At 33.2% G+C, this 106,973-nt stretch overlaps 13 protein-coding genes across 27 annotated transcripts; 7 read left to right on the top strand and 6 right to left on the bottom strand.

Annotated features, from left to right (window-relative positions):
- Window positions 1-2,245: 2,245 nt before the first annotated feature.
- Window positions 2,246-6,812, top strand: LOC133671179 (transmembrane 9 superfamily member 4). 2 transcript variants are annotated; one of them, XM_062091837.1, is made up of 8 exons: window positions 2,246-2,516; window positions 3,401-3,441; window positions 3,524-4,109; window positions 4,209-4,346; window positions 4,459-4,615; window positions 5,313-5,797; window positions 6,160-6,410; window positions 6,505-6,812. In XM_062091837.1, exons 1-7 carry the CDS (start codon window positions 2,365-2,367, stop codon window positions 6,377-6,379), a joined length of 1,779 nt encoding a protein of 592 aa, XP_061947821.1. In that variant the 5' UTR covers window positions 2,246-2,364; the 3' UTR covers window positions 6,380-6,410; window positions 6,505-6,812. The 2 variants fall into 2 exon arrangements, with proteins under 2 accessions (XP_061947821.1, XP_061947820.1); XM_062091836.1 differs by having other exon boundaries at window positions 2,248-2,516; window positions 6,160-6,406.
- A 5,618-nt stretch (window positions 6,813-12,430) lies between these two features.
- LOC133671252 (transmembrane 9 superfamily member 3-like) lies at window positions 12,431-17,185 on the top strand. The gene is made up of 8 exons (XM_062091965.1): window positions 12,431-12,802; window positions 13,619-13,659; window positions 13,736-14,321; window positions 14,419-14,556; window positions 14,669-14,825; window positions 15,573-16,057; window positions 16,489-16,739; window positions 16,842-17,185. The coding sequence occupies exons 1-7, from the start codon at window positions 12,651-12,653 to the stop codon at window positions 16,706-16,708; spliced, it is 1,779 nt and encodes a 592-aa protein (XP_061947949.1). The 5' UTR covers window positions 12,431-12,650; the 3' UTR covers window positions 16,709-16,739; window positions 16,842-17,185.
- A 369-nt stretch (window positions 17,186-17,554) lies between these two features.
- LOC133671253 (pre-mRNA splicing factor SR-like 1) lies at window positions 17,555-23,886 on the bottom strand. Of its 4 annotated transcripts, none has more exons than XM_062091966.1 (5): window positions 22,989-23,495; window positions 21,516-21,906; window positions 20,210-20,290; window positions 18,846-18,917; window positions 17,555-18,744 (listed from the first exon to the last, which is right to left on the bottom strand). In XM_062091966.1, the coding sequence occupies exons 2-5, from the start codon at window positions 21,801-21,803 to the stop codon at window positions 17,875-17,877; spliced, it is 1,311 nt and encodes a 436-aa protein (XP_061947950.1). In that variant the 5' UTR covers window positions 21,804-21,906; window positions 22,989-23,495; the 3' UTR covers window positions 17,555-17,874. The 4 variants fall into 4 exon arrangements, 3 of the variants coding, with proteins under 3 accessions (XP_061947950.1, XP_061947951.1, XP_061947952.1); XM_062091967.1 differs by having other exon boundaries at window positions 18,521-18,744; window positions 18,841-18,917; window positions 22,989-23,550; XR_009834233.1 differs by lacking the exons at window positions 17,555-18,744; window positions 18,846-18,917 and adding an exon at window positions 20,700-20,807 and having other exon boundaries at window positions 20,209-20,290; window positions 22,989-23,886.
- Window positions 23,887-23,980: 94 nt separating this feature from the next.
- On the bottom strand, window positions 23,981-26,041 carry LOC133671255 (microtubule-destabilizing protein 60). Of its 3 annotated transcripts, none has more exons than XM_062091969.1 (7): window positions 25,936-26,041; window positions 25,772-25,828; window positions 25,067-25,108; window positions 24,886-24,984; window positions 24,730-24,789; window positions 24,547-24,641; window positions 23,981-24,461 (listed from the first exon to the last, which is right to left on the bottom strand). In XM_062091969.1, exons 1-7 carry the CDS (start codon window positions 25,966-25,968, stop codon window positions 24,254-24,256), a joined length of 594 nt encoding a protein of 197 aa, XP_061947953.1. In that variant the 5' UTR covers window positions 25,969-26,041; the 3' UTR covers window positions 23,981-24,253. The 3 variants fall into 3 exon arrangements, with proteins under 3 accessions (XP_061947953.1, XP_061947956.1, XP_061947954.1); XM_062091972.1 differs by having other exon boundaries at window positions 23,981-24,398; window positions 25,936-26,040; XM_062091970.1 differs by lacking the exon at window positions 25,772-25,828 and having other exon boundaries at window positions 25,936-26,033.
- Window positions 26,042-34,716: 8,675 nt separating this feature from the next.
- On the top strand, window positions 34,717-40,705 carry LOC133671607 (probable polyamine oxidase 4). 6 transcript variants are annotated; one of them, XM_062092406.1, is made up of 11 exons: window positions 34,717-35,215; window positions 36,322-36,440; window positions 36,545-36,633; window positions 37,044-37,157; window positions 37,641-37,728; window positions 37,831-37,916; window positions 38,011-38,113; window positions 38,367-38,464; window positions 38,583-39,012; window positions 39,128-39,461; window positions 39,717-40,705. In XM_062092406.1, exons 1-10 carry the CDS (start codon window positions 35,194-35,196, stop codon window positions 39,443-39,445), a joined length of 1,467 nt encoding a protein of 488 aa, XP_061948390.1. In that variant the 5' UTR covers window positions 34,717-35,193; the 3' UTR covers window positions 39,446-39,461; window positions 39,717-40,705. The 6 variants fall into 6 exon arrangements, with proteins under 6 accessions (XP_061948390.1, XP_061948391.1, XP_061948392.1 ...); XM_062092407.1 differs by having other exon boundaries at window positions 39,712-40,705; XM_062092410.1 differs by lacking the exon at window positions 39,717-40,705 and adding an exon at window positions 36,116-36,179 and having other exon boundaries at window positions 35,199-35,215; window positions 36,325-36,440; window positions 39,128-39,600.
- LOC133671608 (protein DJ-1 homolog D-like) lies at window positions 40,521-42,991 on the bottom strand. Its single transcript, XM_062092411.1, has 6 exons — window positions 42,854-42,991; window positions 42,538-42,687; window positions 42,323-42,448; window positions 41,486-41,926; window positions 41,010-41,372; window positions 40,521-40,905 (listed from the first exon to the last, which is right to left on the bottom strand). The coding sequence occupies exons 2-6, from the start codon at window positions 42,601-42,603 to the stop codon at window positions 40,717-40,719; spliced, it is 1,185 nt and encodes a 394-aa protein (XP_061948395.1). The 5' UTR covers window positions 42,604-42,687; window positions 42,854-42,991; the 3' UTR covers window positions 40,521-40,716.
- Window positions 42,992-43,049: 58 nt separating this feature from the next.
- Window positions 43,050-46,102, bottom strand: LOC133671610 (protein DJ-1 homolog D-like). Its single transcript, XM_062092412.1, has 5 exons — window positions 45,857-46,102; window positions 45,655-45,771; window positions 44,443-44,883; window positions 43,956-44,318; window positions 43,050-43,508 (listed from the first exon to the last, which is right to left on the bottom strand). Exons 1-5 carry the CDS (start codon window positions 45,905-45,907, stop codon window positions 43,320-43,322), a joined length of 1,161 nt encoding a protein of 386 aa, XP_061948396.1. The 5' UTR covers window positions 45,908-46,102; the 3' UTR covers window positions 43,050-43,319.
- A 2,126-nt stretch (window positions 46,103-48,228) lies between these two features.
- On the top strand, window positions 48,229-51,168 carry LOC133670855 (putative disease resistance protein RGA3). Its single transcript, XM_062091450.1, has 3 exons — window positions 48,229-50,715; window positions 50,848-50,897; window positions 51,007-51,168. The coding sequence occupies exons 1-2, from the start codon at window positions 48,229-48,231 to the stop codon at window positions 50,872-50,874; spliced, it is 2,514 nt and encodes an 837-aa protein (XP_061947434.1). The 3' UTR covers window positions 50,875-50,897; window positions 51,007-51,168.
- Window positions 51,169-52,813: 1,645 nt separating this feature from the next.
- On the top strand, window positions 52,814-56,646 carry LOC133671146 (disease resistance protein RGA2-like). 2 transcript variants are annotated; one of them, XM_062091797.1, is made up of 2 exons: window positions 52,814-53,362; window positions 54,964-56,646. In XM_062091797.1, exons 1-2 carry the CDS (start codon window positions 53,057-53,059, stop codon window positions 56,161-56,163), a joined length of 1,506 nt encoding a protein of 501 aa, XP_061947781.1. In that variant the 5' UTR covers window positions 52,814-53,056; the 3' UTR covers window positions 56,164-56,646. The 2 variants fall into 2 exon arrangements, with proteins under 2 accessions (XP_061947781.1, XP_061947782.1); XM_062091798.1 differs by having other exon boundaries at window positions 53,223-53,362; window positions 54,798-56,646.
- An 8,468-nt stretch (window positions 56,647-65,114) lies between these two features.
- On the top strand, window positions 65,115-101,620 carry LOC133670892 (disease resistance protein RGA2-like). Of its 3 annotated transcripts, XR_009834174.1 has the most exons (3): window positions 65,115-67,337; window positions 101,319-101,368; window positions 101,475-101,620. XR_009834174.1 is itself a non-coding variant. In XM_062091487.1 (2 exons), the coding sequence occupies exon 1, from the start codon at window positions 65,154-65,156 to the stop codon at window positions 67,335-67,337; it is 2,184 nt and encodes a 727-aa protein (XP_061947471.1). In that variant the 5' UTR covers window positions 65,115-65,153; the 3' UTR covers window positions 67,468-67,525. The 3 variants fall into 3 exon arrangements, 2 of the variants coding, with proteins under 2 accessions (XP_061947471.1, XP_061947473.1); XM_062091487.1 differs by lacking the exons at window positions 101,319-101,368; window positions 101,475-101,620 and adding an exon at window positions 67,468-67,525; XM_062091489.1 differs by lacking the exons at window positions 101,319-101,368; window positions 101,475-101,620 and adding an exon at window positions 67,462-67,518.
- Window positions 83,250-90,765, top strand: LOC133670854 (disease resistance protein RGA2-like). The gene is made up of 3 exons (XM_062091449.1): window positions 83,250-85,290; window positions 85,498-85,718; window positions 90,448-90,765. The coding sequence occupies exons 1-3, from the start codon at window positions 83,250-83,252 to the stop codon at window positions 90,763-90,765; spliced, it is 2,580 nt and encodes an 859-aa protein (XP_061947433.1).
- On the bottom strand, window positions 91,827-94,238 carry LOC133670649 (protein DJ-1 homolog D-like). The gene is made up of 6 exons (XM_062091204.1): window positions 94,159-94,238; window positions 93,843-93,992; window positions 93,629-93,754; window positions 92,792-93,232; window positions 92,316-92,678; window positions 91,827-92,211 (listed from the first exon to the last, which is right to left on the bottom strand). The coding sequence occupies exons 2-6, from the start codon at window positions 93,906-93,908 to the stop codon at window positions 92,023-92,025; spliced, it is 1,185 nt and encodes a 394-aa protein (XP_061947188.1). The 5' UTR covers window positions 93,909-93,992; window positions 94,159-94,238; the 3' UTR covers window positions 91,827-92,022.
- Window positions 94,355-96,243, bottom strand: LOC133670853 (protein DJ-1 homolog D-like). The gene is made up of 3 exons (XM_062091448.1): window positions 95,779-96,243; window positions 95,291-95,653; window positions 94,355-94,813 (listed from the first exon to the last, which is right to left on the bottom strand). The coding sequence occupies exons 1-3, from the start codon at window positions 96,241-96,243 to the stop codon at window positions 94,625-94,627; spliced, it is 1,017 nt and encodes a 338-aa protein (XP_061947432.1). The 3' UTR covers window positions 94,355-94,624.
- Window positions 101,621-106,973: the final 5,353 nt, after the last annotated feature.

The following is a 106,973-nucleotide window of genomic DNA, read 5'->3' as shown; positions in this document are numbered from 1 at the left end:
TTAAAAAAGAAGTTAACGCTAACTCAAGATCGGCACTGCTTTAGTTTTTTAAAAAATTTAATTTTTTATTAAAATTTAATTTTTTATGTGTTTTAGATCGTTTTAATACATCAATCTCAAAAATAATTTTTAAAATTTAAAAAAATATCATTTTGATGCATTTTGATACGAAAAGCATTTTAAAAAGCAAGTATAACTGCACCATAAACTAATATAAATATACATATATATTTAAAAAAATTCATTTAAAATAGAAAAAAAAATAAAACAAAAATTTAATTTTTTTTAAAAATATTTTTAAAATATAAAAAACAAACAGTTCCTGGAACTTAACAATTCGAAGGTTTCAATTTTTTCAGATATTGGGCTAGATCTGAAATTATGTTGCGGACTCTTCATTGGCATGTAACTTGGGCTGCTATACAATTTCCTTGTGATCTGTCCTGTTATTGGGCTTCGTTGCATCTCAACGTTGAACAGTAAAGAAGCTACTAACGTAGCAATTTTTAACCATTTGGATCTTATGAAAATACTTAATTTACTACTAACTAAAAAATACACTGACTTTTTTTATATAAAAATAAGAGAGTAAATTTTACACACGCCCCCAGAAAATTAGAAGTGCTTGTTTTTTTATTTGTTTTTAAAGTGTTTTTAAAATTATTTTTTATCTAAAAAACTATTAAACTAATGTTTTTTCAGGTTTTTTTATGATTTTAATTTATTGATGTAGAAAATAGATAAAAAAAACTTGAAAAACATTATTTCAATATATTTTTAATAAAAAAACACTTTTTAAAAAACACATTGCACATAATTATTATGTAAATTTATTTTAAGTTAATTTAATTTCAAACCCATTAAATCTCAATTAATTTCTAATCAATTCCTTACAACACAAATATAAAACAAGAAGGAAAATAAGCGAATGAAACTACGAAAATGGATTAAAAGAATTTTAGCAATCATCTCAAATCCAAATCCAGGAAAGAAATTCTTCATCGTTCGAATAATTTGAATGCAAATGATTTATCCAAATTAAACCCAATTAAAGAAAAAAAAGTGTTCTTGGTATAGGAATAATTAAAGACAAAAGGTTACTCGTAGTGTACGAATTCTTACACAGAAATGGCTTGACTGTTGGAAAAAAAAAGTTTCATCACATTACAAAAAATATTAGAACATCAAAGTTAATGGCTTCGAGCAATACAATCAGCTGGAAATTAAAATCCAGCTGCTATCTTTTTGCGCATGTCTCCATCAAGAAATCCCATGTAAAATTTACTATACAAATAGTTGTTTGTTCCCGTGAGGGATCCAAAACCACCAAACATGTAAGTGTAGCTAACCTTTTATGGCTGCTAGGTGGAGTAGCATTCTGGTTGCCATTTAGGTTTGGTGAGCTGTGGAGTCATAATCCTTGCCATCCAAGCATTCACACACCTTCAATATTAGGAGTACTATCCCTTAATTCTTACTCTTCAAACATGTTAGTGTTATTGAAACTCGGTAGATCTAATGGGATGACTCGCTGCTTGATTCAATTTATAAAAAAAAAAATTAAGAAAAACTTGATTTTACTTTTAAAAAAATTCATTACCATTAAGATATTGTCATGATAAGATTAGTCTCAATTTATGAAAGTTGATTTATTTAACCACTTGTTATAAGACTCGGCTTGATTGACGAGTTAATTTTTAATTTTATGTTTATAAATCTAGAATCTGATTTGAATCAAGTCGGTAAAAATTAAGAATTTTTTTCAAAACAAAGTTGTTTTATAATTTATTATCATGTTTTTTTAAATCTCATATTGACATGGATGAACCCACTTGACCTAATTGAGTTGTTCTTTGGTAAATTTATTTATAACTATGTTTGAAATGCTTAAAAAAAGTCCATTAAAATCAAAGTTATAAAACTCACCTTAGCACTATTATTTGATATAAAATTAGAGTTATTAGTTGGGATGATGAACTCAACTTAATCAATAACAATCAAAACAAAATTATTTTTTAAAAAATTATCAAATCAATTCTTATTTAATCTTAACTAAAACTATAGGTTTTATGAGATCAACTCTCTAAATCTCATTTGGCATGAAACTCAGTGCAACTCCCTTAGATCTTGACCGGGTTTAAATAACATTAGTTAAATAAAAAAATGAAATTCCAAAAAAGACCTCAATGATAAGTTGTGGGGAAAAAAAAAATCTCACTCCTTATGGGATGATAAAAGAAAAGCTTCTATTGACACGGGGGCACAACCGTGACAAACCAAAGGAGTCTCCAAATTTATAAGTCTCGCTTCCTCGATCTATCTATCTATGCATCTGTGTCTGTGAGATACAGTAAGAGAAAGAAAATGGAGAAGAAACTAGTGCCTTGTTTGGTAGTCTCTATTTTGATATTTTGCAGTGTGACCCATGTTAGATCGGATGCATCTGATCATCGTTACAAAGTAGGAGAGGATGTCCCTCTTTATGTCAACAAGGTTGGACCGTTTCACAATCCCAGGTAATCCAATTTTCTTCAATTTTAGAATTCAATTCTTGCAGTTTTAATGTTGTAAATTCCTGGGGTACCTTCAAGTTTGAGGCTTTTTTTATGATCTTGGAAGATGAGATTTGTGGGATTTGGATTGGAGATGAAATTGTGAAGTTGAGTTTCGAAGAATTTGATTTTAGCATTTAAGGTTCTGATTCTGAAGAACTCCCCCTCTTTTTTTTGCTCTTATTTGTGTTTGTTTCTTTGATTTTCGTGGATCTAAACTACTGTGGAACTGGATCGGTGATTTGGTTTCCTGTAAAGGAAGATTAAATATTGGAACTTGAACATGGTAAAGAGATGAGTTAGTTACTAATGAAGTTGGGAATCTCGTATGGCTTAATGATTATACATGGAGTTGATTAAGTGGGCCATCTTATGCTGAGGTTAGTGGCATTTTGGAAATGAAATTGTTTGATTTGGATAGAGAAATCTGTAAGCAGGAAGGAGCAGTCAATAGAAGACTGGAACAATGTCTAGAGATTCAGGAGGTGTTCCTTTCTCTTGTGGTTTCTTGTGAGCTAGAAAAGTTTAGGTATTTTAGAGAATTTTTACTTTTATTTCGTGGATGCTGAACTTGGATCTACATTCTCAGATCTTTTCAGCAATGAGAAAACCATCATTCTTATGTAAAATTATTTTAGTCTAAGTTCATGTGTGCTTTGCGTATCTTGCTTGGATTTAGAAGTCTTGGCTGGTAGCAAACTGGATTAGTTTGAATTAGATAGGAAACTTGTTTAGTGCTTGAGACATTCTCAATCTTTTGTTATTATATTGAGATTTTAACAGCTCCTCTATAAATATCACAATATTTTCCCTACTCATGATTATCTGATGTTATCTCCTTCTAACAGTGAAACATACCGCTATTTCGATCTTCCTTTCTGTTCATCAGGTATGTGTCAATCTTTATTATTATTCCAGCTCTCAATGCTTCTGTTTCTACTGTGGAAGTTTACTGATGATGTTTAATACAGGTCCGACAAAGGACAAGAAGGAAGCCCTTGGTGAAGTGTTGAATGGTGATCGTCTAGTCACTGCCCCATACAAACTTGACTTTTTAAATGACAAAGACTCTGAAATTGCTTGCAGAAAGAGGTTGACAAAGGAGCAAGTTGCTCAATTCCGGGAAGTTGTTTCCAAGGACTACTACTTCCAAATGTATTATGACGACTTGCCCATTTGGGGTTTCTTAGGGAAAGTTGATAAGGAACGCAAGAATGACCCTAGTGAATACAAATATTACCTGTTTAAGCATCTTCACTTTACCATCTTTTACAACAAGGATCGTGTCATTGAGATCACTGCACAATCTGATCTTAACAATGTTGTGGACCTGACTGAAGATAAGGAAGTTGATGTGGAGTTTATGTACTCAGTTAAATGGAAGGAAACAGAAATTCCATTTGAGAAAAGGATGGAGAAGTATTCGCAGTCTTCTTCACTGCCTCATCACTTGGAAATTCATTGGTTTTCCATTATTAACTCATGTGTGACAGTTCTCCTCTTGACTGGTTTTCTTGCCACAATTCTCATGCGAGTCCTGAAGAACGATTTTGTCAAGTAAGAAGAACATGTCAATGACTGAGTTATTAAAACATGTCTGCTTATGCTGCTTAAACTGTGTCATTTTCTTATTTTCTGATTCCCCATTTGTAATAGGTATGCTCATGATGAGGAGTCAGCTGAAGACCAAGAAGAGACTGGGTGGAAGTACATCCATGGTGATGTATTTAGATATCCGAAGTATAAGTCTTTGCTTGCAGCAGCAGTTGGCTCTGGCACCCAGCTGTTTACCCTGTAAGTTCAACTTCAAAGCTGTGCTTTTGTTGGTTTTGTCTCAAATCCATTTTTTTGAATTATTCTGTTGCTTAGCAGTCTGCTAACTTTTCTTATATATGTGCATTGGCAGCACAATTTTCATTTTCGTGCTTGCACTTGTTGGTGTCTTTTATCCTTATAATCGTGGAGCTCTATTTACTGCACTGGTTGTCATTTATGCTCTGACAGCTGGGATTGCAGGCTACACTGCAGCCTCTTTCTTTTGCCAACTGGAAGGAACAAATTGGGTTAGTGGTTTTTTAATTCCTATTTTACTGCCTTGGCATGTATCATTCCCGGGCATGTCCTTGACACTTGTTATAGCTGTATTTTTTTTTTTTAAGGTTAATGTCTTCTGATTCAATTTCACTACACTACAATGTTTCTTTAGAATGTGTGTTTTGGGATAATGTTTTGTGAAATTTGGTTTAAGCATTACCAAAGGGGGTGAAAATGACCTAATGCTTGCAAACTGTTTTCCCCATTCATCATATCTGAACCAACTGGATGCTATAAAAAGCAAGCTTTCCTAAAGAAAGAAAAGAGTGGACTTGAAAGTTGATGGTGTACTGCTACCTGAAAGCTTGCATTAAATTTCAAATGTGATTTTTAGACGTCTTTAAAAATGAGATCAACACTTCAGTTAGATATATCAGTTTACATGCACTGAAACTAAGTAATGCTAGACACAGATATGACTGCAATTCATTATTTTATGTTGGTTGTCTTTCTGAAAACTAGCACCTTCTGTATTCATTTGTTTAATGATATTGATGGTAATTAGTCATTGTTGTAATGATGTATTTTTTGTTTGTTTGCATTGGGATTCGTTGGTCCTTGTAGTCCTATTCTGTATTATTGCAACATCTCTTGCTCTACTCTAGAAAACTACCATTCAAATTTCGAGACGTTATCCTTGACAGATTTGGAATTTTGTTGTTGCAGGTCAGGAACTTGTTGCTAACTGGAGCCCTGTTTTGTGGTCCTCTGTTTCTCACCTTTTGCTTTCTTAATACTGTTGCAATTGCATATAGTGCCACTGCAGCATTACCATTTGGAACAATAGTGGTGATATTTCTTATTTGGGCTCTGGTAACAACACCATTGCTGGTACTGGGTGGGATTGCAGGGAAGAATAGCAAGGCTGAGTTTCAGGCTCCTGTCCGCACCACTAAATATCCCAGAGAGATTCCTCAGTTGCCTTGGTATCGGAAAACACTTCCTCAGATGGCCATGGCAGGATTCTTGCCTTTCAGTGCAATATATATTGAACTTTACTACATATTTGCCAGTGTTTGGGGTCACAGGATCTACACCATATACAGCATCTTGTTCATTGTCTTCATCATTCTCTTGATTGTCACTGCTTTTATAACAGTGGCGTTGACATATTTCCAACTTGCTGCTGAAGACCATGAGTGGTGGTGGAGGTATGTTTTGCTATTAGATTGTTATGAAGTTAACACCTCTGAGGTTATTTATTCATTTCCAATCATTATTATCTCAAAAAATACACACATTCAGCCACAGAAAAAAACTTTTGTTAATGTTTTTTCTAAATTTGAGTTAAATTTTGGATTTTTTTTAATTATGTTTCTCACTCTTGAGATCTAAATTGCTGGAAATATTCAAGCCATAACGTGAATTTTGGCTTTATGCCCTCTCCAAGCTTGCTTCCTTTTATCCTCAGCATGTGCTTGTATTTTCTGTAAGATGTCATGCTTTAAAACGATACTTGATTGCCTGATACATGTGTCTAGACACTCACATTTATATATTTGGTGTTTCATAGGTCTTTCCTCTGTGGTGGATCAACTGGCCTGTTCATTTATGGCTATTGCTTGTATTACTACTATGCCAGATCAGATATGTCCGGCTTCATGCAAACCTCATTTTTCTTTGGCTACATGGCCTGTGTTTGTTACGGTTTCTTCCTCATGCTTGGCAGTATTGGGTTCCGTGCTTCCTTGTTCTTTGTCCGCCACATCTACCGTTCAATCAAGTGCGAGTAGGAAGTCATATGGTCTTCCTTATGTTCAGTGAGTAGGCTGCCTTCCTTTCTTTGAATACACTTAATTGAAGGCAACTCTGCGTGTTTGTATTGATGAAGGTGGTCATATAATGTGCCATGTTACAGGAGAAGCCACAGTTGGCTGGGAAAACTTGTTCTGGGATCGCAGGAGCTTTATGCTACTCTTGGAGGATGATGGCACGTTCCGTGGAGGACTTCTGTAATAACCCTTTTTTTATAGGAGAGGAACATGTAGGGCTTTAGAATGCTGTTAAAGAATTTGCAGTGCTTCAATGTGAGATAATCCATCATTTTGAATGTATTCTATCACTGTTAGAAGCCGTAGAGTTTGTGTTACTGGTAGCAGTACTCCGAAAATTCTTGTCTCCAAAATTTATTATAGTTGCAAAATACATGTTCTATCATTTATTCTCTCATAGGCTGGACTGGAAATCTTGAGTATGAGGGTCGTCTGTTTTGTCCTTTGTTCTAGGGGAAACATGGCTGTTCATTTTTCTAATTTCACTATTTTTGTTTCAATTTAATGATCCAAATTAGCTGAGAAAAAAAAAATCAAGGTAGCATCTGGATGCCATCAAAAGAGATGAATGAAGGTCGTGGAGGCTGAGAGGACATGTGAGGTAGATGGAAGCATAACAGGACAATAACAAGCCCCGAATGACAGAAGTTAGGCCGAATTAGGGTTAAACACAAACTTTAAAATTTTATTTAATTTCTCAATTAATAAGTCTGCTAAAGAAGTTTGTAGTGCTTTTTATAGGTTAGAAAAATCGATATGGACTAGGAAACAAAAGTCGGAATCCTTAGATACAAAGAAAAATAGCATGAAATCTTAAATAAATAATAAAAACAAAAATATTTAGAAAAAAAAACAAAATTAGCCTAGCATTGATAAGTCACCCAAAGACTTTGTATATGAAAACTGCTTGTAAATCCAAGTTTGATTGAACGGGTCAAATTTCTTGTTATCATAGTTTTAAATTATTATTCTAATCAAGTCTTTTTTTTAATCTAAACTTGTTTCAATACTTGATAAAAACATATATTAGATCAGTGACATGGTATATTTGCATCAAAATGTTTTCCTGTGTTATTTTTTTTAATTATAAAAAATTATTTTAAAACTAAACATAATTATTTTATGTTTTAGCAGACTTTTCAACATAAATTTCTCAAGATTGTCAATTTTCTTCGATTATTGCAGTTCTCTTTTGCCTATTTTAGTAGGATAAAGACTTGATATTATGTTAATGAAAGCTTAGGTCAAAGGGACAGATCACCATTTGAAGGTGATTGAGGCAAATACATTATCCTTTTTTCTTTTTCTTTTTTCTTTTTTTTTTGCGAGGCAAACTCAGGGTAAAATGGGGTATGGCAATTAAAGCAAGCCTTTTCTTTTATTTTATTTTTTTCCCCTGGTTTTCTTGGTCCGTTCTAAGACCAACAAAAACATTGCAATAAGATTTAAACATAGCATCAACTTCTATTTATTTGTAAAAGAAAATTATTTGTTATTTAGAAAATTAGAAACAAGATAAAAAAAAACACCCAAGCAAATATAATTGTTTATTACAACATTTCGGTTTTGCTATTAGATTTGAATTTAATTGATTATTTTTATTATTTTAATCAAATTTAATAATACATCATTGATCAAACTTTGAAGTCTTATATAATCAACGGGTTATTTCTATTATTTTATTCAAATCTAATAATATATTATTAATCAATGATATAAATTTCATATCATAAATTTAACAAGTTGAATTGCGTATTAATAAAACATTCAAACTATAATTTTAAAAAACAAATATTATGTTTTTATATTAAGAACAGAAACTGGTTTTATCGCATCAAATTCTAGTTGAGCAAATTTATTATTGAATTGACTTGTTAAATAGAGTTTTATAACTATATTTAACACTAGTCATCAAATAGTTGAATAGTGAGGGGGAAATTATAAATCGAAAGCAGTTTCGACTAATAAACAGGCATCACAGGACATGGATTACGATTCAAATAAAAATAAGAACAGATTAGAAATTAAAAGACTGGATCAAACCTTCATCAAATAGCTACTAACTAACAAGGTCGCTTGCGTTCTTAACACACAAAGTGATTTCTTTCTCTCTTTTTTTAGTCTTTTGACCTGACCTCCATGCTTCAACTACAACCACATCATGGAAAAGATAGCAGATCAAAGTGAAAGCAATGTACCACAGAAGCTAGCACAGACCTCATGAGAATTAACCACAAGTAGATGGCATGGCAATTTCGATATCTAGGGTTGTTGGGTTGTGAAGTTGTAATCCTTGGCATCCAAGCAATCACTCGCCTTCGAAGTTTGGAGTGTTCCTTCCATTTCACTCTTCTTATGTCTATGTTGAGATCTAATCTAAGTGAAGTCAACCTTCTTCTTCATATTCGAAGGATATAATTTATTGCCATGCATTGGAAAGATGGGCCTAGTTTTATTTTATTTTAAATTGATCTCATACACTATCAACTCACAAAGCAAATATATAATTAACTAGATTATTGACTCCCGTCGTGGTGCAGTTGAATCAATTTTTTTTAATAAAAGAATTTTTTCAAGTATTATTAATATGTTTTCTAATAAAAAAAATTTAATCATAAACTTAAAATATAATGTATTAGATGGAATTGTTTTTTTATTATATTGAGATTACAATATATTAGATTGGCTTGAGATAACTTATTAAATTTATGACTCGGGTCATAAGACCGTGATAACTTCATAGAAAAAAAATCAAAATAAATTATGAAAGTCAATTCCTAATCAATCCAATGTTAAAAGGTTAAATTAAAAATTAAAATATTAAATTAAAAAAAATATCCAAGTAAATTCAAGTTAACCTACCAAATTTACAACTTGAGTCATAAGATGAGATAACCCCATAAAAAAACAAATAAAAAAAATCAATTTCCAACCAAACCTATATTGAAGTATGAAATTGAAAACAAAATTAATTAAAAAAACAAAAACTAAGTTAACATCAACTAACCTGTTAAATTCGCTACATGAGTCATAATATTGAAATAAATTCATAAAAAGAAAATAAAAAATTGTGAAGCTCCATTTCTAACGGATCTAATATTCAAAGTTGAAATCGAGGAAAATAAATAATGAGACTATAATAACTCCACTGAAAGCAAATTAAAAAAAAATTATAAAACTCAATTCCCAAACAATATAATATTAAAAGATAAAAGTGAAAACATAACTAAATAAAAAAAACTGAGTTATTGGAGGGTAAAAATAAAAATAAAATATATATTCAATTAAAAAAGGATAAAAAAATAAAGTGCGTCAACTTTGATCAACCTGTCAAATTTGCGATCTTGGTCATGAGATTAAGATAACTTTATGGAAAGAAAATAAAAAACAATTATGAAGCCTAATTAAAAAAAATATTCGATGAAGAAATGACTAAAAATAAACGGAGTCAACATAGGTTAATCTGTCAAACCTGTAACTCGAGTCATGAGATTTGGATAATCCTATAGAAAGCAAATGAAAGAATGATAAAGCACAATTTTCAATCAATCCAATATTAAAGAATAAAATAAAAAATAATAATTAGAAAAGGCGACACAAATAAAAAAAATCTGAGTCGGCCCAGATTAGCCTATTAAACCGATAACCTAGGTTATGAGATTCAAATAATTCATAGCAAGAACAAAAAAAATATAAAGCCTTATTTCTAATAGATTTAATGTTGAAGGTTGAAATCGAGAAGAAAAAAAACTAGATTCGTGAGATTAATATATAACCCAATAGAAAAATAAATAGAAAATTATAAAACACAATTCCTAAAACAATTAAATATTAAATGATAAAATTAAAAATAAAATAAATAAATAAATAAAGAACAAGAAGATTGGATTGTTGAAAGGTTAAATTGAAAAAAAAAAGAGATAAACAAAAAAAGCAAAAAATATATGCAAAATATTATTCTAATTAATAATGTTTTGTGGATGTGACTATAGTAATTAGACACACTTCCTAGTGTTTTGTTAATAAAAAGAGGTGGAATGAGGAATTCATAAATGAGGGTTGAAATAAAATAAATAAATTATCGTGATTAATTTCAAAGTAAGAGATGGATTAGGATTTTTAGAAAAGTTATTTATTTTCTTAAATTTTTTCTATTTAGTTTATAAATGTAAGTATTATGCTTAATAAATTTATTTTTTCTTACTTAGTTTAAGACTTTTATTGTTTTCCCTTTATCTTCGAGTTTTATAGGTTTTTAAGGTTAGTTTTTGAATTTTATATAAGAAGTTGTAAGTCTCTTGAAGAGGTAAACTATTTAAAAACAAATATTTAGTAATAAGATTGCGAGTTAGGGTTTCTTTGTGATCCCTTCTTTTGAGAATTATATATTTTTTTGTGCTTATTGTTTCCTTTCACATCAATTGGTATTAGAGTCCAATAATCCCAATAATTATTTTCTTGTTGGTGCTGGATTAGCATGGATGGAAGAGATATTAGAACAAGATATGCTTATATATATAAGGGGATGAGGAGGTTCCTCTTGAGAAAAGAAATATTTAAAAACCAGTGATAGGTAAAATATTAAAAAATTGAAAGGAGGTGTGTTAGGATATGGTGATAGCAAACATATATAGATAAATTACAAAATTAACTCGTTTATCGAAGGAGGTGAGGAGCCTGAAAGATCGTGAAGAGAGTGATTGTCGATCCATGTCTAATTTTGAGAATCATTTTAGAGGCTTGAATAGAAAAAACAACTCATTAATCTGGATGAGAAAGATTCGTAGTTCTCTTGTGAATCGAGATCAAACATCAAATTTTGATGAGAATATTAAAGGTGATGTTGAAGGATGTGCATCAAATTTGTTTAAGGAGGACTTTAGAATTGATGAGATCAAAGATGATGTTATTGTATTTTGATAAAAGCTGTGAGATATATTTTCAAATCTTCTCCTATCACTAAAAATGATCCCATTATTAGGGAAGCTAAGCATGTTGATATGATGTTTTTAGCAAAAAGATCAAGCATGTAAATATTGGAAAATCTTGATTGAACATCCATAAAATTGAGATAAAACACAAATTAAACTTGAGGAGGAGTTTTTTTTTCAATCTAGAAAGACTGATATAGAAGGATTTTTAATTTTTTTTTATTGTTTTTTAATTTTTTCATATTTGGTTTATAATATTAAATATTATGATTAATGATTTTATTTTTTGTAATATGTTTATGATTTTTATTGCTTTTTCTTTATTTACAGGTTTTCTATTTTATTTAAATTATTTTTTGAGTTTATTTAAAGAATTGTAAATCTTTTACAGCGGTAGATTATTCAAAGAAAAAAAAATTATTAATTAGGATTTATGTATAATTCATTGTTTCGAAATTTTGTGTTTTTGTACTTATTATTATTTTTTATATTATTTTTGTATTCGTCAATAAGTTAAAGTTATAAACACTAAAATAAAAAAAAATAATTTGTGGGATGCTGAATACCAAATTATTTTGAAAAATAAAAGTTGTTCGGTATCATTCATGTTTTCGAAAACCAAAATTTAAAACTTTTTTCCCTTTGTTTTTTTTTAAATAAAATTTCTATAATTTTGACAAAGCTGTTGGTTTTGCATTTAAAAAATTAATTAATTTTTTGTTTGAAGATAGAACAAAAAGCAAAAACAGTAATATTAAAATAATGGTTGATTATTGTTTTGAAACAGAAAAAATAAAATAAAAATAAAAATAAAAGAGACATGTTATTTTGTACCTCATGTTTTAATAATGTATAAATTTATTCTAAAAATTATTTATTTTATGTACTTGTTTTTATTTCTCTAATAAAATATATTTTTATATTTATTTATTCTATTCTAGGATATTAACAAGATGAAACTCAAATAAAATCAAACAACATCTAATAATTTAAGAGTTAAAGCTGAAAATTCTCAAAACTTCTAGGATGGCGTATGGACTTCCAAAGCAAAACCTCGTTTATCGTGGTCATAATTTTTTTTTTCATGAACGCATTTAAAAATAAAAATATATATTTTTAATTACTCTCCTAATCTCTTTCTCGTTATTTGAGGAAGGCCTCATTTTATACACGAACCATTTTAGATTTGTTGGAGCCACAACCCATAAAGTCTCCATCTTTATAAATCTCTGTCCTCTCTCTCTCTCACCCCATAACTCTCTAACTCTCTCTTCTCTTTTTGTGAGTTACAGTGATTGAAAATGGAGAAGAAACTAGTGCCTTGTTTGGTTTCATTTGTTTTGATATTGTGCAGCGTGTCCCATGTTAGATCAGATGCATCTGATCATCGTTACAAAGTTGGAGATGATGTCCCTCTCTATGTTAACAAGGTTGGACCTTTTCACAATCCCAGGTAATCCAATTCTCGATCTTTCTTGCTGTTTTGATTAGGTTAAGGTTATTGGTTTTGTGGGTGTCTTCAAGTTTGTGACTTTTGATGATTTGGGAAGTTGGGGTATGTGGGATAGGGATTAGAAATGGAATTGTGGAGTTGGGTTTTGGAGAATTTGATTTTAGCATTAATGTGTCAGATTCTGTATAATCCATTTTTTTTTGGTTTTATGGATTGGTTTCTTCAATTATTGTGGATCTGAGCTTCTGGGAAGTGGATCTTATGATTTGGTTTCCTAAAAAGGAAGATCAAAGATTGGAACTTGGAGTTTAACATGAAAATGCTGTTGATGTCACTTAGTTGCTAATTAAGTTGGAAATTTAGCATAGCTTAATGGTTGTACAAGCAGTTGGTCTAGTGGATCCCTGGGGAGATAGTTTAGGAAATGCTTAATGGGATTTTGGAATGCAAGCTTTTGGATAGAAACATTTGCAAGTAAGTAGAGTCCGTTAGTTAAAGCCCAGAATAATGTCCAGTGACTAGGTGTTGATTTCTGTTTCTGGTTGTTTCTTGTGAGCTGGAAAAGTTCAAGTATTGGGTTTTCCTTTGTTATTGCTGAACTTGGATCTCAGTTTTAGATCTTTAATCAGTCGCTGGAACTCTTTTTCTGTAATCGTACAAGAAATTAAGCCGGAACTTAATTGATATTTACTGTGGTCATCTCTAGACTTTTGGTTTTCATTTTGAGATTTTAACTGTTCAACTGTGAAAACTTTCGTTAGTATTTTTTTTATTCATAATTGTTTCATATTGTTTCTTTCTTGTTCATTCTGTCAGTGAAACATACCGCTACTTTGATCTGCCTTTCTGCTCATCAGGTCTGCATCAATTCACATTACTCCTACTATACAGCTTCGTTTTATTGTGGAAGTTTACTGACGATGTTTATTACAGGTCCTACAAAGGACAAGAAAGAAGCCCTTGGTGAAGTGTTGAATGGGGATCGTTTAGTCACTGCCCCATACAAACTTGACTTTTTAAATGACAAAGATTCTGAAGTTGCATGCAAAAACACGCTGACAAAGGAACAAGTTGCTCAGTTCCGAGAAGCAGTTTCCAAGGACTACTACTTCCAAATGTATTATGATGACTTGCCCATTTGGGGTTTCCTAGGGAAAGTTGATAAGGAACGCAAGAATGACCCTAGTGAATACAAATATTACCTGTTTAAGCATCTTCACTTTACCATCTTTTACAATAAGGATCGTGTCATTGAGATCTCTGCACAATCTGATCTGAACAATGTTGTGGACCTTACTGAAGATAAAGAAGTCAATGTGGAGTTCATGTATTCAGTTAAATGGAAGGAAACAGATATAACATTTGAGAAAAGGATGGACAAGTATTCACAATCTTCTTCACTTCCTCATCACTTGGAAATTCATTGGTTCTCAATTATTAACTCATGTGTGACAGTTCTCCTCTTGACTGGTTTTCTTGCCACAATTCTCATGCGAGTCCTGAAGAATGATTTTGTCAAGTGAGAAGAACATTTCAATGAATATGTTATTAAAACATGTCTGCTATGTTGTTTAAACTGTCATTTTCTTATTTTTTGATCTTCCCATTTGTAATAGATATGCTCATGATGAGGAGTCAGCTGAAGACCAAGAAGAGACTGGGTGGAAGTACATCCATGGTGATGTATTTAGATACCCAAAGTATAAGTCTTTGCTTGCAGCAGCAGTTGGCTCTGGCACCCAGCTGTTTACCCTGTAAGTTCAACTTCAAAGCTGTGCTTTTGCTGGTTTTGTCTCAAATCCATTTTTTAAAGTTATTCTGTTGCTTAGCAGTCTGCTAACTTTTCTTACATATGTGCATTGGCAGCACAATTTTCATTTTCGTGCTTGCTCTAGTTGGTGTCTTTTATCCTTATAATCGTGGAGCTCTATTTACTGCACTGGTTGTCATATATGCTCTGACAGCTGGAATTGCAGGCTACACTGCAGCCTCTTTCTTTTGCCAACTGGAAGGAACAAATTGGGTAACTTGTTAAGAATTCCTTTTTCATTGCCTTTTGCACTTATCATTGTCATTGTTTGGTGTGTTCTAGACAATTGTTGTTACTGTGTGTCTAAGGATATTGTAGTTGGTATCAAATTTGGTAAATGGATATATACGAATTCTCAGTGTTTCTTTGGAATGTGTTTTGCTTTAAGATAAATGCTTGGTGAAAATTGACTTTTGTCAGAATCAATTTGGTTTTGCTATAAACACTTTGTGGAAATTGGCTGAAACATGGAAATGGGGGTCAAAACCACCTTGTGTTTGGATAATGTTTTCCTCTCTTATAATAGCTGAACTAAATTGGGATGCAAAAGAGAAGCTTTTCGAGAGAAAGCAGTGAAAGAAAACAATGTGCTTGAAAGTTGGTGTACTGCTTCCTGAAGGCTTGCACTACACTTGAAAAGCTAACCTGAGAAGACAATAAATTAGAGCTCAACAGTTCACAGTTGCTTCTAATAAATTTACATACATTGAAACTAAGTAATTGTAGAATTGGATACGAGTGCAATTGACTATTTTGTTCTGGTTGTGGCTTTCTGAAAATTAGCATGGTTTGCATTCATTAGTATTATGATAGTGACGTTAATTAATCATTATTAGAATGATATAATCACATTGGTTGTGTCTTATGCTCTATCATTGCAGAACTTCTAGCTACTCTAGAAACTGCCATTCAACTTTGAGACATGCTAGGCTAAGAAGTTCTGAAATTCTGGTGTTGCAGGTCAGGAACTTGTTATTAACTGGAGCCCTGTTTTGTGGACCCCTGTTTCTCACTTTCTGCTTTCTTAATACTGTTGCAATCACGTATAGTGCCACTGCAGCATTGCCATTTGGAACAATAGTGGTGATATTTCTTATTTGGGCTCTGGTAACAACTCCATTGCTGGTACTGGGTGGGATTGCTGGGAAGAATAGCAAGGCTGAGTTTCAGGCTCCCGTCCGCACCACTAAATATCCCAGAGAGATTCCTCAGTTGCCTTGGTATCGGAAAACACTTCCTCAGATGGCCATGGCAGGATTCTTGCCTTTCAGTGCAATATATATTGAACTTTACTACATATTTGCCAGTGTTTGGGGTCACAGGATCTACACCATATACAGCATCTTGTTCATTGTCTTCATCATTCTCTTGATTGTCACTGCTTTTATAACAGTGGCGTTGACATATTTCCAACTTGCTGCTGAAGACCATGAGTGGTGGTGGAGGTATGTTTTACTTCTTGATAGATATAATTTCATGTGTAAAATGCTAATATCTCTGAGCTTATTGTTTCAATTTTGCATCATTATCAGCACAAATAAAATATCCCGGAAGTTTTGCTCACAAATAACATTCTTTAGTTGTTTTTTCGTTTCCAACTTTTTGTGAAATGGTAGCAGATTGTGTTTTTTCATTCTATGTTTTCACTCTTGAGATGTTATTTAAATTACTTGAAATATTCAAGTCACAATGTAATTTTTTCATCATTGGTTTCCTGTTATGAATTTTCCTGATGTAACGGTCTCCTAGCTTGCTTTTTTTTCATCCATTGCATGAATTTTCCTTGTGTTTTCTGAAGTGTCTTGTTTTAAAAGGATAACTGATTGCCTGATTCATAATTCTACACACTCACCCCTCTGAATTTTGTGTTGGTCAGGTCGTTCCTTTGTGGTGGATCAACTGGATTGTTCATTTATGGCTATTGCTTGTATTACTACTATGCAAGATCAGATATGTCAGGCTTCATGCAAACCTCCTTTTTCTTTGGCTACATGGCCTGTGTTTGCTATGGTTTCTTCCTCATGCTTGGCTCTATTGGGTTCCGTGCCTCCTTGTTTTTTGTCCGCCACATTTACCGTTCAATCAAGTGCGAATAGCAAGCCATATCATCTTCAGCATGTTCAAAGGGTACGCGCACACACTCCTGTCGATTCTCTTAACTAGCTTAATTGTTGAGATCTACACGGTTGTATCCATGAAAGTAATCATAGAGTATCTCTCATGTTACAGGTGAAGCAGCGGTTGGCTGGGAAATCTGCTCCTGGATTGATGGAGTTCTCTGTCACAACTTTTGAGAATGCTGGCACATCACATGTAGGACTTTTAAGATCTTTTATAGGAAGGGATTGTGTAGGACATTAGAATGCAGTTAATGATTTGTAAGCACAAGCTGTCTGTTTTGAGTCAATTGTAAGCTAACGCCGTTATTTAACAGAAAACAAGTGCCCCATTGTTGGTAATGGCGAGTCTCAAACAATTACAGCTATGGTGCCGATATATAATGGTAACGGCTGTTATTGTAAAAATAACTGGTCAATAACGGAGGACTCACTCATATGATTGTTGTCTTCGCATTTTGGGTTCAAGTTTCACACTTCACCGCTTCTGATAGTTATAATATAGTGCTTAATGCTTATATGACATTTAACTAATGAATCCTTATTATCTTACATGTAACAACATTAAGGAATTTATATCCTCAAGGAGGAAAATTGCGATGACCCTACAAACCATAACAGCGAAAGCTACCGAAAGCTGGTAGCCAAACGCGCTTATCAGTAACGACGGTTTTTGCATGGTCAAGGCATTATTTAAAATTGCTAGAGATACAATCTCTTGAATAGAAAGGTATTCCCTTGCAAAGATTCATGGTATTTATATCCTCAAGGAGGACAATTGTGCCGGGTCAGAAACCACTGATAAAAGAAAACATATTCGAAATATGACCAAGAATGTTCTCTTCCGTATTTAATGTAACAAGTTAAATTGGAAATTATCCGAGTTCTTCTGAAACAATTGTACACATTAAACTTAAAAGATAGGTTGGGGCTAATGTGCACGCAGCCCTACAGCTCAACAACACGCACTCAAGTGCTTCCATGAATATCTTTTGCGGAAATCTGGAACTATGACTAGAGAAAGGAGGGGAAGTTTATAATGGCGACCATTTTCTTGAATCAAACAGATATTTGGCCTGGCTGAAGACCTCATTGATACAGCTGATGTGACAGCCACTGAAGCTACTGTTTGAAGATTGAACTACCTACCTCCAAGTGGAACCACCGAGTCTAAAAACCTCTTCACCATCATTATCCCTCCGAGGAACCCTTTCCAGGCCAGCATTCCCTTTCTGATCGCTAAGATCACCATAAAGATCTTTGAGCTTAGCCAGATTGCTAGGCGCAGATGTCTTATCCTTGTTTCCATCCCTTTGAGGAGTTGGATGGCGATCAAATGGTGATGCGCCAGCTTGTGAGCTTCGGCTCCTGCTCCTGCTGCAACTCCTGCTTCGACTGCGGCTTCTATAAGAACTACTTTCTCTATAATGCCTACTTCTGTCACGGCTGCTCTGTTCAGAATCCCTTCTGCTTTCCCTATCAGTGTACCTGGAACTTCTATCATAATCATACCTTCTGTCTCTATCCCTTTCCCAATCCCTGTCTCTGTCCCGACTCTGATCCCAATCCCAATCCCTTTCACGATCCCGGTCCCTTTCTCTCTCTTGATCCCTATCCCGAACCCTGTCCCTGTCCCTATCCCGATCATGGTCTCGGTCCCTTTCCCTACCCCTATCACGATCCTGATCTGAATATTCTTTATCAGAATATTCACGACTCTGGCCGAGTTGACTTCGTGAATCATCACTGGTTCTGTCATAGGAGGGTGGAGGTATTGTGCGACAAACAGGAGACGAATCCCTGGTTGATGCACGATGAGGAGCACGCTGACCAAAAGAGACTGAAAGTGCTGCCTTCACAGATGGTGGCCGGCGTGCTGTATCATCAGATCCATGACGGTTTCCATCCCCTGTCGAACCAGAGATTTTTGTTGGTAGCTTCAACTTCTCCAGATTCGATGTGATCTGCCGCATGACAGGAACAGGAATACGGGGGAAAAGGGTATCAAAGTAGTACTGCAAGAGAAAAACATGGCATCAATATCCCTTTTGGCCTGCAAGGAAGGGTAACAGAACCTGAAAATACTACAAGGAATTAGAGATTGTTTCAACCTGACCTGTCCGAGAAGCAAATCACGCACATATACACCCATTGTCGTCTTCCTTCCACTAGTTCCTGGAGAAAATTCCTGAAATATAAAGAGAAACTTAAGCAGCTGATGGAAAAGGACATGCACATCATGTCAATAAACCCATGAAGTTTGTGAAGTTCTCAGGTTTGACTTATAGCATGAATGCATTTATTAACAGTAGCAGTGTAAGGGAAGATGGAATTAGCTAGACAACTATTAGGTTATGGTAAAAAGTGATACTTGAATAGAAAGACCAGATCTGGGAAAGAAGGATCTACTAGAATATTCACGTATTAGAAATGGAAGTTTTTCCATCAAAGTGATACTTGAATAGAAAGACCAGATCTGGGAAAGCAGGATCTACTAGAATATTCACGAATTAGAAATGGAAGTTTTTCCATCAACCAATCCAAACAGAAGCTAAAGGATCTCCTAAATTCATTTGATGTTTGGATCAAAAGTTCTCAGCAAGCTACTCAACAAGCACAGGGGTTGAAGTAAATTACAAAGTGCTCTTTTGCATTATACATGTGAGCAACTGCAGGACAAACAAGAAACATGTGCAATTGGTATCCCCTGTTATAAGTACATTCAACAAGCAATTAGAGACGCTAGTTGTTCTATTCAAGTAATAGCTGCCTTGCCAGTTTCATCATAAACTTTTCACCATCTAAAGAACCATCAGATACGAACACCACAAATTTTGTATCTGAAAAGCAATTGGTGAAACCAAAAGCATTCTGTCTGACCAAGTTTTTATTTACAGCTAAAATTTATTGCAGAAGAGCTAACTAAGAGTTTGTCCATCTCATGTATGTAGCTTATTTGTGCTCGTAGACAGTTACCCTAAACAAAAGACCACATACTGCATCTCTAGTTCAAAGAATAAAGACCACATACTGCATCTCTAGTTCAAAGAATACAGAGCACAGCAATTGCAATCATCGCTTCACCTATAAAATGCATTCTAAATAAAATTGGACTATATCAACGCTTGTGATAAGTTATTGTTGAAGTTGAATACCCCTCCACCATCCACCATTATAGGACTTTGAAATTAAAAAAAATAATAATTCCAACAATGGCATTTGACTTGTATTAACTAAGCAACTACAAAGATCACTACAGAAGATTATTTTTTTTTGCAAAATTCAGATGTGGAAGAAATCTTTAGCACAATTATTGAGGATTCAATTCCACAAACAAAAAAGTTTCTAGAGTCAGATTGAGTTGTAACCTGCAACTAACACTTTCAAGAATCAGAAGGCATCAATTTGCAATATATTATAAATAGGTTCATGAGAGAAATTTGAGATGTAGTGCATGAAAAGATACAGAGAAGTAAGCACCTCATCGTCTTTAATATATGGTTCAAACCAATTCCACAGTGTCTTTGGATCCCCAGCATATCTCAGGTAGAGGAACCCAACCTGCAAACAAATTTGGGGACATCAATCAAACACAAAGCTAAGATAAAGCAGTCCCTATGCTGACCAGTACATTCTGCAAATCAAGCAGAGAGAGAAGAAAAAACGTGTAAATGCAGGTAAATGTGAACCAAGCTTTGATGCCAAAGGGATAAGGGATCTCTATCCTTATTTCAAAGAACCAAAATGGTAACAATAACAGCTCCTGGTCAATAGAAGTGGGCAGCAAAATGCCAGTTCTGGTTTTCCAATGATTAGCGAATAGTAACAACAACAGTCGAAGTAGCAGCAAGTGACATTGGGTTAAAAGACAACTAACAGTATTTATTCATGATTAAAACAGTCAACAGACAGTATCGATTCACGATTAAAAAGCCTAGGAGTGAGAATAAAAAAATAAGACACCCCAAACCTTAATTTTGCGAAATCTGCTCAGCAAAGCAAGGGCAGATTATGTAGGAGTGAGAAAGTCATAGCAACTCAAAGAAACAAGAACACCTCAACCTTGGTTTGGAGAGATCTGCTATGAAAAACAAGGACATTATCATGTGTGATGTGTAAATCAGAACAGAGATTTTCAATGTTATGAAAATTCAGATATGACAATGTTTTGCCCATTACCTCGTAATTTCTCAGCAGTTCACACACCAGAAAAGTAGATAAAAAGTCCTTATGAGTGGAGCTCAACTCTTAAAAAATTATACATTCAATATTTTGCAGTTTATAGAACAGTGTTAATCAAGTTGCATTGAAAATTTAAATTTCCTTCGTGTAGTTAATGTACAATGCTAAATCACTCCCTGAGATATAACAAATCATTGACACTAACCAAAAGTTCCCAAATTTAATAAAATCCTCCTCAAGTTTCCAAAAATTGGTAAAATTAGGTATAACACTAAATAGAAAAGATAAAAATGAGTAAAGGCCTTAAAAAATTGATAAGACATGAGATAAAACTGAGGCCCACATAAGACAACCTATGACTACAAAACTAAACCCCATCATGCAAGTCTTACAAACCAAAAATCCTTTTGAATTCACATTGCTTCCACAAATGAAATGACCTTGTAAATACACATAATATAAGAGAGAAGATAAAATTGATAGGCAAGCAAGCATTTCTCAAATTCAATAATGATCATCCAGTGAAGCATGTGAGTAAATATCCAAGCATCAGGAATTTACAACCAACTCATGGAAAACAAAAATCAGGGTATGGTACAATTACCGCTCTGATATAAGGAGAATCCTTGTGCTTTAGCAAACCATGCATTTGTTTGACAGTGAGTTTCATGGTGAAGAACTTGTATAGAAGGCAAAAGGAAGTAGATGGACCACGACAGTTGCCAGTCATCCATGGCTCAACATGGTCAACTTGATTGTATATTTCATCTATCACTTCATGGTATGTCTTTAATCGGTAAAGCTCCTTGAAGTAATCTGATGATAGTATGTTCATACAAAGGACCTTCTCTAACAGCGAATCTATTGGTTTCCCATTTGTCTGTATCTCCATACTGTACTAAACAATCCAAGCACTCCTGAGTATAATAGAATTGAAACAACTGCTTATATTCTCAACTAATTATCATTTAATCAAAGTTTCCCAAACTGCACTCCTGCAAAAACATAAAATAAAATCATGAAGTTAACAGCATGAAACAAAAATAATCAATAAGAAGAAACAGAATGCAAAACCAACAAGCTACAAGTTCCATTTGGTGGGACTATAAATGTGTACCAAAATGAAATTTTCATAGTTTGTATCTTTAGCTTCATTGATAAGTCAACAAATCCAAAAGCTTAATCAAAACATATTTTTAATTAAAAAGTTCCTAAAAAGTCAATAAAACTCAAGTTCTGATAGACTTCTTTAATCTTTTTAAATAAATTCCAAAGCTAGTAACTGAGCCGGGAACCTAAAAACACCTATTTCTTTACTAAACCAATACATTTAACAAAATTAACCCATAAGAAGTAAGACCCCATGAAACTACGCAACAAAACCAACCCCTGGACTGCTACCAAAAAACACGTCAGATTGTAGCGTGAACTAATTCAAATATTTCACCTAATTGTGCGTGTCTAGCATATTTTTCACAGTAGCAGGATCACTATAACTGAATCCATTCAAATATTTCCCTATAACTGAGCTACATATAGCTCAACGGTTATCTGCTTTTTCAACACTATACTTCAATTCTGCTCTTCGAAAAAGCACAACAGCTCTAACAATTCCGTCTGTCTACCAAAACAACTGGAATTTCTTTAAAAAAAGTAGGCATACGATGTACAAAAAGCTCACGCCCTTCTTTATCTCTAAATATAGGATGTCTTAACCATCCAATAGCTATTCCATCCCCAAGCTAACAAACTTCAAAAAAACAAAGCATCCATACATCTCAAGCATGCATCTTTAGCTTCACTGAGAAGCCAAAAATCCCTTTTCCCTACTAAAACAATCAATAACATGAAAAAAAGAAGCAAACCCCATAATTCTATTTAGTACCCTAAACTGAAATCTTCTAAAGTTTGGATCTTCACCTTCATCAAGGACCCATCGAACCAAAAAAAAAAACCCAAAATCTCAAATAACCAAAACATCAACTAAATTACACAAGGGTCAGCTAAATCAAGAAATGGGTTTTTTTTCATACAGCTAGAACTGTAAATCTTAGGAAAAAATAGGGTTTGTAAGTACCTGAAAAGGGAGAGGAAAATTGAGTAGATAGAATCGAAAATGAGGAAACAAGAAGAAAAGTTACTATCTTTGATGAGTTTCTGGTGTTTGTTTTTTTGGGTGCTCTGTGATTCGGAGAGAAGAAATCAAATCAATGAAGAAACCTCTTCGGAAATTATTTTTTCCCCCCTAAAAAGGAAACAACCTCCCTCTTATTATCTTCTTTATGGTCAATGAAAGTTGGGTCCATTCATGAACCGACGTTACTTGGCCCAAATACATGCGCGCGCGCGCGCACACATCGTTCGAACTTTGAAGTTTTAAATATTCGTCTAATTCCTATAATTTGCAAAATGTTGCTTTTTGATTCTGGTAAAGGATTCATAGCATACTTCATAATCTAAGTCTTTGATGGAGAACGAAGCACGAACAACAATAACTAAGAAAGACAAAGCTGATGATCGAAAAGGTTATATATAATAATCTGAAATTCATTTCATAGTTTTATTTTCAAAAGATAATTATGAATTCTGGTATATTTTTGTTAGAGATTTATAACTTCTTAAATTAGTTAGAAAATAATCTTTATAAGAAGGTAAAATCAGAATTCTCAAATAAATAAATAAAACACAAACTTTTATTGTTTAGCTGATCCCATCAACACATTCCTTTAAATTTTTCTTTTTAAAGAAAAATTTATGTTGATAGGATCATTGCAAATCTTTATTTCTTCTTGATCCTTTGACTTTTTTTCATAAATTTTTATTTTAAAAAGTTACGTCATTGGAAAGGCCGCGACCAATCAAATTTTTGTTGATTGCACTACAAAAATATGCTAGTTCCCGATTTTTTCTTCCAAATGTGCTAGTTTGCAAGATTTTTTTTTTGACTTTTTTATTATTTAAAATTTGAAAAAAAACCCAAAATGGCAAAAAAAAATATAGTCTACTTTGATAATTCATTTCCAGCAAAATAAAATGAAGTGCTTAATTGGACATGCACGACCATACTGCTAAAAGACAGAAAAGAGGGTGACTTGCTTTTTAATAGTACAAAACGAAGTACAATATCCGCCTTATTGGTAAGCAAAACCCCCCATTGAAAAGGACTTTCGGCTATGAAAAAGCGACTACTTACACCCACTACAAGACCTACCACATGATCTAAACAGTAAACACTATCAACACTCCAAATTATACAAGACTAACTTGGACAGCATGAAGAAATTAACATCACAGAGAGAATACTCCACTCTCCTTTTTCCCCTACAAATCATGGCAATTTATTTACTTAACAGGCTTCCAGGCATGATCATGGGGATGAGCATGTTCAAAGTAGTAGTAAAGTTCATCCTCAGGGATGCAGCTCCAACACTTGCTGTTCACCATGTGGAAACTTGGCTCTCTAGGAACTGTCAATGGCCTGCTTGATCTGCACCAAAGAAAGAGATCAACCTGTTTGATATCCCACAATGCTCTAGCTAATGGTTTTAGCCTTCGGCAGCAAATAGAGATCAACTTAGCCTCTTTAGATTATTGCATGAGCTTGAACTGAACAAATTTCTGACAAATTTCTTTACCTTTGGGGAAAGAAAGGTCTGTCAAAGTAAGGCATCAATTGAGCTCTTGGAACCATCTCCTTCCTCATCGTACGAACCTCTTCTTCTTCTATGATCTGCACACAATTTCATTAGCAGGATCAATGTTATGTACTTGATGTAATTCTCTCTTGCACCATGAAAAAATGGGCACTAGCTTGATACCTTTTGTATCCTCTCTATTTGCCTCTTCTGTTGCTCATTCATATATATCTTGGTAGCCACCTGAAATCATAAATAGTTCAGAGAAAAGATTGGAAAATCAGAATAAACACTGAAAAGCAGGATGCTTTTGTGCAGAGATGGGATTAAGTTGCGTACAGAATAGTTGAACATGGCACGTTTGAGAGCTCTTTGTCCAGTGTGGAGTTTGAATTCTTGGGGCTTAGTGTTTTCTTTTGCAAAAGGTTTTGGGGCAACCTACAGCATGATTATGGATTCAGCACTGTCCAAAATACCCAGATAGATGACATGATTTATAAGGTCTAGTGATCCATTTTACCTTGGATTTGTCATAAAGCGGATCCTTGAGATCATCTTTTGCCTGTGAAAATGTATTCCAAGCTATTACTCAAAGAAAATATATGTGTAGGCAAGAAAATAAATTTTGGTGACAATGATGCTTGCTGCATTGGGACACACTTTTTTACCTAAAAATTACTTCATGCTTAAAATGGAAAAAAGGGGATGAAGCTAGCAACATTTGAAACGAAAGGCAATACTCCAAACTCCAAAACATTCTTTGAGAAGAAAGTCTCAAAAGGAGATGACCTTTTTGACATGCAAAGTGACAAAAATCATTAAAAGAAGACTCTTTTTCCTCTTTCTACATCTTTTCCCAGCAAAAATGTAGCTTTCAATGACTAATGATTTGTTCCTGGAAAGAGGCAGAGCTGCTGGTAAACTATCTGTCATGTCGGCTGGGAACATAGCATTTGCTTCAAAAGAGTGTTTTGGTTAAAACTTGGAGGTTGTTAAGAGGGGAAAGAGAAGTTACGAGGTTGTTATCTTTAATTAAGCTAACATGATTAAGAGGATCCGTGAGACTTGAGACTTAAGACACTGACTTTGAAGTCAATGATTGGATACTGAGTAATGCATGATCCTTGATGAAAGAAAATTAAACCCTAAATCCCTATCCTCGAAAGGCTTAATTTTGCTTTCTTGTGAGAACTAGCTAGTTGAGGTGCAAGGAATGTCATCTCACCATTCCTCTAGCAGCATTGCTCCATGGTGCAGACTGTGAGCTAGCCTTAACAAGCTTCTAAAGAAATGTAATAACACACATTAAGAAATTAAAGAATTAGGGAAGTGGGAAAAAAAGAAAGAAACATAAGAAGATATAGCACATATAGCTAGCTAGCTAGCAACCTTAAGAGCAGATTTTGTATGTGCTTTCTCCATGGTTAATCAATTAGCTAGTTATAAGCTCTGACTGCTGCTGCTGCTGGTACAATTGAATTGAATGAAGCATAACTGAATTGAAGAGAATTTATAGAGTAAAAAAGTTCAAAGTTTGGAGATTAGTAATTGTCTGTGTCCTTTTTTGATCTGTTGCTACATCACAAACATGCTCAAGCATTTTGTTAAGCTCTCATGCACCAAACTTTCTGATTAAATCTCCCTCTCATGCATGCACATTTCTCATACCTGACTACATGTTCCTTCAAATCTCCTCTTCTATTAATCAAGAACTTAATCCTTCTCACATTCATATTAACCGATTAAAGAGCTGACTTAATTACATAATCATTGCTATAATTAGTCTTGGCTATAATATTATAGCTCAGTTAATCATGTGTCATGAAATATTTTGGTTTTAGTGAGCAAATTAGCTCCTAGGCTAGCTTAATTGAGTTAGTTGCTAAGTAATATATATATCGATCGGATTATCAAAGTGTATAGAAAATGTTGACCCAAAAAGAAAATTTACTTTGAAAATTTCAGGCAATACGTACATGGTATAAGTTTGCTAGAAAATTTTGACCAGAAAATAAAATTGTGCCAAAGGGAGAGAGAGTACTTTAGTACTTGAGATTTGAAGTTTTAAGACTCCTCTATACCTGTTTCTGTTTTAAATCTTTTTTGGTCTAACTCAAGATCCCCCAATGCTTGCAGTTTGAAGTTTCTTGGGATTTTTTTTTTCTTCTGAAGGTGTTAAGATTGAAGCAAGATATAAAAAGAGATAGTTTTTGGCCTGTTTAATACCTCCGAAAGGAATTCCAACTAACATTTTTAAGGTGATGCCTATGTATTCCAATACTTAGTTATTAACCCAACGTACTTGGGAAAGTTAATCCGAGAAATTTGAGCCTCGGAATCTGATATAACCCAGATTTTAATTTAAATGGGATTTGATGTTCATCTAACTAAATTTGAATGATTTAATAGGTTTATCCATAAAAATACTTTACTAAATTTATGTATGTTTGAGCCTAGTGAGTAGTTAAATCCAAAAAGGGTTGGATCTCATATTTTACTAGATCTTTTTATTATAAATTTTAATTTTTGCTGAGTTTCTATAATGATATATTTTTTTATTTTTTCTAGTCATGAGCTTTAGAAAATAAAATAAAAATTCAGTGTAAAATATATCGATTCATCAACTTAAATATAACTTTAAGAATGTGAAAATTCTATTTAAAACTTTGATTATATTTTAAATATTGTTTGATATCTAATTAAAAAAAAATTATGCCTAATATATAAAATTTAGCTCAATAATATCCTTGCATGCTAGACTTTAAAATATATTATGGCTAGAGAATATTACAAGTTGTTTGTAAAAAGTATCAAATATTCGCCCTGGTGGCTGCTGGCTCGCGCGGTAGTGGGAATAAACAATTAGTGATACAAGAAGCAATGACTTGGTCGAGACGTCGTCGAATTGACTCAAAATACAATACCATTGATTTATGTCACTTCCATACAGGTTATGACCATCTAAAAAGAGAGGAAAAAGGGTAGTTAATCACCCACTTTCAGGTATTTCTTGTTAAAGCCGTTATCCAACCAAGGCAGAAGCTTACAAGGTTCTGATTTAATCAAGGCAAAAAACATGATTATAAGTTGTTTAGTTTATCTGACACTTTAATTAAATCTTAAGGGTAAGAGGCATGTCATGTGTTTAGTTAGGTCATGAATCGAAGATTAACCTACTGAGGGCAATGCTTTTTATTGAAGTCTTGGTCGGGAAACCTCTTCGAAAAACAATAGTGCTGTTGATGATGAACTTTTTAACTAAACTAATCGATCAATGGATAGTGCTTAACTTGGTCTTGAAGAATTGGCTCTCTTTTAGGGTTTTGGTGCTCGATGTAACTTGTTAAGAAACTGTTTCCATGTGTTGGTTGGAGAATCATAGGTTGCTTCTTGAAGATGCATCACACAGTACTTTTGTCAAAGAGTGCTGGTTGTTTAGAGGTCAACAAGGAGGAAGGAGGGGGAGGGGAGCTTAGAAGGAAACAACTCAGTGACATATACGCAATAAAGAGAAAAACAAAGGTAAAAAAAAAAACAGCCACAAACCATAATTTTTATTTAAAACAACATTATTTCAAATTTTTTTTTTAGTTTTTGGTTAAGTTTAAATTGATTTTGATCGTGTCAATTAGATTGTAGTTTAATACTTTGAATCGTTAAAATTTATCCAAATCAATATTAAAATTGATTTAAATTGAATTATAACTCAAACTAAACTCTAAATTACCGATTTAATTTTCAACGTAAACCCACCAAATTAAATCAATTTTAATTAATAACTATGTCATCAATCAAGCAAAAGCACACAATAAACAACACCCAAAAGGGAACATAAATACCCAACATAGCATCCCAAGGCAAAAACAAAAAAGAAAAAGAAAAAAAAAAGAGCAGCATTGGTCATTGTTCATATAAATGAGCATAAAAGTTAATTTTTGCATTAATTAAAAGAGTTGGTGGGAAGCATGGTGGAAATGGGAGTCCTCGTCAACTACTTCTAGTTTATCAGCAAAGGGATTCAGTAGTTCACTAATTTAGATGATGCGAAGAGATGGAACTGGTAAACAAAATTTTGAAGACACAACTCAAATTTATAATTAGAACAATCATAAAATCAAAGCTTATCTTGAGATAGGTCTAAGATTTTTAAAAGTATCATTAGTTCTTATAACCACATAGAAGATAATTAATCAGGAAATTAAATATCCAAAGCTCATTAGAAATTCATTCAGCACTACAAGCTTATTCAAAGTAATCGCTTTAATGGTAGGTATTCGTATAACCCTTTTTTAAAAAGTTTGTTTATGAATATGATTGTAATTATTTTTTAAAATGTTTTTTATTTATAAAAATATTAAAATATTTTTTTTATTTTTTAAAAATAATTTTTAATATCAGCAAATCAAAATAATAAGAAAATATATAAATATATTAATTTAAAGAAAATTTTTTTTAAATATTTTAAAAAGCACTTATAAAGTAAAAAAACAAATGAAAATTTAATAAATCTCGAACCTATTTTATTTATCTCGAATAGGTATGTAAATATGTATTAATGGATTCTCAATTAAATTCTTATAATAGTGTAAGTTATTAAAGATTTATTAATTTATTAAAATCTTTCATGTCACGGGGTAAAAGAAACTATATAAAAAAAGAGAGTAAAGAATTTGTGTTTTTTACATGTTTGACCAGCTCAGTAATTGATATACTAAATTATTTATATTTTATAAAATCAATTTTCTAAATGGATAAAAACAAACTTGGCTGGGCTTGGTTTCATGCCCATAAATTATAGGGTTTTATATTCATGCCCACATGAATATAAAAAGACGGGCTAATAGCCCTATTATTACGAAGGCTGTCAAAAGCCCATAAAGAAAAAAAAAAAACAAACTGAGACTAGTTTAAATTACAAAACTGACCAGCTATTTGAAAGAAAAGCCCAGAGACAAACCCCCAAGAAAGGCATTGGGAGCCCACTCGTGATAGATTTGCTTACCATTCCTTGTTGCCATGAAAACTCTTGAGCATGAAGAAATCTCCATTTCATTCTTTCTGTAGCATAATGTCATTTGATTCTCAGCAGTATAAGCTCTAATTCTTCCAAAAACGAGATAGAGATCGATAAATTAATTTCATGTCTTCTTTTTTTGTTGCGGGAGGCATGATCCTCTCTCATTCTCCACATCATCACCACACTGATGTTCTCTTTGTTTGGAACGAGGAAGGATAGATGAAAGAGGATGGACAAAAGAAGAAGAAGAAGAAGAAGAAGAAGAAGAAGATGGATTGATAATTCCCTTGCTCGACGCCATTGACGATGACCTATGAAAGAAAGGAAGAATCATTCCCATCTTTCTTGGTTTCAAAAATAAAATAAAAATGCAATTCCTCCAATAGTTGTCGTTTTTAATAATTATTTGAATTTTTTACTCATCACCCCGTTGATTTTTTTACCTAATATACTGAAAAAATACAATTAAATAATAAAAAATAGGTCTAAAATAAAGTTTTCGCTAGAAAAAAATAGGCTTAAGAAAATCATAAATTCTAATAAATGAATAATAAAAATATAACTTGGGTGACATATTTTCTTTAAAAAAATATCTCAAATAATGGGAAAATTGCTCGACATACCTATTCTTCGAACTTTAAAAAAAATATGCTATCCAAATTTGTCTAATAATCCATTTTGTTTTTAGTAGTGACTCCTGCCTAATGATCTGGTCAGATTTAATTAAATTTGATTCATTCAATTTATAACCTACACTTTAGACCATGTTATAGAAAAAATATGTGTTTATTTATATAAAGCTTGTTTGTTTATATATTTCATAAATATTTTTAAATTTTTTATTTTTTTTGTTTCAAATTAGTTTTTTTTGTGAGTTTTCAGATCAATTTGACATGCTGATTTTAAAAATAAATTTTAAAAATAAAAATAAATTTTTTAAATATATATTTTGTAAAAAATATTTTTATATTTTTACGTGTTAAATTAGCCAAGTTGGCCACGTGAGAAAATAAAATATCTTGCTATCCTCCATGTAGCAGTTGGGCACACGGACAAAATGAAAAACCTTGCTATCCTCCATGCAGATTCAGTGGTCCATCGGCTGCCACAAATAGCACGTCGTTTTGGTTTACCACTCTTCCTTCCTCTTGACCTCATAGTATACTAAAAAAGCCTTTTGATAATATACCAACAGGAGGAAGATGCCATTGCCAGGTCTGATATGTTTGCAAAATAAATAAGGCAGCCCGCAGATTTCTGGTACATAGCCTCGTCATCCTCCTCTGTTTTGCATTATTTTGTGGGGAGCATTTCATTGCTTGCCTGCCACACTGCTGATGAAATAATTGAGGATAGATAGATAAATGAGCTGCTTTCTTATCAACCCTTACTTTCTCAGCATCAACATGGAGTTCTCGTCATGCACCGACCCATATTCTTCACTGAATAAATATAATATACACCAACAGGAAGAGCATATTAGCCTCACATGAAACCACCATGCTATTTACATTTAATTAAATGGACATGATTGATTGATTAGAAAGATAACCTTATCTCCATTGATTGATTGATTGTAAACTTGTTAATCCCGGTTATGTTTATTTGATCAACCCATAATTAACTTGATTAATCCAGTTATTAACTTGGCTAGATTCTGTTTTTTTAAAAATAATTTGATTGGCTTAATTAAAACTTAAGTTGGTTTTAATAATTTTGGTATAATGATATTTTTTTAATAGTGTAAAATTACAATAAAAAAATAAAATTAGGTGGGATGGCTTAAAGTGAGCAAAAGAGCTTGGGGAGGCAAAAGATTGAATATATATATATATATATATATATATATATATATATATATATATATATATATATATATATATCAACTTGTGGTTGGGGATATCTTTCCGTTTCATTTAAAAACAGAGCATTCAAATTCATGAATTTATGATATTGAAATCCACAATAGCTTAATTTCATTTATTATTCGCGTGCTCATGAACTGAATTAATTTAATTTTTTTATATAAATATTTGTTACTGAGATCTATAAGTTATTCAAGGATACATATAATAATAACATATTAACAAACGAAAAACAATGTCATTTTTAACTAGTCATGCTTAACGTAGATTAAATTTTTCATAAATTTAAGAAATTGATTATATGTTTAACCCTTAAATTTTTCAGTTTATTTATAATTTAATTCTTCCATCAATCTTATGTTGTTTTCTAATTATTAATTTAATTATATTTCTTACGAGAAAAACAGAAGGTGGAGATTTTGATTAGAAATGAAGAAATTTTTAAAACAAACAACTATTATATTAAGAGCGTGTTTGGCAGTGTGGTTGCGGGTGCTTTTCAAATAACTTTTCGTGTCAAAATACATGCCAACGATGTTTTTTCATTTTTTAAAAATCATTTTTAACATCAGCACATCAAAACGATCCAAAACGTACAAACCATATTAAATTTTAGCAAAAAAAAAAAACAAAAAATTTTCAAAGTTTTTGGGAACGCGGCCGCAGCCGCGTTCCCAAACGGTCCCTAAGACTTGTTAGTATCCATCAAAGAAATATTTAATTATTTATAGAACTGTAGAGATCGATTAATTAGTGAAAAAAAACAATATATATATATAAAACTTTTGGAATCCTGCTACCTCGAAAACATCCCATGCTTTATCTCTCCATTAGTTGAGGATATTTGAGCTCCATCCCCCATCAACCCTATTCAGCAGTCAGCACTCAGCAACGTGGAGTTTCCTCGTCAAATCAACAGCCAGACCCATATATATGCTCTCCATTAATATTAGCAAGAAGAGCATTAATTACACCTACATGAACCAACTACATTACTTACTTTTAATTAAAATGAAGGACCATAACGAAAACAATAAAATGAAAGTTCAAGGGGGATGAAGTTTCGAGTTTGGACTTTCAAGTGCTAGATTTTTAGCTTGAAGTGAGCCAATAGATATTGTTTGAAATGAAAATTCATGGAATCACAATTCTTTGTATTTATTAAACTCAATTCAAAAGATTATTCGGTGTCAAGATAAAGCTAACTTATTTTTTTTAAAAAAATAATAAGTTTTAACCGTAAATTAATCTAAATTTTTATGGCATCGTACCATATTAATTCTCTTATAATATTTTTTCATATAAACCAACTTGAGTTAGGGTTCGCCAAGTTTAATAATAATGATTCTCTTAGTTTAATATTTAGTTTGTATGTGTGTGTATATAATTCTAGTTTATGTTATTAAATCAGCTTTTATACATCAAAACTATAATTACATTTTAATCAATTTTAAAATAAATTAAATATTAAACCTGAACTGGAAAATTGCAAAATTCTATTATATGGATTTTCCAATTCATAGCATTCCTTGTGTTTTTCTTAGAAGCCCATGTTTTTATTTAGAAACTTTTAGGTGATAAATACCATTACGTAAGGGGTGAGCATTTTCAGTTTAATATTTAGGGCTTCGCAAAAAGCTGAAAACACAATCCCATTTATGAAAAAATCCAAGGAAATAAAATTGGTTTGGGTAAACATGCATTTTTCTTTTTGTTCATTTTTTGATGATGAGAAATGCCAAACACACTAATTAAATTGTTCATTATAGTTTTTGAGAGTGTAATATTAATTATTTTTTTACTTAAAAATATATGAAAATAATTTTTTAATATATTTTTAAGAATTATTTTTTTATATCAATACATAAAAATAGTGAAAAAATACAAAAAATCAATTTAAAAAAAAACATGAAATGTGGTTTCTATGGGAAAAACAAATACCTTTATAAGTGGTCAACAACAAGTTGGAATTTCTTTTCCATCATATTTATTTTTTAAATTCAACTATAAAAAATATCCATACATCAATTTGCACATCAATTAAGTGCCCGTTTAGCACTATTTTCACTCACCGTGAAAAGAATAAAAAATAATGCTTTTGAATTCAATCGACAGTTTAAACCTAAAATGAAATGCATTGTAAAACATTCTCTAAATCTAACTACACATCTATATATCTATTGTATTTAAAGAATTTAATAAATTAAATACTAATTTCAATATCCAAAATAAAAGATTTTAAATACATAATAAACTCATCAATCGACCGACCAAACCCCTTAAATAAAGAAAAACTTAAATTTATCCTTCCAAAAAAAACCACACAAATGACAAAACTAAATATATTTTTTTTATTTTTCAGATTTTCCATGAGATTGGGTGGGGTTCAAGTGGCAACTTATTAGCCAACCAGTGGGCCAGATGTTTCCTACCACGCAAAAGCTAAATTCACTGCACAACGACACCAACATTCCTCCAAAGTACAGCAAAACACCGAAGCTTCCTCCACACCCCTCACTGATCATCACCGCCGATCAAGAGTAAATTATAAGTTAGTCCCTATACTTTCAGAATAAGAATAAATTAGTCTATCTAGTCACCTTTACTAAGCTGATAAAAACACTCCCCAATTCAATATTTTTATCTCTAAACTACCCTTGTTTCCCATTTCCATCTCCATTGGAAATATTAAATCACCACAAAAATCTTCTTCCTTATCTTCTCTCCCTTTTCCTCTCTTCCTTCTACCTCCTCTTCTTTAACTTTCTCTTTTCGTTGTTTATTAAAATTGGCTTCCTCATCAAATTAACTTGGGATCAAATTATAACTTTTTAAAAATCAACACGAAGTTGATTTGATCAACCGTGAGAGTCAATTATTAATCCAACAAACTTGGTTAGAACTTAGTTTTTTATAAAAATGATGTCATTTTATTTTTATTTTTTAAATAAAAACAATGTTAATTTAAATAGTCCAAGGTTAACTCACTCAACTTAGTACTTAACCTATGAACCAAGCCATGTTTGATATCTTTGCTCCTCGTATCTCTACTCTCCTCCTCTTTTCCTTGACCCGCTGCCTTTTCTTATGGGGCATTTCAGGTATCACATTTAAATTTGTCAGATCTATAAAATAATTAAAATTTGGGGACTAATTAACTAATTTTCAAAACTGGATGAGCTATTCCATTCATTTTTCAAACATACAGGGACCAACTTACAATTTACTCCACAAACTAGAAGCAACAACCTGTCCCTATAAATATAAACAAACCACCAGTAATGGAAAACTCCGCACCAAAACACGTAACTCAAAAGACAATTTTTCTTTTCCCTGTTTTCTGCATTAACAGATTGATTTTTTCAAATAAAAATTCAATAAATTCGATCCATGCAACCGTCTCTTCTTCATCAAATTCAAATCTTAGGTTTAATTCAAAAAGAAAAAATAATTTTGAGAGAATTTAAGAAAATCTCTCCTTATGAGCTCTCTAAATCGTAAACAACAGCAGAAGCAGCAGCTCCATTGCTCTTCTTCTTCTTCTTCGTCATCGAGCAGTCTTTTTAGTCATTTTATTGCTGGAATTTTGTTATATATTCTTTATCATTCTTCTCAGTTAATCTCTAATTTTCCTATTCCTATACACCTCTAAACGCATCGTTTTTCTTACTCTCTTTCTAAACAAACAAGCATTCGCGAGCGATCAGTGATTTTTTGAAGAATAATTCGAAGATTTGGCTGATTCTGTGTTTTTTTTATTCAAAAATGGAGAATCTGATTGATAACGGTTAGTATATTCTCTGTTTTTATTTATTGAATTTTTACTTTTAATTTTTTGATTTGATAAAGCTCAAATGACAGAATGTATTCTCTTTTTATTTGATTTTGAATTTTTTTTTCTTGGAATTTGAGGCTGAAATGATAGGGTAATTATGATAACAGTAGTTCGATACTTTTGTGTCGAAATTAATATTTAATTGTAGTAATTAATATTAATAGATTCTTAGTAATTAATATCAATTTATTCTTTTAGAAAAAAAATGTTTTAAGTTGAAAATATTTATTTTGTTAAAAAACGTGAAACATATATTAATTATCAAAGCAACCATCACGTGACATATTTTACTAGCAAAGTCGCTAATGAGGTGGCTGTTAGCTAGCCTGGATGATCATGTTAGCAAATATGTTGATATGATAGTTGACATGCATGATGCGGTGTTAGCATTGTGGGGGCCTGCAATGTGGAGATTTACTAAGTGCTTGAGGTTTGTCTCTGAAGTGTTTTTAGAAGGTTTGAGTTTTTCATTTTCTTGGCATGGAGAGGGAGAGAACTGAAATTGAATAGGAGGGCATTTAGTAGTATTTATAAGTTAGCTAATTATCTCGGGCAGAAGAGATGAAGATACGGCAACAATAGGGATAGAGGGAACTTGTCTTCACTTCAAAATTGTTTCAGAAACAAATTTATTTTATATTTTTTAAAACTTGTTTCTGTCTTTATATCTGTCACTTCTATCCTAAAACACTAAATGCAACATAAAGGATTTTGAGACATGAGATTTTCAAAAACTTGTTTCTGTCTTTATTTATTTATTTTGCTTTTACTAGATTCTGTGATTGTATGATATATGTGGCAATGCCGTTGTGAATAATGTTCTAAGTTGTTTCTTTGAATTCCTTTGACAAGATGAGTTTTGAGTCAAAATCAGTAGCAGGAATTATTATAATTTTTACTTAAAGGAAAGGCGGAGGTAAAATCTATAATCTTCCATGATTACAAAGTTAGATGTAATATTCTAGCTAAATGTCTCTCCAGGCTTGCTTGCTTCTGTACTTTTTGATAAGTACATTTATTTTGTTCTGTCTTTTGCTAATTTTTGTTCAACTAATCAGTAGGCACTTTTCCTTCACAAGTTGAGAGGCAAAACAGTTCAATTCCTACTGTCATCGTTATTGGTGGTGGTATTTCAGGGCTTGCTGCTGCACGAATGCTGCACGATGCATCTTTTAAGGTTAGCGTACTGACATGTACATATGAGTCTAGAGTTTTTTAGTTGTATGTTGGGATAGGGTATTCATATGCATCAATTGGCTAAGCGTTGTTATTTTGTTTAAGGTGATCTTGCTAGAATCACGGGAGAGACTCGGTGGCCGCATTCATACTGACTATTCCTTTGGCTATCCAGTGGATTTAGGAGCATCCTGGTGTTTTTTCTTTCTTTCTCACTCATATTTGATCTTATTGGAACCTTTACCTTACTCATGTTCATCCCTTCTCTTGCTTAGTATCTTGCTTATTCTAGTAATGTGATTGCCTGGTTTTTGGGAATTAATGCACTTTAAATATGCTGACATGCATAGATAAGGTTGATACATATTTTCGTTTTTTTTTGGGATGTTAATGCTCATTAATCATGTCTTGAAAACCCAATTAATTTCTCTAGAAGCTCAGAAAAAGATCTCTTTTCTTCCTCATGTGTCATTTGACTCTTTAACCTCGCTTTACCAGTGCCTGTAATCTGTGTTGGGCTGCCTTGGTATGTATTGTTTGTAAATGTGAAGCAACTGATAGATAGATTCCTCAATGTGTTAATTCATTTCATGTTACAATCTAGGCTACATGGTGTTTGCAATGAGAATCCTTTGGCTCCGCTGATACGAGGTCTGGGGCTTAAATTATACCGTACTAGTGGTGACAACTCTGTATTGTATGACCATGATCTGGAGAGGTCAGTCATTGCTAGTTTTACATTTATATCCTCTGCAATTCACTTCAGATGTTGCATTAAGCAGACATCCAAGTTTTCCTTTTGCCTATTAATTTTATGTGTGTTTGTGGTTAAATTATGCATTTCAAATCCTACAGTTTTTTCGTATCCCAGTTCTTAATTGTTTCATGGAGCAAATTGCATCCAATATTAATTATTACCTTTGCATTCTAGCTTTGAATTTTCTTAACCAATGCTGTATTCCTGTATCTTTCAGAACATACAAGATCATACAAACATTGGCCAACTTCTTTTTACAATGAATAAAGTTATACATGTTCCTAATTGAATGATTAATTGATTAATAGACCGCAGTACTACCTATAATATGGTAGAAAAGGCTTGGATCGAAGCTGCAATGTTTTGAACCTTAAGATTTACGATTGTGGTTCTTATTAATTTTGTCCAAACTTTTGTCATGAGGATTTGGGTTTGCCATTTCAGTTATACCCTTTTTGACAAGGAAGGACGTCAAGTTCCACAACAGATGGTCATTGAAGTTGGAGATACATTCAAAAGAATTCTCGAGGAGGTAGATCTTCTCACTAATTTCTGTGACGTGAACCCTTCTTTTATGATTAGAAATTACCCTCTTCTACAGCAAGCAAACTAAGTCCTTTGTTTACACCTTTAGACTGAGAAAGTAAGAGATGAACACACTGATGACATGTCTGTTCTTCAAGCAATTTGGATTGTGCTAGATAAGCATCCAGAATTAAGGTATGGTTAAAAGAACAACGTGTAACAAATTCAAGTATTGGATTTTTTCAGCATGGAGTTTTGGAACTACTAAGAAAACTTCCAATGTCTTTAGGCAAGAAGGACTTGCATATGAAGTGCTGCAATGGTACATCTGTAGAATGGAAGCGTGGTTTGCAGCAGATGCTGATATGATATCACTGAAATCTTGGGATCAGGCAAGTGGATTATTGATCTTCTGAATCTCTCCTAAATTGCTTTGCATTGTGCTGCAATTTGTCTTGAACTGTGTGAGGAGGATTCTGCTTAGAGATAGCAGAAGCTAAGAAATTAGTGAATGGTTTTTGAGAATCTTAGATTGCAGAATTTGTATATTGCAAAATTCTATACAAAGCTGTGCTATGTTAAGGTCACTTTGAGTGTATCTTTAGTTGAACGTTGACACTGTTGAGGGCACTTCTTCACATGTAGGAGCAAGTTCTTTCCGGAGGTCATGGTCTTATGGTGCAAGGTTATGACCCTATAATAAAGGCTCTTGCAAAAGATATTGATATACAGTTGAATCACAGGTATACTTGCTCAAATCTTAATATTTTGGACGTATTATTGTTTTCTGAATTGAAAAGGTGTTATATGGTGCTTCCCGAAGTGAATAATTTTCTTTCTTTAATAAATTGTGACGAGTAGGGTTACAAAAATATCCAACGGGCCCAATAAGGTGATGGTCACAGTAGAGGATGGGACAGGCTTTATTGCTGATGCAGCTATCATTACAGTACCCCTTGGGATTCTCAAGGCCAACTTAATTCATTTTGAGCCAAAGCTGCCACAGTGGAAGGTTGATGCAATTTCGGATCTTGGTTTTGGCTGTGAAAACAAGATTGCATTGCAATTTGATAAAGTATTTTGGCCAGATTTGGAACTCTTGGGCATTGTTGCGCCCACATCTTATGCTTGTGGCTATTTTCTCAATCTTCACAAGGCAACGGGCCATCCTGTTCTTGTCTACATGGCTGCTGGAAGGTTTGCTTACGATCTTGAGAAGCTATCTGATGAATCTGCTGCAAAATTTGTGATGTTGCAGCTGAAGAAAATGTTTCCTAACGCAACAGAGCCGGTAAATTTCATTTAGCCCTCTGCACTGCCCTATAATCTCTGTTCTTGATTTTTTTCTCAATTTGGTTCTTATGTAAAAATGTTATAAACTTGTATCATTGGCTCTGCTGGAACAGGTTCAGTATCTTGTAACACGATGGGGAACAGACCCGAACTCACTTGGTTGTTACTCTTATGATCTGGTTGGAAAGCCTGAAGATTCATATGAGAGACTCCGCGCACCCTTGGGCAATCTCTTCTTTGGAGGAGAAGCAGTTAGCATGGAGGACCATCAAGGATCTGTGCATGGAGCATACTCAGCTGGAATTATGGCTGCCGATAGCTGTCAAAGACACCTATTAGAGAGACTTGGCTACTTCGATAATCTCCACCTAGTCCCTTCTAGAGGTGCAATCCACGATGCTACATTTCCTCTCCAAATCTCAAGGATGTGAAATAATTTATCCACAGGTAAATAGGCATCATTCTCTATGTTGGTGTTGCTAAACTTGAGAAGCATATGTAATATGCTGATATTTCATTCTAGTTCCAGAACTTGAACAAGAACTTCTCTACCTTTTATTATATCATCCTCAACATTGAGTCTCCATTTCGCTTGTTTTTCGGTACAAAATACATCACATGTGCACACCTGAATACTCATTAAGTCCGTTAACTTAGAGATGAAATCAGTTATATTCATTGATCAAACTCTCATTAGTGCAGCAAAGCCCTGCGTGGCCTCTGACCTCTAGTTGCAAATGGCTTGAATGATTGCATGAAGTCTTCCACCAACTCAGTCACTGTATTATCTCACTGCTAAATACTCTTCAGCCTGGCTTCCAGGGATAAGAAGAGTATCGTAAATTTAGACGTTCATAGGAAGCTGTTAGTTTGAGAACATGACCTAGCTTTCCTCTGTAAACTATGCAAGCCATCCACTCATGCACTGCAGTTGAGCATAAGCCCTCAACCTTCTTATTCCGGCAACACAGCATCGACATGGCACCTAAGATCCTGAAGGGATTCAAAAAGGAATGTGTCCCTTGTTATCTTCAATGACACCTGACAAGAAGGGGCGGATTGAAGAAGCAAGGATTCTTATAGTGACCAGACATTTTTGTCAAGCTATATTATAATTACCCCACAGAGGAACGAAATCCTTTTATCCGAACTAGTTATCTTGCCTCCCAATGCCATCACAAATAGCTGGAAGATCTCAGGATGCCCCTTGTATGAAGCCCTAGAAATATTGCTGACATTAACAACGAATTCGTCTCCATATAAGCTTCCTCACCTCCCTCCATCTCCTCTTTGGATACCTGAACAAGCTGAAGATTTCTATTTCTCTCTTTGGATACAAAAATCTCTCTATCCTTTATTTAGATTTGGATAGATGAAAGCGGATCTCATTGGAATCGGATTTGCGATCCTATGTTCAACCCAATGGGTGTCAGCATCAATGGGCACATGGTTTCATGGAAGGGGCACTCGGCCATCACTGATTCGCACGACCAACAATCCTAAAAGTTGTTGCTTTGAACAATATGAAAGTCTATTTTTTCCACAGGCAAAGATGAACACAAGTGACAAGGATTCCAGTAACAGATATGGAATCCATGTGTTATTTGATACAAGATGGGTTTCTAGACCCAAACATGCATGGTGTCTGCATCGGTATGTTATTTGAAATAAGATACAGGCACATTATTTAACATTGTAGCAGCTAAAATGACACTTGAATACCAAGTAAGGCCATCAATTGAGAGACAAACTCAGGGTGCCCTGGCCAAGCAGCTCCGGTAACCAAGTTTTCATCAGTGTAGCAGCGATCTATTGGATCAGGTTCTAGCCATGTTGCCCCTCCCAAGACAACATTCAGCTTCACCGTAGGGTATGCAGTACATTTTCTACCCTGAAAACGTGATTCGCATTGAAGATTATAAGCTATGGGACATGTGATAGCATAGTATTTGTAAGTCTATGAACAGGCTTCCTCACAAGACAACAGGAAACTACCTTAAGAACTCCAGCAGCAGCTAAGATCTGTTGCCCATGGCAGATGGATGCAACAGGCTTCCTAGATTGCATAAATTCTTTCACCAAGGCAATCACTGTCTCATCCAGTGCCAAATATTCTGGAGCCCGGCCTCCAGGGATGACGAGAGCATCATAACTAGAGGCATCCAAACCTTCATAGGAAGCAGTTAGAATGAAATTATGGCCTGGCTTCTCGCTGTAAGTTTGGTCACCTTCAAAGTCGTGGACTGCAGTTGGGCAGATATCCCCAGCCTTTTTCTTGGGGGAAACTGCATCAACATGGCACCCAAGAGCTTGAAGGGACTGAAAAGGAACAGTCACCTCATAATCTTCCATGAAATCCTGCAAGCAGAAATAAAAGAACAAAGGATTCTTAGTAAACAAGGAAAACACATGTTTCCTCAAGCTTGATAGTAAGAGACAGGTAGTAATTGTATTAGAACAATAGAACTTACCCCACAGAGAAACAGAATCCTTTTATCTGAACCAGTTACCTTGCCTCCGAGTGCCTTCACAAAAAGCCGAATGTACTCAGGATGAGCCCTATATATAACTCCAGTGATGATATTGCCATCAGCGACGCTATCCATCCTGGTTTTGGGTTCAATCCAATGAGCACCAGCATCGATGAGCACAGGTCCCAGAGCATGGAGTGCAGTGCACTTCCGACCTTTTACTGAGCCAGCAGCTGCCAAGATCAATTGTCCATGACAGATAGAGCCAATCGGCTTTCCTGAGTCGGAAAACTTCCTCACACAATCTAACACGGATTCATTTATGGCAAGATATTCTGGAGCCCTGCCTCCTGGTAGAAGCAGCCCGTCATATTTACTAAAATCAACTTCATCGAAGTTCGCATTGAGACTAAAGTTGTGTCCACGCTTCTCTGTAAAAGTCTACAGTAAGTGAAGTTCCAAAAACACATATCAGAGCTAGGGAAATGAGTGGCTGTACTATATTTGCCAACAGAACACATCAAAAAGGGAGCTCAGTTTACACATTATGGACGTAAAATGATCATCATAATAACTATTATATCTTTAACACTGGGCACAACCCATCACAAAATCATTATCATTCCCACCACAACCACTATCGCCATCAATTCAAGATCATCACTACTACATCTTCTACCATTACTCCAGCATCCATATCAGAAGACAAACAATTAAACAGAACCAAGTCGGAGTTGCAAGTAACTAAATTTGGATACATTTTATATCCAAACAAATAATATTTTCATTAAGAAATGGATATTGTAAGAGATTAACATAAAATGAGAGAGAGGAGACCTGATAGCCATGATAGGCACCAGAGTCTTGAATTGCAGTGCGGCAACAATCACCAGCTTTCTTGCCAGGACAGACAGCATCAACTGCTATTCCATAAGCCTGCAAGGCTTGAAATGGAACCATAGCCTGCAAAACATAAAAAAACCCGATCATTTAAAGACTTCAAGGGGGAAAACAACTCCAAAATGAGAAAGATAAAAATGAAAGCAACCCACCTCATAATCTTCCATGAAATCCCCACATAACAATAAAACTTTCTTCTGTGGCTTGCAATTAGCCATTGCTGATGCTAAAAAATAAGACTTAAGCTTTAGCTTTGTTTATTGCTATCATCTCTCAAGTGGAGTTTCGTGCTTTTATAAAGACTGCAAGTGCAAGAGAAACGGATTCTTTATCTCTCTTTGTTATCGTTGACTAAAAATGTACTGTAACTCTCTTCGTTAATGTTGGATCAATGCACATGGCAACCAATAAAAATATTAAATGGGAGCTTTGTTATTGTTGGACTAGATCGCATTGAGACTAACTCACCTACTTGTTATCGCGATCAGCATGATCTTTGAGGTGATTTCATCCACTTTTTTCCACATCATTCATGAAATGACCCGTTCTTTGTGTCTACGATTATTCATATTATAAGCAAAATCCCCTGCCAATAAAATAACCAACATATCTTCACCATTCCGTGTTCAAAATCAAATTCAAAATAATGAGTTAGAATTGCAAGTGCAAGCAAAATTCCACATCCTTTATAATCAGGCCACATGATTCATTCACAGCACCCTATGGATAGGTCATCACTCATTTCCCACAACCAACAATCCAGAAAGTCACTTATTTGCATGGTATAGAAGTCTATTTTCGGCTCAGGCAAACCGCATACAAGTGACAAGGATCCATGTGATACAAGATGGATTCCTAGACCCAAACATGGAAACCGCATACATCCCCATGTTATTTGATATAAGATACAAGCATACTAGTTACATGAAAATAGCTAAAATGACACTCGGATGCCAAGTAAGGCCATCAACTGAGAGACGAACTGAGGGTGCCCTGGCCAAGCAGCACCTGTAACCAAGTTTTCATCAGTGTAGCAGCGATCTATTGGATCAGGTTCTAGCCATGTTGCCCCTCCCAAGACAACATTCAGCTTCACTGCAGGATACGCGGTACATTTTCTTCCCTGCAAAGATGATTCATATTAGCGATTATACAGCCTGACACATGAAATAGCATAATATTTGTAATTCTATGATCAAGAGAAGTACGTTCCAAATATAGAAGATAAAAGGGCCCTTGAAAACAATTCTCATGGAACTTTAAATATGATGATCAAAGAGTTTGAATTTCAAATGAGAAGATATAAGCCATGAGAAGTTGCATACGAAATTCTACAGAGCTAAATCTAATAAAAAAAGGTACCCAGTCCGGAGTTAAAGTTTGTACAGGGAAAGACTTCTCATGGCTTATAATTTTAAAAGGAGTATAATTTTAAATGTTAAAAGATGCCAGTTTTTCTAACAAACAAAAACATGTGCACACAACAATAAATTAGTTGCATTTGCACATATTCTAGGTGCGTCATGTGAAGAAAATACACCACATTCCTCGCAAGACAACACAAAATTACCTTAAGAACTCCGGCAGCAGCTAAGATCTGCTGCCCATGGCAGATAGATGCAACAGGCTTCTTAGAGTGCATGAATTCTTTCACCAAAGCAATCACTGTCTCATCCAGTGCCAGGTATTCTGGAGCCCGGCCTCCAGGAATGACAAGAGCATCATAATTTGAGGCATCCAAACCTTCAAAGCTAGCTGTTAGAGTGAAACTATGACCAGGCTTCTCACTGTAAGTTTGGTCACCTTCAAAATCATGGACTGCAGTTGGGCAGGTGTCCCCAGCCTTCTTCTTGGGGCAAACTGCATCAACATGGCACCCAAGAGCTTCAAGAGACTGAAAAGGAACAGTTACCTCGTAATCTTCCATGAAATCCTGCAAGCAAGAACAAAAGAAGCAAGGATTCTTAGCAACTATGAGACAACACATGTTTCATAAGCATGACCTCGGTCAATGGCAAAAAAAAATTAAGAACTAAAAACAAATAATTAGAACTTACCCCACAGAGAAACAAAATTTTCTTATCTGAACCAGTTATCTTGCCCCCCAGTGCCCTCACAAATAGTTGGATGAACTCAGGATGCCCCTCATATGTAGCTCCAGTGATGATATTGCCATCAGCAACACAAGCTTTCATGGTTTCAGGTTCAACCCAATGAGCGCCAGCATCAATGAGCACAGGTTTCACAGCAGGATATGCAGTGCATTTCCGACCTTTTACTGAATTTGCAGCTGCCAAGATCAATTGTCCATGGCAAACAGAGGCAATTGGCCTTCCTGAGTCAGAAAATTTCCTGACACAATCTAACACAGATTCATTCATGGCAAGATATTCTGGAGCCCGTCCTCCAGGTATCACCAGCCCATCATATTTGCCAAAATCAACTTCATCGAATGTTGCATTGAGAGTAAAATTATGACCACGACTCTCAGTATAAGTCTAAAATCAATAAAGTTCCAAAAAACACCTATCAGAACTAAGTTAATGAAATTGATATACTATGCTTGTACTTTAATCAATCAGTAGAGCTACATCCACCAACAGCTTATTAGAAAAACAACACATAAATTATCATAAAAAGGGATCTTGATGAACACATAATGCATGTAAAATGATCATCACCACAACCATGCAATTATCAAAATTAGCACTCAGCACAACCCATCAAGAAATTATCATATTAATATTATCACTACTACACTGCCACCATTACCGCAACCACCATCGTCACTAAGATCACCACGGCCACTACAGGCATTCATTTCAGTTATCACAAAATTATTATTACATTAAGAAAATGTCTTTTATTACCTTATTAATTAATCGAAAATTAAAATTTTAATACCAAATATATGTGAAGATTAGTCTCAAAGTATTAGATTTTATCCACTAAACTACTCAAAGAAGACATACAACAATGATAAAACCCAATAATCTGCAGATGAATAGAAGTAAAGTGTGAGGTAAGCAATATATATAGAGAAAAACAAATACATATTTTGAATAAGTTAAAATTAACTACAAATCCATAAAAAGGAAAATAAAAACTTCCTTATATTCACCAATTATTGAAAAAAAAATGCTAAAACTAAAACTTCGATGACTGAACTAAGTAAGATCAGCAAATTAATAAGCTTTTTCAAAAACAGCCCAAGAAAAAAAAAGGAATCCAATATGATGATTAAATATGTATAATGAGGGAGAGAGCACCTGATAACCAGCAGAATCATGAATTGCAGTGCGGCAAATATCCCCAGCTTTCTTGCCAGGGCAAGCAGCATCAACAGCAATCCCAAAAGCCTGCAAAGCTTGAAATGGAACCATAGCCTACAAAAAACAAGAAGAACCCACAATTCTTCATCAATCCAAGATTCAAGAAACAATTCAAGATAGATAAAACAAAGCAGCCCACCTCATGATCTTCCATGTAATCACCACATAACAGTAAAACACTCTTGCCCATTTTTTATACTGAAAATTAAGCTTGAGCTTGAGTTCTTTCGTAGTTCTATGCTTCTTCTTCTTCTTCTTCTTCTTCTTCTTTTTGTGGAGTTCGTGAGTTTTATAGAAGTGATGATAATTTCGGAGAGAAATGATGTTTTTGTTATTGTTGTTTTTTTTACAAGCATGGCTAGTTCATGTGCTGTTTTGTCGTGATCAACGCAAGGACAGGTCCAAAATGGATTTTCTTTGATAGAAGAATCTCGATTGTAAAGATTTTGTGACTAAAAATTAAATAATAACGGAATGAGTTAAATGAAAATAAGTAATAACATAAATAATTAATATTTTTTATTTAATGTTAAAGAGTATCTCAGAGATAGATTATGCTTCAATTGAGATTAAAAAATATTCTTAATATCACTTAAAAATGACTTAATTTATTTAGTTTCAATTTTTAAAAAATTTATTTAAATGCATTAAATATATGTGAGATACCACACAAAAAATGCATTAAATAAACACTAGGAAAGTATCTTTAATTTACTTTTTGATAAAAAAAAACAACATAAGTTTTAGACGGAGAAAAATGTTTTATGGTATAAAAATTGAAAATCACTTTTCGAAGATCTAAGAACTAAAGTGATATAATATTTCATTGTATATATAACACTTTAAAATAAAATATTATTAAAAAATAATAAATCACTATTATATTTATATAGGAAATAATATATTAGAATATATTAATATATAATATAAAGGTATATTAATTTAATATATCAGTACATATAATATTTCAATTTAAATAATATTAATTAAAAAAACATATTTGAATAGAAAACATGTTATATTACTTATTATCATACATTTAAATCATATAAATTGTATTATAAAATTAGGATATTATAGAAAGAAAATTTATTTTCAATGTTATCTAAATACCAAAAAATATTTGATAAAAATAAAACTTTTACTATTTAAAAATATTAATAACTTAAAATATATTAGTTTTCAACTTATTTTATTTGATATGTCAAAAGACCAAAAAATAATTTTCAATTTATTTTTCATTATACAACTAAACATATTAATAGATTTTACTTAAAAAAATATTTGACAAGGTTTTAAAATGAAAAAAACAAATACTAATATATTTTACTCAAAAATATTTAACAAGGCTATATGTCTATAATATCATATTTAAAATATTTATATTATATATATATAGTTATATTTTATAAAATAAACAATATATAAGTATGTGATATTTTTTTTTCTTCACCATTACACTTTCTATATATGTTAGATAAACTTGAAAAAAAATATCAGTAAGTAATTATCTAATTTAATTTTCATGATATAACTAAATATTTAAAATTATTTTTTAATTATTTTTTTATGTTACCGTCAAACATAAAAAAATAATCTATTTTTTAGAAATATTTTCCATAAAAACCACTTTAAAAAAATACTTTTTAGCAAAAACCTTAACTTCATATCAATGGATACATAATCTATCTCAAAAGATACTTAACATTGAATAAAAAAAAGATACAAAAAAGAAAATCTCAATTATTGTATACAAAAAAGAAAATACTTTTATTATTTTTAATGAGATTAAGGTATAATGATATTAAGGACCCATCTTTCATATCTGTTTTTGTCATTCAAAGAATATTGGACTTGGAGGAATGTTTTTGATGATTTTTTAGGACGAGGGAATTTAAGAGAGGTTAGCATTTAAAAATGGTTTTAAGTGTTAACTCGAGGAGGATGGGGTAGGGAATTTCAAGGATGGGAATTTTTTGTTTTCGTGACATTCCCTTTTTTTTAATTCAAAATTATTTCACTCTTGTTTATTCTTCCATTTCAATGTTAAATCACAAATGTTTAAATTCTTTATAATCTTATTTAATTTAAAAGTAAGTGTAGTTCAAAATTCTTTTTGATTGATTAGGTTGTAATTTGATCATACATATATACATAACTGAAATTAATTAACAATACATCATCACCGTATCATCTTCAAAACGTCATGATCATCTCAGATTCTGAGAGAGAGATCACTTGCTTTTCTACGAAGGTTGTTTATGCTATTGTGCTTACTGCTTAGGAAGTTCCAAGTAAGGGATAGATTCTAATTAGGAAGATTGTTTCCAAAGTAAGAGACAAATGAAAGAATAAGGGAATGTCAGGAACAAAAATTACTTGTGTTGCCTTTACATGCATACTCGTAGCTTGAAATCAATAGGTTAATTTGCCATTCTGAAAACATAACTTCACTCTCATCTCAATCATTTTTCCTATCAACCAATTCTCCTCTCTCCACTCAAAAAGAAAATGTCAGGAGCTTTAGCATCCACCATTGCACAATCCCTTCTAGGGAAGTTAGGCTCTTTTGCTGGTCAAGAATTTTGTTTGGCATGGGGACTTGAAGCTGACATTGCTCGTCTTGAAAAGAGATTGTCAGCCATCGCTGCAGTGCTGTCCGATGCTGAGCAGAAACAATCAAAGAATAACAAAATTCGGTTCTGGCTCAACGATCTCAGAGAAGTCTTGTATGATGCCGAGGACGTGCTGGACGAAATCGAGTGCGAAACTTTGAGAAGGCAGGTGGTGAAAACAACAGGGAGCACCAGCAGAAAGGTACGACGCTTCTTTTCAAGCTCTAATAAGATTGCATTCCGTTTAAGAATGGGTCATAAGATAAAGAGCATCATAGAAAGACTAGCTACGATTTCAGCTCTTAAGTCTGAGTTCAACCTCAGCGAGCAGCCTAGTGATTGTGGTCATGTCTTGCATGAGGAAACAGAGATGAACCGATCCTTTGAGAGCTTTTCCGGTCTTATCGGAAGAGACAAAGACAAAGAACGCATCATCAACCTTTTAGCAGCACCTTCTAAGGTTGATGATGCACATCCCTTTGTCCTTCCGATAGTAGGAATGGGAGGCTTGGGGAAGACATCTCTTGCCAAATCGGTGTGTGATGATGAAAATGTAAAAAGTCATTTTGATCTGGAGATGGAGGCATGTGTTTCAGATGATTTTTCCTTGAAACAAGTGATACAAAAAATTATTAAATCTGCAACTGGGGAAAGATGTGCGGATTTGGATGAGGGTGAGCTTAATAAAAAACTTGAAGATATTATGAAGGGTAAGAAATACTTGCTTCTTTTGGATGATGTATGGAATGAAGATGCTCAAAAATGGTTGCTGTTGAAGCCTTTGTTATCAAAAGGTGCTGGTGGAAGTAAGATCATAGTAACTACCCGTAGTCAACGTGTTGCTGAGATTATGGGTACTGTTAATACTGCGTACAAACTAGATCTTCTTGGTCAAGGGGACTGTCTGTCGTTGTTTTACAAGTGTGCATTCAAGGAAGGGCAAATGGAGTCGTGTCCAAATTTGGTTGGAATTGGGAAAGATATAGTGGCAAAATGCAAGCAAGTTCCTCTGGCAGTGATTAACTTGGGGACTCAACTGTATGGTAAGACTGATGAAAAAGAGTGGGAATCGGTGAGAGATAGTGAGAAGTGGGAAGAAGAGGGAGATGGCATTTTACCTGCCTTGAAAGTAAGCTATCAAAGACTGCCGACTCACTTGAAAAGATGCTTTCTTTATTGTTCCGTTTTTCCAAAAGATTACCTATTCGGAGATATCATATTGGTGCAATTTTGGATGGCACATGGGCTCATTCTTCAATCATCAAATACAATTTTGGATGTTGGCTTGCGTTATGTGCGCGAGTTGATCTCAAGATGTTTCTTCCAAGATTATGAGGATGGTATTGTTGGAGCTGTCTTTAAGATGCATGATATAATGCATGATCTTGCATCATCATTGGCTCAAAATGAGTTTTCAATCATAAGCTCTCAAAACCACCAAATTTCCAAAACGACCCGTCATTTGACAGTTCTTGACTCTGATTCATTTTTTCATAAAACTCTCCCCAAGTTCCCAAACAACTTCCATCAAGTGCGGTCAATAGTCTTTGCAGATAGTATAGTGGGGCCTACATGCACAACAGACTTTGAGAAATGTTTGTTAGAATTTAAGCATTTGCGGTCTTTGGAATTAAGGGAAGATTCTGAATTTGAGGCTTTTCCGGAGAGGATTGGCGCCTTGAAACACTTGAGATATCTCCATTTTGGGATGAACGCAAAAATAAAAAGACTCCCAAAATCTATTTTCAAATTGCAAAACTTGCAAGCTCTGCTTACAGGTGACGGATTAGAAGAGCTGCCCAAAGATGTGAGGTACATGATCAGCCTTAGATTTTTACTTCTAGTCACTCAGCAGAAGCGGTTGCCAGAAGGAGGGATTGGGTGTTTGGAGTGTCTTCAAACTTTATTCATTGCTTATTGTGAAAATCTACAAAATTTGTGCGAAGATATGCAAGGTCTTAAAAGTCTTCGAAAATTGGTTATTAGTGGATGTGATAGCTTGATTTCTCTGCCAAGAAGCATAAAATGCCTAACTACTCTGGAAGAATTACTTATTAGTAATTGTGAAAAGCTTGATTTGATGACTATAGAAGAAGAAAAGGAGAAAAAAATTCAATCTCTTTCCCTTTCTCTTCGTATTGTACTATTTGTGGCGGTACCAGCAACTATTGCTTTACCAGAACAGCTTCTTGAAGGATCTGCAGAATCCTTACAAAATTTTATCATCAGAGACTGTCCAAACATTGAAGAAATGCCGAAGTGCATCAGCAATTTAAAAAAACTTCAAAATCTTGAGATTATTGATTGTCCAAGGTTGAGCGAAAGGTGCATAAGGGGAACAGGAGAAGATTGGCCCAAGATCAAGCATATCCCTAAAATCAAGGTACGGGTTATAAGTATTTAAATATATCATATTTAGTTTCGCATTTTTATCCGTTCTTCAATTCCTTTTTTTTTCCTTTTAAATTCTTTTCAATGTTTATTTGACACAACCTCTTGTGTTTTGGAGGGGCAGGTTCAAGTGGAACTCCATCAGATTTAACCAGACCAAAAGAACAAGACAAGGCATGTCGTGTCATGATAAAATGCAAAGTTGACTAATTCATTCAGCAATTTAAATTTCTTTGAACTTAAAACATCATTATTAAATTCTATGTTTGTCTAATTTCTTCAGGTTTACTACTGTGAGGGTCCTGTCGGCTGAGATCTTCTACAACAGTTTGTCACTTACGAAGATCAACTTAAGGCTTGGAGTGTTTGCTTTGTGTAATTTCCTTGGCTAGCTGTGTGTGATGATTTGTCATTAATAAATTGATAAACATTTGGTTGTTCTGAATTATTGGCTTGGAGTGTTTGCTTTGTGTAATTTCCTTTGCTTTGATGATTTGTCATTAATAAGATCAACATTTGTCTTTATCTTATTTAAAATATTGTGTGTGATCATTTAAATAATTATGCCTAACATATAGTTATTGTTTCCAATAACTATATGTTTCAGTAATACAACAGTCCTCAAGAATTTCAATATAGTGGGGACCTAGCTTGTTAAAAGTTTATAAATTTTTAGATTTTTTGGGTTGTGTGTAACCTATTTTTCATTAAATTTTAAAATTTTTATTTAAATTAATTATTTTTTATGTTTTTAAATTTTTTAATATATTTTTGTTAAAAATAATTTTTTTAAAATAATATTATTTTAATATATTTATATAAAAATACCTAACACACTTCAAAACCACCCCTTAATCCCAACCGATTTTTGAAAAACCGTTATTTTGTTTTCAAACAAACATCACCACCGTGTACCTCTCCGTCAAAACTGGCGACTCACCAACATCACCACAGCCACCGCCATCTTCTTGGAAAATAGAATGACCCTCAAACAAAACTTCTAGCTTCCTTTAACCAGAAAAACCAAACTTTTAACACTAACAGCAACCACCCCCGACTCATTCCCTAACAAATTCATCTCTCCAATTCACGCCTTCCTTCGCTCTTCTTGCGCAATCTCCACCGTCGGTAAAAACATCCCCTCTCTCTTTCTCTAAGCTAATTATTTAACCATGTTTTAATCATTTTCACTTTTGCTGACAGATTGCATCAACCGTCACGGATTACAAACTCTCTCTTCATAACCTACCAGTAAACTTTGATTATTATTAATTTATGTGTTAATTTGTGATTTAGTGAATAATTTAAAGTTTTGATTTTGAGTGAATTTAATTAATTAAATCGTCGCCATTATGTCAATTAAAAAATATTTTTAAAAACAGAAAAAAATGCATCAGAAGAAATTGATTTCCAAAAAGAGTCCTAAATGTTCTCTTATTGTAAGATTGAGTTTTACTGGGCAAAAGCATATCAACGCTGAAAATGGTGAATCAAATCGATATACAGATAATAAAAAGATGTTTGATAAATATTTTATATGAAAATATATTAAGATAATATTTTTTATTTTAAAAAATTTATTATTAATCAACGTATTAAAACGATATAAAAATATAAAAATAATTTAAATAATAATAATAAAATATTGTTAAAATCTTGATGTAGGATAGAGCCCACCCTAAACAATGCATGCCTACGCCCTTGCTCGCAGGTCCAGGTGTTTCATCATGGAGGCTGAACCTGTCAACACGTTAGAAGGAGCCGGGAGGGAAGATGCCTGGTGATTAGTCAATGAAGTCAATTTGAACGCATTTTAGTGATACTTTACGGTGGGGTCTTGTTTTGTGAAACTTTTGGCAATTACTGGGAATGTGGACTTTGCATTTTAGTGATTCCTCGGTGTGAAACGTGGAAACTGTTGGCGGCCATGATATTAAATGACAAACATATCCCTGTTTTCCAAGCCACAATTTCAATTGATATCGAATATAATGTATCAAATAAGTTAATAATGTATTTAATTTATTATTTATTATTTTCCCTCTTCAACTTCACATTTGGGCACGTAGAAAACACGTAGGGTGGGATTATAGCTTCTTGGTCAACTACTCAAACACAATTAAGGATTAAATCGATCGCTAATATAATGAAGAAAAGAAAAGAAAGAGAACAGGAGTACAACCAATTAAACAAGCCATCCATGGAGCCATTGTACATTTTAATTAAGAAGACTCAACGACTTCTCCTCTCCACTCAGAAAAGAAAGCAGAACTCCACTCTTATCTCAATCATTTTTTCCCTATCAAACGCTCCTCCCCTCACTCAAAAATAAAATGGCAGAAGCTTTTGCAGCCGATATTGCAAAATCCCTTTTAGGGAAGTTAGGCTCTTTCGCTGTTCAAGAACTTCGTTTGGCATGGGGACTTGAAGATGACCTTGCACGTCTTGAAGAGAGATTGAAAGCCATCAACGTGGTGCTGTCCGATGCTGAGAAGCAACAATCAAAGAATGACAGGATTCGGCTCTGGCTCCATATGCTCAGAGAAGTCTTGTATGATGCAGAGGACGTGCTGGACGAAATCGAGTGCGAAACTTTGCGAAGAGAGGTGGTGAAAACAACAGGGAGCACCAGCAGAAAGGTACGACGCTTCTTTTCAAGCTCTAATAAGATTGCATTCCGTTCAACAATGGGTCATAAGATAAAGAGCATCATAGAAAGACTAGCTACGATTTCAGCTCTTAAGTCTGACTTCAACCTCAGCGAGCAGGCTATTGATTGTAGTCATGTCTCGCATGAGGAAACAGAGATGAACCGATCCTTTGAGAGCTTTTCCGGTCTTATCGGAAGAGATAAAGACACAGAACGCATCATCAACCTTTTAGCTTTTCCGGTCTTATCGGAAGAGATAAAACACTGTAGATTGTTATTGTCATTCTTGTGTAATGTGTGTGAAGTAACAATGGTTTCCTCATACTTTTTAATTTTTGTTACTTTATAAAGTTTAATAACATGAATTTTTTTTAAAATTATTTTTTAACTATATAAAAAAAAATAGACTATAAAAAAAGTTAAGTTCAATTAAAAAAAAAGACAAACACCAAACTCATAAACAGGGGCAACCGGGTTTACCTTAACAAATCCATAAACCACATTAACCTCATATATATATAAAAAAAGAAGCAAATTACAAAGCTAAATTCTTAACAATATCAAATTTAAAAGATGAAATCAACAAAAATATATTTGAAAAAAAAATCATAACAAAAATTCAAAAGAAAAAGCAAAAGAAAAAAAGAAAGCAAAACACTATGAATTACTATTGTAATCTACAGTGCAATTAGGAGAACAATGGCTTTTCTTATATCCTTTAATTTTTGTTACTTCATAAAGTTTAATAACATAGTTTTTCTCTAAAATAATTTTTTTAACAATATGAGAAAAAATAGAATAAAAAAGTCAAGTTCAATTAAAAACCCACAAAATCTATAAAATGTGACAATTTATGTTACATCTACAAACTTACAAATCATGCTAACCTCGTAGAAAAAAAAATAAAAAAAAATTATAAAACTAAATTTTCAACCATTTTAATATTAACAAAAATTAACAAAAAAATTTAAAAAATAGTTTAAAAAACAAATATATATATATATATATATATAAACCAATGTAAAAAAAATTGTAACAGTAGAATACTTTTTCCATGTAATTTAGCTTTTCTTTGTAATAATGGGTGACTGTGTACTTTTCCCATGCCTGCTGATTCGTAAATGACGTCAATTATATGAATACTCCATCACATAAATAAAAAAAAAAAAACTATTTACAACGAATAGCATCCCAAGTAGCCATTCATAATTTACAACGACAAATATAGCAAGCAAAAAACTATTTAGAAGCTACAATCTCTGTGTTGCTTTCAACTTTTTTTTCTTAATTTTCTAATTTAGTATATTTAATATATTATTGAATTGTTGTATTTTACTTTTATAATACTTCTAGTAGAATATTTATATCTGCTTATGAAAAACTTACAAAAAAGGAGAACATTGATAGTTTGATTCATTTGTCAGTTCTTGATTCATCAAACTCTTCCAAAGTCCCCAAATGAGTTCGAGCATGTGTGGTCAATATTCCATGGGAGAAGCTACAACGCAATTGCATAACTCTAAATTATTAGCAACTACTTGTAAATTTATTCTTTTTGACTTTTCGTCCCTTAATTTTATGATCAAGAAGACTCAACGACTTCTCCTCTCCACTCAGAAAGCGGAACTCCACTCTTATCTCAATCATTTTTCCTATCAAACACTTCCCCCCTCACTCAATAAGAAAATGGCAGAAGCTTTTGCAGCCGAGATTGCAAAATCCCTTTTAGGGAAGTTAGGCTCTTTTGCTGTTCAAGAATTTCGTTTGGCATGGGGCTTTCAAGATGACCTTGCACGTCTTGAAGAGAGATTGAAAGCCATCAACGCGGTGCTGTCCGATGCTGAGAAGCAACAATCCAAGAATGAGAGGATTCGGCTCTGGCTCCAAATGCTCAGAGAAGTCTTGTATGATGCAGAGGACGTGCTGGACGAAATCGAGTGCGAAACTTTGCAAAGGCAGGTGGTGAAAACTAAAGGGAGCACCAGCAGAAAGGTACAACACTTCTTTACGAGTTCTAATATGAATGCATTCCGTTTAAGAATGGGTCATAATATAAAGAAGATCATAGAAAGACTAGCTGAGATTTCAGCTCTTAAGTCTGACTTCAACCTCAGCGAGCAGGCTATTGATTGTAGTCATGTCTTGCATGAGGAAACAAAGATGAACCGATCCTTTGATAGCTTTTCCGGTCTTATCGGAAGAGATGAAGACAAAGAACGCATCATCAACCTTTTAATTGCACCTTTTAAGGTTGGTGATGCACATCCCCTTGTCCTTCCGATAGTAGGAATGGGAGGCTTGGGGAAGACATCTCTTGCCAAATCGGTGTGTGATGATGAAAATGTAAAAAGTCATTTTGAACTGATTATAAAGGCATGTGTTTCAGATGATTTTTCCTTGAAACAAGTGATACAGAAGATTATTAAATCTGCAACTGGGGAAAGATGTGCGGATTTGGATGAGGGTGAACTTGAAAAAAAACTTGAAGCAATTCTGAATGGTAGGAAATACTTGCTTCTTTTGGATGATGTATGGAATGAAGATGCTCAAAAATGGTTGTTGTTGAAGCCTTTGTTATCAAAGGGTGCTGGAGGAAGTAAGATTATAGTAACTACCCGTAGTCAACGTGTTGCAGAGATTATGGGTACTGTTACTGCGTACAACCCAAGTCTTCTTGGTCAAGAGGACTTATTGTTCAGTTTTTCCAAAAGATTACCTATTCTCGGATCTCCTTTTGGTGCAATTTTGGATGGCACAAGGGCTCATTCTTCAATCGTCAAATCCAAATGAGAACTTGGAAGAAGTTGGCTTGCGTTATGTGCGCGAGTTGATCTCAAGATGTTTCTTCCAAGATTATTTGGATAGTATTGTTATAGATACCTTTAAAATGCATGATTTAATCCATGATCTTGCATCATCATTGGCTCCAAATGAGTTTTCAATCATAAGCACCCGAAACCACCAAATTTCCAAAACGACCCGTCATTTGTCAGTATTTGACTCTCATTCATTTTTTCATCAAACTCTCCCCAAGTTCCCAAACAACTTACATCATGTGCGGTCAATAGTCTTTGCAGATAGTGTAGTGGGGCCTACATTCAAAACAGACATTAGAGGCCTGGAAGCTCTTGAGCCTTTCTAGTTCGAGAGATTGAGCTTTTTTTTCAATTTTTTTTATTATAATTGTATTTTTTTTGTTGCTTATTTATTTTTTAAATTTCATTACTTAATATTTAATTGATTATTAATTATATAATGTAATTTATTTTGGTTTGATTTTTTTTTTCTAATCAGTTTGATATTTTATTAATTCTAAATTTTATAGGTGAAATAATTTTAAAAAATATAAAAATATTATTTTAATATATTTCCAAACTCAAAACCACTCATTAATCCTAAAAAATTTTAAATTTTATTTTAACTTTTTTTTAAATAAACATACCACCGCGTACCTCACCATCAAAATAAGCTACTCACCGACACCACCACAGCCACCATCATCTTCTTGGAAAATAAAATGACCCTCAAACAAAACTTCTAGCTTCCTTTAACCCAAAAAACCAAACTTTTAACACTAGCAGCGCCTCCTTCACTCTCTATACCACCCCAACCGCCCCCAACTCCTTCCCTAACAAATTCATCTCTCCAATACACGCCTTCCTTCGCTCTTCTTGCACTATCTCCACCGTTGGTAAAAACCTCCCCTCGCTCTTTCTCTAAGCTAATTACTTAACCATGTTTTAATCATTTTCACTTTTGCTGACAGCTTGCATCAACCGTCACGGATTCCAAACTCTCTTTTCATAACCCACCCGTAAACTCTGATTCTTACTATCAAATTATCATAGTTTTGAAACGTGGTCCGGTCGGACGGGTTAACCTGAAACTGAAATAGAACCAAGTTTAAAAAAAATAGAAAAAAAAAATCTAGAGTGACTCGACAACTCGATAAGACCCAATTAAAACTCGAAACCTAGACCTTGGACCGAACCAGATTTAAAAATTATAGAAATTACTCAAAGTAAATGAAGTTAATTTTCTTATTATTATTTTTAATTTATGTGTTAATTTGTGATTTAGTGAATAAATTAAAGTTTTGATTTTGAGTGAATCTAATTAATTAAATCGGCAAAAAGGGTATTGAAATTATGTAGAAAATGAAGGATTTTATGTGAAAGCTGGGCAATTATTTTTTATTTGCTTGTGCACGTTTGTTTATTTTCGATTTCGAAGAATTTATGTCTGTTTCGTAGGCTAATTTTTTGGGTTAGGTATAATGAAGGCAGTTCCTAGTAGTTTCAACGATATAAAATAAGTTCTTGAAAGCAATTTAGGTTGATGTTTAACGGAGATTTATGTTTCGGTTCTGTATTTTCTTTGTTTTTCTTTTCTGAGATGTTGAAGGTGAAAATTTGTTGAATTATGGATTTTTTTTTATGTAAATGACAGCTGCTGCGTCGTTTGCCCAAGGGCATCTTGCAATGTTGAAAGATCGTCAAGCAGTAGCAGTCAAGGTTGGTTGGTGCGGTGTCAGTTTTAGTTAGTCAACTTATTATTATGGTCTGGGTTTTGTTATAGCAACAAGATGATTTTTGTGAATTAAATTAGGAAGTTTAAGAGAGTTTTGAACTGTTGATTGATGATGCAATGCATTTAGGCTATCGATCCTTTCATGACTTGTTTCAAATTTTGTGTATTTACGTTTGTTGAATCTTTGCTTGCCTTCCAATATTATATAGCTGCATGTGACTGAATGCCGGGATTCTTCCTCTCTGTCTTTCCTGTATCTGTTTTTATTTCCCTTCCGAAAAGTAAACTTTTTGCCATACAGTTTTATATCAGATATGTTGGATCTTGCTTCCAAATCCTAATCTGCATAGAAGAAGCTCGATATTTCAGTGATTTGATTCTTCCAATAAAGTCGATGACTGCATTAGAAGAATCTCTATGATGTTCTCTGATGAATGTGAAACATCCCCTTTCCATACCTTCTTTATATATGTTAGAAAATTTTCTTGTTTTCAGAACTTCATGGATGCTTGTGATAGATGTACTTGAAAGTTACATGCTTATTTTTTTCTGCATGTAGGTGCAGTACTACCGTGGGTTAGAAATCACGATGAAGATCGACATAGCCATTATGTCACTTATCCCAAAATCTGTTGCATGAGTATGTGATAACATTATCTTAACAATTTTAATTATTTCTCTGTTGCATTCTGATGGCACCATCTTTTAGTGAAGTTAGTTTGTGGATGGTAAATCACAAACTAATGTTGAAAAAATTGCACAGAAAGAAAAACTAATGTTGAAAAAATTGCAGTATATGTTCTAGCCCTCTGACGTAAAAGCCCTACAAAGGGATGTTCTTTTTAGGATATGATCATAACATTCAACAGGTTTTGAAGAATACACGCGTCTTCTTTTTCTCATTGGACAAAAATTTATTCTCCTGATTGTTTTTGTGCATATCTCATGTGTTCCCTTTCTATTTAAATTGCCTTCTTTTGATTTTGATGAGTGATCCACTGGCTTAGAGTTATGTTTTGCTCTTTTTTTCTTTCCACAACTTTTCCCTGATTACAGATTTAACAGGCTGATAACAGAATTCAGAGAGACTATTTCTTCAGAACTTGGTCTGTGTATTCCTTTGGTTATTTTATGTGTTCTTGATCTCCTTGATAGATACATGAAGAACTCGTGTAACTTCTTCATTGCATGCATTCTCCATATTTCAAGTACTATTATTTCTTCAAGTGATCAGATACATTGGAGAAATTGCCAGCAACAAAGTGCAGAAGCGCATGCATTGTGATGGGGGTGGCCATTGAAGTCTTCTAAATGATGTAGAATGGTACAGGGACTGGTGGTCTGGAGTCGTATCATTTTCTTGATTCTCCGGTGCCTGTTTGAGAAGTTGCTACAGTATAACACCATCTAAGCAATTCCATAATTAACCAGGGAACTGAGGTTTTATGATTCCTGGGTGTATAAAATTCTTACCTGACTGGGTTCTAACGATAACTCTTAATTCTCTCATCACCACGCGCCTGTTACTTGAATTCCATGCGCGACAGCACATCCTCACAAATAATCGTTTTCTTTTTGCTCATTTGCGTCCTTACTAATTGTGCTTTTTAACATTCCACAGCCCATAATCCCATTTCAAGATACCCGTAAAAAGACCAGAAGTGAAACTTGCTATTAAGAAAATATTTTAGGACTAGTTCGGCCATGGCCGAAAAACTACTAGGCCCATAGCCTATTAAAACTCTTAAAAATCCATGAATCCATATCCCAGCAAAACCTTTGAAAAACTCACCGTTATCTTTTTTATACGGTTATGTTACGTAGTAAAAATAATCAAATAAATTAAGAATGTACTTAATTTGTTAAACAACATTTTCCCTCTTCAGCAGCTTGAAATTCGGGTGGAATTATGGTTCCTTGAGAAGAGTAGTAAAATTAATGCTATAAATGATTCAGAAATGGAAGGACCATATAGAGCCGTGTTCATAAGAACTGGACTGTCATAGTAGCAAGCGAGCTAAAACCGATCCTCAATTCCTATATAGAACTTCAAAGCAGTATCTGTCTTATTTGGCCACTTACACAGAAGCAAATAAGGATTAAATCGCTAATATTATGAAAAAGAAAACAGCCTTTTAAACAAGCAATTCATGAAGTACATTTCACACAACATTGCTTAAAGATGGCATGTGTTTCATATTTACTTGTCTCAAAGACTTTAATATATGTTCATAAGTTTGGGATTTAGAATTACTGGGAATGTGGTTTTTACTGATTACGCCGTGTGAAATGTGAAAACTGTGGGCAGTCATGGGATTAACGTATTCGTGTTTTAGCTGCAAATTTCTGTATGCAAAGTTAAAATTACATTACAGAGTAAAGTGAAATTGGTGCATTTAGTAAAAGCACATAAATTCCACCAAAAAGAACTTTTAAAATTAAAATACATTTCAATGGTCAAAGATAAGGGTCCGTGCCAAAGACAGTAATTCAAGCACATATCAGAAAATAAGGCAGTTTTTTTTTTTCTGGTGTAGGGTATTTTTTTAATTTTTTTTTTGAAAATATGTTTAAATAATATTTTTAAATATTGTTTTTTCTTTATATTTGCCCATTAAAATATTTATAAAATACTAAAAATATTATTTTGAATCTTTTTTCAAAAAAATCTCAAAATTTTAAAAAATCAAGATTCAATTGTAGTCTCAACATAACTTAAAAAAATAATGCTTTTACTATATAGTCTCATAATTTGTTTTTGCTTTTTTTTTCTATAATTATTTTTCTTTCCCTAATTTCATACTTCAAAATCAGTTAACTCGGTTAACTCAAGTTTTTTTTTTCTTTAATTAATATTTTTTTCTCAATTTTACCATTCAACTTTGAGTTGATTATAAATTAGATTTCATGATTTATTTTAGTTTGTTTTCTATAAGGTTGTCTCGCTCTCATGACTCGGGTCATAGGTCTGGCAAGTTAACCCAGTTGACTCGAGTTTATTTTTCTTTATTAGTTGGTAATTGTTTTTCAATTTCATCATTCAGTTTTGAGTCGATTATGAATTAGGCTTTATAATTTATTTTGGTTTGATTTATATGAGGTTATCTCAGTCTTGTGACTCAAGTCACGTGTTTTACAGGATAACCCGAGTAGACTCAAGTCGTTTTATTGTGTCTTGTTTTTAGATTCATTTTTTCTTTTCAATTTCAACCTTAAACATGGGACTTATTGAAAATCGAATTTCATAATTTATTTTGATTTTCTCTCTATGGGATTATCATAGTTTATGGAACTTTATAAATCTGGTCAGTTAACCCAGTTGACTCGAGTTTATTTTTCTTTATTAATTAGTAATTTTTTTCAATTTCATCATTCAGTTTTAAGTTTTGTGATTTATTTTGATTTAATTTATGTAAGTTTAAATTTTTATAATTCAAATTAACGAGACATATTGAAATTAATAACTAGATAAGTTTTAATTCTCATAATTAAAGGAAACTTCATCCCCAATAATATTTATAATATATAAAAAGAAAACAAGCCTAGTCTGGCTTAAGCCTAGTTTGATTCCCACTAATTTTTTAATTTTTATTATTTTATAAAGTTTAACAACATAGTTTTTTTTAAAACTATTTTTTTAATAATATAAGTAAAAACAGAATAAAAAACCCACCAAATTTATAAAAATAAAACAACCTGTGTTATCTCGACAAACCTGCAAACCATGCTAACCTCATACATAGAAAAAATAAAAAAAATTTCAAAATTAAATTTTCAACCATCTCAATATTAAAAAATAAAACCAGCAAAACTAATTTTTAAAAAATCATAAAAAAATAAAATATATGAAAATAAACCATATATAAAAAAAACCAAAGTAAAAAAACATTGTAACAGTGAAGTACTTTTCCCATTCATTTAGGTTTTCTTTGTAATAATGAGTGACTCTGTACATTTACAAGTATAAAAGCGAAGGGACCCACGAAGGTCCATGTGTTTCATGATGTAGGCTGAACCTGTCAACACGTTAGATGGAGGATGACTGCTGATTAGTCAATGAAGTCAATTATATAAATACTCCATCACCTAAATAAAAAAACGTCTCACTTCCCCACACAAATAGAATCACAAGTAGCCATTTTATAATTTACAACGACAAATATTGCAAGCAAACAACTATTTAGAACAGGATGATTGGTTTTAACTGGTTTTTTTTTAAATAATTAAAATTAATTAGTTTGAACTAGTTTTGGTTTGATTTTAATTTTTTTTAAAAAACTAATTTAATTATTTATTTTTATAAAAACCAAATCAAACAAATAAAAAATAATCGACGCTAATTGGGATTGTGAAAATTGTTGGCAGTCATGGGATTAACATATTCGTGTTTTAGCTGAAAATTTCTGAATGCAAAGTTAAAATTACATTGCGGAATAAAGTAAAGAGTGTGGCGTTTTTTCTCTTCATATCAATACTCAGAATTTACTATGCTCCGCAGCTGTAATGAACTTCTAATAAGGGTGTGTTTAATTTATTTTTATTTAAAATGAAATTTTTTATATTTTTAGATTATTTATCAAAAATAATTTTTTTAAAAAAAAATATATATTTTAATACATTTCTAAATAACTTTTCAAAACTAAAAAAACACCCTAAACAATTATTTGTAGGCAATAATTAACTCACTACAAGACGAAAAAACAACTGTTTGCTCTCTTTGCAAAAGTTAGGGGTTCACCCAAATTCTTCGGACCCATCCACAAACTTTAGAGTAAAAAAAAAAGAAAAAAAAAAGCAAACAATGGTCATAATAAGAAATTAATTATTTATAAAATGATATCAATCTTCTGATTCAAATCACGAATTTAATAAATTAATTCAGGCTCCTTTAGAGTAAAAATAAAATAAGGGCAAACAATGGTCAAAGATGTGGGTCCAAGCCAAAGAAGTGCACCGGCTAAGCTCCTTTAATGAAATGGGTGCATTTAGTGCACTCGTAAAAGCACATAAATTCCACCAAAAAGAACTTTTAAAATTAAAATAAATTTCAATGGTCAAAGATAAGGGTCCATGCCAAAGACAATAATTCAAACACATATCAGAAAATAAGGCAGTTTTTTTTCTTGGTGTAGGGTATTTTAAAAAAAAATTAAAAAAAATATTTTTAGATATTGTTTTTTCTTTATATTTTCCCATTACAATATTTATAAAATACTAAAAATATCATTTTGAATCTTTTTCAAAAAATACTCAAAATTTTAGAAAAACCAGTCAAATTAGTCTCCTCAACAGGGCCTAAAAAAGATGATGTTTTTACTATATAGCCTTATAAAACACTATTTATTTTAATAGTTTTTTTTTGTTTTTTTTTCTATAATTATTTTTATTCTTCTAATTTCATTTTTCAAAACGAGTTAACTCGCTTGACTCAAGTTTTTCTTTATTTTTAATTGATATTTTTTTCTCAATTTCACCATTAAACTTTAGGTTGATTATGAATTAGACTTCATGATTTATTTTAGTTTGTTTTCTATGAGGTTGTCTCGATCTCATGACTCGGGTCATATGTTTGGCGGGCTAACCTAGTTGACTCGAGTTTATTTTTCTTTAACCTGAGAGGGCGTGAAATGTTAACTTGAGCTGACTCGGATTATATTCTTGCTTATTTTCTGTGAGATTATCTCGATTTCCTAACTTAAGTCACGAGTTTAGCAGGTTAACTCAGGTCAAATTTTTTATTATTTTTCAATTATTTTTTTTTCAATTTCATTCCTTAATATTAAGTTGATTGAGAATTGAGCTTTATAATTTGTTTTGATTTGCTTTATATGAGGTTATTATGGTCTCATGATCCATGTCATGAATTTGGTAAGCTAACTTGGGTTGACCTAGATCAATTCAAGTTACCTTGACAAACCTGCAAATCATGCTAACTTCATAAAAAGAAAAAATATTGAATTGCTTTCAACTTTTATTTCATTGTTTTTTTTTTAATTTTCTAATTTAGTATATTTTATTTATTATTGAATTGTTGTATTTTACGTTTATAATACGTCTAGTAAAATACTTACATATCTGGTTATGAAAAACTTACAAAACAAAAAAGAAAAAAATGATAGTTTGATTATAAAAGGGCTCACTTGATATATGCAGTTAGTAATCAACAAAACTTTTAAAAAGTTTGTATTATTCTAATATTTTATTTTTTCATCAAACTCTTCCAAATCAGATATATATTATTTTATATTTAATTTTTATTAATAATACTTTGAAAATACAAAAATAAACAATCCCTAAATTTGATACCATGGCGTGGTTGGCCCAAATATATGATAGTGTAGAGATTGTCAGATAGAATTTGGAGCTGTATATTTTTTTCAAAGCATCAAGGGTCGTCCGCCGCTGGGAATGTGGATTTTGCATTTTAGTGATTCCTCGGTGTGAAATGTGGAAACTGAGGGTGGGGCGGCCATGATATTAACATATATCCCTGTTTTCCAAGCCACAATTTCAATTGATATCAAATATAATGTATCAAATAAGTTAATAATGTATTTAATTTATTAATTATTATTTTCCCTCTTCAGCTTCACAATTGGGTACATAAATTAAGATTAAGTAGATAACACGTACGTAGGGTGGGATTATAGCTTCTTGGTCATCTACTCAAAAACAATTAAGGATTAAATCGATCGCTAATATTATAAAGAAAAGAAAAGAAAGAGAACAACCACTTAAACAAGCAATCCATGGAGCCATTATACATTTTAATTAAGAAGACTCAACGACTTCTCCTCTCCACTCAGAAAGCGGAACTCCACTCAGAAAGCGGAACTCCACTCTTATCTCAATCATTTTTTTCCTATCAAACACTTCTCCCCTCACTCAAAAAGAAAATGGCAGATGCTCTTACAGCCGAGATTGCAAAATCCCTTTTAAGGAAGTTAGGCTCTTTTGCTGTTCAAGAACTTCGTTTGGCATGGGGACTTGAAGATGACCTTGCACGTCTTGAAGAGAGATTGAAAGCCATCAACGTGGTGCTGTCCGATGCCGAGAAGCAACAATCAAAGAATGACAGGATTCGGCTCTGGCTCCATATGCTCAGAGAAGTCTTGTATGATGCAGAGGACGTGCTGGACGAAATCGAGTGCGAAACTTTGCGAAGAGAGGTGGTGAAAACAACAGGGAGCACCAGCAGAAAGGTACGGCGATTCCTTTCAAGCTCTAATAAGATTACATTCCGTTTAAGAATGGGTCATAAGATAAAGAGCATCATAGAAAGACTAGCTGAGATCTCATCTCTTAAGTCTGACTTCAACCTCAGCGAGCAGACTATTGATTGTAGTCATGTCTTGCAAGAGGAAACAGAGATGAACCGATCCTTTGAGAGCTTTTCCGGTCTTATCGGAAGAGATGAAGACAAAGAACGCATCATCAACCTTTTAGCAGCACCTTCTAAGGTTGGTGATGCACATCCCTTTGTCCTTCCGATAGTAGGAATGGGAGGCTTGGGGAAGACATCTCTTGCCAAATCGGTGTGTGTTGCTGAGATTGTAAACACTCATCATTTTGATCTGAAGATGGAGGCATGTGTTTCAGATGATTTTTCCTTGAAACAAATGGTACAAAAGATTATTAAATCTGCAACTGGGGAAAGATGTGCGGATTTGAATGAGGGTGAACTTAAAAAAAAACTTGAAGAAATTTTGAAGGGTAAGAAATACTTGCTTCTTATGGATGATGTTTGGAATGAAGATGCTCAAAAATGGTTGTTGTTGAAGCCTTTGTTATCAAAAGGTGCTGGTGGAAGTAAGATCATAGTAACTACCCGTAGTCAACGTGTTGCTGAGATTATGGGTACTGTTCCTGCGTACAACCTAAGTCTTCTTGGTCAAGAGGACTGTCTGTCGTTGTTTTACAAGTGTGCATTCAAGGAAGGGCAAATAGAGTTGTATCCAAATTTGGTTGGAATTGGGAAAGAAATAGTGGAAAAATGCAAGCAAGTTCCTCTGGCAGTGATTAACTTGGGGACTCAACTGTATGGTAAGACTGATGAAAAAGAGTGGGAATCGGTGAGAGACAGTGAGAAGTGGGAAGAAGAGGGAGATGGCATTTTACCTGCCTTGAAAGTAAGCTATCAAAGACTGCCGACTCACTTGAAAAGATGCTTTCTTTATTGTTCGGTTTTTCCAAAAGATTATGAGTTCGCAGATTTCATATTGGTGCAATTTTGGATGGCACATGGGCTCATTCTTCAATCATCAAGTCCAAATGAGAAGTTGGAAGATGTTGGCTTGCGTTATGTGCGCGAGTTGATCTCGAGATGTTTCTTCCAAGATTATGAGGATTTGATGGTTGTAGCTGAATTTAAGATGCATGATTTAATGCATGATCTTGCATCATCATTGGCTCAAAATGAGTTTTCAATCATAAGCTCTCAAAACCACCAATTTTCCAAAACGACCCGTCATTTGTCAGTTCTCGACTCTGATTTATTTTTTCATGAAGCTCTCCCCAAGTTACCAAACAACTTCCATCAAGTGCGGTCAGTAGTCTTTGCAGATAGTTTAGTGGGCCCCACATGCAAAACAGACTTTGAGAAATGTTTGATAGAATTTAAGCATTTGCGGTCTTTGGAATTATTGGATGATTCTGAATTTGAGGCTTTTCCGGAGAGGATTGGCGCCTTGAAACATTTGAGATATCTCAATTTTTTTAATAATGCAAAAATAAAAAGACTCCCAAAATCTATTTTCAAATTGCAAAACTTGCAAGCTCTGGCAGTTACAGGTGAAGGATTAGAAGAGCTGCCCAAAGATGTGAGGTACATGATCAGCCTTAGGTTTTTATGTCTAAGTACTCAGCAGAAGCGGTTGCCAGAAGGAGGGATTGGGTGTTTGGAGTGTCTACAAACTTTACTCATTGTTCAGTGTGAAAATCTAGAAAATTTGTGCGAAGATATGCAAGGTCTTAACAGTCTTCGGAGATTGGTTATTGCCGGATGTGATAGCTTGATTTCTCTGCCAAGAAGCATAAAATGCCTAACTACTCTGGAAGAATTATCTATTATCAGCTGTGAAAATCTTGATTTGATGACAATAGAAAAAGAGAAAGAGAAAAAAATTCAATCTCTTTCCTCTTCTCTTCGTATTGTAATATTTGCAACATTACCAACAACTCTTGCTTTACCAGAACAGTTTCTTCAAGGATATGCAGAATCCTTACAAACATTTATGATCAGAGACTGTACAAACATTGAAGAAATGCCGGAGTGCATCCGCAATTTAAAGAAACTTCAAAATCTTGAGATCAGTAATTGTCCAAGGTTGAGCAAAAGGTGTCGAAAGGGAACAGGAGAAGATTGGCCCAAGATCAAACATATCCCTAAAATCAAGGTTGTTGATGATGACAGTGGTGAAGAAACATCTAATTAGGTACTGGTTATGAGTATTTAAATATATCATATTCAGTTTCACATTTTTATCCATTCTTCAATTTCTTTTTTTCCTTTTAAATTCTTTTCAATGTTTATTTGACAAAACCTCTTGTGTTTTGGAGGGGCAGGTTCAAGTGGAACTCCATCAGATTTAACCAGAGCAAAAGAACGAGACAAGGCATGTCGTTATTAAATTCTATGTTTGTCTAATTCTAATTAAAATTTCTTTGAACTTAATACAAAGAAATTTAAATTTCTTTGAACTGAATACATCATTATTAAATTCTATGTTTGTCTAATTTCTTCAGGTTTACTATTGTGAGGGTCCTGTCGGCTGAGATCTTCTACAACAGTTAGTCACTTCCGAAAATCAGCTTAAGGCTCGGAGTGTCTGCTTTGTGTAATTTCCTTAGCTAGCTGTGTGTGATGATTTGTCATTAATAAATTGATAAACATTTGGTTGTTTCCAATAACTATATGTTTCAGTAATACAACAGTCCTCAAGAATTTCAAAATAGTGGGGACTCTAGCTTGTTAAAAGTTCATAAATTTTTAGATTTTTTTGGGGTTGTGTGCAACCTATTTTTCATTAAATTTTAAAATTTTTATTTAAATTAATTATTTTTTTCATGTTTTTAAATTTTTTAATATATTTTTGTTAAAAATAATTTTTTTAAAAAAATATTATTTTAATATATTTATATAAAAATACCTAACATACTTCAAAACCACCCCTTAATCCCAACCGATTTTTAAAAAACCGTTATTTTTTTTTTCAAACAAACATTACCACCGTGTACCTCGCCGTCAAAATTGGCGACTCACCAACATCACCACAGCCATCGCCATCTTCTTGGAAAATAAAATGACCCTCAAACAAAACTTCAAGCTTCCTTCAACCAGAAAAAAGAAACTTTTAACACCAACAGCAACCACCTCCGACTCCTTCCCTAACAAATTCATCTCTCCAATTCACGCCTTCCTTCGCTCTTCTTGCGCAATCTCCACCGTTGGTAAAACCTCCTCTTTCTCTTTCTCTAAGCTAATTACTTCACCATGTTTTAATCATTTTCACTTTTGCTGACAGATTACATCAACCGTCGCGGATTACAAATACTCTCTTCATAACCTACCAGTAAACTCTGATTCTTACTATCAGAAATTACTCGAAGTTTATGAATTATGAAGTTAATTTTATTATTATTATTATTATTATTCTTACTATCTTGAGATCAGTGATTGTGCAAAAGATACCGAAAGGGAACAGGTGAAGATTAGCCCAAGATCGCACATATTCCTAACACCAAGGTTGAAAATGATGACAGAGATGAAGAAATCTCTCATTAGAAACGGGTTATGAGGATTTCAGATTATTATATTTAGTTTCACATTTTTATCCATTCTTCAATTCCTTATTTTCGTTTAAATTCTTTTCCCTAAAAAAATTATTAGCTTTGAAAAATAAAATGCAATGTAATTTTTTGACAAAATCTCTTGTCAAACTATTAACCAATGTTAAATCGCAAATGTATGTTTTTTAAATTCTTTATAATCTTATTTAATTTAAAATTAAGTGTAGTTCAAAATTCTTTTTTTTTGTATGAGATTAATTCTTTTAAAAAACAATATTGAGAAAGTAAGATTTAAATGTGAAATGTTAAGAATGTACATGAAATATTAAGGATATTTTGGTGGTGACAGATTTAGGGATAAAAACTAGCCTAATATAACCAAATCAACATTTAAATTAAATAATATTATAAAAAGACTAAATAGAAAATTGTAAGGCATGTGTTTTTCATTGGATTGCTATAAAAAAATTATCATTATGCTTTTGGGTTGAAAAAATAAAAACCTTGGATGTGAGGGTATTTTGATCTTTTCCATATGCTTATTGGTCATTAAAAATTGGTCAAGAATATGTTAGTCTTTCCAATTGTTTTGTACTGTGAAAATACTACTCTACTATCAAAATCAATAAATTTTATAATTGTTAACTAAGTTTTTTTTTGTCTATTCACAAATAGTAAATAATTATTTACCTTCAATGTCAAAAAATACTTGAGTTGTTGATCAAGAACTTTTTTCTCTTATTCTTTTCCTTCTTAGGCTACATTTAAAATACATATTTTCCCTTATAAAAGACAAAGAAAAAGTTATGCATTTAGGATTGTTTTGTTCCTTTCACATTAATTTATCTGTTATTTCCAGGGTAATAAGGGTGTTTTGGTAATTTTATAAAGATTTTTTTTATTTTTAATTCAGAAAAGTTGTTGGTGCGTTTAGTTTACGCGTTAGTGTTTAGGTGACTCCGACACTCTTTAGGCAATGCATGAGATGTCGTCCAATGTTAAAACATGACCTTTCATTGTGTCCTTAGAAGTGTCACTGCGTCCTCTTCCTCTCTTTTTCATTTTGTTTTTTAATTTCAATCCTTATATATTTGATTGTTTATTTTAATCATTGACTTGTTTAGGAAAAAAAATTATGTTTTCAATTTAGTTCTTAAATTATAATTCGTCATATATTGTTTTTCCATTTCACTTTTCTATTAAAGTTTTATTGGTTTTCAATATCATCATTCAATCAAAGTTTATGTTGTTTTATTTTTTTCAATTTAGCCCTCATTCTTTTGATTTCCTTTTTTTTTTGTTAAAGTTTTTTTCTTTTCAATTTAACCCTCGAATTTAAATTTTTTTATGCCCTCAAATTTATTTTTTATTTTATTTTTTTATCCTCATTCTTTTAATTATAATTTTTTATATGGTTGGTTTTTTTTTAGTTACATCCTTCAGTGTTTGATTTGTTCGAGACTAGGCTTAATGGTTTTTTCATTTGTTGTGCTTCCAATCTAATAACACGGGTTACAAGTTTTATGTAACAACCCCAATTTTCTACATCTTTTTTCACAATATATTGAGGATTTTTAGTGTAATTGTTTTTATATAGGTTCCACCAAAAATTCTACCAAAATTTCGGCGAAGTCTCCCCTATACTAGGAGGTCTCAAGTTATCGACAAAATCATATTATACTTCCAATTTCATTTCACAACCCGGTCCAATCATCTTGGATCTCAATCCAACTCATCATTATCATCAACACAACACATCATATTCAATAACATCATAAAATTCAAGTTCACAAAATAACAATGCATAATTCAATTATTACATAATATCATCATATAAACTCTATCTTGTATAATAACATCATGTAATATGAATCAAATAAAGGATTTAATTTCAACTATAAACATGCATGGTTAAATAGATACTTAGAATTACAAATATTAAATTAAAGTCATACATGTAAATTTACGAGTTAATATTACACTTTAAGTTTTAAGGGATAAGTCTCTTGATTTACAAATAATTACATATCTAAAAGCAAAAGGTAACTAAATTAAAATCACTCCTCAAGTGACCCTGATGGACATGAACTAGAAATTAACATGTACATATAATAAATTAAAAAAAGTGGTAACAAACAATAAAAATGATAGGTAATAAGTTCTATGTTATTTCTTTTGATACGTAAAGTTAGCCATATACCAATTTTACCACATACATTTTTTAATATTCTAACTCATTTGCTAATAATAATTTCATCTATCACCAATATCCATATAATATTCTAACTCATTTGCTGATAATAATTTCATTTTGAAAATCTCAACGCATCTCAATGGTTTCTAACACAATCTCTTTATGATTCAATTCTCACCTGATACCAGGATATTCCTCTTTTGGTATCATTAGTTTATCTCATTCTTTCAGAATAACTAATCAATTCTTTCTTTGTCATTTTCTGGAAGGTAATTGCTAATACTAATGAATCTTATTAGTATCATTAATCTCCCAATACCGAGTTACACTAATCAATTCCATTCAAATGTCAATATCAAGACAACCAATTGATATCATTAACTATTCCTACCCCAGAATAGTTAATCAATTCTTATCTATATCTAATTTACCATCAAAGATGTCAATGTCAAGAACCTTTGACATCATTAGTCTCTTTACCCGGAGTAGTTAATCACACCAGAAATGGTTACCAATACCAATACGACTCATTGATATCATTAACTATTGCCGACCTGGAATAGTTAATCAACTTATCTTATTCCATTAACAGGGAGTAACCATACCGATATTAGTAATAATTACTAACATCATTAGTCACCTGATTATCCGGGATCGACTAATTAATTTAAGGAATATTGGCACCAATGGAACCATATTTATACCATTTGCTATCCAAACACGGATAGCTAATCAATGTCATCTCAACCTTCCATTCGTGGCGATCTCTTTTCAATTTTTTTTTGTTAACATCATATATATTGTAACCACGATTGCCAAGTATCATTCATACACAACCTTAGTTACCAACACTATGGTCACTAAGCATTTTCATATTATCTTAGTCACCCTCATCATGATGTCAAGTATTAACTCATAACCTTGGTCACCCTCGTCATGGTGCCAAGTATCAACTAATAACATATCTTTAGCCACGGTTGATGCCGGAGATATGACCATCGAAGTATACTGCCTTGTTTAGGCTGACTCCTCCAAATTCTACAGTTCTCTCTTTCTCTCTAGTTGAATTTTCTCTATTGTCTCACTTTTTTCTTTTGTAATATTTGGCATCTTTGCTGTTTTAAAGGCAAATTTGCCATCAATTACAAATTTGTCCCTCATTTATGCTCTTATGTATTTTATTTTATTTTTCACATAGACTATCTGGTTTTTCTGCTTAAATAGCTAGTCCTTACTGAACTTCAATTGAGCTGAGATCTTAAACTAAGGTAAGACAACACATTAATAGACTTCATGCAAACTTTTTTCCCAATACGATGATTGGATTGAGAGTTATGCTCTTTAATGCAAAATATGTCAGTTCATGACTTTTCATCAACAATTCAACTTTTTCTTGTCCAATCCTCACATAAATCATATCAATTATCATTCTAAACCTTTAGGGTTATTTTATTATTTTGAAATATATTTATTTTAAATTTTTCACCTTTATTTATTTATCAGGCTTATTATTGTTTCAAAGCAACGCCACTTATTCCTTATAAATATTTCATCATTTTCTTCATTATTTTATCTATCAAAATACGTTACCAGTTTCTTTGTCGTTATGAATTCTAAACTAAAATTTATTTTATGGAGGTCATCCCCTTTCTATATACATCACAATTATTTTCATTATCATCATTTATCTATTATTTCTGATCTCAGTTTCCATCACTCATCAAGATCTTACCACTTTCAGTTTTATATTTACACAAGGGTTTACAGTACATCCGCATATTTAAATTATAAATTTCTAAGATTTCATATTTTAAGAGTTAATACGATTAAAATCCTTTTTTTCTCATTTTATTTTATGATTTTATCATTCTATATTATTTTTTTCTAAAACAAATTTGTTTTATGGTTATTTTCAATTTCTTTTCTGTTTATCTTGGTCTCATTACTTAGACCACGGATTTTGCAAGCCTTTTTTGGATAAAAGTTTTTTAAAAAAATTATTTTATTTTGTATTTAATTTTTGAAAATTTCTTATCTTATTCTATATAGATAAGCTTTGTTATGTTAAAAAAATAGTTATTTTGAAAAAAAAAATTCTTTTTATTTTATTGACTTAGTTTAATATGTGTTTTTATTACCATTATCTTTCATTTATTTTAATAAAAAAGTTAAGTATAAACAAGTAGGTAAATATCTCATTTTATAAGATTAAATGTCTTGATCTATATCTATTTTTTAATTTTTTCAGTTTTTCTTTTAGTTATTGTTTACAATTTTTATTATTTATTTACATAGATGATTATTAGATGTTTGAATAAATTTTTGATTTACAGTTAGAATTTTTTTATAGAAAAAAACATATCAAAATAGCCTATTTTTTTAAGTTTTTTAAAAAAAACAAATTACGACCCATTAAAGATTGCGGGTCAAATAACTGGTTAACATAATATTATTCTTTTAATTCTTTTTAATTAATTAAGTTTTAAAATTGATTAACAATACATCATGACTATCATCTTAAAAAGGTAACAAATCTCAGATTCTGAGAGGGACATCACTTGCTTTTCTATAAAGGTTGTTTATGAATGATATTACCAAAACCTGTTTAAGTTAAAGTGCTACGTGGATAATAAATAAATTAAGATCCCAATTAATAAAAAAAACATTAACTAAATAATAATACTTTTATGAAATCAACTAACCATTATTTAAATTAATTAATTAAAAAAAACATATTATTAGAGAAGCATGCACGCAGCATGTGTTGGTGTCCACATAGGGAATAACAATAGTCAAATCCAACGGTAAATACTCCATCACCTAAATAGAAAAAGTCTCTCCCCAAACAACTAGCATCCCAAGTAGCCAATTGCCTGCTGAGTGAATTTGCTTTTAACCTTTATTCCATGGTTTTTTTTTATCTTAATTTTCAAATTTAATATATTTTATATATTATTGAATTGCTGTATTTTACTTTTATAATACGTCTAGCAGAAATACTAGTGAATATTTCTGTGAAGTGAAATTTTGTTTCAGGACCTAGCCGATCCGAAACTGAACTAGGTCGGGTTTAAAAAAATATATATAAATATATGTATTAATAGAAATAACTTTTTATACATGTGTGTGTATACATATTCTTAATCAATCATCATTATTATAAATTAAACTTCAATTATAAAATAATGTTAGAAATTAGATTGGTTTGTACAAGATTTGTAGTATAATATTGTAATAGTAATTATTATATGTATTAAAATTTAAATATTTTGTTTTGGTATTTATTAAGTAACATTTAGTTTGTAAGTGAAGATTGGATAGTTAGGTTTAAAACATTTTAAAAAGTAATATGAGTATTGGCTAGGTAAATTCTATGTATCCAAAATTAACTAAAGGGAAACCAAATCAAGTTTTTAGTTTGAATCGGATAAAATCAAGTAAAAATCCAATCAAATCAAATTGAGTGATTATCTATAATAATTGGATATTCAAGGAGTATAATGAAATTGTCATTCCTAGATTTGGCTGGAATTTCTCATTGCCAGGTCTTGGACCTTGTGGAAGAGTTTCATCCAGCAACTTTTCTCAAGTCTCCTTCATTCTGTTTATGATTCATGCACTCTTTTCTTCTTCTTCTTCTTTTTCTCTATTTTTCCATGGGTGGCCTTCGCTATTCACTGGTTGCTATTCTATTACGCAAGCTGGTAAAAGCAATTGTATGTTTGTTTCTGTGGTAGTTTTTGTAGTTATGATTTTAAAAAAGTATAGCTAGCTGTGGTTAGTTTGATTTAAATATTATTGCCTCTCTCCTCAAACAATTAGCATCCCAAGTAGCCAATTGCCTGCTGAGTGAATTTGCTTTTAACCCTTATTCCATGGTTTTTTTTCTTCTTAATTTTCAAATTTAGTATTTTTTATATATTATTGAATTGTTGTCTTTTACTTTTATAATACGTCTGGTAGAATATTTACATCTGCTTATGAAAAACTTACAAAAAAAGTTCAATAAAAAACTTCAGGGTTGATTAATTTTGATTGTGAAATAAAAATGAATTACACATTTTCATATTTTTCATGCAAAAAAAATTAACATAGTTTATCAATTTGTTTTTTTTCTTCTTAATTTTCAAATTTAGTATTTTTTATATATTATTGAATTGTTGTCTTTTACTTTTATAATACGTCTGGTAGAATATTTACATCTGCTTATGAAAAACTTACAAAAAAAGCTCAATAAAAAACTTCAGGGTTGATTAATTTTGATTGTGAAATAAAAATGAATTACACATTTTCATATTTTTCATGCAAAAAAAATTAACATAGTTTATCAATTTGTTTGTTAATTTTTGACAATGATCTCTCCACACGGACACACAAACATATTTATTTATAGTTTTGAAATCTGACCTGGTCTCGGACACACAAACATATTTATTTATAGTTTTGAAATCTGACCTGGTCTTAAGGGTTCATCGGGGATCCAGTTGACCTGAAACTAGAACCGGATCGGGTTTAAGAAAAAATAGAAAAATTCAAAACCTAGCGGGTTGACCCGGTCAAAAACCCGGTTGCAACCCGTTGATTTTTGTTTTTTTTCTTACTACAACAATGCCATTTTAATTTTTGAAAAATATCAGAATTGACTCGAGTGACCCAATAATCCTATCAAAATCCAGTGACCCAGCCAAAATCTAGAATCTAAATCTTGAACCGGGTTTAAAATCTCTGTATCTATCTACAATTTGTGTTACTCTTCTTTTAATGGGTCTGCTTCAGTGGGTTACAGGGCTTGCATGAAATGGCAAGGCACCAATTGTGTTTAGTTGAAGCGTATATATTCAAGGCCCATCCTCATTCTGATAGATGTACTTGAAAGTAACATGCTTATTTTTTTCTGCATGTAGGTACAGTACTACCCTGGGTTAGAAATCCAGATGAAGATCGACATAGCCATTATGTTACTTATTTTTTTCTGAATGAGTATGTGATAACATTATCTTAACAATTTTAATTATTTCTCTGTTGCATTCTGTTGGCACCATCTTTTTGTGAAGTTAGTTTGTGGATGGTAAATCACATGATTATGCACAGAAAGAAAAACTAATGCTGATAAAATTGCAGTATATGTTCTAGCCCTCTGACGTAAAAGCCCTACGAAGGGATGTTCTTTTTAGGATATGATCATAACATTCAACAGGTTTCGAAGAATACACGCGTCTTCTTTCTCTCATTGGACAACAATTTATTCTCCTGATTGTTTTTGTGCCCATCTCATGTGTTCCCTTTCTAATTAAATTGCCTTCTTTTGATTTTGATGAGTGATCCACTGGCTTAGAGTTATGTTTTGCTCTTATTTTCTTTCCACAACTTTTCCCTGATTACAGATTTAACAGATAACAGAATTCAGAGAGACTATTTCTTCAGAACTTGGCCTGTGTATTCCTTTGGTTATTTTATGTGTTCTTGATCTCCTTGATAGATACATGAAGAACTCGTGTAACTTCTTCATTGCATGCATTCTCCATATTTCAATTACTATTATTTCTTCAAGTGATCAGATACATTGGAGAAATTGCCAGCAACAAAGTGCAGAATGTAGGAAAGCTGAACTTGTATTTATGTATATTGTTCGTGCCTTTAAATAGGCATTTCATACGTTACTACTTTACAGGTCATTGATTCTTACTATATATATATATATACACACATGATTTGGTGCAGGAATTATGAAAATCATAAAGTAAATGGAATGAAGAATTATAGCAGGGGATCTCTCAATAGAGTTATATATGCAGAAGATCCATGCAGGATTTCTGCACTTGAATCATGCATGGAATCTCTGCATATATTTTCATATCTCTTCATCCCCCCTCAAGCTCAAGGCGGGGCTGGACCGAGGCAGAGCTTGTCACGATTTATTGTAAACATTGCAGCACAAAGTGATTTGGTGAAAATATCCGTAATTTGATCAGATCCTGGAATATAAGCCAAAGAAAGAGCTCCACTTGCAACTCGTTCTCTGACAAAATGAACATCTATTTCAATGTATTTTGTACGATGATGGAAGACTGGGTTCTTAGCCATATGGATGGCACTAATATTATCACAATAGAGCTTAGGAGGAGGAACACAGTGGCCAATATTTTTGAGTAAGTGGACGAACCACATGAGCTCAGCTGTAGTGGAAGCTAAGGCGCGATACTCTGCCTCAGCTGTTGATCGAGACACAGTGACCTACTTCTTAGCTCCCCAGGATATCAAATTGGGGCCTAAAAAGATAGCAAACCCAGTAGTGGAACGTCTGTCATCCCTACAGCCAGCCCAATCTGCGTCACAAAAACCACGAAGTTCATGAACAGGAGTGCAAATGTAGTGAAGTCCAACATTGAGTGTCCCTTTTAGATACCGAAAAATCCTTTTTACAACAGTAAGGTGAGTATCATGAGGTGCTTGCATGAATCTGCAGACATGATGTACAACAAATGAAATGTCTAGTCTGGTCAGGGTGAGGTATTGCAGAGAACCAACCAAACAACGATAGTGAGAAGGATTAGCTAAGGGAACACCATCAGTGGCAGACATGGAAGCACCTGATGCTAGTGGAGTGCTTACTGGTTTGGAACCGTCAAGGCCAAACTTTTGAAGAAGAGATAGCAGATACCTTGTTTGAGTGACTGTGAATGTGGACTCATCACGAGCAATTTGAAGTCGTAAGAAATAATGAATGTCACCAAGATCTTTCATATGAAAGACAGCAGAGAGATGGGCAATAAGCTTGGTAATCTGTGAAGATGAGCTGCATGTTAAAAGAATGTCATCAACATAGATGAGTAAGAGGAGAATGTCTGATCCTTGAGTGCGATAAAATAAGGATTGATCATAGGGGCATCGTGTAAATCCCATTTGCTGAATATAGTTACTGAATTTGAGATACCATGCACGAGGAGTCTGCTTCAATCCGTATAAAGCTTTATGAAGATGACAAACATAATCTGGATGAGATGAATCTTTAAAACCTGGAGGTTGAGCCAGATACACTTGCTCTTGTAGATCACCATGAAGGAAAGAAGTATTATTGCTACGTCAGATTTTCGATTCATAGGAAAGAACCATATATGTCGGGAATACTCATCAACAATAATTAAATAGAATCGATTTCCATCATAAGAGGGGACAGATGCAGGACCCCAGACATTTGAATGCAATGTATGCAGAAAAGCAGTAGCATATGATTTTCTAGATTCAAACAGTAACTTTGTTGATTTTCCCAAAACACAGCTTTCACATAAAACATTTTGTTTATCCATAGATGGTAAACATAACTTTGTGAGAATTCTGGCTTAAGGGTGGCCCAGTCGTGCATGCCATAAGTTGCTGGACACTTTATTTGCTAAAAAACTGATTGGAATTATGGAGAATTGTTGTAGATTGATCGGATATAACCCATCCTTCATGAAACCTTTAAGAATTACCTGCTTTGTCTTCATGTCCTTAAGAATAAAACCCCATGGATAAAACAGAAAATAGCAGTTATTATCTCTTGTGAATTGAGATACAGATAATAGTTTCTTCTTAATGGCAAGAACCACAAGAACATCATTTAGCTAGAGATTGGTAATGGGAATAGTAACATTTCCAGTACCAGTGATAGGCAAGCCTTGACCATTTCCAACCATAACAGAGTCATTTCCAGGATAAGAAATAATACCTTGGACTTCATTTGTGTCAGACGTCATATGTTGGTTTGCTCCAGTGTCAGAATACCATGGATCTTCTGCAGTTTCACCAATTTTAATTGCAGCAAAGGCCTTGTATTGATCAGCTTCTTCATCAGATGCAAAGCATCCATCTGCTTTATGATTAGGTCCCCCACATCGAAAACAAGTGATGCTACCACGTCCACAATTACTGTTATGTGAGATTTGTTTCTGACGAGTCCTAGTGAAGCTTCCATTTTGGTGAGGAAAATGAGTCTCTTTAGCTCGTGATGGAGTTTTGTTAGTGGGATTTCTCCCAGTGAAGCTGCGATGATTGTGACCACGAGTGCTGGTGTTTATCCATGGCTTTGAGTTTGTGCGACCATGATTTGTATAAAAGCCACAGAAGGAGCAGTTGTCTGTGCTCCTTGAATTCGAATTTCAAAGTCACGGAGTTTGCCAATAACTCCTTCAAGAGATGGAAAGGTATCTCTAGCATTTAATGTTGTTACTATAGGATCAAATTCAGATCCTAATCCTCGAAGAATACAAATGATGAATTCATCATCATCCATTGGTTTACCTGCACCACAAAGAGACAGAGCCAAAGCTTTTGCTTTGTGTAAATAATCTTCCAGTGAAGTGGTACCTTTTATCAGAGACTGTCGTTCGCCTTTGATTTGTTTGATGCGATCTCGAGTGTGAGTGCCATAAAGGGTCTCTAACACTTGCCATGCATCATGCGAAGATTCACTATTGATGACTTGAGAAAGAGGTCCATCAGAGAGTGAACTGTTGATCCATTAAAGGATCAATTGATCCGTGCGCAGCCACACTACTGCAGCAGGATTTGTTTGCAACTCACCATTCTCACCAATGATAGTTGATTCTGGGCAGGGAACTTCATCCTTCACATATCCAAGGAGTCCATAGCCACGTAAAACAGGAATAACCTGTGCTTTCCACGGAAGATAATTGTTTGAAGCCAGCTTGATGGAGATATCAGGCAGATGTGATTTTGGGAGTGTAATCTCAAGAGAAGAAGCAGGGAACATTGTTTGAACTGAAGAAGAAGATGCCATAGTGATAGAAGGCTCTGATACCATGTAGGAAAGCTGAACTTGTATTTATGTATATTGTTTGTGCCTTTAAATAGGCATTTCATACATTACTACATTACAGGTCATTGATTCTTACTATATATATATATATATACATGATTTGGTGCAGGAATTATGGAAATCATGAAGTAAATGGAATGAAGAATTATAGCAGGGGATCTCTCAACAGAGTGATGTATGTAGAAGATCCATGCATGATTTCTGCACTTGAATCCTGCATGGAATCTCTGCTTATATTTCCATATCTCTTCACAGAAGCGCATGCATTGTGATGGGGGTGGCCATTGAAGTCTTCTAAATGATGTAGAATGGTACAGGGACTGGTGGTCTGGAGTCGTATCATTTTCTTGATTCTCCGGTGCCTGTTTGAGAAGTTGCTACAGTATAACACCATCTAAGCAATTCCATAATTAACCAGGGAACTGAGGTTTTATGATTCCTGGGTGTATAAAATTCTTACCTGACTGGGTTCTAACGATAACTCTTAATTCTCTCATCACCACGCACATGTTACTTGAATTCGATGTGCGACAGCACATCCTCACAAATAATCGTTTTCTTTTTGCTCATTTGCGTCCTTACTAATTGTGCTTTTTAACATTCCACAGCCCATAATCCCATTTCAAGATACCCGTAAAAAGACCAGAAGTGAAACTTGCTATTAAGAAAATATTTTAGGACTAGTTCGGCCATGGCCGAAAAACTATAGGCCCATAGCCTATTAAAACTCTTAAAAGTCCATGAATCCAATATCCCAGCAAAACCTTGAAAAACTCTCACCGTCACCTTTGTTATATGGTTATGTTACGTACGTAGTATAAATAATCAAATAAATTAAGAATGTAATTAATTTGTTAAACAATATTTTCCCTCTGCAGCAGCTTGAAAAGAGTAGTAAAATTAATGCTATAAATGATTCAGAAATGGAAGGACTATATAGAGCCGTGTTCATAAAAATTAGACTGTCATAGTAGCAAGCGAGCTAAGACCGGTCCTCAATTCCTTTATATATAGAACTTCAAAGCAGTATCTGCCTTATTTTGGGCCAATTACACAGAAACAAATAAGGATTAAATCGCTAACATTATGAAAAAGAAAACAGCCTTTTAAACAAGCAATTCATGAAGTGCATTTCACACAACATGCTTAAAGATGACATGTATGTCCATGTGTTTAGAATTTAAAATTAAGGGTTTCTAATTACACAAAGGGACCATTCGGCAGGAGAATTATTGGGAATGTGGTTTTTGTTAAACAATCCAATTTAAACAAAGAGAAATAAGAATATAAGAGGGGAAAATAAAAGGGGCAAACAATGGTCAAAGATGCTCCGCAGCCGTAATACACTCATTATAATAAATTGATTTGTAGGCAATAATTGACTTACTACAAGACGAAAAAACAACGTCTACGAACCCATCCACAAACCATTTTGAGTATAAAAAATAAAAAATAAAAAAAGTGCATACAATGGTCAAAGATGCTCAGCAGCTGTAATGCACTCACAATTAAAAGAAAAAAATTTCTATAAGATTATTTTAATATCATCATCTAAGTGATGAGTCTGTTAAAATTAAAAAGAAATAAATTAAAAATTATTAAAAGGTAGAAAAAAAACATATAATTTTAATGGTTAAATTTGTCAAACTTGTAAATTAAATAAGCTGAACTGGTTTATTTTTTTCGCCTCATAAAAGGCGAAAAGAAACCAATTATGAAATTAAAAATTCCCGATTAATTTAGTATTTATGGATGAAAAAAAAACTAATTTAAAAAAGTTAAACCTGCTAAACCAACAAATTAAATCAATCAACCAAACATGTGAATAGACCTATGGACTTTATAAGGTTTAATAATATAACTTTTTTCTAAAACTATTTTTTTTTAATTATATGAGAAGAAAATAGATGATAAAAAAAATTAAGTTCAATTAAAAAAAAAACATTCCACCAAACTCATAAACCAGGGCAACCAGGGTTACTCTAACAAACCCACAAACCATGTTAACCTTATAGAAAGGTAAGATAAAAAGAAATAAATTATGAAACCAAATTCTTAATCATCTCAATATTAAAAGATAAAATTGACAAAAACAAATTTGAAAAAACAATCATGACAAAAATTCAAAAACATAAAGAAAAAAGAAAAAAAGTAAAACACTGTGGGTTGCTATTGTCATTCACTGTGCAATGTGTGGGGGGGAACCATGGTTTTTTCATACCCTTTAATTTTTGTTACTTTATAAAATTTAATAACATGACTTTTCTTTAAAATTATTTTTTAACTATATGAGAAAAAAATAGACTATAAAAAAAGTTAAGTTCAATTAAAAAAAAAAGAAGACAAACACCAAACTCATAAACCGGGGCAACCGGGTTTACCTTAACAAACCCGTAAACCACATTAACCTCATATATATAAAAAAAGAAGCAAATTACAAAGCTAAATTCTTAATAATGTCAATTTTAAAAGATGAAATCAATAAAAATTCAAAAGAAAAAGCAAAAGAAAAAAAAGAAGCAAAATACTATGAATTACTATTGTAATCCACAATGTAATTAGGAGAACAATGGTTTTTCTTATATCCTTTAATTTTTGTTACTTCATAAAGTTTAATAACATAGTTTTTCTCTAAAATAATTTTTTTAACAATATGAGAAAAAATAGAATAAAAAAATCAAGTTCAATTAAAAACCCACCAAATCTATAAAATGTGACAATCTATGTTACATCTACAAACTTACAAATCATGCTAATCTCATAGAAAGAAAAGTAAAAGAAAAAAAATTATAAAACTAAATTTTCAACCATTTTAATATTAACAAAAATTAAAAAAAATTTAAAAATAGTTATATATATATATATATATATATAAACCAATGTAAAAAAACATTGTAACAGTAGAATACTTTTTCCATGTAATTTAGCTTTTCTTTGTAATAATGGGTGACTGTGTACCTTTCCCATGCCTGCTGATTCGTAAATGACGTCAATTATATGAATACTCCATCACATAAATAAATAAAAAACTATTTACAACGAATAGCATCCCAGGTAGCCATTCATAATTTACAACGACAAATATAGCAAGCAAAAAACTATTTAGAAGCTACAATCTCTGTGTTGCTTTCAACTTTTTTTTCTTAATTTTCTAATTTAGTATATTTTATATATTATTGAATTGTTGTATTTTACTTTTATAATACGTCTAGTAGAATATTTACATCTGCTTATGAAAAACTTACAAAAAAGGAGAACATTGATAGTTTGATTCATTTGTCAGTTCTTGATTCATCAAACTCTTCCAAATTCCCCAAATGAGTTCGAGCATGTGTGGCCAATATTCCATGGGAGAAGCTACAACGCAATTGCATAACTCTAAATTATTAGCAACTACTTGTAAATTTATTCTTTTTGACTTTTCGTCCCTTAATTTTATGATCAAGAAGACTTAACGACTTCTCCTCTCCACTCAGAAAGCGGAACTCCACTCTTATCTCAATCATTTTTTCCTATCAAACACTTCCCCCCTCACTCAATAAGAAAATGGCAGAAGCTTTTGCAGCCGAGATTGCAAAATCCCTTTTAGGGAAGTTAGGCTCTTTTGCTGTTCAAGAATTTCGTTTGGCATGGGGCTTTCAAGATGACCTTGCACGTCTTGAAGAGAGATTGAAAGCCATCAACGCGGTGCTGTCCGATGCTGAGAAGCAACAATCCAAGAATGAGAGGATTCGGCTCTGGCTCCAAATGCTCAGAGAAGTCTTGTATGATGCAGAGGACGTGCTGGACGAAATCGAGTGCGAAACTTTGCAAAGGCAGGTGGTGAAAACTAAAGGGAGCACCAGCAGAAAGGTACAACACTTCTTTACGAGTTCTAATATGAATGCATTCCGTTTAAGAATGGGTCATAATATAAAGAAGATCATAGAAAGACTAGCTGAGATTTCAGCTCTTAAGTCTGACTTCAACCTCAGCGAGCAGGCTATTGATTGTAGTCATGTCTTGCATGAGGAAACAAAGATGAACCGATCCTTTGATAGCTTTTCCGGTCTTATCGGAAGAGATGAAGACAAAGAACGCATCATCAACCTTTTAATTGCACCTTTTAAGGTTGGTGATGCACATCCCCTTGTCCTTCCGATAGTAGGAATGGGAGGCTTGGGGAAGACATCTCTTGCCAAATCGGTGTGTGATGATGAGATTGTAAACACTCATGATTTTGATCTGAAGCTGGAGGCATGTGTTTCAGATGATTTTTGCTTGAAACAAGTGGTGCAAAAAATTATTAAATCTGCAACTGGGGAAAGATGTGCGGATTTGGATGAGGGTGAACTTAATAAAAAACTTGAAGAAATTTTGAATGGTAAGAAATACTTGCTTCTTTTGGATGATGTTTGGAATGAAGAAGCTCAAAAATGGTTGTTGTTGAAGACTTTGTTATCAAAAGGGGCTGATGGAAGTAAGATTATAGTAACTACCCGTAGTCTACGTGTTGCTGAGATTATGGGTACTGTTGCTGCGTACAACCTAAGTCTTCTTGGTCAAGAGGACTGTCTGTCGTTGTTTTACAAGTGTGCATTCAAGGAAGGGGAAAAGGAGTTGTATCCAAATTTGGTTGGAATTGGGAAAGAAATAGTGGAAAAATGCAAGCAAGTTCCTCTGGCAGTGATTAACTTGGGGACTCAACTGTATGGCAAGACTGATGAAAAAGAGTGGAAATCGGTGAGAGACAGTGAGAAGTGGGAAGAAGAGGGAGATGGTATTTTACCTGCCTTGAAAATAAGCTATCAAAGACTGCCGACTCACTTGAAAAGATGCTTTCTTTATTGTTCGGTTTTTCCAAAAGATTACCCGTTCATAGATCTCCTTTTGGTGCAAGTTTGGATGGCACATGGGCTCATTCTTCAATCACCAAATCCAAATGAGAACTTGGAAGATGTCGGCTTGCGTTATGTGCGCGAGTTGATCTCAAGATGTTTCTTCCAAGATTATGAGGTTATGTGGTTTGCAGCTACCTTTAAAATGCATGATTTAATGCATGATCTTGCATCATCATTGGCTCAAAACCACCATATTGCCAAAACTACCCGTCATTTGTCAGTTCTTGACTCTGATTCATTTTTTCATAAAACTCTCCCCAAGTATTCAAATGAGTTCCACCATGTGCGGTCAATAGTCTTTGCAGATAGTATGGTGGGGCCTACATGCAAAACAGATTTTGAGAAATCTTTGTCGGAATTTAAGCATTTGCCATCTTTGGAATTATTGGAAGATTCTGAATTTGAGGCTTTTCCGGAGGGGATTGGCGCCTTGAAACATTTGAGATATCTCCATTTTCATTGGAGCACAAAAATGAAAAGACTCCCAAAATCTATTTTCAAATTACAAAACTTGCAAGCTCTGGTTTTAGGTTTTGGATTAGAAGTGCTGCCCAAAGATGTGAGGTACATGATCAGCCTTAGATTTTTATATGTAATTACTAAGCAGAAGCGGTTGCCAGAAGGTGGGATTGGGTGTTTGGAGTGTCTTCAAACTTTAATCATCTTTGAGTGTGAAAATCTAGAAAATTTGTTTGAAGACATGCAAGGTCTTAAAAGTCTTCGAAAATTGATTATTATTAGCTGTGGAAGCTTGATTTCTCTGCCTCGAAGCATAAAATGCTTAACTACTCTGGAAGAATTTGGTATTATTGACTGTGAAAAACTTGATTTGATGACAATAGAAAAAGAAAAAGAGGAAAAAATTCAACCTCTTTTCCTTTCCCTTTGTATTGTAATATTTGCAATGTTACCAGCAACTCTTGCTTTACCAGAACAACTTCTTCAAGGATCTGCAGAATCTTTACAAACATTTATTATCAAAGACTGTCCAAACATTAGAGAAATGCCAGATTGCATCAGTAATTTAAAGAAACTTCAAAATCTTGAGATCATTGATTGTCCAAGGTTGAGCGAAAGGTGTCGAAGGGGAACAGGAAAAGATTGGCCCAAGATCGCACATATCCCTAAAATCAAGGTTGATGATGATGACAGTGGTGAAGAAAAATCTGGTTAGGTACGAGTGACGAGTATTTAAATCTATGATAGTTAGTTTCACATTTTTATCCATTCTTCAATCCCTTTTTTTATCTTTTAAATTCCTTGGCTAGCTGTGTGTGATGATTTGTCATTAATAAATTAATAAACATTTGGTTGTTCTGATTTATTGGCTTGCCTCTTTATCTTATTCAACTTATCTTATTTAAAATATTGTGTGTGATCATTTAAATAATTATGCTTAACATATAAATTCGTCCCTACTAAACAAACTAAAAGCTGAAGTTGAGAGGAGAAGGAGCAAGCTACTTGTCTCTAATAATACAACAATCATCAAGAAAATTACTTGATCTAATTGAGTTAATCACCCGGATTATGTATTTAGCTTATTAATTTTTAATTGAGTAAAAATCTAGCTTAATAATTTTTTTGTTGTATAAATAATTTTTAATTTATTTAATTATATAAATGTATAAATTTTTTAAATTCTATTTGAGATTTATTTATGTATAAAAACAGGTAAAAATCTGCAAATATACTTTTTTTAAAAAAAAATATTTGTTGAGGGTTAAATAGCTAGATATTCTTTCATCTCTTGTGTACTTCCACTCCCTCCCTCCATTGGATTTTATAGTTAAAATATTTTCAAACTCCATCTCTAAAATATACTTTTTTATATATAAAATTATTAACTTTATCATTAATAATTGATTAATATTCTCATATCTTCGTATTAAGTAATACTCTAAAAAGTATAGGAAAAATACTGTAGCTTTCCCCACGCCTTTTACACTTTCCTCTTTTTTTTGTTTTTTTTCTGTTTGTTCTTTTTTTTTGCTTTCTTTTTTCTTTTTTCTTTTTTCTTTTTTTTCCACATTGTTTTTATTTTTTCCCCTTTTCTGGGCTTTACATTTTTTTCCCAAGATTGCCTTTTTTTGTGTTTTTTTAAAAAATTATCTTTGTCGATTTTTTTTTAATATTGAATTAGTTAAAAATTTAATTAGTTTTTTTCCTTATATAATACTCTAAAAGGCATGGGGAAAGTATTGCAGCTTTCGCCATGCCTTTTACACTTTCCTTTTTTTTTGTTTTTTTATTTTTTTTATGTTTTTTTCCCATATTTTTTTTCTTATTTTGGGCTTTACATTGTTTTTTTTTTCAAGATTGTCTTTTTTTTTTTAATATTGAATTGGTTGAAAATTTAGTTTTGTTGTTGTTTTTCTTAAAAAATTATGAATTACTATAATGTTTTCCTACATGATTTTTTTTATTTTATTTTTATGATTTTTTTTCAAAATAATTTTTATCGATTTTGTTTCATATTTTTTTCTTTAAAATACTATGGATGGTTATAATGTTTTTTCACATTCAAAGGGAAAACGGGAAAAAAATTTACAGATTATGCCTCTGCCAGCCACCCCTGCATGCAAAAAGCTTTATTTCCTTCTCTCTCTTTTTTCTAGCACAATATGCATTATACTTGAAGGGTTTTATTAATGATTTGTTTTGATTTAGATAAACAAAACCAGTGGATTCAACAATTATGTGGGCATTTAGTCGAAGATTTTAAGTGGGGATGTTAACATAAAAATTGTAAAGACAAGTTCGAAGATAAAATAAAGGTTGAATAATAACTATGTTATTTCTAGAAGATACATAATTATTATGAGAATTTAAAGATTAAAATTAAAAAAATATTTGAAGCTTTGGAGGAGTTATGAATCTATCACATCCAAAAATGTGTTATGTGATATTTCTTACAATAATCTATTATAGTAAAAACTCTCGTCAATTAAGGATATTAAATTATCAAAGTAATTAAAAACAAGTATTATTACAAAGTGAAACTTTATGCCATTAGCAATTTACTTTCCCCACGCCTTTTACACTTTCCCCATTATTAATATATTATATTATTATAATTATTATATTATATTATAATTATAATTATAATTATAATTATAATATATTATATTATATTATAACATATACTAAAAAGTAAATGAAACGCTTAACTGTCTTTTTTTTTATTTTTTTTGTTTTTTTAATGAATTTTTTTGTTTGATTTAATTTGTTATTGTTAATTTTTTTTTATTTAGTTATCAGACTTTCATAATACGGATCTCGGGTTTGATGGGTTAACCTAGTTTGACGAGTTAACCCAGATTTTTTTCTTTTTAATTAATTTTTTTTGTTTAGTTTAGTTTGTTAATGTTAACTTTCTTTCTATTTAGTTATCAAACTTTCATGATATGAATTCTGGGTTTGACGGGTTAACCCAGTTAATTCTCGATAAACCCGTCAATTGTTTTTTCCTATTTAATTATCAACCTTTCATGACGCAGATCCCAGATTTGACGGGTTAACCCAATTAATTCAGATTTTTTTTCTTTTTCTTCATTAGTTTTTTTTTCATTCTGTTGGTTTTTTTTCTTTGTTTTTTTTATTTTAATTAATCTATTTAATTATCACATTTTTATGACACGACCTTACAGCCAAACGTACATCCAAGGCTATTGCGTTTGGTATTGCAGTCAAACCCACTTAAACTTGGGTCATGCAAGTTTAATGTTATTATTAATATTATAAATATTAACCTTAGATCAGGCGTTGCAGCCAAACCCAAGACTCTTGGGTGTAGCTTTGCAGAAAGACCTAACACTTTTAAATCTTAGCTTTTTTTGATATTTTTTATGTAAAAAAAATAACTCGTGGCATCGCGCGGGTCACGTAACTAGTACATTGCTATTAATTGTGTATTTTTTATATTTTTAAATCTAAATAAAATTAATTAGCATCATCATTACTATCATAATTGAAAACTCCTGAGAAAGTACGCAAGATAGGATAGAACATGATCATCTTTGATCTCTGATGCATCTTATATTCTGAGAAAGACATCGCTTGCTTTTCTACAAGGGTTGTATTATGCTATTGTGCTATAAGAATCTTTCCAAAGTAAAAGATTTGATGACCATCGTACATTCGTTCCTTCAATCACCACAAAGTAAAGGATAAATTTTTTATTGTTTTTTTATTTGATTATTTTTTCTCTGGCCATGTTCGAAAGAAAATATTTTAAGACTAGTTTGGGCCATGACCCAAACACTACTGGGCCCATAGCCTATTAAAACTCTTAAAAATTCATAAATCCAATATCCCAGCAAAACCTTGAAAAACTCTCACCGTTACCTTTTTTGTATGGTTTTATTGCATGTAGGGTGATTGAGAGTATAATAGTGTGATTATATTTTAAAGTTTTTTTTTTTAAAAAATGTATTAAAATGATTATTTTGATATTAGTATATTAAAATGATTAGAAAGCATTAAAAAATATTAATTTTAAACAAAAAAAATTTAAATATTTTTAGAAGTGTTTTTAAAATACAAAAACAAATAGGGCCTACATAATCAAATAAGTTAAGAACGTACTTGATTTGTTAAACAATATTTCCCCTCTTCAGCAGCTTGAGATTTTTGTATATAAGTAAAGATTAAGTAATAATATCAAGGGTGGAATTATGGTTCCACTCTAATTTAATTTAAATTAAAATGATATAAAAAAATCAAAAAAAAATTAATTCATATCAGTATATTAAAAAAAATCAAGACAAATTTAATTTAAAGTAAAATAAATTTTAGAAAATTAAAATTTCTAAAACATACATATAAAATACAAAAATAAACAAGTTATTACTCTGCTACGCAGCTGTAATGCACTCATAATAAGAAATTGATTTGTAGGCAATAATTGACGAAAAAACAACTGTTTGCTCTGTTTGGTCTTCGCAAAAGTTAGGAAGTGCACCGGCTAAGCTCCTTTAATAAAATGGGTGCATTTAGTAAAAACACGTAAATTCCACCAAAAAGAACTTTTAAAATTAAAATACATTTCAATGGTCAAAGATAAGGGTACATGCCAAAGACAATAATTCATACACATGTTAGAAAACAAATGGTCATTCTAAAAATAAATATTTATTTAAGATAATTATCTTTAGAAAGTAAATAAAAATCAATAATACAGTATATTTCTCAACAAATTCAATATTAAATATTAAAATTAAGAAGAAATAAATTAAAAGAGCAAAAAAAAAAACATATCATATCGGTGAGTAAACTTGTCAAACCTATGAATCGGGTAAGCCGGGCTAGTACGTCAAACCTGTGAACTGAGTAATGGACTCCACTAGGATTATAAAAAAAAAATCTATTTTTTTATTTAACTACAAATACCAAAAATAGATGATTATAAAATCAAACACAATCTCAATACTGAGATGTTTTCTAGATTAAGATAACCTCATAAAATACAAAACGAAACTAATTATGAAACTAAATTCCCAATTAATTTAGTATCTAAGGATGAAAAAAAATTTTAATTTAAAAAAGTTAAACTTATTAGACCCGCGAACCAAGTCAATCAACCAAACCTGTAAATAGGCCCATGGATTTTATAAAGTTTAATAACATAACTTTTTTTGAAACTATTTTTTTAACAATATGAGAAGAAAATAGACGATAAAAAAATTAAATTCAATTAAAAAAAAACTCGATCAAACTCGTAAACTAAGGCAACCGGGATTACCCTAACAAACCCGTAAATCATGCTAGCTTTATTGAAAGATGAAATAAAAAGAGACAAAATATAAAGTCAAGTTCTTATGTAAAAATGTTCTAAACTGATATCATTGGCTCTGCTGGAACAGGTTCAGTATCTTGTAACACGATGGGGAACAGACCCGAACTCACTTGGTTGTTACTCTTATGATCTGGTTGGAAAGCCTGAAGATTCATATGAGAGACTCCGCGCACCCTTGGCCAATCTCTTCTTTGGAGGAGAAGCAGTTAGCATGGAGGACCATCAAGGATCTGTGCATGGAGCATACTCAGCTGGAATTATGGGTGCCGAGAGCTGTCAAAGACACCTATTAGAGAGACTTGGCTACTTCGATAATCTCCACCTAGTCCCTTCTAGAGGTGCAATCCATGATGCTACATTTCCTCTCCAAATCTCAAGGATGTGAAATAATTTATCCACAGGTAAATAGGCATCATTCTCTATGTTGGTCTTGCTAAACTTGAGAAGCATATGTAGTATGCTGATATTTCGTTCTAGTTGCAGAACTTGAACAAGAACTTCTCTACCTTTTATTTTATCATCCTCAACGTTGAGTCTCCATTCGCTTGTTTTTCGGTACAAAATACATCACATGTGCACATTGATCAAACTCTCATTAGTGCAGCAAGGATAGTTTTAGCATTTGAAACAACCTTAAGGACTTAGGCGGCACAGCAAAGCCCTGTGTGGCCTCTGACTGGCTTGTATGATTGCATTAAGTATTCCACCAGCTCAGTCACTGTATTATCTCACTGCTAAACACTCTTCAGCCTGGCTTCCAGGGATAAGAAGGGTATCATAAATTTAGACGTTCATAGGAAGCTGTTAGTTTGAGAACATGACCTAGCCTTTCTCTGTAAACTATGCAAGCCATCCACTCATGCACTGCAGTTGAGCATAAGCCCTCAACCTTCTTATTCCGGCAACACTGCATCGACATGGCACCTAAGATCTTGAAGGGATTGAAAAAGGAATGTTTCCCTTGTTATCTTCAATGACACCTGACAAGAAGGGGCGGATTGAAGAAGCAAGGATTCTTATAGTAACCAGACACATTTTTGTCAAGCCATATTAATTTACCCCACAGAGGAACGAAATCCTTTTATCCGAACTTGTTATCTTGCCTCCCAATGCCATCACAAATAGCTGGAAGATCTCAGGATGCCCCTTGTATGAAGCCCTAGAAATATTGCTGACATTAACAACGAATTCATCTCCATATAAGCTTCCTCACCTCCCTCCATCTCCTCTTTGGATACCTGAACAAGCTGAAGATTTCTATTTCTCTCTTTGGATACAAAAATCTCTCTATCCTTTATTTAGATTTGGATAGATGAAAGCGGATCTCATTGGAATCGGATTTGCGATTCTAAGTTCAACCCAATGGGTGTCAGCATCAATGGGCACATGGTTTCATGGAAGGGGCACTCGGCCATCACTGATTCGCACGACCAACAATCCTAAGAGTTGTTGCTTTGAACAATATGAAAGTCTATTTTTTCCACAGGCAAAGATGAACACAAGTGACAAGGATTCCAGTAACAGATATGGAATCCATGTGTTATTTGATACAAGATGGGTTTCTAGACCCAAACATGCATGGTGTCTGCATCGGTATGTTATTTGAAATAAGATACAGGCACATTATTTAACATTGTAGCAGCTAAAATGACACTTGAATACCAAGTAAGGCCATCAATTGAGAGAGAAACTCAGGGTGCCCTGGCCAAGCAGCTCCGGTAACCAAGTTTTCATCAGTGTAGCAGCGATCTATTGGATCAGGTTCTAGCCATGTTGCCCCTCCCAAGACAACATTCAGCTTCACCGTAGGGTATGCAGTACATTTTCTACCCTGCAAACGTGATTCGCATTGAAGATTATAAGCCATGGGACATGTGATAGCATAGTATTTGTAAGTCTATGAACAGGCTTCCTCACAAGACAACAGGAAACTACCTTAAGAACTCCAGCAGCAGCTAAGATCTGTTGCCCATGGCAGATGGATGCAACAGGCTTCCTCGATTGCATAAATTCTTTCACCAAGGCAATCACTGTCTCATCCAGTGCCAAGTATTCTGGAGCCCGGCCTCCAGGGATGACGAGAGCATCATAACTAGAGGCATCCAAACCTTCATAGGAAGCAGTTAAAATGAAATTATGGCCTGGCTTCTCACTGTAAGTTTGGTCACCTTCAAAGTCGTGGACTGCAGTTGGGCAGATATCCCCAGCCTTTTTCTTGGGGGAAACCGCATCAACATGGCACCCAAGAGCTTGAAGGGACTGAAAAGGAACAGTTACCTCATAATCTTCCATGAAATCCTGCAAGCAGAAATAAAAGAACAAAGGATTCTTAGTAAACAAGGAAAACATATGTTTCCTCAAGCTTGATAGTAAGAGACAGGTAGTAATTGTATTAGAACAATAGAACTTACCCCGCAGAGAAACAGAATCCTTTTATCTGAACCAGTTACCTTGCCTCGTAGTGCCTTCACAAAAAGCCGAATGTACTCAGGATGAGCCCTATATATAACTCCAGTGATGATATTGCCATCAGCGACGCTATCCTTCCTGGTTTTGGGTTCAATCCAATGAGCACCAGCATCGATGAGCACAGGTCCCAGAGCATGGAGTGCAGTGCACTTCCGACCTTTTACCGAGCCAGCAGCTGCCAAGATCAATTGTCCATGACAGATAGAGCCAATCGGCTTTCCTGAGTCGGAAAACTTCCTCACACAATCTAACACGGATTCATTTATGGCAAGATATTCTGGAGCCCTGCCTCCTGGTAGAAGCAGCCCGTCATATTTCCTAAAATCAACTTCATCGAAGTTCGCATTGAGACTAAAGTTGTGTCCACGCTTCTCTGTAAAAGTCTACGGTAAGTGAAGTTCCAAAAACACATATCAGAGCTAGGGAAATGAGTGGCTGTACTATATTTGCCAACAGAACACATCAAAAAGGGAGCTCAGTTTACACATTATGGACGTAAAATGATCATCATAATAACTATTATATCTTTAACACTGGGCACAACCCATCACAAAATCATTATCATTCCCACCACAACCACTATCGCCATCAATTCAAGATCATCACTAATACATCTTCTACCATTACTCCAGCATCCATATCAGAAGACAAACAATTAAACAGAACCAAGTCGGAGTTGCAAGTAACTAAATTTGGATACATTTTATATCCAAACAAATAATATTTTTATTAAGAAATGGATATTGTAAGAGATTAACATAAAATGAGAGAGAGGAGACCTGATAGCCATGATAGGCACCAGAGTCTTGAATTGCAGTGCGGCAACAATCACCAGCTTTCTTGCCAGGACAGACAGCATCAACTGCTATTCCATAAGCCTGCAAGGCTTGAAATGGAACCATAGCCTGCAAAACATAAAAAACCCAATCATTTGAAGACTTCAAGGGGGAAAACAACTCCAAAATGAGAAAGATAAAAATGAAAGCAACCCACCTCATAATCTTCCATGAAATCCCCACATAACAATAAAACTTTCTTCTGTGGCTTGCAATTAGCCATTGCTGATGCTAAAAAATAAGACTTAAGCTTTAGCTTTGTTTATTGCTATCATCTCTCAAGTGGAGTTTCGTGCTTTTATAAAGACTGCAAGTGCAAGAGAAACGGATTCTTTATCTCTCTTTGTTATCGTTGACAAAAAATGTACTGTAACTCTCTTCGTTAATGTTGGATCAATGCACATGGCAACCAATAAAAATATTTAATGGGAGCTTTGTTATTGTTGGACTAGATCGCATTGAGACTAACTCACCTACTTGTTATCGCGATCAGCATGATCTTTGAGGTGATTTCATCCACTTTTTTCCACATCATTAATGAAATGACCCGTTCTTTGTGTCTACGATTATTCATATTATAAGCAAAATCCCCTGCCAATAAAATAACCAACATATCTTCACCATTCCGTGTTCAAAATCAAATTCAAAATAATGAGTTAGAATTGCAAGTGCAAGCAAAATTCCACATCCTTTATAATCAGGCCACATGATTCATTCACAGCACCCTATGGATAGGTCATCACTCATTTCCCACAACCAACAATCCAGAAAGTCACTTGTTTGCATGGTATAGAAGTCTATTTTCGGCTCAGGCAAACCGCATACAAGTGACAAGGATCCATGTGATACAAGATGGATTCCTAGACCCAAACATGGAAACCGCATACATCCCCATGTTATTTGATATAAGATACAAGCATACTAGTTACATGAAAATAGCTAAAATGACACTCGGATGCCAAGTAAGGCCATCAACTGAGAGACGAACTGAGGGTGCCCTGGCCAAGCAGCACCTGTAACCAAGTTTTCATCAGTGTAGCAGCGATCTATTGGATCAGGTTCTAGCCATGTTGCCCCTCCCAAGACAACATTCAGCTTCACAGCAGGATATGCGGTACATTTTCTTCCCTGCAAAGATGATTCATATTAGCGATTATACAGCCTGACACATGAAATAGCATAATATTTGTAATTCTATGATCAAGAGAAGTACGTTCCAAATATAGAAGATAAAAGGGCCCTTGAAAACAATTCTCATGGAACTTTAAATATGATGATCGAGGAGTTTGAATTTCTCATGTGAAGATATAAGCCATGAGCAGTTGCATATGAAATTCTACAGAGCTAAATCTAATAAAAAAAGGCACCTAGTCCGAGTTAAAGTTTGAACAGGGAAAGACAGGAGTATAATTTTCAATGTTAAAAGATGCATGGTAAAATTAATGTTTAAGCATTTCCATGTCTCCTTGAATGTTCATTGATGGCAGTTTTTCTAACAAACAAAAACATGTGCACACAACTATAAATTAGTTGCATTTGCACATATTCTAGGTGCGTTATGTGAAGAAAATACACCACATTCCTCGCAAGACAACACAAAACTACCTTAAGAACTCCGGCAGCAGCTAAGATCTGCTCCCCATGGCAGATAGATGCAACAGGCTTCTTAGAGTGCATGAATTCTTTCACCAAAGCAATCACTGTCTCATCCAGTGCCAAGTATTCTGGAGCCCGACCTCCAGGAATGACAAGAGCATCATAATTTGAGGCATCCAAACCTTCAAAGCTTGCTGTTAGAGTGAAACTATGACCAGGCTTCTCACTGTAAGTTTGGTCACCTTCAAAATCATGGACTGCAGTTGGGCAGGTGTCCCCAGCCTTCTTCTTGGGGCAAACTGCATCAACATGGCACCCAAGAGCTTCAAGAGACTGAAAAGGAACAGTTACCTCGTAATCTTCCATGAAATCCTGCAAGCAAGAACAAAAGAAGCAAGGATTCTTAGCAACTATGAGACAACACATGTTTCATAAGCATGACCTCAGTCAATGGAAAAAGAAAAATTAAGAATTAAAAACAAATAATTAGAACTTACCCCACAGAGAAACAAAATTTTCTTATCTGAACCAGTTATCTTGCCCCCCAGTGCTCTCACAAATAGCTGGATGAACTCAGGATGCCCCTCATATGTAGCTCCGGTGATGATATTGCCATCAGCAACACAAGCTTTCATTGTTTCAGGTTCAACCCAATAAGCACCAGCATCAATGAGCACAGGTTTCACAGCAGGATATGCAGTGCATTTCCGACCTTTTACTGAATTTGCAGCTGCCAAGATCAATTGTCCATGGCAAACAGAGGCAATTGGCTTTCCTGAGTCAGAAAATTTCCTGACACAATCTAACACAGATTCGTTCATGGCAAGATATTCTGGAGCCCGTCCTCCAGGTATCACCAGCCCATCATATTTGCCAAAATCAATTTCATTGAATGTTGCATTGAATCCAAATGGAGTTGAATCCAAAAGCGGACTGTCTGTCGTTGTTTTACAAGTGTGCATTCAAGGAAGGGCAAATGGAGTTGAATCCAAATTTGTATGGAATTGGGAAAGAAATAGTGGCAAAATGCAAGCAAGTTCCTCTGGCAGTGATTAACATGGGGACTCAACTGTATGGTAGGACTGATGAAAAAGAGTGGGAATCGGTGAGAGATAGTGAGAAGTGGGAAGAAGAGGGAGATGGTATTTTACCTGCCTTGAAAATAAGCTATCAAAGACTGCCGACTCACTTGAAAAGATGCTTTCTTTATTGTTCCGTTTTTCCAAAAGATTACCTATTCGCAGATCTCGAATTGGTGCAATTTTGGATGGCGCATGGGCTCATTCTTCAATCATCAAATCCAAATGAGAAATTGGAAGAAATTGGCTTGCGTTATGTGCGCGAGTTGATCTCAAGATGTTTCTTCCAAGATTATGACGATAGGATTGCTGGAGCATTCTTTAAGATGCATGATTTAATGCATGATCTTGCATCATCATTGGCTCAAAATGAGTTTTCAATCATAAGCTCTCAAAACCATCAAATTTCCAAAACGACCCGTCATTTGACAGTTCTTGACTCTGATTCATTTTTTCATAGAACTCTCCCCAAATTCCCAAACAACTTCCATCAAGTGCGGTCAATAGTCTTTGCAGATAGTATAACAGACTTTGAGAAATGTTTGTTAGAATTTAAGCATTTGCGGTCTTTGGAATTAATGAAAGATTCTGAATTTGAGGCTTTTCCGGAGAGGATTGGCGCCTTGAAACATTTGAGATATCTCTATTTTGAGAACACCGCAAAAATAAAAATACTCCCAAAATCTATTTTCAAATTGCAAAACTTGCAAGCTCTGGTTTTAGGTTTGGGATTAGAAGAGCTGCCCAAAGATGTGAGGCACATGATCAGCCTTAGATTTTTAGATCTAACTACTCAGCAGAAGCGGTTGCCAGAAGGAGGGATTGGGTGTTTGGAGTGTCTTCAAACTTTACTCATTTTTCGAAGTGGAAAGCTAGAAAATTTGTGCGAAGATATGCAAGGTCTTAAAAGTCTTCGAACATTGGTTATTATTAGATGTAATAGCTTGATTTCTCTGCCACTAAGCATAAAATGCCTAACTACTCTAGAAGAATTATTTATTATTGACTGTGAAAAGCTTGATTTGATGACAATAGAAAAAGAAAAAAAGGAAAAAATTCAACCTCTTTCCCTTTCCCTTCGTATTGTAAAATTTGCATGGTTACCAGCAACTCTTGCTTTACCAGAACAGTTTCTTCAAGGATCTGCAGAATCCTTACAAACATTTCTCATCAAAAACTGTCCAAACATTAGAGAAATGCCAGTTTGCATCGGCAATTTAAATAAACTTCAAAATCTTGAGATCACTCGTTGTCCAAGTTTAAGCAAAAGATGCCGAAGGGGAACAGGAGAAGATTGGCCCAAGATCAAACATATATCTAAAATCAAGGTTGACGGTGATGACTATGGTGAAGAGACATCTCATGCAGGTAGCAGCAGCAAACCATATTTAAATCTATCATATTTCGTTTTACATTTTTATCCATTCTTCAATTCCTTTTTTCGTTTAAATTATTTTCCCTGAAAACAATATTAGCTTTGAAAAAAAAAAAAAGACTGACAAAACTGTTGTATTAAACTCAATCCATCTAGAAGGTCAAGGAAGGCAACCACCGACCAGCCGCCAGCCACCAGCCGCAGCCGCCAGCCGCCTTCACACCACCGTCCACAGCCGCCTTCACACTTGGAAAGGTTGAATTATCTTGTTTTAAATTCGTGTATAAATAGCAAGCTGAGCTTATGCTATTATGTGTGGGAGAGTAGAGAGAATAGAGAGAAACACTAGAGAGAAAGAGAGGGTGTGTATTGTTAAGCTTGTTGTAAGTTTATTTTGCTCCTGTAAGCTTTTGTTCTTGAAATAAAACTTTGTGTTTTATCCCCTTTGAGTGTTTCAAAGCCACCACCAGTGGTTCCTCCCACCAACAATTGGTATCAGAGCCCCGTTCGTCAGAAAACAGAAGTATTTTCTGGGATAGCCGAATTTTCAAAGTTGTCAAAAACAAGTTTTGATCATTCCACCGTGTAGATCTCATCCATACGAACTCACTGCCGCAAAAATCAGCTTGATCGGAGACGGAGGTAGCCCGCACGCGCCACCTGAAGATTCTGCACTGTTTGACCACGCGCAGACGACGCGCCCAGAGGTTGAAGACGAGTGGTCCACACGCGCGCCATATTCGCGCCGAGCTGAGCTTCCAAGCCGATCTCCGAGCCGAGCCGTGCGCCGAGCCGAAGAATATTCCCGAGAATATTCCCCTGTCGAGCTGAGCCGTTCTCCGCGCCGCATCCAAGCCGCGCCGAGCCGATAGAATATTCCACAGAATATTCCCGGTTCAACCCAGCGAACCGCCCGCCGTATAGAATTGGTTTTTGGACCGGTTCACCCATTTTCTGACCCGATTTCTACAAAGTCAGACCGGTTCCCGACTATTTCGACCATTCCGGATCGATCTACAGTGTCCGTTTTGCCAAATTCAACTCCCATAAGGAGATATAGTCATTAAAAGAGCAAAATGACTACAGAAAGTACACAAACACTCATCCCGAAGCTGACCAAAGACAACTATGATAGTTGGTGCATCAGATTAAAGGCATTGCTTGGTTCACAAGAGTGTTTGGAGATTGTACACTATGGTTATGATGAACCAGAGTCCAAAGAAGAAGAAGATGCTTTACAAGAGGCACAGAAGCAAGCCCTGAAAGTTAACAGAAAGAAGGACAACAAAGCAAAGACCATCATCTACCAAGGTCTTGATGAAGATACATTCGAGATCATAGCTTCCGCTGAAACATCACATGATATATGGGAGGCTCTCCAACAAAAGTACAAAGGTGCTGACAGAATCAAGAAGATTCGTCTTCAATCTTTGCGAGGTGAATTTGAGTTATTGCAAATGAAGTCCTCGGAGTCTATTTCTGATTATCACACAAGAATTATGGTGATAGTCAATCAGATGAGGAGAAATGGAGAAGCCATCATAGATTCTCGAATTACTGAGAAAATTTTGAGATCCCTAGATCCAAAATTTGATTTTGTTGTTGTCGCCATTGAAGAGTCCAAGGAAGTGGACAAGTTGACAGTTGATGAGCTTATGAGTTCTTTGCAAGCTCATGAGCAGAAGATTGTAAAGCGAAATGGAGATAAGGCCATCGAGCATGCCTTACAAGCAAAGCTGTCTCTCAAGGACAGATATGTGCAAGGGGAGACTTCAACAAGTGGATATACCACTCAAGCAGGAAGTCAACAATCCAGAGGAGGATTCCAGAGATTCCAAGGAAGAGGTTCTTGGAATACAAGTTTCAGAGGAAGAGGTGGTAGAAATACCACCAGAGGAGGCCAAATACAACAAGCATTCACTCCTAGAGGAAGAGGAGGCGGTTACAATAACCGTGATAAGAGAAATATCCAGTGTTATAGGTGCAATCAATTTGGGCACTATAGCACTGAATGTCAAAGGAAAGCTCCGTTGGAGATACATGAGCAAACCAACTATGCAGAGAAGGATGACAGAGAAGAAGCTGCATTTCTTGTCCAACAAGAACTTAGCGAGAAACAGGAAAATATATGGTATCTAGATACTGGAGCCAGCAATCACATGTGTGGCTACCGAGAGTTATTTGGTGATCTAGATGAGACCAAGCAAGGTCTAGTTACTTTTGGAGATACCTCAAAGGTTCCATTCAAAGGTAAAGGCAGCATCCCAATCAAGTTGAAGAACGGCGATTCCAGCTACATCGCCAATGTCTATTATGTCCCAGCCATAAAGCAGAACCTGATCAGCTTATGTCAACTTATGGAGAGAGGTTATACTTTTTACTCGAAGAATTGTCATCTAACAATTAGAGACAACAATGGGAGATTAATGGCCTATGTGAAAATGTCCAAGAATAGGATGTTTCCTTTGAACATCCAGTATGATGCAGCAAAGTGTTTGAGTGCCATCACCAACAGTGAAGAATGGCTCTGGCACCTGAGGCTTGGACATCTGAATTTCACGAGCTTGAAGATGCTAGCAAGCAAGAAGATGGTCAAAGGTTTGCCCCACATTGATCATCCAGATGAAGTCTGTGAGAGTTGTGTCCTCAGCAAACATCACAAATCCAGTTTTGCCAAAGAAGTCAACTGGAGAGCAAAGAGGCCACTGGAGTTAGTACACACAGATGTGTGTGGCCCAATAACGCCTATGTCGACTGGACAGAATAGGTACTTCCTCACTTTTATTGATGATTTTAGTAGAAAGACGTGGATATACTTTCTGAAGAGGAAGTCAGAAGTATTCAATTGTTTTAAAGATTTTAAAGCAATTGTGGAGAAGCAAAGTGGCTACATGATCAGAACCGTGAGATCTGATCAAGGTGGAGAATATACAGCAAATGACTTTGAAGCCTATTGTACACAACAAGACATCAGACATCAGACAACACCTGCGTATACACCACAGCTGAATGGTGTAGCTGAAAGGAAGAATCGCACGATTCTTGACATGGCAAGAAGTCTGCTCAAAGCAAAGAAGTTGCCCAAGCAATAACTGTAAAAAGCTTGATTTAATGACAATAGAAGAAGAAAAAGAGAAAAAAATTCAACCTCTTTCTCTTTCCCTTCGTATTGTACTATTTGCCAGCTTACCAGCAACTCTTGCTCTACCAGAACAGTTTCTTCAAGGATCTGCAGAATCTTTACAAACACTTATCATCACAGACTGTCCAAACATTAGAGAAATGCCAGATTGCATCTGCAATTTAAAGAAACTTCAAAATCTTAAGGTCATTTATTGTCCAAGTTTGAGCAAAAGGTGTCAAAAAGGAACAGGAGAAGATTGGCCCAAGATCGCACATATCCCTAAAATCAAGGTTGATGATGATGACAGTGGTGAAGAAACATCTCGTTCGGTACGAGTGATGAATATTTATATCTATCATAGTTAGTTTCACTTTTTTATCCATTCTTCAATTCCATTTTTTCCTTTTAAATTCTTTTCAGTGTTTATTTGACAAAAGCTCTTGTGTTTTGGAGGGGCAGGTTCAAGTGGAACTCCATCAGATTTAACCAGAGCAAAAGAACAAGACAAGGCATGTCGCATGATAAAATGCAAAGTTAACTAATTCATTCAGCAATTTAAATTTCTTTGAACTCAATACATCATTTTGAAATTCTATGTTTGTCTAATTTCTTCAGGTTTACTACTGTGAGGGTCCTGTCGGCTAAGATCTTCCAACAACAGTTTGTCACTTACGAAGATCAGCTTAAGGCTCGGAGTGTCTGCTTTGTGTAATTTCCTTGGCTAGCTGTGTGTGTTGATTTGTCATTGATAAATTGATAAACATTTTGTTGTTCTGAATTATCTTATTTAAAATATTGTGTGTGATCATTTAAATAATTATGCTTAACATATAAATTCGTCCTTCTAAACAAACTAAAAGCTGGAGTTGGGAGGACAAGGAGCAAGTTATTTGTCTCTAATAATACAACAGTCATCAAGAAAAAGAAAATTGCTGACCTAGTTAATTTCATGACCAGGCTTATATATTTAGCTTATTAATTTTGATTGAGTAGAGATCGAGTTTAATAAAAAAAATTTGTTGTATAAATAGTTTTTAATTTATTTAATTGTTTGTATAAACTTTTTAAATTCTATTTGAGATTTTTTTATGTAAAAACTGGTAAAATACACTTTTTTAAAAAAATAAAAATTTGTTGAGGGTCTAATAGCTAGAAAAGATATTCTTTCATCTCTTGTGTACTTCTGCTTCTTTCCCACCATTCTCCACTTGGTCAAATATGGGCAGCCATGATATTAACATATCCCTGTTTTCCAAGCCACAATTTCAATTGATATAAAATATAATGTATCAAATAAGTTAATAATGTATTTAATTTATTATATATTATTTCCCCTCTTCAACTTCAAATTTTAAGGATTAAATGTGTGTTCGGTATTGCGGTAGCTGTTGTGGTTGTGGTTGTGATTTGAAAAAAGTTGTTTTATAAAAAGTACTTTTAGTTAAGGTTAGTTTGAAAAAATAGGTGTTTGGTTAAAACTGTGGTTGGAATTGAGGTTAAACAAAAAGTAGTTTAATGTGTTTGGTTAAGAATGCTTTTGGAATTGAGGTTATAAAATAATTTAAAAAATTATATATTAACATTGATGGTTTTTAATTTAAATGTTATAGATTTAACTATTGTTATTACATCATAAAATAAATAATACTTTATATAAAATATTTTTTTATTGTTCCATTATAATATCTACAATTCCATCATATATGAAATACATCCGACAAGGACTATAATTTTTTTGGTTTATTAATCACGCAACAACATCAGGTAAAATATAATCAGGAACAAAATTGGAATTGCGATCAAATTCTGCAAATACTACGTCATCAAGCGATCTTTGTTTAATTTATGTAGTTTCATTGAATAATATTAAACACTAGTTTTTTGAATAAAATACAATTAAAAAAATAATAAAATAATTTTTATTTTTTATTTTATTAGATCAAACCTGTTTAAATACATTTTAAATTTTAGACCGGAACCGGTTCGGCAGAAATAGTGCAGCACGCGAACAGTGCAGCAAGTTGCACTATTCCTGCTAATTAATTAGGAACAGTGCAACATTCATGCTAATTAATTAGCAGGATGTGAGCTTGCAGCAGAAAGGCAGGAACGCGACGAGAGAAGCAGATAATTTCTGCTTCAACAAAACAATGTTTTCGACATAGTTAATAGTAGGATCCACGTATAAAAATCTTGATTTCATAACCAAATACTATATTTTCCTAACAAAGGCAACTGTAAACGCTTAGACAAACGGAAAGTAGATAATAAGTAGGGTGGAATCATAGCTTCTTGGTCAACTACTCAACAATTAAGGATTAAATCGATCGCTATCAGCAATTCAGTAAAGCTACTGGATACTTTTTGGTGTCTAGTTTTCCTAGCCTAGCAGGAACAATTGGTTGATAACTTTTGTGCATCTAATTATCCAACATGATTTTAATTCTATGGTTTCAGGGTGAATTAAATATCTAGTGTTCCTTTATAACCTCACTAGATTAGTGGTTATTGGATACAAATAAAGTAAATAAAAAAAAAACCGTGAAAAAACTCAAAAAATACTTTAAAATAAGTTTGAAAAATACTCATTAGACTCGAGTTATCAGACTCGAGCCCAATATACAACTAGAGGAAAAGAAGCTGGGCTCGGGCATAAAACTAAAGCCCATGTTAGGATGGGCGTGCACGCCCCAAACCCAACATTAATGAATCCAAACAACGCGCTTGAACCTATTATTTACTTTTAATGAGCTGGAATATCTTGTTTAAGTCCAACACTCATTAGAGAATTTTTCTAAAACACCATTATTCCTCAGTATTTTTCACTAATTCTATGCATATTATTTTAAGTATAATACAACTCAAAATATTAAAATTATAAAGTTATACTTTAACCTTTCATCTTCACAAAAACACAAGATTTATAGGCCATCAAAATATCATGAATCCTTTATTTGAGGTGAAGTGTTTGAACTTTAATCCCTCAAACTCATTATTAATTTAATCATACATCAAATCTACAGTTATAGATGCTATAAACAATTAGCAAAATACTATTGAAAAACAAAGTTATCTATTTAGAAGTTTAACGAGACTATTATTATATAAATACAGATTTTTGTTCTCTAAGCTCACACAATAAAAATATGGACTTTTTTCTACATAAATATACTATTAAATCTTGAATCTTAAAAAAAAACAAAATATTCGCGATTGTTTTTCATCAATAGCTGGTTGTATATTTTAATTTATTTATTTTTTCTTATAAGATATAAATGCAAATTTCCTGATTGTTTTTCACCAATAGCGGGACTTTCTATTCTATTTTTCTATCATATTTTTAAATCTAATTTTAAACCTAAATAAAATTAATTAGCATCATCACTATCATGATTGAAAACTCTTGAGAAAGTACATAAGATAGGATAGGTCATGATCATCTTTGATTAGATGCATCTCAGAGTATGAGAGACACATCACTTGCTTTTCTACGATGGTTGTTTATGCTATTGTGCTTACTGCTTAGGAAGTTCTAAGTAAATGATAGATTCTTGAGAAGATTTTTTCCAAAATAAAAGATTTGATGACCATCATACATTCGTTCCTTCAATCACCACAAAGTACAGGATAAATGTTTTTTTTTCTTTGTTTTTTTCTCCCTGGTCATGCTCGAAGAAAATATTTTAGGACTAGTTTAATTTAAAGTAAAATAAATTTTAAAAAATTAAAATATCTAAAAAATACATATAAAATACAAAAACAAACAAGTTATTACTCTGCTACGCAGCTGTAATGGACTCATAATAAGAAATTGATTTGTAGGCAATAATTGACGAAAAAACAACTGTTTGCTCTATTTGGTCTTTGCAAAAGTAAGGAAGTGCACCGGCTGAGCTCCTTTAATGAAATGGGTGCATTTAGTAAAAGCACATAAATTCCACCAAAAAGAACTTTTAAAATTAAAATACATTTCAATGGTCAAAGATAAGGGTACATGCCAAAGACAATAATTCAAACACATATTAGAAAACATATGCTTACAAAATTAAATATTAATCTAAAAATAAATGTTTATTTAAAATAATTATCTTTAGAAAGCAAACAAAAATCAATAATGCAGTCCATTTCTCAATCAATCCAACATTAAATAATAAAATTGAAAAGAAATAAATTAAAGGACAAATATATATATATATATATATCATATTGGTGGGTAAGCTTGTCAAACCTATGAATCGGGTAAGCCGGGCTAGTATGTCAAACTTGTTAACTGAGTTATGAACTCCACTAAGATTATAAAAAAAATTGTAATCTACTTTTTATTTAACTATATAAATAACAAAAATAGATGATTATAAAATCAAACACAATCTCAATATTGAGATGTTTTTTAGATTATGATAACCTCATAAAAGGCAAAACAAAACCAATTATGAAATCTAAATTCCCAATTAATTTAATATCTAAGGATGAAAAAAAAACTAATTTAAAAAAGTTAAACTGCTAGACCCGTGACCAAGTCAATCAACCAAACATGTGAATAGATCCATGGACTTTATAAAGTTTAATAACATAACCTTTTTTTGAAACTTTTTTTTTAACCATATGAGAAGAAAATAGACGATAAAAAAAATTTAAATTCAATTAAAAAACTCCACCAAACTCGTAAATCAGGGCAACCAGGGTTACCCTAACAAACCCGCAAACTATGCTAACCTTATAGAAAGGTAAAATAAAATAAAAATTATGAAATCAAATTCTTAACCATCTCAATATTAAAAGATAAAATCGACAAAAAAATTTTTTTTTAAAAAAATCATGACACAAATTCAAAAACATAAAGAAAAAAGAAAGAAAGCAAAACACCGTAGGTTACAATAGTCATTCACAGTGCAATGTGTGTGGGTGAACAATGATTTCCTCACATCCTTTAATTTTTGTTACTTTATAAAATTTAATAACATAATTTTTCTCTAAGACAATTTTTTAACCATATGAGAAAAAAATAGACTATAAAAAAAGTTAAATTTAATTAAAAAAAAGGCAAAACAAAACCAATTATGAAAGTAAATTTCCAATTAATTTAGTATTTAAGGATGAAAAAAAAAACTAATTTAAAAAAGTTAAACTTGCTAGACCCGTGACCAAGTCAATCAACCAAACATGTGAATAGACCTGTGGACTTTATAAAGTTTAATAACATAACTTTTTTTTGAAATTTTTTTTTAACCATATGAGAAGAAAATAGACGATAAAAAAAATTTAAATTCAATTAAAAAACTCCACCAAACTCATAAATCAGGGCAACCAGGGTTACCCTAACAAACCCGCAAACTATGCTAACCTTATAGAAAGGTAAAATAAAATAAAAATTATGAAATCAAATTCTTAACCATCTCAATATTAAAAGATAAAATCGACTAAAATAAATTTTAAAAAAACCATCATGACACAAATTTAAAAAACATAAAGAAAAAAGAAAGAAAGCAAAACACCGTAGGTTACAATAGTCATTCACAGTGCAATGTGTGTGGGTGAACAATGATTTCCTCACATCCTTTAATTTTTGTTACTTTATAAAATTTAATAACATAATTTTTCTCTAAGACTATTTTTTAATCATATGAGAAAAAAATAGACTATAAAAAAAGTTAAATTTAATTAAAAAAAAGACAACTCACCAAACTTGTAAACCAGAACAACCTAATTTACTTTAACAACCCCGCAAACCACGTTAACCTCATATAAAAAAAATAAAAAGAAGCAAATTATGAAGTCAAATTCTTAACAACGTAAATTTTAAAAGATGAAATCAACAAAAATAGATTTGAAAAAAAATCATAAAAAAATTCAAAAAAAAAAAAGCAAAACATTGTGGATTACTATTGCAATTCACAGTGCAATTAGGAGAACAGTGGCTTCCCTCATATCATTTAATTTTTGTCACTTCATAAAGTTTAATAACATAGTTTTTCTCTAGAACTATTTTTTTTTATAATATGAGAAAAAATAGAATAAAAAAATGAAGTTCAATTAAAACCCAACTAAATATATAAACCGAGACAACTTGTGTTATCTCGATAAAACAACAAACCATGTTAACTTCTTAGATAG

The sequence above is a fragment of the Populus nigra genome, chromosome 13 (genome assembly GCF_951802175.1).
Source record: "Populus nigra chromosome 13, ddPopNigr1.1, whole genome shotgun sequence".
Taxonomy (NCBI): Eukaryota; Viridiplantae; Streptophyta; class Magnoliopsida; order Malpighiales; family Salicaceae; genus Populus; species Populus nigra.
This window is presented reverse-complemented; position numbering and strand designations above follow the sequence as displayed.

Coding starts and splice junctions, on each gene's coding strand:
- LOC133671179 (XM_062091837.1), top strand. CDS start 2,365: ATGGAGAAGAAACTAGTGCCTTGTTTGGTAGTCTCTATTTTGATATTT. Junction 3,442..3,523: donor TCTTCCTTTCTGTTCATCAG/GTATGTGTCAAT, acceptor TGTTTAATACAG/GTCCGACAAAGGACAAGAAG. Junction 5,798..6,159: donor GACCATGAGTGGTGGTGGAG/GTATGTTTTGCT, acceptor GGTGTTTCATAG/GTCTTTCCTCTGTGGTGGAT.
- LOC133671252 (XM_062091965.1), top strand. CDS start 12,651: ATGGAGAAGAAACTAGTGCCTTGTTTGGTTTCATTTGTTTTGATATTG. Junction 12,803..13,618: donor GGACCTTTTCACAATCCCAG/GTAATCCAATTC, acceptor TCATTCTGTCAG/TGAAACATACCGCTACTTTG. Junction 14,826..15,572: donor AACTGGAAGGAACAAATTGG/GTAACTTGTTAA, acceptor CTGGTGTTGCAG/GTCAGGAACTTGTTATTAAC.
- LOC133671253 (XM_062091966.1), bottom strand. CDS start 21,803: ATGGAGATACAGACAAATGGGAAACCAATAGATTCGCTGTTAGAGAAG. Junction 20,291..21,515: donor ATTCTCCTTATATCAGAGCG/GTAATTGTACCA, acceptor ATTTGTTTGCAG/GTTGGGTTCCTCTACCTGAG. Junction 18,745..18,845: donor GTGATTTGCTTCTCGGACAG/GTCAGGTTGAAA, acceptor TTTCTCTTGCAG/TACTACTTTGATACCCTTTT.
- LOC133671255 (XM_062091969.1), bottom strand. CDS start 25,968: ATGGAGAAAGCACATACAAAATCTGCTCTTAAG. Junction 25,829..25,935: donor ATACAAAATCTGCTCTTAAG/GTTGCTAGCTAG, acceptor ACATTTCTTTAG/AAGCTTGTTAAGGCTAGCTC. Junction 24,462..24,546: donor AGACCTTTCTTTCCCCAAAG/GTAAAGAAATTT, acceptor TTGCTGCCGAAG/GCTAAAACCATTAGCTAGAG.
- LOC133671607 (XM_062092406.1), top strand. CDS start 35,194: ATGGAGAATCTGATTGATAACG. Junction 38,465..38,582: donor GATATACAGTTGAATCACAG/GTATACTTGCTC, acceptor TGTGACGAGTAG/GGTTACAAAAATATCCAACG. Junction 39,013..39,127: donor TTCCTAACGCAACAGAGCCG/GTAAATTTCATT, acceptor CTGCTGGAACAG/GTTCAGTATCTTGTAACACG.
- LOC133671608 (XM_062092411.1), bottom strand. CDS start 42,603: ATGGCTAATTGCAAGCCACAGAAGAAAGTTTTATTGTTATGTGGGGAT. Junction 41,927..42,322: donor GTGCCTATCATGGCTATCAG/GTCTCCTCTCTC, acceptor CACTTACTGTAG/ACTTTTACAGAGAAGCGTGG. Junction 41,373..41,485: donor GGATTCTGTTTCTCTGTGGG/GTAAGTTCTATT, acceptor TTCTGCTTGCAG/GATTTCATGGAAGATTATGA.
- LOC133671610 (XM_062092412.1), bottom strand. CDS start 45,907: ATGGGCAAGAGTGTTTTACTGTTATGTGGTGATTACATGGAAGATCAT. Junction 45,772..45,856: donor ATTACATGGAAGATCATGAG/GTGGGCTGCTTT, acceptor TGTTTTTTGTAG/GCTATGGTTCCATTTCAAGC. Junction 43,509..43,955: donor CTGCTGCCGGAGTTCTTAAG/GTAATTTTGTGT, acceptor TCATCTTTGCAG/GGAAGAAAATGTACCGCGTA.
- LOC133670855 (XM_062091450.1), top strand. CDS start 48,229: ATGTCAGGAGCTTTAGCATCCACCATTGCACAATCCCTTCTAGGGAAG. Junction 50,716..50,847: donor AGCATATCCCTAAAATCAAG/GTACGGGTTATA, acceptor TTGGAGGGGCAG/GTTCAAGTGGAACTCCATCA.
- LOC133671146 (XM_062091797.1), top strand. CDS start 53,057: ATGGCAGAAGCTTTTGCAGCCGATATTGCAAAATCCCTTTTAGGGAAG. Junction 53,363..54,963: donor CAGGGAGCACCAGCAGAAAG/GTACGACGCTTC, acceptor ATGATCAAGAAG/ACTCAACGACTTCTCCTCTC.
- LOC133670892 (XM_062091487.1), top strand. CDS start 65,154: ATGGGTCATAAGATAAAGAGCATCATAGAAAGACTAGCTGAGATCTCA.
- LOC133670854 (XM_062091449.1), top strand. CDS start 83,250: ATGGCAGAAGCTTTTGCAGCCGAGATTGCAAAATCCCTTTTAGGGAAG. Junction 85,291..85,497: donor TTTGTTTGAAGACATGCAAG/GTCTTAAAAGTC, acceptor CAATGTTACCAG/CAACTCTTGCTTTACCAGAA. Junction 85,719..90,447: donor CACATATCCCTAAAATCAAG/GTTGATGATGAT, acceptor CTGCTGGAACAG/GTTCAGTATCTTGTAACACG.
- LOC133670649 (XM_062091204.1), bottom strand. CDS start 93,908: ATGGCTAATTGCAAGCCACAGAAGAAAGTTTTATTGTTATGTGGGGAT. Junction 92,679..92,791: donor GGATTCTGTTTCTCTGCGGG/GTAAGTTCTATT, acceptor TTCTGCTTGCAG/GATTTCATGGAAGATTATGA. Junction 92,212..92,315: donor CTGCTGCTGGAGTTCTTAAG/GTAGTTTCCTGT, acceptor TCACGTTTGCAG/GGTAGAAAATGTACTGCATA.
- LOC133670853 (XM_062091448.1), bottom strand. CDS start 96,243: ATGCACACTTGTAAAACAACGACAGACAGTCCGCTTTTGGATTCAACT. Junction 95,654..95,778: donor AAATTTTGTTTCTCTGTGGG/GTAAGTTCTAAT, acceptor TCTTGCTTGCAG/GATTTCATGGAAGATTACGA. Junction 94,814..95,290: donor CTGCTGCCGGAGTTCTTAAG/GTAGTTTTGTGT, acceptor TCATCTTTGCAG/GGAAGAAAATGTACCGCATA.